This window comes from Tasmannia lanceolata, unplaced genomic scaffold (assembly GCF_043159265.1).
Source record: "Tasmannia lanceolata isolate RefF3 unplaced genomic scaffold, GAP_Taslan_0.1 ptg000008l, whole genome shotgun sequence".
In the NCBI taxonomy this organism is placed as follows: domain Eukaryota; kingdom Viridiplantae; phylum Streptophyta; class Magnoliopsida; order Canellales; family Winteraceae; genus Tasmannia; species Tasmannia lanceolata.
The window spans coordinates 26,883,627-27,027,805 of record NW_027518685.1 but is presented as its reverse complement, the minus strand read 5'-3'; the positions used below and the strand labels follow the sequence as shown (position 1 = coordinate 27,027,805).

The 144,179-nt window shown below is 39.2% G+C and overlaps 7 protein-coding genes, 1 long non-coding RNA gene and 1 pseudogene across 10 annotated transcripts in view; 5 read left to right on the top strand and 4 right to left on the bottom strand.

Annotated features, from left to right (window-relative positions):
• Positions 1–14,945: 14,945 nt before the first annotated feature.
• Positions 14,946–17,099, bottom strand: LOC143882845 (uncharacterized). Its single transcript, XM_077386246.1, has one exon. The coding sequence runs from the start codon at positions 17,097–17,099 to the stop codon at positions 14,946–14,948; it is 2,154 nt and encodes a 717-aa protein (XP_077242361.1).
• Positions 17,100–28,827: 11,728 nt separating this feature from the next.
• On the top strand, positions 28,828–30,315 carry LOC143882844 (protein FAR1-RELATED SEQUENCE 5-like). The gene is made up of 3 exons (XM_077386245.1): positions 28,828–29,348; positions 29,509–29,983; positions 30,250–30,315. Exons 1-3 carry the CDS (start codon positions 28,828–28,830, stop codon positions 30,313–30,315), a joined length of 1,062 nt encoding a protein of 353 aa, XP_077242360.1.
• A 37,468-nt stretch (positions 30,316–67,783) lies between these two features.
• On the bottom strand, positions 67,784–68,761 carry LOC143883514 (uncharacterized). The gene is made up of 2 exons (XR_013252402.1): positions 68,453–68,761; positions 67,784–68,378 (listed from the first exon to the last, which is right to left on the bottom strand). It is a non-coding gene; the product is annotated as an uncharacterized LOC143883514 (long non-coding RNA).
• A 5,280-nt stretch (positions 68,762–74,041) lies between these two features.
• On the bottom strand, positions 74,042–76,367 carry LOC143883512 (uncharacterized). The gene has a single exon (XM_077386859.1). The coding sequence runs from the start codon at positions 76,344–76,346 to the stop codon at positions 74,172–74,174; it is 2,175 nt and encodes a 724-aa protein (XP_077242974.1). The 5' UTR covers positions 76,347–76,367; the 3' UTR covers positions 74,042–74,171.
• Positions 76,368–82,797: 6,430 nt separating this feature from the next.
• Positions 82,798–115,295, top strand: LOC143885017 (uncharacterized). Of its 3 annotated transcripts, XM_077388960.1 has the most exons (15): positions 82,799–83,024; positions 83,127–83,301; positions 83,646–83,697; positions 83,828–83,870; positions 92,742–92,804; positions 97,984–98,093; positions 98,234–98,305; positions 98,439–98,578; positions 99,351–99,432; positions 99,559–99,620; positions 100,518–100,622; positions 108,576–108,651; positions 113,373–113,485; positions 114,716–114,775; positions 114,873–115,295. In XM_077388960.1, exons 1-15 carry the CDS (start codon positions 82,934–82,936, stop codon positions 114,976–114,978), a joined length of 1,350 nt encoding a protein of 449 aa, XP_077245075.1. In that variant the 5' UTR covers positions 82,799–82,933; the 3' UTR covers positions 114,979–115,295. The 3 variants fall into 3 exon arrangements, with proteins under 3 accessions (XP_077245076.1, XP_077245077.1, XP_077245075.1); XM_077388961.1 differs by lacking the exons at positions 114,716–114,775; positions 114,873–115,295 and adding an exon at positions 114,236–114,306 and having other exon boundaries at positions 82,798–83,024; XM_077388962.1 differs by lacking the exons at positions 113,373–113,485; positions 114,716–114,775; positions 114,873–115,295 and adding an exon at positions 110,718–110,777 and having other exon boundaries at positions 82,798–83,024.
• A 4,249-nt stretch (positions 115,296–119,544) lies between these two features.
• On the top strand, positions 119,545–120,831 carry LOC143883511 (trihelix transcription factor ASIL2 pseudogene; annotated as a pseudogene).
• Positions 120,832–128,175: 7,344 nt separating this feature from the next.
• Positions 128,176–129,533, top strand: LOC143883510 (uncharacterized). The gene is made up of 3 exons (XM_077386858.1): positions 128,176–128,415; positions 128,537–128,699; positions 129,053–129,533. The coding sequence occupies exons 1-3, from the start codon at positions 128,297–128,299 to the stop codon at positions 129,473–129,475; spliced, it is 705 nt and encodes a 234-aa protein (XP_077242973.1). The 5' UTR covers positions 128,176–128,296; the 3' UTR covers positions 129,476–129,533.
• A 790-nt stretch (positions 129,534–130,323) lies between these two features.
• Positions 130,324–139,536, bottom strand: LOC143885016 (vesicle-associated protein 1-2-like). The gene is made up of 9 exons (XM_077388959.1): positions 139,450–139,536; positions 139,294–139,353; positions 139,068–139,138; positions 138,597–138,678; positions 138,383–138,498; positions 138,111–138,275; positions 137,942–137,986; positions 132,362–132,439; positions 130,324–130,846 (listed from the first exon to the last, which is right to left on the bottom strand). The coding sequence occupies exons 2-9, from the start codon at positions 139,343–139,345 to the stop codon at positions 130,736–130,738; spliced, it is 720 nt and encodes a 239-aa protein (XP_077245074.1). The 5' UTR covers positions 139,346–139,353; positions 139,450–139,536; the 3' UTR covers positions 130,324–130,735.
• A 3,404-nt stretch (positions 139,537–142,940) lies between these two features.
• EYE (conserved oligomeric Golgi complex component-related / COG complex component-like protein) overlaps positions 142,941–144,179 on the top strand; it is an 11,779-nt gene continuing 10,540 nt past the window's right edge. The window contains exon 1 of the mRNA XM_077388958.1: positions 142,941–143,397. Coding sequence (XP_077245073.1) covers positions 143,113–143,397 — 285 coding nt within the window. The 5' untranslated portion in view covers positions 142,941–143,112. The remainder of the gene's footprint in view (positions 143,398–144,179) is intronic.

Below are 144,179 nucleotides of genomic sequence, written 5' to 3'. Positions count from 1 at the left end.
TCCATCTTTCTTCGGTACAGGTACTATATTTGCAAGCCATTCTGGATATTCCACCACTTGTAGGAACCCAGCATTCAACTGCTTAGTAACCTCTTCTTCTACTTTCAAGACCCACTCGGGCTTCATTCTCCTTAGCTTCTGCTTTTTAGGTTTAATTCTTGGCAACAAAGGTAGCTTGTGCTGAACAATGTCTTCGCTCAACCCGGGCATATCTTTGTAGGACCAGGCAAAAACTTCCTTATATTCCTTAAGTAGGTTTATTAATTCATCGCGCTCTTCAGAGGATAGAGTATTTCCAATTCGTATTTCCTGTATTAAATCTTCTGTTCCGATGTTTATAATTTTGATTTCATCTTTAAGAGGCTGGGCTCGGCGTTCCTCCTCTTGTTTGAGCATATGCTGCAATTCAAGGGGAGTTTCGTCGATCCCTTCTTCCTCGTCTGAGGAGGGAGTGTTATCATTATTAAAGTCAGAAGCAAACACAGAGACATACTGAGAATCGGATTTCATTGAATTGAAAGAAATTACATCATTATTCTTGGACTCATCCTGAACAGGCTCAGGATTCATATAGTAAATAAACTCAGAAAAAGACTCGCCTGGACTAGGCACTGACACTGATTCAGTTGGCTTGACTAGACTTGCCTTAGCCATAAAATAAGATGGAAAAATATCAGAACTCCAGTTGGAAAGATTTTCTGTTGCAGGTGCAATCTGACTCTGAGGTTCAGTAAAGGCAGCATCGCCCTGAATAACCGCCACTAGCACATCTTCACAGTCAGTCTCTTCTTGCTTTTTAGAATGATCTAAAACGGGCAACTCCTGACAAACAACATCAGGCACATCTTCTTCGAACAAAGACCCCAACATATCTGGCTCAAGGCAGACTATCCAATCCTCAACAGTTTTTTCAACACAATATACCGGCGGTTCTGTTTCTGGGAGAGCAAGGCCACTGAATATTTCAAAACCCGGTATCATGATCCCTGTTACTGAGTCATACCATGGTTCAGAAAACCCATAGTATGGAGAAGTCTCACCTTCTTTGATAAAGTGACCATTCATTGATAAGGAATATGGAGTCATTGGGAGTACCCTTCCAGTGCGGCGGATTTCTTCCTTCAATTTCAACAATTCTTTCATGGATTCCTCCTCCTCCTCAGTAGGTATATACCCTAGACCGAAAACTCCAGAGTTTGCTTTGATTGGGCGCCAATGAGACGCTTTGCTTGGATCACGGCCTAAATTCATACCCGGAAAGTAGTTCATTTTTCTCATCATCTTGGCAACCACAGGACTGATGGCAAAAGGCAAATACAACTCCTCCCGAGAGGCATCTTCATAGGAAATAGCAGTAACATCGAATGCGAAACCATTCAAGTTGTAATCATCTGCTTTTGTAACTGGAAGGATCCGAGTTTCTCCTGTTATCTGCCCTATTTCTGGCTCTTCGTCGCCTCTGACAGTGATCAATTTTCCTTCTTTAATGAACTTCAGTTTTTGATGAAGGGTTGAGGCAACAACACCTTCCTTATGCAACCAGGGTCGTCCCAGAAGTATATTGAACGAGGCCTTGATATCAATAACTTGAAATTCCACCTCAAATTCTTGACCGCCTATAACGATCCTGGTGGTAAGGACTCCGACCACATTTCTGCGGGTATTGTCATATGCGAGGATACCAAGGGTTGATTCGGCAAAATCAGTGGGACCGAAACCCAAGGTAATGGCAGTTCTTAATGGACATACATTCAACGCGGATCCATTATCTACCAGCACAGACGGTACTTTCTTGCCTTCGCAAACAACAGTGACATGAAGAGCTCTAGCATGATTCCGACCTTGAGGAGGCAGCTCCTGGTCTGAGAAACTAATGGCCCTGGTGGCGTGTGTCAGAGCGACAACTTCAGCTAGTTGCTCTGGAGATATTTCTGAGGACACCTGTGTGGTATTCAGTTCTTTCAACACAGCCTCTCTGTGTTTCTTCGATGCTATCAACAACCCCCAAACAGATATGACAGCCTGAGTTTTCTTCAACTGCTGAACAACTTCATCATCTGGGTCCTTCACGTATTGCGGCTCCTCTCCTCGAGCCAATGCCCCTGGATTTTCGACTCTTAATTCAGCAGGTTTGAAAATTCTTCCACCCCTTGTCACATGTCTGACTTCATCCAATTCTGGCTCACCATAGGTGATAATTTGAGGGTCTTGTGGCTCATAGGTGATTACCAAGGGAGGTACAGACTCTCTCAGGTACGATTCATCACAGAAGATGATTTGGGGTTCAGAAACGGGTTCTAAAGCACATATGAGGGTGAGAGGGTCAAACTCAGGATCTCCTATGGTTATGGCATTAACGGCATCGGGAGGATTAGCATGACCAGGTAGCGGGTTTTGGGTAACATTGGGTCTTGGCTGGAATGCAATGACTTTTTCATCAATAAGTTTTTGGATTCTGAATTTCAAAGCGATGCAATTGTCTGTAAGATGACCAGGACCCCTGTGATACTCACAGTGTAGGTCGGCTCGCCAATTGGCAGGTAAAGGATTGGGGGGAGGCCGGGTGGCAGGTAGGGTTATGCGACCTGAAGCCAGACATTGCTTAAGCACCTCTGAAGATGGAATGGGAAGAGGAGTAAATTCTACCCGGGCTTGTTGCCGAGGTGCGGTCGCGGGTTGAACATAGTCCATTACTAGAGGTTCCTGGGATTTAGAGGATTGAGCATTAGAACGGGAGATACTACTGACTTGGGCTGGTGGGGATTTTTTGAAATCTCTGGGGTTTGGGTTGCTACGGTTGAATACACCTTGAGCCATAGCCTCCTCTATTTGGGTGCCAGCTACGATGAAGTGCTTGAAGTCCGGGTAATATTGTAATGACATGTGATATTGGAGCTGGGGGGAAATATTTTTCATGATTATCTGGACCTGCTCCTCCTCAGACGGGCGCTCCATCATCTGAGCTGCTATTCTCCTCCATCTTTTCACAAAAATCAGAAAAGATTCTCTTGAATCTTGCTTGGTTCTTTCCAAATCCTTTCTAGTGATTTCTGTCCCGTCATCATATTTGAACTGCCTGATGAATTGCTCACCGATATCCTTCCATGTCCTGTAACGAGTCTTGTCCAAGACCATGAACCATCTCCTAGCAACCTTGGTTAGGGAAACTGGGAACAATTGAGCCATTTGCTCAGGAGATAAGCCTTGAGGTTGACACATGATGGTGAACATTTGTAAATGTGTGATTGGACAACCCACACCATCATATTTGTCGAAATCGGGCATTTGAAAATTAGCAGGAAGGCGGATTTCGGGAAATAGAGTAAGATCACTGGGATTGAAACTACCCTGGTCTTGAAACTGAATGTCTTGAACTTTCCTGGTAAGAGTCTCTAATTTCTCCATAACAGACTTATCAACCATGGACTGAGAAGGTCTACTGCGATTCTCGCTATACTGCTCTTTTTCCAAATCTTCTTCGGTTTTATCATGGATATTGATGAACACTGGCTGGGCAGGTGCTGCTGAAGTAGCTGCTTGGTGCATAGGCCCTTTATCCTTGGACAACGATGGTCCCAACTTTTCAGAAAGCTGAGCCTTGATAACTCGGTTTTCTTCTTTGAGTTCTTGAAGCTGTTGGAGAATCAAGGTAAGAGTATCGGTAATAGCAGTGGGTGGAAGACCATCTTGGTTGTTTGCCATTGGTGAGGATGAGGACGGGAAAGAAGGAGATGCTGGGGTTCTTAGAGAAGGTGGCGGAGAAACAGATTTCCTCTCTAACCGCGAAGAGACCCGAACCCAAGGAGTATTAGGGTTAGCTATGATGTTTATTGCCCTGCAATATTTGAAAGACATATTTTAAAATCAGAAAGGAGTAGACGAGGAATGAGAAAGAAAGATGAATTTTATTGATCAATCATTAAAATTTGAGTACATGATTCATTCTTTCGAAGATAAACGGATAAGATTAAACATGGAACTAAGCATTCTTTTTAGACTTCTTCTTCGGACGACAATCCTTCTCAACTGACTCCTTTAAAGATTTGATGATTCTGGCATCCCAAGCAGATGAAACAGCTTTGACAATTTTGGGCTTAAGATCCTCAAGCGGATAGAAATGACGAAGGGGAGGCACAATGGATTGCTCCCTTCCATACTGACGCTGAATCCTGGCAGGAACATAGAAGGAAGTCTTTTTGAGACCAAGAAGGCGAATATAGTTAGCTTCTCCAGTGTTGAAGACAGCTTCTTCGATTCCAGGGATTTGCCAATAAATCTGATCTTGTTGGCGAGAATTTAACCATTCAACCCAATCGCTTTTATGATCGAAAGAAACATCATGACGCCATTCACTGAAGGTGTATAACGTATGATTAAAATGGACAGGAGCTGCGATTTTTAGTTTGTGGCACAACCACACTTGGAGTAACGCAGGACATCCTGAGAAAGACCCAACGAAAGAGCGAACATAAGAGCTTGGACCTGAGCTGGCACGAAGACGAGCCATATCATCCAATCCATTGAAGGTTTCTGCAAGGATAGTAGGAATTGGATTGGCGCCACGATCCATTTGATCAACAAGGTCCAAGAGAATAGCGGACGCAAAGCGAGAAGGTTGGACAGTGAGGAACCTAGCAAATGAGCAGAATCTCAAAGCGCGACGTCGGGCTTTTTGAATATCAACAGCACCAATGTGTCCAACGGGAGGGTAAATGTCAATCAGTTGTTGCATGGACATTTCTTGGCCTTTCATGAAAGAGTTCATGGATTCATCTGGATTATTCATCAAGCGAAGGAACAAAGGACGATAATCTGGAACACAGGATGGCTTCACTAGAGGGCCATCCACAGGATATTCCAATAAGGCACACCATTCTTCAAAGGTGGGACACATTTCTTAGTTGCCAAAACGGAAGACATGATGATCGGGATCCCAACACTCTGATGCCGCATAGAGTAATCCCCAATCAAGTTTGATGGTTGCCACGTAGCCGAAGAGATTTTTCTCTTGTTCACTTATGGCGTAGATATGGGATTCTCTTAATGTACCACGGATCCAATCAAGAATTGCACGAGTGGACATGGTGTCTGTAAGCCAAGAGAAGAGATAAAGAATGATCAGGATTACATGAACACGAACCAGCACAAAGGAATTATGGATACATGATCGAATCACATGATGGAAGATTGAAAATTGTACGATCAAGGAATGGGATGAGATAGCATAGGATTGCTTTCAACAGATAGATCATGAATGACTAATCCTATGAGATCTTTGGAAATGAATGGGATTTATATCCTAACCCTAAAGGAAAAGTTTTTAACCTTCACACATTTTATCAGTGTTACCTGAAGGCATCAACCCTAATCCTAATCTAGCGGAGTGGAGATAGGATCTCGACTCATGACTTTGTTTGTGTACCTAGGACCGATCGTAGCCATTGGAAGATGGTCTACGGCCTAATCTAGACACAAATAGGTAGGATATCCTAAACTAGGCTCACACACGTGATGCACATGTGTTCGTATACTACATGCATGTGTGGGTTAATCTAGGGGTAAGGCCAAGAGTTCCCTTAGCGCGAATCCGTGTTCGATATACTGTACCAGTGTCCGGCGTATCAGTACGTGAACAAGAGATCCGTTTACGTACCATAAAGGTACTAGGCTAAGGGTGGAATGCTTCTCTAGCACAGAGGCACCAGGTGATGAAATCCCAGTCAACCATGCTAGATAACACTCCGGGTTCCTAAAATAGGACGTGTGTGCATGTGAGATGCAGGGGTTTAGATGAAAGTGATGTAAGTGTGTGCAATAAGTTCGCGCAATCTATGATGCCTTCAGGTTTTGTTAGATTAAGTTTGAGTATATGTGATGAGAAAATAAAGCATACAAACTAATCTAACAAGCATAAAAGAGATAGAGTTTTCATGAGCCAGTTAAAATAGATTCAAATGAGTTATCCTTTGGAATTGTAATGAAGTTAGGTGGTCCCCAGCAGAGTCGCCAGACTGTGGGACCCGATCCCGCGAGAGGGGCGGGGCGCGAGCCGCCGCGCGCTCTCCTTTGGTCTCTCGTTCCCACGCGATTGGCGTGTGCATTTTAATATTGATTTGAATTCGTCTTTCCTGTGGACTTGGGATCACTAAGGCAATCCGAATTCCACACGAAAGAGACTGACAGAGTCGCCACCTAGATGTGGGATCTAGGACCCGTAATTAACCAGAAATCTAGACTCGCTACCTGGTTACGAGAATGGAAGGTATGGGGAGTTATCCGCCACATGCACCATTCCTGCCCGATAATCGGTCTTCGATTCCAAAAGCTAACTCTTTTAAATTTATTTTAAATGGCTCATTCAACTCTATGTTAATGTGCGAACTAAGTGACATGCATCCTAGAATCTAATTTCAATGTGAATCCTAGATGTGTATCTTGATTTATTAATTTGTCTGGATTCATTCTACGTGAAAGTTCTCCTAGAATTCTAATTTCATGGAAAACCCTAACTGATTTGATTAAGTATTTACAAGAAAATTAATATACAAAACACCACAATTTGTTGTGGTGCCGACTCGCGGGTGGTATGCCGTCAGACATCCAAGCTGCCTACGTACCCAAGCCTCACTGGGATCAGAGTCGACGTAGTTCGGTGCACCTAAGCTAAGCTACATATGCCTAACTCAACTAGGACACCGACTTAGACGGATTTGACTGTTTCAACAGTTTTAAGAGGAATTATTTAATTCAAGTTGAGGATTTTATTATCTTAGGATTTCATCTAAGATGCTATATGATTCTTATCTGAATGCAAGTTGTCCCTTAGACTAATGCAGGTTTTGCCTACATCCTAGTTTACTAGGCTTGTCCTAGGGAAAGATCGGGTGACTAGTGTAACTAGACCTATGGTACGGTTGCTATTCATAGCAAGCGTCCGTGATGAGGCTGGACTCCTAACTCTAGGACTCCCTAAAACCTAAGACACGGCACGACACCAGTGTTCCTAAATTGGGCTCTAATGGTTCTTAGATTGGAAACCATAATCCAATGGTTCCGAAAGACACAAGATAAATCGATTTAAGTTCTCGAGGTTAATGAGTTTCAGATTTCGAAGATTTTTAGTTTCCAGACATTTAAGGATTACCAATGGTTCTAGGGTTCACCAATTTCGGCCTTGAATGGCATCCAAAGGAGGGAATCGTGCGCTCTTTCCTTGTGCAATTTAATACTTAGGTTATAGCATCTTATTGCCTGGCAGAATCTCAGGATTTCCGTGGACAATAACCTCGGAGCCAACAACATGCTATAACTTAAATATTCAAATTGTCAAAGATCAAGTTGCAATTGGGATACGATTATGGATGCACTGGCCATTTTTCCAGGAAAATCTAAAGATCCTAAAATTTCTGTTTCAATGGATTAAGGAGTGAACATGTGACAGAATTTTAAAGTTCTTTAGGAATTTTTATATGATTTTCAATTAATTTCGAATTTTCCATGGATTTTATCAATTTTAAGCATATGAGCGGTTTTACAAGTGAAATTGTTGCAAATAAATTCGAAATGATTTGAAATTTCTAAAGCAGCAAGATGAAAATGTATGTAGCTTACAGGATGAGTTTTGCATATTTTTACATTAAATTCACATTTAATCTTGATTAAACCATTAAATGTCCAGATTGCACAATTAACACATAAACTAGTAGAAATATAACTCTAAATTCTATGAAATTTCTACAGAAATACTATATGAATCAAAATAGAATGCAGTGAGATTGTCATGAATTTTAGAAATTATTTACTACCAATTTCGGATTTTACAATTTCCAGACCAGATTATAAATTAACACTACATCCCATATTAAAACAGATCCAAATAACACGAAACTTTTACAGTAACAAGTAATATGGAAGATAAGACTACTGTAAAAATTTTATGAATTTTAATGATGATCTGATGTTAGTAAAAATTCTCCTAAAATCTGATAAGTTTCAAAGAAAATATTAAATAATATACCAAATAAACTCCAAAAATCTTTATAAATTCATGGTAAAATGAATCAGTAACATATTAGTTTTCCACGAAATTTCATTAATTTTAGAATCTGTTTGGTATATAATTTAATTTTTCTTCGTCAAAAGATGTTTTTTGAAGAGTTTTCCATTTTTAAAACACAATTTGCGGAAAAAATCAGAAAAATTCGGAAAAATACAGAAATATTTTGAGAACAATGCACCTACCTGTGGTGAAGATCTCCGCCCAATCCAAAAAAATATAAAAAATCCTGCCGCCGCCGATCCGCTCCGCCGTCTTTCGCTTTCTCTGGAGTGTTTAGAGGGAGTGATTGAGGGAGTGAAGAGATAATGGAAGAAGAATATTAGGGAGAGGGATGGAAGAATATATTGAGGAAAGGGATTGGAGGGAGTGATTAGAAGAGATAATGGAAGAGAAAGAGATAATGGAAGATAAATTTCTCTCTTCTTTTTTTTATGGATGGGAAGGAAGATATATATAGGGAGAGAAAGAGAGAGAGAGAGATATGTTGGTGGAGAGCTCATCATGTTGTCCCTCTTAGTGGAGAATCCATCATTATTGTTCTTAGTGGAGGGCCCATCATGTTTCTTAGTGGAGAATCCATCATTATTGTTCTTAGTGGAGGGCCCATCATGTTTCTTAGTGGAGAATCCATCATTATTGTTCTTAGTGGAGGGCCCATCATGTTTCTTAGTGGAGAATCCATCATTATTGTTCTTAGTGGAGGGCCCATCATGTTGTCTTAGTGGAGAGCTACCATCATTGCTCTTCATAAGAGGCCTCACAAGAGGCCCCATTGAGGCCCCACAACGCGGGCCCCACAACGCGGGCCCCACAACGTGGGCCCCACAATGTGGGCCCCCGGTTGATTCAATTTTAAACAAATGTTCAATGCGGGCCCACCAAACGGGTACAAATTCTCCCTTGCTCGGATTCTCACGAATAACCCTTCTCCGCACTTTAGCGGAAAAAATTAGAACAATGCAGAAATGACCAGAAAGATTTGAGAAAGCGTAAGGGACGAACACCGGAATAGAAAACATTGAAAAATTGACAGCGAAACCCTAATTTCTTTTTTAATCAAAGCAGAGCAAAATGGGGTGTCTACAAGTAGTTACTATTATTTTGGTATATGCACTTCATTTATATGTGGTAGAGTACCTAAGAATTTTGGTGAGGACTTTGTAACCTACCATTTGGAGAATGATCCATCATCCTATCAGGAAGTGATGAGATCTATGGACTCTTTGTTATGGGCAGAAGCCATTCATGATGAAATGAGCTCTCTGTCAGAAAATCTAACTTGACAGCTAGTCGATTTGCCAAAAAGGGCTAAGACTATGGGCTGTAAGTAGATATTTGTATGTGCTTATACAAAATTTTGTTATGGTCTTAATCAAACACCCAAATTGTGACAACAAAAATTTGACAAAGTAGTAAAGAGCTTTGGGTTTTCTGATCAATTACTCTGATAAATGCTTTTACTATCATTTTGTGTTAAATAAGGTCATGATTATTTGCTTGTATGTAAATGTTGATTCTTGTTTCCAATCTCTCTCTGTGGTGAGTAATGTGAAACTAACCTTGGGTAAAGAATTCGACGAGAAAAGACCTCGGTGCTGTTAACATCATTCTTGGTACGAAAGTAGGTTTTTGAAAGGCAAGGAATCGCCCTTGGCCTAGCCCATTATATGAAAAAAAATATATACTTTCCTTTTGAGGATGCAGTGAGTGCAAACCGATCGAGACACCATTTTAATTATACCAAGAAGCTGATCTCTAAGGAAGAGACAGTATGAATCAGTTAGATTATTCTAAACTGATTGGTAGTCTCATGTATGTTATGTAACGCCCCGGTTTTTCTTGAAAATACAAACTCGGTGCGTATAAAAATATGACATCATCTTTCTCAAAAACTTTCATTATTCTCAAACACTTTCATTATTCCCAAGATCTCAAATACATTTAGAGGATTTACAGAAATTAGGTCTAACTTATTACATTGTAATTCAAGACATAGTTGATACACATTTAAAACATAATTGTTCTTTAGAACAGTTCTGCATTCAACTCTAGCATTCCTCATCTTCCATCTATACTTCACCTGGGTTTTGGAACCATAAAACAAGGAAAAGAAGGGGGTGAGCTCAAATAGCCCAGTAGGGTATAAACAACAAGTGATGTAGAATTGTCAAGCTCATAAGAACATGATATTTTGCAGATATGACATCTCATATGGAAAGAAAGAATAAGCACAACAGGCTTTCCAAACGTATAGAGAAAACTTTTAGAACTTGATATCAAGATATATAGACTTCATTAAGCATAGATGCTTTCATTCATAGCCATATCTCGGCTCATTCATAGCCATACCTCGGCTCATAATCCTCTAGATTTACACTCTCTAGAGTCGTCATTACCCACGTGCACATGGAGGACTATAACGCGTTCATCCGTCATCATATCATAACTCAGTCCATATTCAGAATTAGGGTATCACAAGATAAACCCTAAACATAAACATATCTCATTGAAACAAGTTTCGGGGAAGAAAAACCTTTATATCAGCAAAAGAGAATCAATAGATAGGCAACCCTTACCTCAAAAATATGAAAGGAACACTCCTTACTTCAAATATAGCAAAAGAGAATCAATAGATAGGCAATCCTTACATAAAAGAGAATCAATGGATAAGAAACCCTTGAAACCCTTACTTCAGCAAAAGAGAATCAATAGATAGGCAATCCTTACCTCAAAAACATAATCAAAGATAGGGGACCCTTACTTAAAAGAGAATCAATGATAGAAAACCCTTACGACCCTTACCAATAGTTTTCCGGTCACAGGTTTGTTTGAGCTTACACCTTGGAGTGAATAACCTGTAAATATTCTAATTTGTATCAAAGTCATGTTTTAAGATCATGTGGACCCCACATGCACTATTCATGTGGACCCCTCATGTTACTATTCATGTGGACCCCACATGTTACTATTCATGTGGACCCCACATTTTACATTCATGTGGACCCCACATGTAAATTCATGTGGACCCCACATGTTACTATTCATGTGGACCCCACATGTTACTATGCTCAGCAGGTTTACCATTCTTTGATTTCGTTTATTTCTTGGCTACTATGCTTAGCAGTTTGCCTATGCTTAACAGTTTGCCTTTCTGTGCTGAAAGTTTACTTACGGTTACTATGCTTGCATTTCACCGTTCAAATAAGAGGGTAAAACTTGCATAATCTATAGTGAGTTATCGCCTCTTATGCATGTTTTATCCTGATTTACATAGATGGATATTTACATAGGTGGTAGAACCAACCATTTACTTTACTTTACGGTTACTATGCTAGCATTTCACCGTTCAAATAAGAGGGTAAAACTTGCATAATCTATAGCGAGTTATCGCCTCTTATGCATGTTTTATCCTGATTTACATAGATGGATATTTACATAGGTGGTAGAACCAACCATTTACTTTACTTTACGGTTACTATGCTTGCATTTCACCGTTCAAATAAGACTTGCATATAAAAGAAATACTTTAACTATTGAAAGATTTACCTTCTCCTCTCTCAGATTTCCTTTTCCTTCTCCTCTCTCAGATTTCCTTTTCCTTCTTCTCTCTGATTTCCTTTTCCTTCTTCTCTCTCAGATTTCCTTTTCCTTCTCCTCTCTCAGATTTCTTTTTTTTTTTCCTTCTCCTCGTCTGCGAGCCTCTATTTATAGCCCTGAATTATTATATTATTATTTTATTTATTATTTTATTTGCATGAACAGTAACTTGAATTATTATATTATTAGTTTATTTGCTTGAATAGTAACTTGAATTATTGTGTGGGACCTACTTGTTGTGGGACCTACTGTTGGTAGGACCCGCTTGTGTGGGGCCCGCTGATGTGGGACCCGCTTGTGTGGGGCCCGCTGATGTGGGACCCGCTTATGTGGGACCCGCTTGTGAATAGTACTCGGTGGGTCCTACTGTGAATAGTAGTTTTACATAGTACATCTCAATAGTAAACTTGCATAGTATTTCTGCATAGTGACTGTTGTGAATAGTAATTACGCATAGTGACTATTGGTAAGTTTTAATATATGTAAATATCTAAGCCTTTTTAGTTGACATCTGGGGCGGTGGCTTAGTGGTAGGAAGCCGTTCAATCCTAGCTCAGGATTGGGTTCGAATCGCGTATGCCCCATTATGCCAGATGTCCTCATGCCCGATTAACTCGGGGAAAAATGAGTAATGGCCGATGATTACCCACCTATGAGGCCATTTTTTTTTATATTTGTATGTAACATATATATATATATATATATATCTATATATATATTTTACCGGTTCTTACATGTTATGTGTTGCACTAGGCCAGACATAGCCTTTACAGTTAGCATGCTGAGTCTTTAGACTAGCAATCCTGGCCATGAGCATTGGCTGCCCTTATGAGGCTGATGAGATCTCTTTCGAGTACTCAAGAGTATGCTCAAAACTATGGTGGCCATCCACTTATCGTGGAAGAATAGTCTGATGTATCATGGGGATCAGAATCAAGGGACAGCAAATCTACTGCTGTTGTGTGGAAGTCGAATTGAAACTTTATGCTCAAGCTTCAGTTGCAAATGAAAGCAGAGGAGATAAAGATTCTGATTATGGTTATGGACAGTCCACTGACCCAGTTAAGGATTAATTCCTTAAGTGTGCCCTCGCCAAGGGACTGAACAAAGATCGAATATTCAAAACTGTGGGGGAGATGGGGTTAAAGTCTGTATAGACAGGACTTAACCTACATCCATGTTATTTTGAATCTTCGAATCTCCCTTTGGGCCAAGATAGGCACTTGATATGTTTCGATGATGTTTACAGTTGTTGTGTGTCATTCCACATTTGATGACATGTCTTTTTTTGGGAAAAGTTGTACATTCCAAACTTGATGATACAGCTTAACTCAAATATGGATAAGATGACTGTAACATTCCAAAAAGAAACATGAAATGATTCTTTGCAAAAGTAACTATTTGGCCTTGTTCTTTATTGAAACTTGACAATTAGGAATGGTTCTTTGCAAAAGAAGCTATTTAGGTCTTGTTCTTTATTGAAACTTGACAATGATGCCTATGGTGAGAGTGATACTGATACTTTTTCAGTCATTTAAGAAATTGTACTATGTTCTTATGGTAGAACTAGATACTTTCGTGAATTATGGGATTGTATTAAGTTCTTCTTAAGGTAGAATTAGATACTTTCATGTGTAATTCATGTTTTACACAACTGATTGGATTCATTCTCATGAAATCCATATTTTGATAATTCACAGGGGTTTGCGAAAAAGGAGGAGCTTGTCCTGATTTGGACTTTGATGATGATGACTTACTTGATGAGTAAATCTTCTAAAGTCATAAAGACTATGCTTTTATTCCAGTATGTATAGAGTTCACTTTTTTGTGGAATTTTATTTTGGATCTCGATGAGAATCATACCCCATGAATGAATTCATCTAAGATCAGTGGGGTTCACTTATATGTGAAACTTCCTTTTGGTTGAGTTTAGCTTGTTGTATATCTAAAACTCTTGGTTTGTCATAAAATGATTCGTGTTTTCAGTTGGATTACAGATCTTTTATGATATAGACCATATGGTGATGTGGATGATTCAATATTTTGTTGTGAACATTACACTATCTATCTATTGGATTGTGCTATATGTAGAACATAGGAGGAGATTGTTGGGTATATAATATAAGCCCAAAAAGATAATGGACCGGTGTAGTGGGCCTATTTGGGCTAGAGCCCACTAACCTATTAAAACCCTAGTGTATCTATAATATATATAGGGGCTGGAGGCAACAAACTTGGTATTCCAAACTAGATACCTTGGGTGTAATGCTTCAAGCAACCTCTTGCTTGACCTAATTACTCTAACACCTCTAACTTCTTGTGAGAATGAATAGTAAGATCACCCAGGCCTCCTTGTCACCATCTATGACTGTACTGACCATTTTGGTCATTTGTTTTCTCAATGTAATTTGACATTAACTTTTGTAAGGATGGATTACTCTGATGGGCATATTTTTGTAATATGATTATAGCTCTGCAGATTATAAATGCAAACCAACAGATATTGTTCTTAACATGGCCAATTGTGTTTTAGTTAATGATTTTTGTAATGGCATTCGGTCTAATGATTGTTTAGCACATTCTACACAGGTTAGGTTAGGTTATTCGACAAGTTGGTTTCTTATTTTGGGATTTGTTTCGGCAGACCAAAACCTGATGCATGTTTCTTTTTTTCTTTTTCTTTTTTTCTGAAGAGGAAAACCTTATGCTTATGAGTCCAAGAAGACAATGTTATAACAACTGCCCACTTCGCACACCATTAACCTTAGTAATCAATACTGTTTTTCTGGACGAAACACGCATACCAGTCACAATTCTGGTACAAAAGAGATGACTGAAATGTAAACCATAATTTCATTCAGATCGCGCGCGCGTGTGTGGCTGAAACCGGACAAAACACTTTGTTTTGTCCAGAAAACCATGCCCAACGACTGCATTCCCAACAGAAATTCTTAACTGTTGCAATCAGTTCAGAACTTTCATGATAAAGAAACAAATTTTGATAGATTGGAAGTTGGACTACCTCAAAACCTTGGTCTTATTATATTAATCTACTTTACAAGTTTGTGATCCTACTGCCATTAAAAAAAGAAAAAGTGTGTGATGCTACACATCCCAAACATGTTGAAAGATAGAATAGATATATTACTGAAGTGATTTAGGGACAAGCGACATTAAGGTAGTGACAGTGTTGGCTGCATCACGTAATACTATTCTGATATCTTTCTTTTTCTAAACCGGGACTTCATATTCCTATTCAATAGACAAACACAATGCATTTGAAGTGGAGCTAGACATGTCTGTTAGTGGAAGCAGAAGGGGAGCATAAAGGGACATTATTGTTCTGCTTGATCCAACGCCATTTGTCAATATCCGCCATACAATCAGGGTGGACGAGCGTTTTCCCTTCAAGATCTGACAAAAACGTCTCACACTCGCCGAGAAGATATGTTGCTTTCCTTACGCTTGCTTCCCGAATTTCAATAGCAGTACAAAAGCATTCCATGGGTATCACAAGTGGTAAATTTGTAAGACAAGCACCCAATATATCAGAAATTGTTAACTCGAGCAATTCAACTGCCCCAGGCTCGTCGTTGTAATCCTTCAGAATAGTTTGAGCAAGCCTGTACATTGAATTGGCTGCTAATACCTCAACAGGCCATTCAAGAGTGTTTTCCTTTTGTCTACCGCTACGCATAAACTTCTCAACGTGTTTCATTCCAATGTTGGCAAGTTTTTCAATTACATTCTTAGCACTTTCGCATTCATGGGCCAATTTGCGAAGATCCTCATTGAGCCAGCAATCATGAAGATCGAGCTGTAGCCAGACAATATCCGCAGCATTCCTCATGTTTACCAACCCTTTAGCATCCAGATTTTTTTCTATGAGTTTGACATACCTGAGGCCTTCATTTACACCACGCAGTAATGATTTGATCATAACTTGATTGTTGCTGGAAAGTGCAACAGCAATGCTTGTGAGTGTTACGACAGTCAGTGACCAACAGTTGGGAGGTTCCTCGAAAACCATAGATTTAATACAGTTGCTATCGAACTGCCCCACTCCCTTAAAATCTTGGGATGACTTCTTTAAAAGTTTTATCAAGTAAGTTGGTTGATTCTTTTTGCCCATGTGAATCCACTGATTTGTGGTCTCAGACCCCTTTCTCATGATCAAGTGGACCAAATCCTCTTCTCCCTCTAGATGTAATACGCATTTGGTCAAGTCTGGATTCGATTCATTCTCTGAGAAAGTGCTTTCGGTGGATTTTCTGTTGCAACGGAAGGAGGACAAGAGCTTAATTAGGCAGCTCACCGGCAATACAGAAACCAGCCTAATGAATTTGCTCGTGGATACTACAACCTTTTGCATTCCTATACAGACATCCAATATTAGAGTTTTTGAGACATATGCAATCTTCCTGCATCGTCTACTACTGATGCGATAAGGTAAAGGGTTCTCTTTCCTTTCCACCAATCTTTGGACCCAATAGCTCTCTACCCTAAATTCATCTCTGTTGCACCAGGTTCGTTTCTCAGGATCCCTGAAGCTAATGGCATTGAACCATCTATAAGCAGGAGCAATAGTACCCACAACAACTGCAAAACCCTGTGCAATGAGAACCAGAGTAGTCGACCACTTATAATCAGATTCATCACTGCAAAATCTCAAAGACCCTGTAATATAGGATCTGAGCACAGCTTCTATTAAAATCAGAGCACTTAGGAGACAGAAAGCTCCCGAAGCAGTACATGTCGCTGAACGACCCAAAACAAACTGAGGAGTACAAGTGTGAGCCATTATCCAGAATCTCTTTACATCCTCTTTCAATTTCTTAATCTTATTTGCCTCCTCAATTGCAGGCGCTTGATGTTCGATATGGATCTGATCGTACTTTTTTTCTAGTAAATCCTTAGTGGTTGAAACAGTTAAAGCCGAGGAAGTAAGAATTACAAGCAAAACCAGCATGAAAAACATGATCGCGGCATGTTCAGGCAAAAAAACATAAATCACGCCAGTACCCATTTGAATTCCGACATTAACAATTACCGTGATCACGAAAATACCCATGGCGACGACGTTGGAGAGCATCTCAGAGTCTTCCATCGTTCCTAAAGAAGGCATGAAATTACCCATCACTGTGCAAATCAAGACAGTACTACTGAGCTTGGTGAGTTGATCTTCACGGCGAGGCATGGAGGTATTCAGATCCACTGGGAGTTTCGTGGCTATGGATAAAAATGTCAAGGAAGTGGCATTGAGCGAGAAAAATTTGCAAGGGAACCAGAGCTTTCGACGATGGAAGCCGAAGTAGGTATCCATTGCCATGGCAAAGGAGCATACCAGAGAAGCTCCTGCAATGTAGAGGCCAATCCATGGCAGGGGCTTGCTGTATTTGGAGTCGTCAAGGCTGCCATTGATGTTGCAACCGTGCAATCCCATCTCTCTTTCTCTGAGTTTACCTCTGTTCTTTTCTTGTATATCTCTCTTTCTACTTTTTAGTAGAGCATTCTTCCGTGGTGACTCCAAATTTGTACACCACCTTCCACTCAATTATTTCTGTTTCATAAAGCAAATCGACAAAAATGAGTTCTGTTTAGTAAAGCAATGCTGGAGGCTGGAGCCCCACCTGTGGGCCCTACTTTGTCTATTAGCACCTTTCTTTTTTATTTGGGAGATGAAATATTCCCAATTTTCTTCCTCGAGCCACCCCCTTGTCGTGTAAAAGGTTGTCATAACTCATAAATAGTTAAATACACTGGGGGGGGGGGGGGGGGGGGTGGCAGGGAAGCAAGGGGGTAAATATATCAGTTCCCTTTTATTTTTGTCACGTTTGTCATTGGCTGTTACGATTCCGAAACAGCATTAATAGCTTTACACACGTGTTCCATGGAAAAGGAGTTGTTGGGTGAGTAAAAAGGACAAGTAGGGTGATCCAAACCGTTTATTTTTTGTGCCTAGCTGTAGATGATGCCTACAATTTAAGGCCTTTAAATGGACGGCCAGAACAAAGAAAAGCAACAGTCTAATTTCATCAATGTAAAGGACTGAAAAATTTATAACTTCATCTTCTTATTCAGAACTTTATATCAGGATTTTTCAGGAAGCCTAACATCTCTAATTTCAATTGGTTTGATATACTCGTCCGGTTTCCTTCCCCCGACCACTCAGCCCTCTAGTCTATTTCTTTATGACTACTCCTTTTTACCTTTTACACAACAAGAAGGTGGCCTGGGGAAGAAAATGGGGCGAATATATCACGTCTCAGATAAAAAGAGGGCTGCAGACAAACAAAGTAGGGCCCACACAGCATTGCTTAACTAAATTGCTTTACTAAAGAACAATAATTGAATGGAAGTGGGCACAAATTCTGAGTCACTAAATTCAAATAAGCTCGTCCCCTTTTCTTCCCTAGGCCATCCCCTATAGGCCTATAGTCTATTTATTTATTTTTGGACTACTGCTTTTAGACTACAATAGGGTGGCCCGGGGAAGAAAAGGGTGCGGATATATCATTCCATAACAATAACCCCTCAACATGACCACCCCTAACCTGTCTACAACTCTTCAATTGAGCCTCCCAACTACCTAGATGTAGCCTTGATATCATATCTCCACCTATTTAATCACAATAAAAAGGTTTGGCTAGTAGTACTCCCGGAAAATCCCATAGCAATGAGGGATGATCCAAGGTTGACATGTAACAAGTTTGAATAATGGGCTAAATAGATCATCGATCATTGAGAGAGGGTGTTGGTTTGGCCTAGCCATGATTTATACATAAGGGGGGCACTCTATATGGTTGCCGGGTTTTTTTTGTTCCTGGGAGTTATGTGGTTGAAAAAAATACCCTGGGAGATAGGTGGAAAAAAAAAGTCCTAGAAGTATCCTGGTAAAATAAAAATCCCATGTTTGGTTATGTGGGAGAAAAAAATACCCTGGGAGATATGGTGGGGAAAAAAAAAAAACCTTTGTTTGGTTGCTTGAATTGTTGGGTAGAAAAAAATTCTTCTCAAGCTTATTTTTGGTTCCTGAGTTTATTTTTGTTCCTTGGTTTATCTTGGGATGGGATGAAAAGGCAATCATTACAAAAGTGGGATTAAAAAATTCACCCCACAAGTAATCATTACAAGAGTGGGATAAAAAAAACCTGGTGCTAAAAGGCAACCAAACATGGGATGGGACCAAAATTTAACTTACTCTCCCACATTACTCTCAGGAACAAAACAAACCCGGCAACCAAACAGAGGCCGGCATAAGGCTGGGCCCAATTGAGTTGGGCCTATTCAGGAGTTTCGCCCAACTCAACAGGGGCAGCTGGCCCCCCTTACACTACATGTAGCTCGACCTTGGTTGGGTTGGGGGAGAGGAGAGAGAAGGTGCCGTTTCATTTAAGTGTGAAATGCAGAAATGTTTTACTCGACTTGAGGTCATAAATTGTTTATGGACCACAAGCAATGAGACCCTCAATTGACTGAATGTGTCTCCGGTTTGAATAGTTTTTTTCTAGAGGTGCAACTCGAGTTGGGCGGGTAGGGTTTTCCAAAACCCTACCCTACCTGAGAATTATCTCGGGACGGGTCGGGTCTGGTCTAATTTTTTAAAGGAAACCCCAAGATTCCTAAATCCGACCCTACCCAAGATAGTTTCTCGGGTTGGGTTGGGTTGGGTTTTTATTTTTTAGCGTAGGATAGTGACTAATTTTAAAGTTGTAGACAAAAAAAAAACAAATCTTCAAACCAAAAATTTCTAAATTTATGTCATCAAGTGTATAACTTTAAGAAGAACACTATATTTTCACATAACAAACATAATCACCTCAATCAAAACAATTGTATCAATATATTGAAAAATAAATTTCTATGTTATTCAAGAGATACTTAAGAAAGTCACAGTGCACCCATATGAGTTGGGTGGAAAACCCGACCCTACCCAAGACCCATGATTTCTAAACCTGACCCATGTGATTTTCGAGTCGGGTCGATGCAACCCTAGTTTTTTCTATGCCCAACTTTCGCAACGAAACAACAGAAAACCCCTTTTGGCCATTATTTTTTTACGGGGAAAGAAACATGTCCTTAGGCCGTGTTTGGTAACTATAAAAGTTCTTTCCTAGAAGATTAGCTTATAAAGTAATGAGAGTGGGCTAGTGAAGGTGGGATAAGGAGAGACTTGAGAGGGCATGATTGAGGAGAGCGGGAGAGGGTGAGAAGTGGCTGAAAGAACAGAGAAAAAAGAAATTATATTTTGAGTGGAGTTTTTCTATCCTTTATTTTTTTTTCTCACACACTCCTCACTCAATCTCTCTATGGCCTTTGTTCTTGAGTTTGTTGGGACGTTTGCGGAGGATTTATCGATGAAGATATTTACGGGTGTGCACTATTCGGTTATAACCAAAATAATCGACTGAACTGAATTCGATCGGTCATTTCGGTTCGGTTCCTAAATGTAAAGGTTCGGTTTCGGTTATTAATTTAAAAAAAAATATCGGTTTACGGTTTCGGTTTCGGTTTATTCAGAGAACCGAAGTTTTGGGTTGGAAATAAACTTTTATGAAGAAAGTAAATTATGCACGTTTTTTTTACTTTGGAGTTTGTACAACCCCCCAACCACTAAAGACAATTAAATAATAAAAGGCTAAAAGAGACTAGTCAATTCAACCGTGCACGCTTCTTCTTCTTTTTTTTCTCCCTTTGGAGTCTTTTTTTTTTTTTTTTGGGGTAACGAATGGTGTCCCCACACCCTTCGAGGGTAGGACTATTTCCCTACGGATGCGCGCAATTACTTTGGAGTCTGTACAAACCCCAACCACCACTAAAGACAATTAAATAATGAAAGAGTAGAAGAGACTAGTCATTTCAACTGTGACATGTCAACGTCATGGCTCAAAAGCTCAAGGGGTGTTCCGAGTAAAAATGGGTGCATAATATAGTATTAGACTATTAGTCGGGGTAACGAATGGTGTCCCCACGCCCTTCGGGGGTAGGACTATTTCCCTACGGATGCGCGCAATTACTTTGGAGTCTGTACAAACCCCAACCACCACTAAAGACAATTAAATAATGAAAGAGTAGAAGAGACTAGTCATTTCAACTGTGACATGTCAACGTCATGGCTCAAAAGCTCAAGGGGTGTTCCGAGTAAAAATGGGTGCATAATATAGTATTAGACTATTAGTCGGGGTAACGAATGGTGTCCCCACGCCTTCGGGGGTAGGACTATTTCCCTACGGATGCACGCAATTACTTTGGAGTCTGTACAAACCCCAACCACCACTAAAGACAATTAAATGATGAAAGAGTAGAAGAGACTAGTCATTTCAACTGTGACATGTCAACGTCATGGCTCAAAAGCTCAAGGGGTGTTCCGAGTAAAAATGGGTGCATAATAGTATTAGACTATTAGTCATTATACCCAGGGGTTTCATTTTTCATTTTCAAAGTTTCCAAGAAGAGGAAGAACCGAGGAATAGTTGAAGAGGAAGGAGAGGAACAGGAACTTGAGAGTTGAGAGTTGAGACTTGAGAGATCAAGTGATCTTTGAATCTGAAGTTCCGATTCTTCCGAAGAATCCGAGCGCTTTTTTTTTTATTGTGATCCAAATCCCTGTGACCAAACTCCAAACCGCACCAAATCTCAGTCTTTTAAGTCTACGATTCGATTTAGGGTTTCAAAGAGAGTTTGGGCGTTTAGCACTTTGGCTAAGAAAGAGAAAGAGGATTTTATTATTAGGGTTTCGAGGAGAAACCGAGAGAAGAAGGGGATTTTTTTTTGGAGCTGCAACTTCGTTTTGCATGGCTTTTTTGCATTTTCATCCTCAATCTATAATTATTTGGCTATAACCGAACTTACAGAATAATCGTTTTTTTTTTCGGTCGGTAAAGGTTTGGTTACTTATAAATTTTGGTTCGGTTTCGGTTCCCTATTCTTAGTAACCGAAAATTTTCGGTTCGGTTAATTTTGGCAAAATCAGTTCGGGTATAACCGAATGCCCAGCCCTAAAGATATTGTCTGGATTGATGGTCAGCCTATGAGTACTCAAATTGAATATTAGAATAAGATGAAGATGAAGGGTCAGGATCATTCCGTATTTCCCCATGTAAATCTGGAGCATTATCTCCGCACAATACTTCTTTGAATAATAAGTTCCAAGAAGGAGCCTCTAACTTCTAGTGAGAATAAATAGTAAGATGACCCAGGCCTCCTGTCACAACTATGACTACTGTACTTGTTGTTAGTGTATTTTCAAAATAAAATGGTTTTGAAAAGGTTTTACAAAAGAAAATTGCTTTTTGTTTGTAAAGTGAGTGCTTCTGAAAAGAGAGTGTAAAAGTGCTTTGGAAAGATCATAAGTGTAAAAAGTTGGATAGAGGTATATAAGACTTTACCTACGACTCTCTCTTGCTTTGTAGCAAAATGGGTTTTCGCAAAAGGTGATGGTCGCACGAGCAGCGCGGGCTGTAGGATGTTAGTGGCGCTTTTTGCACGATGCATCGGTCACATAGGGTGACCAAATGGACCGTTGGATCGGTCAAGGTCCCGTTCGGTCAGGTTGGGCCATGGGATGGCCGAATGGTCGGCCAGATGCGCTCCAACAGCAAGTGTCGGAGCGGGTGTGATATGAAGCATTGGATCACGGGATAAAAGCTAGTAGGGGATTAGGTGTGATGTAGAACGTCGGATCGTGTCCCGCTGCATCCCAACGATCAAGAGCCGATCAGGAACAATCCAAGCCATGGATTGATGATCCGCGGTTACGGGGGAGGGCGAAGGTCTTACACAAACCAACAATCACTCCAAGATTAATCTGGACTGTAAAATCGCGGATGGGCGCTATCTAACGATAAGATTTCGTTCCAATCTGAAAAGATGTCGTGAAGGAGTGTTTTCCAAAGGAAAAGACACCAGATACTCTATAAATAGAGTAGAAACCACCAATCTAAACAGAGTATGGATTTCCACTTGGGAAATTAAAATATGAGGGATTTCAAAGCGAATTCACTCTCGTGAAAACCTTTGAACATTATTCTTTATATTTTTCTTCAAAGTTCCTTCTAGTGAATTGACACTAGTATCTCATATACTTGTCAAATCCAAATGGTGATTCGGTGTTTGATTCTGTTAAGTGCAAAACGTAATCAAACATTTTGTTGTAGAAATCACCGAGCTAACGAGCTTCATTGTATATAGGAGGGGAATTCGTGGTACCCTTGCACACAGTTGGCGGGGGCGAATATTGTCTTAAGGAAAGCGACTACGCTCCTTGAAGCATCTGATTTTCATTTCCCATCATCTCCACTAAGAACCATTTTCTCCAACACTGACCATTTTGGTTATTTGCTTTCCGAATGTAAGTTGACATTGACTTATGTAAAGATGGATTGTTGTGTATTTTATTGTTTAATATTTCTTTCATGGGCATTTTTTTTCAAAATAGCTGATTCTAAACGAAAACTAACTGATCCTGTTCTTAAAATGGCCAATTGTGTTTTAATTATTAATTTTTTAATGGCATTCGGTGCATTGATTATCTCGCACATTCTACACAAGTTAGGTTTTTCAACAAGTTGGTTTCTTATTTTGGGACTTGTTCAGGCAGAGCAAACCCGATTCATGTTATTCACAGCCGGTGGGGGCACTAATTTACCTCTTGTTCTGATGTGATGGGTCTCACTATCTCCACCCAGCACATATGTAAGGTGGGGCCCCCTATTTTACACAATGTTTTGATAAGGGCAATGGTAAATCGACCCGCATACAGGGCAGTGCTGAGAGAGAGAGAGAGAGAGAGAGAGAGAGAGAGAGAGAGAGAGAGATGGGGGTTGATTTAAGGAGAATTATATGGTGGCCGACCGTGTGGTAAAAAGGGCGGAGAGATAAAACCTTGCCACCCTTGATTTTTATTCATGCAAAAGTAAAAAAGAGGGCTTTTCTTGAATAAAAAATCGGGGCCGTCCTTTACATGTAAAGGTCGGCCACCATATAAAATCTCATATTTAAGATAGTAGGGGGTTGGTTTATCACTGCCTGATGATAATTGGGGCATATATTTTATGGGCCAAGAATGCTAGTGTGATTGTTGTGCATCTTTTGTTATTCTTCTATTGCCCTGTGCACAATCCAATAATATTTGGTCCATATTTGTAGGGGTGCAACTCGGGTCAGGTTGGGTTGAGGCCAACCCGACCCAAACCGAGGAACCCATTTCCCAACCCGACCCGACTTCCAAACCGACGAGGTTCAGCCAGACCCGACTCGACCCGACCCAAGTTCAACCCGACTCGACCTGAGTTCTTAAGCTTATAAAATCAAATTTACATAGAAAATGTTGGATTCCACTAGGGTCAGCTTGCCCAAACCCTCAACCCAAACCCGACCCGGGCTAGGAAAACTTAACTTCAACTCAACCAGGCCCGACCTGACATTTTTTATTTTTTATTTTCAGGTTGAACCCGACCCGAGTTGCACCTGTAATAATTTGCCGTAAATGCATTAATCAGTCAATAAAGGGATTTGCTAGCCACCTTCGTGGAAGGCAATTTCGTAGACAGCCTGTTGCACGAGAGAGCATCCACTGTAGCTATTTGTTCAGTTTGACCGGAATTGCGTTGTCCTCAGAAAACATTACATCTAAACCGCAAAACATGAATTTCCACGGAAATCTATTTTCCTCGCAAGAGTTGTACTCGCAACCAAATACCCTTAGAGTGCAAATATAACCCTCTGCGTAGGGGTGCAACTCAGGTCGATTTCAACCCGAAAAAAAGTCGGGTCAGGTCTGGCTGAGTTCTGATTAGGTTTGGATTCGGGTTCAGGTTGAGGGTTTGGGCAATCCGACCCGATTGAAACCCGGAATTTTTTATGAAATTTTTTTATTTGTTAAGCTTAAAAACTCGGGTCTGTTCGGGTTCGGTTTGGAAAAAGGGTCGGGTCGAACCTCTCCGATTTGGAAACCAGGTAGGATCGGGTTCGGGTTGGACCCTTACCTGCGCGTTTTAGAGATTCCCGTAAATTTGTACAAGAATCCTTCCTTCTCTTACAACAAAGATTTCAGTCTCTACTCCCTCCTCCAAAACCTCTCAGGTATTTTATTCCCTTATCTCATTTTCCTTTCCTTTTTCTCTTTTTCTCTCTTTCTCTCTTGCTTTTCCCAATCTTAGGGTTTTATCTTCTCTCGATTTTACTTTCTCAGCATACAACGCTGCTACCGGAAACGCTCAATGTTTGCATGGTCGGTATCATACCTTAAAATATGTTTGAAATGCTGCACCTTGAATGTTTTAGTGACAAAACTCCTGCTTAAAAGGTTCTCTTCACACATTTATTGGTATCTTTTACACGGTTATCTTGTTTTGTAATTACTTTTGGAGGAGTTATAGGTGAACGTTGATCATTTGTATGTTGCTACTTGTATGGCCATTAGATTAAGACTTCGGTCTAGTGATTAAAAATTTGCCTGCACAAATTGGAACTCATTGAGTTCGTGCCGGCCCCAAATGAAATCTGAAATTTTAAAACTATGATAAAGACAACATAGGTGGCAGTAATGGTGACATCCTTGTCGTTGGTGATGAGGCTAAGACTGAGTGTGGTGAAGCTGTGAATTATAATGTATAGGTTAATTGTGTTTCACCCTTATTCTATATAGATGTGCTGTAGTTAGGGCTGGAGCATGAGTGTTGTAGATGATGGTGAATCCGAGTACCTTGAGCTTGAGGATCGTGGTTGTGGTGGTGAGATTGTGCCCTCCAAATTTTGGGTGGTAATGGATACACGAATGTCGTCTGAACAAATGTATCCCTTGGCCCTCAGTCATTTGACTTTGGGTATGTGTATGGGAATGTAAAGAAGAGAAGGGATAACCTTGGAGTTGAAGCTTATTAGTACATCTTCCCTTATGGTTATTTATATGGTCCTCATAGAGGGACATCCCATATGAATATTGAGGTTGAGGATGCGACGATGATGGTGATTATCCGCCCACATGCAGTTCGACGTGGACCATGTGGTATCGAGGAGGTAACTTTTTCTAAATCTAATTGTCTTTGCAGTTCATAACTTTAAGACATTTTTTTTCTGAAGGACGACTATATTAAAAACAGGTCAAGCTCGAGGATCAAGGTGGGCAGAAACAAGCCAAAACAACAAAAAATAAGTAGAGCTAACAATATAACATGGAGGGAGATAATTAAAAGTCTTGAAGTCAGGTCTATACAGTTCTGAATGGGCTGACCGTTCAGCTTCACTGTGGGCAGAGCGCCAAACATACTGGAAAGTCATAGGATGATTCCGACATGGACCAACTCCTCTTCGATAGCATCGGAAGACCTCCACGGATAATTCCCCCGGCCTCATCTACTGAATCACGTTAAGCGAATCACCTTCCATAACCAAATGGTTAAAATTAGAGAGATCTACAAGGCGAATCCCAACCAAGAAGGCCCGCACCTCCGCGTCATTAGCATCTGTCTGACCAAGAGGCTCAGAAAAGGCCCATCTATAGTGATACCATTTGCATTTCTAAGAGGACCCACATACCAGCCGGACCACCCACACTAGGCCCATCAAAATTCAGCTTCACAAATCCAATAGCAGGATGCGGCCACCTGGGAATTGGTTTAATAGCTACTATCTTGGTCACCCTCATCTTAGCCTAGGATCTTCCAATAGAGGATTCAGAGACACCCCTAAAATCTGGGAGAACACCAGCCCAATTCACTACGAACGAAAATATTTGTTGCTGAATGGAGAAAATTCTCTCAGCCAAACTTTGAGGACTCGACTATTCCTTTCTTTCCCGGTAGCCCAAAGAGAAGCCAAAAGGGCCAAGCTCCACAGGATCTGATCCCTCCTGGGCCAAGGAGAAGAGGTCCACCCCTCAATAATTCATACCCGCAATATGAGCTGGGAAGGCCAAGTAGGTGCCAAAACAAATTCAGGACAAATGACCAAATTTCTCTAGCTACCGTACAATGAAGAAAGATGTGTTCCACTATTTCCTTGCCTCAAGCTACGGAGCACCATGATTGACGATAATTATATTGCGGCTGCGCAAGTGGTCCACCATCAAGATCTTGTCAATGCACGTAGTCCAGCCGAAAACACAGACCTTAGGAGGAGCAAGAGTCCTCCAAATCTTGTTCACAGGAGAGGAAGGCACGACCAGCAAAAGGTGTTTGATGGGGACCATCCTAAGGTCCTAATTTTAATTTTTGGTGTATTTTAAATCCTTTAAGTTATAGTAGGGGTACTGTTATCTTTTCCCATCAAAATCACTTAAGCTTTTTGAGTTATGTGTGTTTTAAATAGGCCCCGTAATACACTCCTTTAAGTTATAGTAGGGGTACCATTGTCTTTTCCCTTCAAAATCACTTAAGTATTTTGAGTTGTGTGTTTTAAGGGCGCATATGTATTACGTGAATTTTAAGTGGGGAGTGAGTTTTGAAGTCATTAGAGGGTATTTTTATCCGAAAGTGTGGGGTTTCTGTTTTAGGGTTTTAGAACCTTTTTTTTTTAATGAAGTTTTAGAACTTTTTAGTTCGATTCTTCTCTCTCTCTCTCTCTCTCTCTCTCTCTCTCTCTATATATATATATATATATATATATATATATATATATATGAGCAAAGTTTCTCTAGTCGCCCCCCTAGAGATGGTTTTCTAGTCCTCCCTCTTAAAATACCGTTGGATAAATTCCCAACTAATCTCAGCCATCGAAATGAGTTTTCTTCATTTGGTAAGTCAAAATTATCATTCCACACTCTGTGTGTCTCGACGAAGAAGAAAACCCACCGAAGCTCGACGGTGTGTGTGTGTGTGTGTGTGTCTGGACGAAGAAAACCCACCGAAGCTCGACGGTTTCTCTCTCTCTCTCTCTCTCTCTCTCTCTCTCTCTCTCTCTCTCTGTGTGTGTGTCTCGACGAAAAAAACCCCATTTTTAGGCTCGACGGTTTCTCTCCCTCTCTCTCTCTCTCTGCGTGTGTCTCTCTCTATGTCTCGACGGAGAAAACCCACTGAAGCTCGACGAAGAGATCCACCCATTGCTCGACGATCTCTCTCTCTCTCTCTCTCTCTCTCTCTCTCTCTCTCTCTCTCATACGCACAGATTTTTTGGTTTTCAAAAACCCTAGAGAACCGATCGATTTTGGGTCTCTTCAATCCGATATTTGGGTTCTCACAACGACGATTTTGGGTTTCTCAATCGTGCCGCTCTCTCCCTCTCATCTCTCTGTAAGTTTCGTCATCCCCTTCCTCTTCTCATTTTTAGGAACCTTGAAACAATTTTGTGCAAAATGGTTGGATTTTTTTGGGGAATTTGTGTGTGGTTATGGTTGAGATTTTTTAGTGTTTATTGATTGCTGAGATTAGATGGAAATTGATCCATCTAATCTCAGCCACCCAAATGAAAAACCCCTTCCTCTGTAAGTTTCTTTCTCACCTTCCTCTGCACATTTTTAGGGTTTATAAATGGGTGGAATTTTTTTTCTCATTATGGCAATTTTTAGGCTCGATTTGTGGGGCTATTTTGTGCAAAAATTCTTGAGAAAAACTCATTTAATGGTGCTAAAAATGGCTGGTTGGATATTTTTTGTGGTCATCTGCAAATTTTTAAGGGTTTATTGATGGCTGAGATTAGATGGAAATTGATCCATCTAATCTCAGCCATCCAAATGAAAAACCCCTTCCTCTGTAAGATTCTTCTCACCTTCGTCTGCTTATTTTTAGGGTTTATAAATGGGTGGAATTTTTTTTGTCATTATGGCAATTTTTAGGCTCGATTTGCGGCTAATCCGTGGATGGGCTCATTTATTAGCAGATTTTTTCTATCAATGTTTTCTGATGGATTTTCTCCTCACATTGAATCAATGAGCACACTGTTGCAAAACAGAGTACCATCCAATTTGATTATGGCTCAAATGCCAAAACTGTTATGGATAGATTATTGTAGCGTATGTTATTTTCCAATCAAAACATCAGGTACATGATATGAGGCAAGACTGGTTGGATACTTCTGACTTACACTTGTAAAACCCTATTTATTTTTGTAAACTTGAATCAGTGTAATTCTATTATTGTGTTTGCCTTGCCCTGTATGATATATTTTCAGATATCCAAATTCTATCTGATGATGAAGATTCTGAAATGCCCCTTAATTGTCGTTTTTCTTTTAGAATGGACTACTTGATGGATACTAACTTGGAGCAGACTGTTGGGCTATCAATTGATGAAATCGATGCTAATAGGTTATTTTTTGATGAGGAGGGGGAAGATTTTGGGTTAATAAACAATGAATCTGTCGGCAATCAGTTACTTTTGGATGAGGAATGGGGAAATCTAAATGATGGTGCCTTACTTTCTATGGTCAACGAGGAGAGTTGTAGTGGTAACGGTAGTGAAGATGATGGTGAGAGTCATGTATTTAAGGAACCCTTTCTTAACCAGGAGTTTGAAAGTGTAGAAGCTGCATATGAATTTTATAATATTTATGGGTTGGCCACAGGTTTTGGTATAAGGAAATCCAAGACCGAAAAGTCGAAGGCAAATCATGAAGTTATAATGAGGGGATTTGTTTGTGCTAGAGAGGGGTTCAAAAATACTAAAGATAAGAGGCAAGTAGGAAAAGAAGTGAAGTTGCATCGAACTCTAAGAGATGGTTGCGGAGCGAAGTTGGAGATTAGAAAGAAAAATGAGAAGTGGGTTGTGTCTAAATTTGAAGCCAAACATTGTCATGAACACATCTCCTGGCAAAAGACAAATGCATCGTTCACAGAATAACTTCGTTAAGAATGCGGTCGCCAAAAATTTGATAGACACTCTCAGTGGACACGGGGTTCAATCTTCTAAAATTGCTAGGTTTCTTACTTCCACATCTAAAGCTAGTGCTGTCACAGCACATCAAGTTGTGTCCCACATGAGAGTACGCAGGCAGAACAATATGGGGAAAGAAGCATTCCTAGTAGTCCAACAGTTCCATCAGAGACGAGCAGAAGACCCAAATTTTGATTTTGCCATGGAGATGGATAAGAAGGGGAATTTGCGATTCATGTTTTGGGCCGATTCACGGGCTAGGAATGCTTACTTGGTCTTCTCTGATGTCATTGTGTTTGATGTGACCTATAGGACGAATATGTTTCAGATGCCTTTTGTACCATTTACTGGAGTTAACCATCATAGGCAGTCTACCTTATTCGGATCTGCGTTGTTAGCAGATGAGAGAGAAGAGACATTTATATGGTTATTTGAGCAATGGTTAAAATGCATGTTTGGTAAAGCTCCTGGTTGTATTATCACAGACATGGACATTGCTATGAGAAATGCTATCAGAATCGTTTTCCCAAACACACGTCATAGGATTTGCTCGTGGCACATACAGAGGCACCTAGTTGAGCATATTGCACTCATGCGAGATTCTGATAGTTGTAGACACCCCCATTTTGCTCTGCTTTGATCAACAAAGAAATTAGGGTTTCGCTGTCAATTTTTCAGTATTTTCCATTCCCGTGTTCGTCCCTTACACTTTCTCAAATCTTTCTGGTCATTTCTGTAATGTTCTGATTTTTCTGCTAAAATGTTGAGTTATTCATGAGAATCCAGGAGTTCAGGGAGGTTACCTTAACAAACAAATTTTGTTGCGATCATCAAGATGAATTATTCGGATAATTCTCGAAAATGATTTTTAGGCACAACTTAATGGATGGTTTGGATTAATCTGCAGAAATTGTATTTTGGTCACACAACCGATTTACATTGTGGCTATTATTTGGACGGTTGGGATCATCTTATGGGTATTATGCAAGGGGGACAACCAATATACGATGTGGCTGGGAAATTGGATGGTTTAGATCATCCTATGGTGTAGACCCCATTCATTTTTTTAAGCCATAATACAAGATGGAAATTCGGTTGATTTGAAATGAGCTTATTAATGCTTAGTGTGCATGTTGTGAGGTAAGCATTAGCTTTTGGGAATTCATAGGGAAAAACATATATGCACATGGGAATAAGTGGGTCCTTCAAAGCTACAAAAATTATATTCGTTGGGTTGTTGAGAATAAAAATTGCTTACTTTTTGAGGAGGTGTTTTGGTTTTATGTATGGTAATGATTCCAAACCATGAGTGGTTTCTATAAAAATGAAAAATCCATACATATGATTCGGTTGGTGTTGAAGAAAATTTGTGAGAAATACACATGGGACCCACTTGGGATTATCTCTTACCATTATTCAAAAAAAAAAAAAAGATGCTCTTACCATTATTCAAAAAAAAGATGCTAAAAGGCATGCAAGGTTGAATTTTTCTCATATTTTGAACAAGGCATCTTAATAAGGACCCCACATGGTTTTTATTATGGAAAGGTGGTGATGTTGTTGCTCAATTATTAGAATTTTTATATAAAAGGCATCATTGTTGCTACAAATAAAGGAGAACACCATTGAATGCATTCAAATGGGTTTCGGTTGTTATTGGAAGGGTTCACATTAATCTATTCTTGGATTCCCTTTTGATTAGAAATATTGATCATTTAGAATTCCTATTCTATTAAAGAAACTCCAAGATGGGTATTTGAGGTGGATTCCTCAAAACAAGGCTTATAAAAAAGAGAGCAAGCTCTCTCTCAAAAAAAAAGAAAAGAAAGGGAGAAGCCTCGATATCTCTCTCTCTCTCTCTCTCTCTCTCTATCCTTTTAACTCCCACTCTCTCTATCTTTCTCTCTCAATCATTTTCACTCTCATATTTTCCCTTTCAACCTCTCTTCATATCCACTTGAGAAAACAGTAAAAAAAAAAAGAAGAAGAGGAAAGCAAAAGCGGATCGCACATAGGCGATATTTTGGAATTTTTTTTGCTCTCAGATTCGTCGAGGAACTCCACCATAGGTAAGTCTACTGTTCTTGAATTTTTTTTTGAAATTATTTGGTATTTTTCTAGATTTTTGCATGGTTTTTTAGCATTTAAATGACTTAAATTCAATATTAATTGTTTGTGCTAAAACTCACGATCTGTATAAGTGTTTCAAATCCGTTTAGTCCCGAAATTTAATACGATGTTCTACTTCAATAGAGTAAAATAACTATCGGATCGGATCGGACATTGGATCAACGGTTCTTTAGAATTTGAAGTGAAGAGTGGTATTTTATTTAAAATATGGGCTGAGAAATTATGAAATTCGAAAAAATAGCCATCTCGGGATGATCTATTTTTCGGAATTTTAAATTTTTCTTGTGTTCATCACATCAGAACAAGGTTGGAAGATGTTTTCCAGAATCGTAATTTTATCAAAAATCGTGTTTTAAAAATGGAAAACTCTTCAAAAAACATCTTTTGACGAAGAAAAATTAAATTATATACCAAACAGATTCTAAAATTAATGAAATTTCGTGGGAAAATAATATGTTACTGATTCATTTTACCATGAATTTTTAAAGATTTTTGGAGTTTATTTGGTATATTATTTAATATTTTCTTTGAAACTTATCAGATTTTAGGAGACTTTTTACTAACATCAGATCATCATTAAAATTCATAAAATTTTTACAGTAGTCTTATCTTCCATATTACTTGCTACTGTAAAATTTTCGTGTGATTTGGATCTGTTTTAATATGGGATGTAGTGTTAATTTATAATCTGGTCTGGAAATTGTAAAATCCGAAATTGGTAGTAACTAATTTCTAAAATTCATGAAAATCTCACTGCATGCTATTTTGATTCATATAGTATTTCTGTAGAAATTTCATAGAATTTAGAGTTATATTTCTACTAGTTTATGTGTTAATTGTGCAATCTGGACATTTAATGGTTTAATCAAGATTAAATGTGAATTTAATGTAAAAATATGCAAAACTCATCCTGTAAGCTACATACATTTTCATCTTACTGCTGTAGAAATTTCAAATCATTTCGAATTTATTTGCAACAATTTCACTTGTAAAACCGCTCATATGCTTAAAATTGATAAAATCCATTGAAAATTCGAAATTAATTAAAAATCATTGTGAAAATTTCCAAAGAACCTTAAATTTTGTCACATGTTCACTCCTTAATCCATTGAAACAGAAATTTTAGGATCTTTAGATTTTCCTGGAAAAATGGCCAGTGCATCCATAATCGTATCCCAATTGCAACCGATCTTTGACAATTTGAATACTTAAGCTATAGCATGTTGTTGGCTCCGAGGTTACTGTCCACGGAAATCCTGAGATATGCCAGGCAATAAGATGTTATAACCTAAGTATTAAATTGCGCAAGGAAAGAACGCACGATTCCCTTCCTTGGATGCTATTCTGGGCCGAAATTGGTGAACCCTAGAACCATTGGTAATCCTCAAGTGTCCATAAATCGAAAATCCATGAAATCTGAAATTAATTAACTTCAAGAATTTGAATTGATTTGTCTCGAGTCTTTCGGAACCATTGGATTATGGTTTCCAATCTAAGAACCATTAGAGCCCAATTTAGGAACACTGGTGTCGTGCCGTGTCCTAGGTTTTAGGGAGTCCTAGAGTTAGGAGTCCAGCCTCATCACGGACGCTTGCTATGAATAGCAACCGTACCATAGGTCTAGTTACACTAGTCACCCGATCTTTCCCTAGGACAAGCCTAGTAAACTAGGATGTAGGCAAAACCTGCATTAGTCTAAGGGACAACTTGCATTCAGATAAGAATCATATAGCATCTTAGATGAAATCCTAAGATAATAAAATCCTCAACTTGAATTAAATAATTCCTCTTAAAACTGTTGAAACAGTCAAATCCGTCTAAGTCGGTGTCCTAGTTGAGTTAGGCATATGTAGCTTAGCTTAGGTGCACCGAACTACGTCGACTCTGATCCCAGTGAGGCTTGGGTACGTAGGCAGCTTGGATGTCTGACGGCATACCACCCGCGAGTCGGCACCACAACAAATTGTGGTGTTTTGTATATTAATTTTCTTGTAAATGCTTAATCAAATCACTTAGGATTTTTCATGAAATTAGAATTTTATGAGAACTTTCACCTAGATTGAATCCAGACAAATTAAGAAATCAAGATACACATTTAGGATTCACATTGCAATTAGATCATAGGATGCATGTCCCGTAGATAACATATTAACATAGAGTTGAATGAGCCATTTAAAATAAATTTAAAAGAGTTAGCTTTTGGAATCGAAGACCGATTATCGGGCAGGAATGGTGCATGTGGTGGATAAATCCCCATACCTTCCATTCTTGTAACCAGGTAGCGAGTCTAGATTTCTGGTTAATTACGGGTCCTAGATCCCATATCTAGGTGGCGACTCTGTCAGTCTCTTTTATGTGGAATTCGGATTGCCTTAGTGATCCCAAGTTCACATAAAAGACGAATCTAAATCAACACTAAGAAGCACACGCCAATCGCGTGGGTACTAGAGACCAAGAGAGTGCATGGCGGCTCGCACCCCACCCCTCTCGCGGGATCGTGTCCCACAGTCTGGCGACTCTGCTGGGGACCACCTAACTTCATTACAATTCCAAAGGATAACTCATTTGAATCTATTTTAACTGGCTCATGAAAACTCTATCTCTTTTATGCTTGTTAGATTAGTTTGTATGCTTTATTTTCTCATCACATATACTCAAACTTAATCTAACAAAACCTGAAGGCATCATAGATTGCGCGAACTTATTGCACACACTTACATCACTTTCATCTAAACCCCTGCATCTCACATGCACACACGTCCTATTTTAGGAACCCGGAGTGTTATCTAGCATGGTTGACTGGGATTTCATCACCTGGTGCCTCTGTGCTAGAGAAGCATTCCACCCTTAGCCTAGTACCTGTATGGTACGTAAACGGATCTCTTGTTCACGTACTGATACGCCGGACACTGGTACAGTATATCGAACAGGGATTCGCGCTAAGGGAACTCTTGGCCTTACCCCTAGATTAACCCACACATGCATGTAGTATACGAACACATGTGCATCACGTGTGTGAGCCTAGTTTAGGATATCCTACCTATTTGTGTCTAGATTAGGCCGTAGACCATCTTCTAATGGCTACGATCGGTCCTAGGTACACAAACAAAGTCATGAGTCGAGATCCTCTCTCCACTCCGCTAGATTAGGATTAGGATTGATGCCTTCAGGTAACACTGATAAAATGTGCAAAGATTAAAAAACTTTCCCTTTGGGGTTAGGATTTAAATCCCATTCATTTCCAAAGATCTCATAGGATTAGTCATTCATGATCCATCCGTTGAAAGCAATCTTATGCTATCTCATCTCATCTCGATCGTACGATTTTTAATCTTATATTATCTGATTCGATCGAGTATCCATACTTCCTTTATATTGGTAGGAACTCATCCTAATCTCATGTTCATGTAATCCTGATTATCCCTGTATCCTTTCTCCTGGCTTACAGACACCATGTCTACTCGTACAATTCTTGATTGGATCCGTGGTACATTAAGAGAATCCCATATCTATGCCATAAGTGAGCAAGAGAAAAATCTCTTCGGTTACGTGGCCACCATCAAGCTCGATTGGGGATTACTCTATGCTGCATCAGAGTGTTGGGATCCCGATCATCATGTCTTCCGTTTTGGCAACCAAGAAATGTGTCCCACCTTTGAAGAATGGTGTGCCTTATTGGAATATCCTGTAGATGGCCCTCTGGTGAAGCCATCTTACGTGTCGGATTATCGTCCTTTGTTCCTTCGCTTGATGAATAATCCAGATGAATCCATGAACTCTTTCATCAAAGACCAGGAAGTGTCCATGCAACAACTGATTGACATTTACCCTCCTGTTGGGCATATTGGTGCTGTTGATATTCAAAAAGCCCGAGGTCGCGCTCTGAGATTCTGCTCCTTTGCTAGGTTCCTCACTGTCCAGCCTTCTCGCTGTGCGTCAGCTGTTCTCTTGGACCTCGTTGATCAGATGGATCGTGGCGCCAATCCAATTCCTACTATGCTTGCAGAAACCTTCAATGGATTGGATGAGATGGCTCGTCTTCGTGCCAGCTCAGGTCCAGGCTCTTATGTTCGATCTTTTGTTGGGTCCTTCTCAGGATGTCCTGCATTACTTCACGTGTGGTTATGCCACAAGCTAAAAATTGCAGCTCCTGTGCATTTTGATCATACGTTATACACCTTCAGTGAATGGCGTCATGATGTTTCTTTCAATCATAAAGGCGATTGGGCTGAGTGGTTGAGTTCTCGCCATGAAGATCAGATTTATTGGCAAATCCCTGGAATCCAAGAAGCTGTCTTCAATACTGGAGAAGCTAACTACGTTCGCCTTCTTGGCCTCAAAAAGACTTCCTTTTATATTCCTGCCAGGATTCAGCGTCAGTATGGAAGGGAGCAATCCATTGTGCCTCCCCTTCGTCATTTCTATCCGCCTGAGGATCTCAAGCCCAAGATTGTCAAAGCCGTTTCATCTGCTTGGGATGTTCGAGTCATCAAATCTTTCAAGGAGTCAGTTGAGGAAGATAGTCGTCCAAAGAAGAAGTCTAGAAAGAGTGCTTAATGTCATGTTTTCTCTTATCAGTCTATCTTTGGAAGATCGAACCATGTACTCAAGCTTTAATGATCTATCAATAAAAGTTCACCTTTTTCTTTCAGTATCTTCGTCTATGCATACATCAGTGTCTACTTCTTTCTGATTTTAAATATGTCTTTCAAATATTACAGGGCCGTAGACACCATAGCTAACCCTAATACTCCTTGGGTTCGGGTCTCTTCTCGATTACAGAGGAAATCTGTATCCCCGCCACCTTCTCTGAGAACCCCAGCATCTCATTCTTTCCCGTCCTCATCCTCACCAATGGCAGAAAACCAGGACAGTCCTCCACTCGCTGCTATCACCGATACTCTTACCTTGATTCTCCGGCAGCTTCAAGAACTCAAGGAAGAGAACCAAGTTATCAAGGCTCAACTTTCTGAGAAGTTCGGACAATCGTTGTCCAAGGATAAAGGGCCTGTGCACCAAGCAGCTACTTCAGCAGCACCTGTCCAGCCAGTGTTCATCAATATCCATGATAAAACCGAAGAAGATTTGGAAAAAGAGCAGTATAGCGAGAATCGCAGTAGACCTTCTCAGTCCATGGTTGATAAGTCTGTTATGGAGAAATTAGAGACTCTTACCAGAAAAGTTCAAGACATTCAGTTTCAAGACCAGGGTAGTTTCAATCCCAGTGATCTTACTCTATTTCCCGAAATCCGCCTTCCTGCTAATTTTCAAATGCCCGATTTCGACAAATATGATGGTGTGGGTTGTCCAATCACACATTTACAAATGTTCACCATCATGTGTCAGCCTCAAGGCTTATCTCCTGAGCAAATGGCTCAATTGTTCCCAGTTTCCCTAACCAAGGTTGCTAGGAGATGGTTCATGGTCTTGGACAAGACTCGTTACAGGACATGGAAGGATATCGGCGAGCAATTCATCAGGCAGTTCAAATATGATGATGGGACAGAAATCACCAGAAAGGATTTAGAGAGAACAAAACAAGACTCGAGAGAATCCTTTCTGATTTTTGTGAAAAGATGGAGGAGAATAGCAGCTCAGATGATGGAGCGCCCGTCTGAGGAGGAGCAAGTCCAGATAATCATGAAAAATATTTCCCCCCAGCTCCAGTATCACATGTCATTGCAATACTATCCAGACTTCAAACACTTCATTGTGGCTGGCACCCAGATAGAGGAGGCTATGGCTCAAGGTGTATTCAACCGTAGCAACCCAAATCCTAGAGATTTCAAAAAATCCCCACCAGCCCAAGTCAGTAGTATCTCCCATTCCAATGCTCAATCCTCTAAATCCCAGGAACCTCTAGTAATGGACTATGCTCAACCTGCGACCGCACCTCGGCAACAAGCCCGGGTAGAATTTACTCCTCTTCCCATTCCATATTCGGAGGTGCTTAAGCAGTGTCTGGCTTCAGGTCGCATAACCCTACCTGCCACCCGGCCTCCCCCCAATCCTTTACCTGCCAATTGGCGAGCCGACCTACACTGTGAGTATCACAGGGGTCCTGGTCATCTTACAGACAATTGCATCGCCTTGAAATTCAGAATCCAGAAACTTATTGATGAGAAAGTCATTGCATTCCAACCAAGACCCAATGTTACCCAAAACCCGCTACCTGGTCATGCTAATCCTCCCGCTGCCGTTAATGCCATAACCATAGGAGATCCTGAGTTTGACCCTCTCACCCTCATATGTGCTTTAGAACCCATTTCTGAACCCGAAATCATCTTCTGTGATGAATCATACCTGAGGGAGTCTGTACCTCCCTTGGTAATCACCTATGAGCCACAAGTCCCTCAAATTATCACCTATGGTGAGCCAGAATTGGATGAAGTCAGACATGTGACAAGAGGTGGAAGAATTTTCAAACCTGCTGAATTAAGAGTCGAAAATCCAGGGGCATTGGCTCGAGGAGAGGAGCCGCAATACGTGAAGGACCCAGATGATGAAGTTGTTCAGCAGTTGAAGAAAACTCAGGCTGTCATATCTGTTTGGGGGTTGTTGATAGCATCGAAGAAACACAGAGAGGCTGTGTTGAAAGAACTGAATACCACACAGGTGTCCTCAGAAATATCTCCAGAGCAACTAGCTGAAGTTGTCACTCTGACACACGCCACCAGGGCCATTAGTTTCTCAGACCAGGAGCTACCTCCTCAAGGTCGGAATCATGCTAGAGCTCTTCATGTCACTGTTGTTTGCGAAGGCAAGAAAGTACCGTCTGTGCTGGTAGATAATGGATCCGCGTTGAATGTATGTCCATTAAGAACTGCCATTACCTTGGGTTTCGGTCCCACTGATTTTGCCGAATCAACCCTTGGTATCCTCGCATATGACAATACCCGCAGAAATGTGGTCGGAGTCCTTACCACCAGGATCGTTATAGGCGGTCAAGAATTTGAGGTGGAATTTCAAGTTATTGATATCAAGGCCTCGTTCAATATACTTCTGGGACGACCCTGGTTGCATAAGGAAGGTGTTGTTGCCTCAACCCTTCATCAAAAACTGAAGTTCATTAAAGAAGGAAAATTGATCACTGTCAGAAGCGACGAAGAGCCAGAAATAGGGCAGATAACAGGAGAAACTCGGATTCTTCCAGTTACAAAAGCAGATGATTACAACTTGAATGGTTTCGCATTCGATGTTACTGCTATTTCCTATGAAGATGCCTCTCGGGAGGAGTTGTATTTGCCTTTTGCCATCAGTCCTGTGGTGGCCAAGATGATGAGAAAAATGAACTACTTCCCTGGTATGAATTTGGGCCGTGATCCAAGCAAGGCATCTCATTGGCGCCCAATCAAAGCAAACCATGGAATTTTCGGTCTTGGATATGTACCTACTGAGGAGGAGGAGGAAGCCATGGAAGAATTGTTGAAATTGAAGGAAGAAATCCGCCGCACCGGAAGGGTACTCCTAATGGCTCCATATCCCTTATCAATGAATGGTCATTTTATCAAAGAAGGTGAGACCTTTCCATACTATGGGTTTTCTGAACCATGGTATGACTCAGTGACAGGGATCATGATACCCGGTTTTGAAATATTCAGTGGCCTTGCTCTCCCAGAAACAGAACCGCCGATATATTATGTTGAGAAAGCTGTTGAGGACTGGTTAGTCTACCTTGAGCCAGATGTGCTGAAATCTTTGTTTGAAGAAAATGTGCCTGATGTTGATTACTATTCTGAAGAACAAGAAGAGACAGATTGTGAAGATGTGCTGGTGGCAGTTATTCAGAGTAATGATACCTTTACTGAACCTCAGAGTCAGATTGCACCTGCAACAGAAAATCTTTCAAACTGGAGTTCTGATGTTTTTCCACCTTATTATATTGCTAAGTCAAGTCTAGTCAAGTCGAGTGAATCGGTGTCAGTGCCTAGTCCAGGCGAGTCATTTTCTGAGTTTATTTACTATGTGAATCCTGAGCCTGTTCAGGATGAGTCCAATGATAATGATGTAACTTCTTTCAATTCAATGAAATCTGATTCTCAGTATGTCTCTGTGTTTGCTTCTGACTTTAATAATAATGATAACACTCCCTCCTCAGACGAGGAAGAGGGGATCGACGAAACTCCCTTTGAATTACAGCATATGCTCAAACAAGAGGAGGAGCGCCGAGCCCAGCCTCTTAAAGATGAAATCGAAATTATAAACATCGGAACAGAAGATTTAATACAGGAAATACGAATTGGAAATACTCTATCATCTGAAGAGCGCGATGAATTAATAAACCTACTTAAGGAATATAAAGAAGTTTTTGCCTGGTCCTACAAAGATATGCCCGGGTTGAGCGAAGACATTGTTCAACACAAGCTACCTTTGTTGCCTGGGATTAAACCTAAAAAGCAGAAGCTAAGGAGAATGAAGCCTGAGTGGGTCCTGAAAGTAGAAGAAGAGGTTACTAAGCAGTTGAATGCTGGATTTCTGCAAGTGGTGGAATATCCAGAATGGCTCGCAAATATAGTACCTGTACCGAAGAAAGATGGAAAGGTGAGAATGTGTGTAGATTTCAGGGATTTGAACAAGGCAAGTCCGAAAGACGATTTCCCTCTACCACATATCGATATCCTGGTAGACAATACGGCCGGGCATGAATTACTATCCTTCATGGATGGTTTCTCGGGCTACAATCAAATTAAGATGGCACCCGAAGACATGGCTAAAACCTCGTTCATTACACAATGGGGGACATATTGCTATCGGGTAATGCCATTTGGTCTTAAGAATGCTGGTGCAACATATCAAAGAGCAGCTACAGCTTTACTCCATGACATGATACATCGAGAAGTCGAAGTTTATGTCGATGATATGATTGTAAAGGCCAAGGAAAGGAGAGATCACATCCCGAACCTCAAGAAGTTCTTTGAAAGAATACTCAAATACCAGCTTCGCTTGAATCCTAGCAAGTGTGTATTCGGGGTTACCTCTGGTAAGTTGCTTGGATTCATGGTGAGTCAAAGGGGCATAGAGGTGGATCCTCAGAAAATTAAGGCTATCCAGGAGATGCCGCCGCCTAGAACCGAGAAGGAAATTCGGGGATTCCTAGGAAGGATACAGTTCCTAAGGCGATTCATCGCTCATCTGACATCAACTTGTGAACCTATCTTTAAGCTCTTAAAGAAGAACTCTTCCAAAGAATGGACAGAGGAATGTCATCAGGCCTTTGAAAAGATAAAGCAAAGTTTGTCTGAACCACCGATAGTAGCACCAGTGATACCGGGGCATCCATTGCTGCTTTACTTGTCAGTAACAGAAACCACCATGGGGTGTATGCTAGCGCAACAAGACCCAGAAACTAAGCATGAAAAGGCTGTGTATTATCTTAGTAAGAAAATGTTGGAGTATGAACAGAAGTACACTGTCCTGGAAAAAACCTGCTTAGCCTTGGTTTGGGCTACTCAACGACTCAGGCATTACCTTTTATCACATAAGGTCTTGCTTTTGTCAAGGATGGATCCTTTGAAGTATCTATTTGAAAAACCAGCCCTAACAGGCAGGACTGCCAGATGGTTATTGTTGTTGTCTGAATTTGACATCACTCATGTAACCCAAAAATCAGTAAAGGGCCGAGCCATTGCTGAACAATTGGCAGAAGCACCCCGAGAAGAAAATCAGCCTTTCAAGACGATGTTCCCAGATGAAGAGATCATGATGGTAGAAGATGAATATCCAGAAACTGGTTGGACCCTCTATTTTGATGGAGCAGCAAACCAAACAGGGCAAGGAGTAGGGGCATTGCTTGTGTCACCCCGAAATGAGCATGTTCCCCTTGCAGTTAAGTTACAATTCAATTGCACCAACAATATGGCAGAGTATGAAGCATGCATTGTTGGGCTTGAGGCAGCATTGGCCTTAGGCATAGAGAATCTTGACGTATATGGAGATTCAATGTTAATCATTTGCCAAACCCGAGGAGAATGGAGAACCAAAGAAGAAAAGTTGCTGCCATATCATGAATACTTGGATATTCTCGCTAAGCAATTCCAGCACATCACTTTCAGTTATTTGCCAAGGTTGAAGAATAGATTCGCCGATGCCTTAGCGACGTTAGCTTCTATGATTGACATACCTCACAATATGAAAATGAGGCCCATCACGGTTCAAGAGCAATGGGCTCCTGCATATGTTGATGCTATAGAGATAGCTGCAAGATGTCCCGATGGTAAACCATGGTATACGGACATAAAGAACTACATCTCGGGCCAGGGGCATCCCAATGAGGCGTCGAATAAGGAGATAAGGACTTTGCAGAGATTGGCGGCTAACTTTGTCATTTGTGGAGGAGAGCTGTATCGACGGTCCTTCGACGGAATTCAACTCTTATGTGTCACTGAAGATCAGGCAGAAGAAATTCTCGCAGATGTTCATGAAGGGGTGTGTGGACCTCATATGAATGGGAAGATGTTGTCTAAGAAGATCCTACGTCTGGGGTACTATTGGCCAACATTGGAAGCAGATTGTCACACATTTGTGAAGAAATGCTATAAATGTCAGATACATGCGAATCTCATCCATGTACCACCTACCGAATTGCATTCTCTTACTTCTCCTTGGCCGTTTTCGGTTTGGGGAATTGACATTATTGGCAAAATTTCCCCTAAGTCATCCAGTGGTCACGAGTACATACTCGTTGCAATTGACTACTTCACTAAGTGGGTTGAGGCCGCTTCTTATGCAAAGCTTACATCCGCATCAGTTGCTAAATTCATACGAACCAACATCATATGCAGATATGGGATTCCCCATGAACTTATCTCAGATAACGGATCTCATTTCAAGAAAGAAGTTATCATTCTTTGCGAAGAGTTCAAGATTAAGCATCACAAATCCTCACCTTATCGGCCGCAGACAAATGGAGCAGTGGAAGCTGCAAACAAAAATGTCAAGACTATCATTAGCAAGATGTCAGAAACTTATAAGGATTGGTCGAATAAGTTGCCGTACGCCTTGTGGGCTTACAGAACATCAATTAGAGCTTCAACTGGGGCAACCCCTTACTCTCTTGTTTATGGTATGGAAGCAGTGCTACCTGTAGAGATTCGTGTACCTTCGCTCCGAGTATTGGCTGAAGTCAAGTTGCCAGAAAATGAATGGGCAGACGCCAGATATAAAGAGCTGAATATGCTAGATGAAAAGAGGTTAAAAGCGCTTTACCATGTGCAGGGTTATCAGCGCAGAATAGCCCGGGCTTTTAATAAAAAGGTTAAAATCAGAGATCTCAAAGAAGGCAACCTTGTTCTAAAAGAAAACCGAGCACCAGTGTTTGACCCAAGAGGCAAATTCAAGCCTAATTGGTCAGGGCCATACATCGTGGACCAAATCTTACCTGGAAAAGCCGTCAAGCTCCGTAATTTAAATGGAGAAATATTGCCGGAACCAACAAATCTTGATCAACTCAAGAGGTTCTATGCTTGAACACCAGAAGGCCGTCTTTTGGCCGAATAAAACCCAAATTCATAACCCAAAATCAAAAAATATATAACCTTTTGCAAACCCTTTTGAGCCTACATAAAATTTTCCTTCAAAACCCAATGTACTAGGGGCATTCCCCTGAACTACGCATGACCTGATTCCTACACTGGGATACGTAGGCAACCTGTTCACAGGTTCGGTTGAAACTCTTGCAAAACCTTAAGCCATTTTTTGAAAAGCTCTACTTCACCTGTAAAGTCCTTTTGGTGTTCAAGTAAAAAATAAAAAAAAAAAAAATAAAAAAAAAAAAAAGAATGGAGCTTGAAGATCCGCTAGATTGAAAACCTGAAAAGGCGATCTAGGCAAAATTTAGGATCATTCCCCTGCTAAGTTGAAAACCTGAAAAGGCAGCTTAGGCAAAAGTTAAGGGGGTAGCCTGCTGAGTCAAAAACCTGAAAAGGCGATTCAGGCAAAAGTTTAGGTTGAACGGTCCGCCAAGTTGAAAATCTAAAAAGGAATACTTGGTCGTGGTAAGATGGGGTTCACGCCAGAAGAATTACATCGACCTCTGAACTCTCAGTAGGTCAGGCAAAAATAACAATGATTCCCGAAACTAAGGGCATTAATTTCAAAACAATCCGAAAGTTGATAGAAGGATATATGAAGTATCACTGTCTTAAAAAATAAGTTAAGATGTTTATCAGTGGAGAAACATTCTTTAAAAGAGGCTAACCTAACCCAAAAGAAAATACTGATAAGTCAGAAGCATCACGAGATCACTTGAGTAATCTTTCTTATTTTGTCTTTTTATTACCAATGTCTGTGGTTCTATTTTTAGAAAAATTTACAAATGCTATTTTAAAGAATTGTTGTAGGGTGCAATCACTCTGAAGGCAGGTTCATTAACAGATTCCGAGAAACTTGGAAAATGTGCGACTGTCATGAATGGTGAAAAATCGTTGCAAGAATGATCTCTGGTCAATGAATAGAAGAAGGTTAGAAGGCCTTAAACTGGGGCAGGTTGCTAATGAAGTGGCATCTCATGTTCAAGCCTTGAAAGACCTTTGCTGCATGGTGGTATGGAATCATTTGCTTCCAAAGTTGTTAATTAGAGATTTCAGTTCCTTTTCTCTGATAATCTATGTCAAAGCTCAAATTATCTCTGAATTCATTTGAAAATGGTCTCTTCTCTTTAAGCATCATATAAATGTGATGTCTCATTTCTTGGAATTCATATAAATACGATAGTCCATTGTCCTTGAGTTAACTTTGAGCATCATATAAATATGGTGTCTCATTTGTTTGAAATCCGTATAAATACGTTATTTCATTCATTCTGAGTCCATTCAAAAATGTCCTCTTATTCTCTTTGAGCATCATACAAATGTGATATCTCATTTCCTCGAGAACCGTAAAAATACGGTATTTCATTCTGAGTTCATTCCAAAATGTTCTCTTATTCTTTGAGCATCATACAAATATGATACCTCATTTCCTTGGAACTCCGTAAAATTACGGTATTCCATTCTCTTCTGAGTCCATTCAAAAATGTTCTCTTATTCTCTTTGAGCATCATACAAATAAGATACCTCATTTCCTTGGAACTCCGTAAAAATACGGTATTCCATTATCTTCTGAGTCCATTCAAAAATGTTCTCTTATTCTCTTTGAGCATCATACAAATATGATACCTCATTTCCTTGGAACTCCATAAAAATACGGTATTCCATTCCCTTCTGAGTCCATTCAAAAATGTTCTCTTTGAGCATCATACAAATATGATACCTCATTTCCTTGGAATTCCGTAATTCATCAAATCCAATTCTACGTTAAATTCAAATTCCCAAAATTCATCAAGTCCAATTCTACGTCAAATTCAAATTCCCAAAATTCATCAAGTCCAATTCTACGTCAAAATTCAAAATCCCGTAATTCATCAAATCCAATTCTACGTCAAATTCAAATTCCCCAAATTCATCAAATCCAATTCTACGTCAAATTCAAATTCATGAAAAAATCTCCAAATTCTTCATTGTCAAATTCATTAATTCATCTCAACCGAAGATTGAAGCCGTAAAAATACGGTATTTCATTCTGAGTCCATTCAAAAATGTTCTCTTATTCCCTTTGAGCATCATACAAATATGATACCTCATTTCCTTGGAACTCCGTAAAAATACGGTGTTCCATTCTCTTCGAGTCCATACAACTACGTTCTCTTATTCTCTTTGAGCATCATACAAATATGATACCTCATTTGCTTGGAACTCCGTAAAAATACGGTATTCCATTCTCTTCAAATCCATACAACTATGGTTTCTTACTCTCTTTGAGCATCATACAAATGTGATGTTTCATTTCCTTGGAAACCGTAAAAATATGGTATTTCATTCTGAGTCCATTCAAAAATGGTCTTTTCTCTTTGAACATCATATAAATGTGATGTCGAGCGGCACCGCAGCGGGATTTTGTTTTTTATTATTATTGCATTCCAATTCTAGGACTTCGTTTAGGGTCTTGCATTAGGTAGTAAATGTTTGCGTCTAAGTTCCGTTTTGTGTAGAGTCTTTTGTCGATTAAAGCTACGCAAAATGGTTCTGTCATTTTAACTTTGGTATTTGATGACTACGTCATCTTTACCAAAGAGGGGCATCTGTAGACACCCCCATTTTGCTCTGCTTTGATCAACAAAGAAATTAGGGTTTCGCTGTCAATTTTTCAGTATTTTCCATTCCCGTGTTCGTCCCTTACACTTTCTCAAATCTTTCTGGTCATTTCTGTAATGTTCTGATTTTTCTGCTAAAATGTTGAGTTATTCATGAGAATCCAGGAGTTCAGGGAGGTGTAGACACCCCATTTTGCTCTACCTTAATCGATAAAGAAATTAGGGTTTGTTTTCCGTCGGTTTTCCAATGTCTTTCTTTCCCGCATCCGTTTGTTACATTTCTAAATATTTTTGGTCATTTCCGTCGTGTTTCGCATTTTCCCGCTAAATGTTGAGAAGGATTATTCAGAAAAATCTAAACTAGGGAGAATTTGTACCCGTTTGTGTGGGACCCGCTGGTGTGGGACCTGCTAGTGTGGGACCTGCTAGTGTAGGACCCGTTTGTGTGGGACCCGCTGGTGCGGGACCTGCTAGTGTGGGACCTGCTAGTGTGGGACCCGTTTGTGTGGGACCCGCTGATGTGGGACCCGTTTGTGTGGGACCCGCTGATGTGGGACCCGCTTGTGTAGGGCCCGCTGATGTGGGACCCGCTTGTGCGGAACCCGCTGATGTGGGACTCACCATTAGCATGACTTAACTTTCTCTACCATTTCCACTAACTTCATTTTTCCCTTTAAAATAACACCATTATCTCCATTACCATTATATATTCCATTATCCCCACCACCATTCCCACCATTACCATTATATATTCCATTATCCCCACCACCATTCCCACCATTACCATTATATATTCCATTATTCCCACCACCATTCCCACCATTACCATTATATATTCCATTATCCCCACCACCATTCCCACCATTACCATTATATATTCCATTATTCCCACCACCATTCCCACCATTACCATTATATATTCCATTATTCCCACCACCATTCCCACAATTACCATTGTTTATTTCCATTATTCTCCACCACACCCACCATTCACATTATATATTCCATTATTCCCCACCACAATTCCCACCATTACCATTATATATTCCATTATTCTCCACCACACCCACCATTCTCATTGTTTATTTCCATTATTCTCCACCACACCCACCATTCTCATTGTTTATTTCCACCTCTCCACTAAGTTTTTCACTATATAAAGAGAGGTGATGAGAGGAGGAGGAAAAAGAAAAACAACACATTGTTTTTGGATAGTTTTCTCTTTCTCTCCCTCAATATCTCTCACTCTCTCACTCTCACACTATCATTATCTACTTTCTCTCCTTATTTGTTTCTCCCCATCTCTCTCCCTTGTTCCATATAAAAAAAAATATAAAAGAAAATAAAACAAAGAAAAAGAGAAAGAAAGCGGAAGCGGATCAAGCGGCGGTGCGATTTTCGAATTTTTCGGCTCTCGGATTCGGCGAGGATTTCGATCACAGGTAGGTACTTAATTTTTAGATTTTTCTAGAATTATTTGGTATATTTGCATGATTTTTAGTATTTAATTGGATTTAGTTGAAAATTAAATATGTATGCTCAAAATCATGATCTCCATGAGTGTTTCGAAAATAAAATATATACTAAATGAATTCCAAAATTAATGAAATTTCGTGGGAAACTAATATGATACCAGTACATTCTACCATGAAATTTTGAGAATTTTGAGAATTTGTTTGGTATATTATTTTATGCTTTCTTTGAAATTTACCATCTTTTGGAGGAATTGTTACTGACATCAGATCACAACTAAAATTCTTAAAATTTTTACAGTAGTCTTCAATCTCACATTTCTAGTTACTGTAAAAGTTTCAAGTGATTTGGATCTGTTTTCATATGGGATGTAGGGTTAATTCATAATCTGGTCTGAAAATTAAAAAATCTGAAACTGATAGTAAATGGTTTCCAAAATTCATGAAAATTTCTCAGTATGTTATTTTTACTTATATCTTATTAATGTAGAAATTGCATTGAATTTAGATTCATATTTCTAGTGGTTTCTGTGTTATTTGTGCAATCTGGTCAATCAATTGTTAAATCGAAATTAAATATGAGCTTAATGTAAAAATCTGTAAAACTCTTTCCGTAAGCTACATTTCATCATATCTTGCTGCTGTAGAAATTTCAACTCATTTCGAATTCGTTTGCTACAATTTCACTTGTAAAATCACTCATATGTTTAAAATTGATAAAATTCATTGAAAATCCGAAATTAATTGAAAATCATCTGAATATTTCTAAAGAACCTTAAATCTCTGTCACACATTAACTCCTTAATCCATTGAAACAGAAATCTTAGGATCATTAGAATTCCCTGGAAAAATGGTCAGTGCATCTATAATCGTATCCCAATTGCAACCGATCTTTGACAATTTGTATACTTAAGCTATAGCATGTTGTTGGCTCCGAGGTTACTGTCCACGGAAATCCTGAGATATGCCAGGCAATAAGATGTTATAACCTAAGTATTAAATTGCGCAAGGAAAGAACGCACGATTCCCTTCCTTGGATGCTATTCTGGGCCGAAATTGGTGAACCCTAGAACCATTGGTAATCCTCAAGTGTCCATAAATCGAAAATCCATGAAATCTGAAATTAATTAACTTCAAGAATTTGAATTGATTTGTCTCGAGTCTTCCGGAACCATTGGATTATGGTTTCCAATCTAAGAACCATTAGAGCCCAATTTAGGAACACTAGTGTTGTGTCGTGTCCTAAGTTTTAGGGAGTCCTAGAGTTAGGAGTCCAGCCTCATCACGGACGTTTGTTATGTATAACAACCGTGCCATAGGTCTAGTCACACTAGTCACCCAATCTTTCCTTAAGACGAGCCTAGTAACCTAGGATGTAGGCAAACCTGCATTAGTCTAAGGAACAATTTGCATTTAGATAAGAATCATATAGCATCTCAGATGAAATCCTAAGATAATAAAATCCTCAACTTGAATTAAATAACTTCTCTCAAAACTATTGAAACAGTCAATTCTGTCTAGGTCGGTGTCCTAGTTGAGTTAGGCATAAGTAGCTTGGCTTAGGTGCACCGAACTACGTCGACTCTGATCCCAGTGAGGCTTGGGTACGTAGGCAGCTTGGATGTCTGACGGCATACCACCCGCGAGTCGGCACCACAACAAATTGTGGTGTTTTGGATATTAATTTTCTTGTAAATGCTTAATCAAATCATTTAGGGCTTTCCATGAAATTAGAATTCTAGGAGAACTTTCACTTAGAATGAATCCAGACAAATTAATAAATCAAGATACACATCTAGGATTCACATTGAAATTAGATTCTAGGATGCATGTCACTTAGTTCGCACATTAACATAGAGTTGAATGAGCCATTTAAAATAAATTTAAAAGAGTTAGCTTTTGGAATCGAAGACCGATTATCGGACAAGAATGGTGCATGTGGTGGATAACTCCCCATACCTTCCATTCTCGTAACCAGGTAGCGAGTCTAGATTTCTGGTTAATTATGGGTCCTAGATCCCACATCTAGGTGGCGACTCTGTCAGTCTCTTTCGTGTGGAATTCGGATTGCCTTAGTGATCCCAAGTCCACAGGAAAGACGAATTCAAATCAATATTAAAATGCACACGCCAATCGCGTGGGAACGAGAGACCAAAGGAGAGCGCGCGGCGGCTCGCGCCCCACGCCCCTCTCGCGGGATCATGTCCCACAGTCTGGCGACTCTGCTGGGGACCACCTAACTTCATTAAAATTTCAAAAGATAATTCATTTGAATTTAATTTAACTGGCTCATAAAAACTCTATACTTGTTAGATTAGTTTGTCTCGTTTTATTTTCTCATCACATTTTACTCGAACTTAATTTAACAAAACCTGAAGGCATCATAGATTGCGCGAACTTATTGCACACACTTACATCACTTGCATCTAAACCCTTGCATTTCACATGCACACACGTCCTATTTTAGGAACCCGGAGTGTTATCTAGCATGGTTGACTGGGATTTCATCACCTGGTGCCTCTGTGCTAGAGAAGCATTCCACCCTTAGCCTAGTACCTTTATGGTGCGTAAACGGATCTCTTGTTCACGTACTGATACGCCGGACACTGGTACAGTATATCGAACATGGATTCGCGCTAAGGGGACTCTTGGCCTTACCCCTAGATTAACCCACACATGCATGCAGTATACGAACACATGTGCACCACATGTGTGAGCCTAGTTTAGGATATCTTACCCATTTGTGTCTAGATTAGGCCGTAGTCCATCTTCCAAATGGCTACGATCGGTCCTAGGTACACAAACAAAGTCATGAGTCGAGATCCTCTCTCCACTCCGCTAGATTAGGATTAGGGTTGATGCCTTCAGGTAACACTGTTAAAATGTGCGAAGACTAAAAACTTTTCCTTTGGGGTTAGGATATAAATCCCATCATTTCCAAAGATCTCATAGGATTAGTTATTCTTGATCTACCCGTTGAAAGTAATCCTATACAATCTCACATTTTGATCATGTGTCTATCATTCGTCTCTTGTGGGATTCGATTGTGTCTTCATTGGCGGAAATTGTGTCTCAATCATTTGATCGTGCAATCTTGATGATCCAATCTTGCCTGTACCCTTGATCTCTTCCTCCTCTAGGGGCTACCTTTTTCAAGAATATTTCTGCTAAATCCTTCAGAGTTTACTCTCATAATCCTTGAACTAAGGGCATTCCCCTCATCATTTGGATTCATTCTATTGTCCCAATTACTTGCTTAAATGTGTAATATTTTTCAGTCATTGAGAAGAAACACTCCATGAATGCCAAGCTCATATACCTCGTGTTCATTATTTCTATGACAGGGCACTAAACACCATAGCTAACCCTACTATTCCTTGGGTTCGGATCTCTTCTCGATTGCAGAGGAAATCTGTCTCCCCGCCACCTTCTCTGAGGACCCCAGCATCTCCTTCTTTCCCATCCTCATCCTCCCCAATGGCAGAAAACCAGAACAGTAGTCTTCCACCCGCTGCTATTACCGATACTCTCACCTTGATTCTCCGGCAGCTTCAAGAACTCAAAGAAGAGAACCAAGTTGTCAAGGCCCAGCTTTCTGAAAAGTTGGGGCCATCGTTGTCCAAAGATAAAGGGTCCATGCACCATACAGTTACTTCAGCCGCACCTGCCCAGCCAGTGTTCATTCCTATCCCTGACAAAACTGAAGAAGATTTTGAAAAAGAGCAGTACAGCGAAGATCGCAGCAGGCCTTCTCAGTCCATGGTTGATAAAGTAGTTATGGAGAAATTAGAAAGTCTTACCAGGAAGGTTCAGGACATTCAGTTTCAGGACCAGGGTGGTTTCAATCCAAGTGACCTCACACTGTTCCCAGAAATCCGTCTCCCAGCCAATTTTCAAATGCCGGACTTTGATAAATATGATGGTGTGGGTTGTCCAATCACACATTTGCAAATGTTCACCATCATGTGTCAACCTCAAGGCTTATCTTCTGAGCAAATGGCTCAATTGTTCCCGGTTTCCCTAACCAAGGTTGCCAGGAGGTGGTTCATGGTCTTGGACAAGACTCGTTACAGGACATGGAAGGATATCGGCGAGCAGTTCATCAGGCAATTCAAATATGATGACGGGACAGAAATCACCAGAAAGGATTTGGAAAGGACAAAGCAAGACTTGAGGGAATCCTTTCTGACCTTTGTGAAAAGATGGAGGAGAATAGCAGCTCAGATGATGGAGCGCCCTTCTGAGGAAGAGCAGGTCCAAATAATCATGAAAAATATTTCCCCCCAGCTCCAGTATCACATGTCGTTGCAGTATTATCCGGACTTCAAACACTTTATCGTGGCAGGCACCCAAATAGAGGAGGCTATGGCTCAAGGTGTGTTCAACCGAAGTAACCCGAATACCAAAGAATTCAGGAAGCCTCCATCAGCTGAAATTAATAACCTTTCCCGCTCCAAGCCTCAGCCTTCAAAACCTCAGAACCCCATGGTGATGGATTATACCCAACCTGCTGTCGCACCTCGGCCACAGGCCCAGACAGAATTTACCCCTCTCCCTCTTCCACCATCTGTGATACTCAAGGAGTGTCTAGCCTCAGGTCGCATAATCCTGCCCGACATTAGGGCTCTTCCTAATCCTTTACCAGCAAATTGGCGAACAGATCAACACTGCGAATACCATAGAAATTCTGGCCATCTCACTGATAATTGCATTGCCCTAAAATTCAGAATCCAGAGGTTGCTCGACAATAAAAGCCTTGTGTTTGAGCCAAGTCCCGTTGCTACCAATAACCCATTATCAAATCATGCAGTACTGCCGCCAGCCGTTCGCAATGCTTAAATAACTGAAGGTTCAAAGGGGCACAGGTCCGGTTGCAATGAAAAGAATCAGAAGTTGAAAGTACCATTTATGAGCCAGCTTTCGCCGAGCCTCCGAAACCAGACAGTTGCAGCAGTTAAAGTTTTGTCATTTCCTATTTTATGATTGAGTCAGTCATCATGGTCAGGACAATTGTTGAGTCCGGTCTTACAGTTCAAGGTCAATGGCTAGTCCAGGCAAGTTATCTTTTGCTTTTCTTTTGATTGAGAGTTGTGAATCCTGAGCATGTTCAGGATAGGTTGTCAGATGTAAGAACTTTCTCTTTAAATAAAATTTGAGTCCCAATAATTCACTTGTGTCCGTTTCTTAAGTGTGCTTCTGATCTTAAAATAAGACTCCCTCCTCAAATGAGGACAAAATTGATGAAACTTCACTTGGGTCACAACAATTACTTGAACAAGAGGAGGAGCGCCAATCCCAGCCTTTCAAAGATGAAATTGAAGTGGTAAACACTGGCACTGAAACCTTGATCCAGTAAATGCCGATTGAAAATACATTACCCTCTGAAGAGTGTGAAGAATTGGTAAACCCATTTTGAGGATAAAAAGATGGTCCGGTAAGCGTTACCATTAATGCCAGGAGAAAGACCCAGATAGAAGGTTCAAGAAAGAATGAAGTGAATATCATATGCTATGCAAGGGGCATGGAGTGGAAACAACTTTCATATTTCCAATGAATGACCTTGGTTCTCAAATTCATAACATGAAGCCATCAAATTCGAGATAAGAAGTTCAAGAGCAAGCATTGAAAAGTGATCATCAGATATCAAGAGTTACAAATCCATAGATGGAGGATGTCGAAGAACAAGTTTCGCTCTATGAAAGTCGAAGGCGCGTTTTAGAATCTTGAAAGAAGAAGATCTATTATCTCTTACCTGGAAATGCCGTCAAACTCCGTAAAAAAAAAATAAAAATAAAATAAATAATCAGTACCAGAGGGACTCTAGTAAACTAGATCGACTCCCAATCTAAACATCGGAAGGCCTTCTTTGGCCGAATAAATCCCAAAATCAGAACCCAATGTCAAAACAAATACATGTTTGCAAACCCTTTTGAGCCTGAATGAAATTTTCTTGAAAACCCATCAAACTAGGGGCATTCGCCCCGAACTACGCGATACCTGATCCCTACACTGGGGTACGTAGGCAGCTCGGTTAAACTGAGTTCGGTCGATTCAAAAAAGAAAAGCAATTCAATCAATCAAAAAAAAAAGAAATTCAATCCTTTCAGAAAAAAGAGGGACAAGTTCCTAAAGAAGAGAAGTCAATTATTCCAGAAAGAAAAAAAAAATCAATAAACCTTCGAACAATTTATCTTCAAACTAGGGGCATTCGCCCTGAACTACACACGACCTGATTCCTACCTTGGGACATGTAGGCAACATGTTCACAGGTTCGGTCGAAATCTTTGTTGAACCTTAAGCCATTCTTTGAAAAGCCCTATCCTACCTATAAAGTCCTTCCGGTGTTCAGAACTAATGATCTAGGTCCCGAAACAAAAAAAAAATTGATGATGAAATGGAGTTTGAAGATCTGCTAGACTGAAAACCTGAAAGGACGGTTTAGGCAAAATTTAAGATCATTCCCCTGCTAAGTTGAAAACCCGAAAGGGCGGCTTAGGCAAAAGCTAAGGGGATAGCCTGCTGAATCGAAAACCTAGAAAGGCGGTTCAGGCAAAAGTTAAGGCTAGCACGGTCCGCCAAGTTAAAAACCTTGAAGAGGTGACTTGGTCATGGTAAGAGAATCATTGTAAGAAGGCTACAGCCGGTATCAGGACTGAAGATCAACTGAAGTTCAAGCAAATTCAAGTGACATCCTCAAAACTGGGGGCATTGGAGCTAAGCAATCCTAGGAGTTGTAATTAAATCATTGAGGCATTACTGTTTAAGGGAAAAGTCCAGTGTTTACCAATTAAAAAAAAATATTCCTTGAAAGGATAGACTTACCAAATAAAATATTAACTAAGTCAGAAGCATTACTGTGTCTGTCAGTGTAGTTAATCAATCGTTGTTATTCTATGTTCACTCCTTCAGAGATCCTCAATCCTTTGAGTAGTGTCTTTTATCTAAGTTTTCTCTTTAAAAAGAGTCAATCGTCGTCCTTGTGTCCAAAATGATGCAACTGTCTCGGTGAAGGAGGCCCGACCTCGTCAACTCCCTGCGATTGTACCTGAAAGAGTTCGAGAATCTAGTCAAACAGCTACATTTCAAAGAAGATCAACTCAGAAGAGTTCAGAAGTAGAAACATCAGAAAGCCCAGCTTCCTTAAAAAGATCATACCTCAGGAAGGCATCTTAAGCTTGGAAGAGCCTCAGATGCAATGATGGTCGAGCCAATTTCTCACAAAGATGAACCGTTAAAATTCAGAATTTCCTTCCAGTTAGTTTGATTATATCCAAGAGAGCCGTTGTTCTAGATTACCAATTTCAAGTGTCTTGTTCAAGGTTTCAGTCATCCAAATCCCCAAAGACAAGACCAGCAGTCTCTTTGAGAAAAATCTTGTTGAAGTTTCATAAAAGTGTTTCTACTCCATTCTTGTTAGTAATGGTTCTTCGGTTTGCCGTTTCATCATTCGTCAAAGTCCTAGTTTCCGATATCTTTGTCAGGCACGATCTATAACATCCCCGATTTCATTAAGTTCAAAAAATCAAAAATTCATCAAATCCAATCCTATGTCAAATTCAAGTTCATGAAAAATCTCTAAATTCTTCGTTGTTGAATTCATCAATCAAAGCTATCTTGTTTCTTTGAGCCCGTTTGTGAATGGTGCCTCTTTTCTCGAGTCCATTTGTAAATGATCTCGTCTTCTCCTTGAACCCGTTTGTGAACGGTGTCTCATTTTTCTGAGTCCATTTATGGTCTCATGTCCTCCTTAAGCCCGTTTGTGGACGGTGCCTTATTTCTGAAAAATCAAAAATTCATCAAATCCAATCCTATGTCAAATTCAAGTTCATGAAAAACTCTAAATTCTTCGTTGTTGAATTCATCAATCAAAGCTATCTTGTTTCTTTGAGCCCGTTTGTGAACGGTGCCTCGTTTCTCGAGTCCATTTGTGAATGGTCTCGTCTTCTCCTTAAGCCCGTTTGTGAAGGGTACCTCATTTTCTGAGTCTATTTGTGAATGGTCTTATGTCCTCCTTGAGCCCGTTTGTGGACGGTGCCTTATTTCTGAAAAATCAAAAATTCATCAAATCCAATCCTACGTCAAATTCAAGTTCATGAAAAATCTCTAAATTCTTCGTTGTTGAAGCTATCTTGTTTCTTTGAGCCCGTTTGTGAACGTTGCCTCATTTCTCGAGTCCATTTATGAATGGTCTCATGTTTTCCTTGAGCCCGTTTGTGAACGGTGCCTCGTTTCTCGAGTCCATTTGTGAATGGTCTCGTCTTCTCATTGAGCCCGTTTGTGAACGGTGCCTCATTTCTCGAGTCTATTTATGAATGGTCTCATGTTCTCCTTGAGCCCGTTTGTGAACGGTGCCTCATTTTCTGAGTCCATTTGTGAATGGTCTCTTATTCTCCTTGAGCCCGTTTGTGAACGGTGCCTCATTTCTCGAGTCCATTTGTGAATGGTCTCGTCTTCTCCTTAAGCCCGTTTGTGAAGGGTACCTCATTTTCTGAGTCTATTTGTGAATGGTCTTATGTCCTCCTTGAGCCCGTTTGTGGACGGTGCCTTATTTCTGAAAAATCAAAAATTCATCAAATCCAATCCTACGTCAAATTCAAGTTCATGAAAAATCTCTAAATTCTTCGTTGTTGAAGCTATCTTGTTTCTTTGAGCCCGTTTGTGAACGTTGCCTCATTTCTCGAGTCCATTTATGAATGGTCTCATGTTTTCCTTGAGCCCGTTTGTGAACGGTGCCTCGTTTCTCGAGTCCATTTGTGAATGGTCTCGTCTTCTCATTGAGCCCGTTTGTGAACGGTGCCTCATTTCTCGAGTCTATTTATGAATGGTCTCATGTTCTCCTTGAGCCCGTTTGTGAACGGTGCCTCATTTTCTGAGTCCATTTGTGAATGGTCTCTTATTCTCCTTGAGCCCGTTTGTGAACGGTGCCTCATTTCTCGAGTCCATTTGTGAATGGTCTCGTCTTCTCCTTAAGCCCGTTTGTGAACAGTACCTCATTTTCTGAGTCTATTTGTGAATGGTCTCATGTTCTCCTTGAGCACGTTTGTGAACGGTGCCTCGTTTCTCGAGTCCATTTGAGAATGGTCTCATCTTCTCCTTGAGCCCGTTTGTGAACGGTACCTCATTTTCTGAGTCCATTTGTGAATGGTCTCGTCCTCTCCTTAAGCCCGTTTGTGAACGGTACCTCATTTTCTGAGTCCATTTGTGAATGGTCTCATCTTCTTCTTAAGCCCGTTTGTGAACGGTACCTCATTTTCTGAGTCCATTTGTGAATGGTCTCATATCCTCCTTGAGTCCGTTTGTGAATGGTACCTCATTGTCTGAGTCCATTTGTGAATGGTCTCTTATCCTCCTTGAGCCCGCTTGTGAAAGATGTCTCATTTTCTTTATAAAAAAAAAAAAAAAAAAAAAAAAAAAAAAAAAAAAAAACCGCTTGAGAACGATCTTTGTTCTTTCTCTTCGGAATCCATTCGAAAGTGGTATCTCATTCTCTCGTTGCTCGTTTGTAAACGGCACCGCATCAGGATTTCTTATTATGTTCTAATTCTAGGATTTCATTTAGGGCCTTGCATTAGGTAGTAAATGTTTGCGTCTAAGTTCCGTTTTGTGTAGAGTCTTTTGTCGATTAAAGCTACGCAAAATGGCTCTGTCATTTTGACTTTGGTATTCGATGACTACGTCATCTCTACCAAAGAGGGGCATCTGTAGACACCCCATTTTGCTCTACCTTAATCGATAAAGAAATTAGGGTTTGTTTTCCGTCGGTTTTCCAATGTCTTTCTTTCCCGCATCCGTTTGTTACATTTCTAAATATTTTTGGTCATTTCCGTCGTGTTTCGCATTTTCCCGCTAAATGTTGAGAAGGATTATTCAGAAAAATCTAAACTAGGGAGAATTTGTACCCGTTTGTGTGGGACCCGCTGGTGTGGGACCTGCTAGTGTGGGACCTGCTAGTGTAGGACCCGTTTGTGTGGGACCCGCTGGTGCGGGACCTGCTAGTGTGGGACCTGCTAGTGTGGGACCCGTTTGTGTGGGACCCGCTGATGTGGGACCCGTTTGTGTGGGACCCGCTGATGTGGGACCCGCTTGTGTAGGGCCCGCTGATGTGGGACCCGCTTGTGCGGAACCCGCTGATGTGGGACTCACCATTAGCATGACTTAACTTTCTCTACCATTTCCACTAACTTCATTTTTCCCTTTAAAATAACACCATTATCTCCATTACCATTATATATTCCATTATCCCCACCACCATTCCCACCATTACCATTATATATTCCATTATCCCCACCACCATTCCCACCATTACCATTATATATTCCATTATTCCCACCACCATTCCCACCATTACCATTATATATTCCATTATCCCCACCACCATTCCCACCATTACCATTATATATTCCATTATTCCCACCACCATTCCCACCATTACCATTATATATTCCATTATTCCCACCACCATTCCCACAATTACCATTGTTTATTTCCATTATTCTCCACCACACCCACCATTCACATTATATATTCCATTATTCCCCACCACAATTCCCACCATTACCATTATATATTCCATTATTCTCCACCACACCCACCATTCTCATTGTTTATTTCCATTATTCTCCACCACACCCACCATTCTCATTGTTTATTTCCACCTCTCCACTAAGTTTTTCACTATATAAAGAGAGGTGATGAGAGGAGGAGGAAAAAGAAAAACAACACATTGTTTTTGGATAGTTTTCTCTTTCTCTCCCTCAATATCTCTCACTCTCTCACTCTCACACTATCATTATCTACTTTCTCTCCTTATTTGTTTCTCCCCATCTCTCTCCCTTGTTCCATATAAAAAAAAATATAAAAGAAAATAAAACAAAGAAAAAGAGAAAGAAAGCGGAAGCGGATCAAGCGGCGGTGCGATTTTCGAATTTTTCGGCTCTCGGATTCGGCGAGGATTTCGATCACAGGTAGGTACTTAATTTTTAGATTTTTCTAGAATTATTTGGTATATTTGCATGATTTTTAGTATTTAATTGGATTTAGTTGAAAATTAAATATGTATGCTCAAAATCATGATCTCCATGAGTGTTTCGAAAATAAAATATATACTAAATGAATTCCAAAATTAATGAAATTTCGTGGGAAACTAATATGATACCAGTACATTCTACCATGAAATTTTGAGAATTTTGAGAATTTGTTTGGTATATTATTTTATGCTTTCTTTGAAATTTACCATCTTTTGGAGGAATTGTTACTGACATCAGATCACAACTAAAATTCTTAAAATTTTTACAGTAGTCTTCAATCTCACATTTCTAGTTACTGTAAAAGTTTCAAGTGATTTGGATCTGTTTTCATATGGGATGTAGGGTTAATTCATAATCTGGTCTGAAAATTAAAAAATCTGAAACTGATAGTAAATGGTTTCCAAAATTCATGAAAATTTCTCAGTATGTTATTTTTACTTATATCTTATTAATGTAGAAATTGCATTGAATTTAGATTCATATTTCTAGTGGTTTCTGTGTTATTTGTGCAATCTGGTCAATCAATTGTTAAATCGAAATTAAATATGAGCTTAATGTAAAAATCTGTAAAACTCTTTCCGTAAGCTACATTTCATCATATCTTGCTGCTGTAGAAATTTCAACTCATTTCGAATTCGTTTGCTACAATTTCACTTGTAAAATCACTCATATGTTTAAAATTGATAAAATTCATTGAAAATCCGAAATTAATTGAAAATCATCTGAATATTTCTAAAGAACCTTAAATCTCTGTCACACATTAACTCCTTAATCCATTGAAACAGAAATCTTAGGATCATTAGAATTCCCTGGAAAAATGGTCAGTGCATCTATAATCGTATCCCAATTGCAACCGATCTTTGACAATTTGTATACTTAAGCTATAGCATGTTGTTGGCTCCGAGGTTACTGTCCACGGAAATCCTGAGATATGCCAGGCAATAAGATGTTATAACCTAAGTATTAAATTGCGCAAGGAAAGAACGCACGATTCCCTTCCTTGGATGCTATTCTGGGCCGAAATTGGTGAACCCTAGAACCATTGGTAATCCTCAAGTGTCCATAAATCGAAAATCCATGAAATCTGAAATTAATTAACTTCAAGAATTTGAATTGATTTGTCTCGAGTCTTCCGGAACCATTGGATTATGGTTTCCAATCTAAGAACCATTAGAGCCCAATTTAGGAACACTAGTGTTGTGTCGTGTCCTAAGTTTTAGGGAGTCCTAGAGTTAGGAGTCCAGCCTCATCACGGACGTTTGTTATGTATAACAACCGTGCCATAGGTCTAGTCACACTAGTCACCCAATCTTTCCTTAAGACGAGCCTAGTAACCTAGGATGTAGGCAAACCTGCATTAGTCTAAGGAACAATTTGCATTTAGATAAGAATCATATAGCATCTCAGATGAAATCCTAAGATAATAAAATCCTCAACTTGAATTAAATAACTTCTCTCAAAACTGTTGAAACAGTCAATTCTGTCTAGGTCGGTGTCCTAGTTGAGTTAGGCATAAGTAGCTTGGCTTAGGTGCACCGAACTACGTCGACTCTGATCCCAGTGAGGCTTGGGTACGTAGGCAGCTTGGATGTCTGACGGCATACCACCCGCGAGTCGGCACCACAACAAATTGTGGTGTTTTGGATATTAATTTTCTTGTAAATGCTTAATCAAATCATTTAGGGCTTTCCATGAAATTAGAATTCTAGGAGAACTTTCACTTAGAATGAATCCAGACAAATTAATAAATCAAGATACACATCTAGGATTCACATTGAAATTAGATTCTAGGATGCATGTCACTTAGTTCGCACATTAACATAGAGTTGAATGAGCCATTTAAAATAAATTTAAAAGAGTTAGCTTTTGGAATCGAAGACCGATTATCGGACAAGAATGGTGCATGTGGTGGATAACTCCCCATACCTTCCATTCTCGTAACCAGGTAGCGAGTCTAGATTTCTGGTTAATTATGGGTCCTAGATCCCACATCTAGGTGGCGACTCTGTCAGTCTCTTTCGTGTGGAATTCGGATTGCCTTAGTGATCCCAAGTCCACAGGAAAGACGAATTCAAATCAATATTAAAATGCACACGCCAATCGCGTGGGAACGAGAGACCAAAGGAGAGCGCGCGGCGGCTCGCGCCCCACGCCCCTCTCGCGGGATCATGTCCCACAGGAGGTTACCTTAACAAACAAATTTTGTTGCGATCATCAAGATGAATTATTCGGATAATTCTCGAAAATGATTTTTAGGCACAACTTAATGGATGGTTTGGATTAATCTGCAGAAATTGTATTTTGGTCACACAACCGATTTACATTGTGGCTATTATTTGGACGGTTGGGATCATCTTATGGGTATTATGCAAGGGGGACAACCAATATACGATGTGGCTGGGAAATTGGATGGTTTAGATCATCCTATGGTGTAGACCCCATTCATTTTTTTAAGCCATAATACAAGATGGAAATTCGGTTGATTTGAAATGAGCTTATTAATGCTTAGTGTGCATGTTGTGAGGTAAGCATTAGCTTTTGGGAATTCATAGGGAAAAACATATATGCACATGGGAATAAGTGGGTCCTTCAAAGCTACAAAAATTATATTCGTTGGGTTGTTGAGAATAAAAATTGCTTACTTTTGAGGAGGTGTTTTGGTTTTATGTATGGTAATGATTCCAAACCATGAGTGGTTTCTATAAAAATGAAAAATCCATACATATGATTCGGTTGGTGTTGAAGAAAATTTGTGAGAAATACACATGGGACCCACTTGGGATTATCTCTTACCATTATTCAAAAAAAAAAAAAAAGATGCTCTTACCATTATTCAAAAAAAAGATGCTAAAAGGCATGCAAGGTTGAATTTTTCTCATATTTTGAACAAGGCATCTTAATAAGGACCCCACATGGTTTTTATTATGGAAAGGTGGTGATGTTGTTGCTCAATTATTAGAATTTTTATATAAAAGGCATCATTGTTGCTACAAATAAAGGAGAACACCATTGAATGCATTCAAATGGGTTTCGGTTGTTATTGGAAGGGTTCACATTAATCTATTCTTGGATTCCCTTTTGATTAGAAATATTGATCATTTAGAATTCCTATTCTATTAAAGAAACTCCAAGATGGGTATTTGAGGTGGATTCCTCAAAACAAGGCTTATAAAAAAGAGAGCAAGCTCTCTCTCAAAAAAAAAGAAAAGAAAGGGAGAAGCCTCGATATCTCTCTCTCTCTCTCTCTCTCTCTCTCTCTCTATCCTTTTAACTCCCACTCTCTCTATCTTTCTCTCTCAATCATTTTCACTCTCATATTTTCCCTTTCAACCTCTCTTCATATCCACTTGAGAAAACAGTAAAAAAAAAAAGAAGAAGAGGAAAGCAAAAGCGGATCGCACATAGGCGATATTTTGGAATTTTTTTTGCTCTCAGATTCGTCGAGGAACTCCACCATAGGTAAGTCTACTGTTCTTGAATTTTTTTTTGAAATTATTTGGTATTTTTCTAGATTTTTGCATGGTTTTTTAGCATTTAAATGACTTAAATTCAATATTAATTGTTTGTGCTAAAACTCACGATCTGTATAAGTGTTTCAAATCCATTTAGTCCCGAAATTTAATACGATGTTCTACTTCAATAGAGTAAAATAACTATCGGATCGGATCGGACATTGGATCAACGGTTCTTTAGAATTTGAAGTGAAGAGTGGTATTTTATTTAAAATATGGGCTGAGAAATTATGAAATTCGAAAAAATAGCCATCTCGGGATGATCTATTTTTCGGAATTTTAAATTTTTCTTGTGTTCATCACATCAGAACAAGGTTGGAAGATGTTTTCCAGAATCGTAATTTTATCAAAAATCGTGTTTTAAAAATGGAAAACTCTTCAAAAAACATCTTTTGACGAAGAAAAATTAAATTATATACCAAACAGATTCTAAAATTAATGAAATTTCGTGGGAAAATAATATGTTACTGATTCATTTTACCATGAATTTGTAAAGATTTTTGGAGTTTATTTGGTATATTATTTAATATTTTCTTTGAAACTTATCAGATTTTAGGAGACTTTTTACTAACATCAGATCATCATTAAAATTCATAAAATTTTTACAGTAGTCTTATCTTCCATATTACTTGCTACTGTAAAATTTTCGTGTGATTTGTATCTGTTTTAATATGGGATGTAGTGTTAATTTATAATCTGGTCTGGAAATTGTAAAATCCGAAATTGGTAGTAAATAATTTCTAAAATTCATGAAAATCTCACTGCATGCTATTTTGATTCATATAGTATTTCTGTAGAAATTTCATAGAATTTAGAGTTATATTTCTACTAGTTTATGTGTTAATTGTGCAATCTGGACATTTAATGGTTTAATCAAGATTAAATGTGAATTTAATGTAAAAATATGCAAAACTCATCCTGTAAGCTACATACATTTTCATCTTACTGCTGTAGAAATTTCAAATCATTTTGAATTTATTTGCAACAATTTCACTTGTAAAACCGCTCATATGCTTAAAATTGATAAAATCCATTGAAAATTCGAAATTAATTAAAAATCATTGTGAAAATTTCCAAAGAACCTTAAATTTTGTCACATGTTCACTCCTTAATCCATTGAAACAGAAATTTTAGGATCTTTAGATTTTCCTGGAAAAATGGCCAGTGCATCCATAATCGTATCCCAATTGCAACCGATCTTTGACAATTTGAATACTTAAGCTATAGCATGTTGTTGGCTCCGAGGTTACTGTCCACGGAAATCCTGAGATATGCCAGGCAATAAGATGTTATAACCTAAGTATTAAATTGCGCAAGGAAAGAACGCACGATTCCCTTCCTTGGATGCTATTCTGGGCCGAAATTGGTGAACCCTAGAACCATTGGTAATCCTCAAGTGTCCATAAATCGAAAATCCATGAAATCTGAAATTAATTAACTTCAAGAATTTGAATTGATTTGTCTCGAGTCTTTCGGAACCATTGGATTATGGTTTCCAATCTAAGAACCATTAGAGCCCAATTTAGGAACACTGGTGTCGTGCCGTGTCCTAGGTTTTAGGGAGTCCTAGAGTTAGGAGTCCAGCCTCATCACGGACGCTTGCTATGAATAGCAACCGTACCATAGGTCTAGTTACACTAGTCACCCGATCTTTCCCTAGGACAAGCCTAGTAAACTAGGATGTAGGCAAAACCTGCATTAGTCTAAGGGACAACTTGCATTCAGATAAGAATCATATAGCATCTTAGATGAAATCCTAAGATAATAAAATCCTCAACTTGAATTAAATAATTCCTCTTAAAACTGTTGAAACAGTCAAATCCGTCTAAGTCGGTGTCCTAGTTGAGTTAGGCATATGTAGCTTAGCTTAGGTGCACCGAACTACGTCGACTCTGATCCCAGTGAGGCTTGGGTACGTAGGCAGCTTGGATGTCTGACGGCATACCACCCGCGAGTCGGCACCACAACAAATTGTGGTGTTTTGTATATTAATTTTCTTGTAAATGCTTAATCAAATCACTTAGGATTTTTCATGAAATTAGAATTTTAGGAGAACTTTCACCTAGATTGAATCCAGACAAATTAAGAAATCAAGATACACATTTAGGATTCACATTGCAATTAGATCATAGGATGCATGTCCCGTAGATAACATATTAACATAGAGTTGAATGAGCCATTTAAAATAAATTTAAAAGAGTTAGCTTTTGGAATCGAAGACCGATTATCGGGCAGGAATGGTGCATGTGGTGGATAAATCCCCATACCTTCCATTCTTGTAACCAGGTAGCGAGTCTAGATTTCTGGTTAATTACGGGTCCTAGATCCCATATCTAGGTGGCGACTCTGTCAGTCTCTTTTATGTGGAATTCGGATTGCCTTAGTGATCCCAAGTTCACATAAAAGACGAATCTAAATCAACACTAAGAAGCACACGCCAATCGCGTGGGTACTAGAGACCAAGAGAGTGCATGGCGGCTCGCACCCCACCCCTCTCGCGGGATCGTGTCCCACAATAGTGAGTTCAGTAAGGATTGCAATAGGTGGTATTTCAAGAAAAACATACACGAATGTGAGGAAGAATGGAAAAAAATTGAGCAGAAATATAGGATTGAAGAAAACAGTTGGCTAGGTAACATGTGGCAGCTACGGAGTCATTGGGTGCCGGCTTATTTTAGGGACACTTTCACTGCTGGAATGTCATCCAGTTCATGTAGCGAAAGTATCAACTCATTCTTTTGACGGATTTGTTAACCATAGCACTACTCTACAAGAATTCGTCGAACAATATGATAAGGCACTTGAAGATCGTCGAAAAAAAGAACCTGAAGAAGATTTCAGGATAAAATCTTCAAACGCAATATTATTGTCTTCAAGGAACAAATTGGAAGCACAAGCTGGCAAATGTTATACAAGGTCAATGTTTACGCTATTCCAGATAGAGATCAAGGATAGCAATGATTGTTGGTTTGACTTATTGGGTGAGAATGACAAAGTGACAGAATACAGTGTAGGATTGAGTGATGAGGAGACTTGGAGATGGTGCAAGGTTGTCTTTGAAGGTTCTGAAGAAGGTGTGATGGTTACATGTGAGTGTGCGAAGTTCGAGATGGAGGGAATTTTATGCAAGCACATCCTTCGCATAATGTCCCCGATGCGTTTAAGTAGCATTCCCGAGCGATATATATTGAGTAGATGGACAATTGAGGCAAGATTTGTTTTCGATTGTGGGATGTCTACGGCCGAAGAAGATAATGATGAGATTACACCTCTTCATAAATGGTTCCTAATTTCAAAGTATCAAAGATATTTAGATGATTATCAATGTCCGAAAAGCTTGTTCAAGAAGATGGATGAACCTCTTAACGGATGGATTGCGGATGGTGAACGGCATAAGAAAGAGAAGCAAAATGCCTTGTCAACTAGCGGAAGCCAAGTATATTCTAACATTGTCATGGAAACTCCAGAAATATCTATTCACGACCCCCAGCTTGTGAAAACCAAGGGTCGTCCGAGAAATGCTACACGGTTTAAATCTCCGATAGAGGTATCCCAAGCTGGATCCAAGAGACGGAGGTGTAAAAAATGTGGACAATTAGGCCATAATATGAGAACCTGTAACAAGAATTCAAAGGTATGGATTTTTACTTCCTTGTCTAGTTTTTTTAGGAGAGATAACATATATATCACTTTTTTCATTTACTATGTGTGCCAATAGATGTCGACAAAAAATGATCAAGATGAATCAAATGAGGACGGACAGGAAAAGGAAGCGGAAGAGGACCTAATGGCAGATTGAACAACTACAACAGGTTTGTGTAATTTGTTTTTTAGTTGTGATCATAACCCAAACATTATTTTTTTCTCATTTTGTTGTTCCTTTTAGTGTGTCTGCTATATATAACTTACATGTGCTTTACTATTTACAGGTAAAATGGCAGAGCCCACATCAGAAGATTTTTCATCTCTTTTTTTTTCTTAAAAAATTGTAGGGAGAAGGCACATGTGTGCTGCTGTTATATTAGTGTACTTTGTTGATATAACATAGAAATGAAACAGCATGCATCTCTGTATCAGTATCAGTTAACGTTTCATTTTATTTTTCTCAGCAAACAAACACTGGGGCAGGTCTTTGTTCTTATATGCTCCCAAAATATAGTTGCTTGATTTTTCTAATTAGGGAACCACTTCTGCATCTTTGAAGCAAATGATGTAATTGTTGGTGAAATTTCTTTGCAGCACAACAAGTTCACAGGGTTTAGATTGCTTTGACGGTTTATTTTGAGATAGTTTTAGTTTTTTGTACAGTAGATAAAATGTCCATTTTTAGGTGTAAAATGTATATATCTTGCCAGTCATGCTTGAGGGATGGGTTTGAGGCTGTATGTGCATATACATTTAGAATTCCTTGCTCTGCTGCTTAACATCTCCCAACCCCAATCAGTCTAAAGAAGGCTCCCCAATCCTTATCTCTTTATCCCTTTCACTTCCTCCTAATTCATCAGCTCTAAGCTAGTAGGAGGCTGTCCCAAAGAGAAAAAAAAGCATTTGGAGGATGGTTTTATGCCTTTTTTTCTTATGGGTAACTGGGTAAGTTGGGGTTTGATGGGGATCCTACCGGTTTATTAGATAAAGATGTTACATTCATGGGAACTACACTACACGCCATTCCTAGCTCGGAACCCATGAGAGAGGAGATCCAAAAACTCGGGATAGACACACAACAAATCACTGAACCTAAGAGTTTAACCTGCTCAATACTCATGAGTTACGTAATTGGCTAGCTTGATGGGAGTATGTTGAAATCTTTGGGAGCGTGTCTTAGGAGCATTACTGAAGAAGAAATCATACTACGGAGAGTGCATGAGAAGCTTGCTCAGGTGCGCCCCACATGTCAACATTATTTGGTCCCTTGATTTGGAGGATTTGGATATCTGTGCTTTTCTTAAAGTAACCAAACCTTAGACAGTTTTACCTAAATAAGTTTTACCTAAAAAGGGGGGTAATGAACCATGGAAACTGTGTAAGGAAAAGTTTTTTCAAAAACCTTTGCAACAAGTAGTAAATCAGGGAACTTTTCGAACACAAGGATAACTTTTCCTATACAAATGCATTAAAAAAAAAACTTTGTTAAGACACTTCAGTCTGCTCTACATAATAATATATTATCATTTTCTTCCTTTCTTAAAGAGCACACGCACATGATTAAAATTTCAAGACAATGTCTTGGTAGAGAAAGACAGAAATTTTGAAATCTGCTCGTTGGCACTTATGAAAATAATATTTCGGTGATTATGTTCCGATCCTTTCACCCGTTCCCGAATGGGCCCAGAATTGCCTGTGGGCATTCTAGAAACACATTCTAGAAGCATAGATTTCCATTTTAGCTTGATATTTAATTATAATTACTCAAATTCATCCCTCTCCCGATCACACTGATATGGACGTTTATCTCTAGGCAATGGCTTATAAAACGACCCCTCCATGCATGAAAATATTTGTGCTCTACCTTTTGTTTTCTCTACCATGGAGATGTGGTTCCTCATCTTTCTCTCCGTCTAAGCGTTTTCTTCATATTTCTCATTCCTACCATAGCCAACAAAAAGCAGAGAAAGGTCCCACCTGGTCCTCCAACCCTCCCCTTTCTAGGCAATCTCCTCTTGCTAAGTAGAACTCTCTTCGACATCGAGCCTCTTCTTCGACAGCTCTGGTTGAAATACGGCCACATCGTCACCATCCACATTGGTCCGCGTCTACAACATCAGTTCTGCACCCTACGGCCCTCTCTGGCGCCTCCTCCGTCGCAACATCAAGTCCGAAATTCTAAACTCTTCTCGCGTTAAATCTTACACCATATCTATCACATTAATTCGGAAAAAAAGGCTTATTGCCTTCTAAATAAACCGATATCATACTCTTAAAAAGGGAAATGATATCTGTCATTCCTTGTTTTGATAATGAAATTCAAGACTTTATTAGAAGAATTTTCTGATTTTTCTCAAGACAACTTTATGGGATTTGTAGAGAACTGGTAAATTAAAAGAACAACTATTGAAAGAAAGCTTCATTGTGCCATTGCTAAAACACTAATAAAGCATCACAGAATAGCAACCCAATTTACAATGAAGTGTCTATACAACAAACATAAACATAAAAAAAAAAAATTAAAGGTTAAGTTCATCAAATCATAACAGCTTTAGAGTCATGGCAATCCAAGGTAACGGCCTGAAACTTTTGAAGAGATACAGCAGAAGAGGTACCAACAAATAAAGAAAAAAAGGGCAACAACTCCAACTGCTTTATTCCACCCCTTCTCATTCTCTATGACTTTAGAGCGTCGCACCAAGAGCTTCAATTCAACTACCGCTTCCTTCGTCTCTTGAACCGACACGTTCAATCTCGATACCTCATCTCCCAAGCTTCTCAGATGGTTATTGGTTTCCCTCTGCCACCCAACCAAACTAGATAACGCATCTCCCAAATCAGCTACCGCAAGGGTTGTCTCTTGCGTCGACATGTTCAATCTGCCTATCTCTTCTCCCAACCTTCTCAGATGGTTATTGGATTGCCATTCGCCCCTAAAATCCGGGTTGTTTAACACATCGTCCACCCATAGAAAATAATCGCACCTCCAAGTAATACCATCCTGGCATTATACATATGTCAGTTCAACCTCTAAAATTGCCTAGAAATAGAATTACTTAAACCATCTTTACTTACGTTGAAATGATATGAGTAGAATACCCGTTCTTGATTACCATGCACATCAGTCTCGGCTATTTTCAGAGTAGCTTTCTTCTTACATTTACATTGAAGCACGGGGACTCTGAATAGGGTTGACCTTCCATCACTATTGGAAGATGAAGCCATCAATTTCTTTAACCTCGTTGCAAAAAATAAAGAAAATATTAGAAAATGAACCCTCATATAATCCACCCATTTATAAACCCTAAAAATGTGCAGAGGAAGGTGAGGAAGAAACTTACAGAGGAAGGGGTTTTTCATTTGGATGGCTGAGATTAGATGGATCAATTTCCATCTAATCTCAGCCATCAATAAACCCTTAAAAATTTGCAGATGACCACAAAAAATATCCAACCAGCCATTTTTAGCACCATTAAATGAGTTTTTCTCAAGAATTTTTGCACAAAATAGCCCCACAAATCTAGCCTAAAAATTGCCATAATGAGAAAAAAAATTCCACCCATTTATAAACCCTAAAAATGTGCAGAGGAAGGTGAGAAAGAAACTTACAGAGGAAGGGGTTTTTCATTTGGATGGTTGAGATTAGATGGATCAATTTCCATCTAATCTCAGCCATCAATAAACCCTTAAAAATTTGCAGATGACCACAAAAAATATCCAACCAGCCATTTTTAGCACCATTAAATGAGTTTTTCTCAAGAATTTTTGCACAAAATAGCCCCACAAATCTAGCCTAAAAATTGCCATAATGAGAAAAAAAATTCCACCCATTTATAAATCCTAAAAATGTGCAGAGGAAGGTGAGAAAGAAACTTACAGAGGAAGGGGTTTTTCATTTGGATGGCTGAGATTAGATGGATCAATTTCCATCTAATCTCAGCCATCAATAAACACTAAAAAATCTCAGCCATAACCACACAAAAAATCCAAAAAAAAATCCAACCATTTTGCACAAAATTGTTTCAAGGTTCCTAAAAATGAGAAGAGGAAGGGGATGACAAAACTTACAGAGAGATGAGAGAGAGAGAGAGCGGCACGATTGAGAAACCCAAAATCGTCGTTGTGAGAACCCAAATATCGGATTGAAGATACCCAAAATCGATCGGTTCTCTAGGGTTTTTGAAAACCCAAAAATCAGTGTGTATGAGAGAGAGAGAGAGAGAGAGAGAGAGAGAGAAACCGTCGAGCAATGGGTGGATCTCTTCGTCGAGCTTCGGTGGGTTTTCTCCGTCGAGACATAGAGAGAGACACACACAGAGAGAGAGAGAGGGAGAGAAACTGTCAAGCCTAAAAATGGGGTTTTTTTCGGAGAGAGAGAGAGAGAGAGAGCTTCGGTGGGTTTTCTTCTTCGTCGAGACACACAATGTGGAATGATAACTTTGAATTACCAAATGGAGAAAACTCATTTCGATGGCTGAGATTAGTTGGGAATTTATCCAACGGTATTTTAAGAGGGAGGACTAGAAAACCATCTCTAGGGGGCCGACTAGAGAAACTTTGCTTATATATATATATATATATATAGAGAGAGAGAGAGAGAAGAAGAAGAAGAATCGAACTAAAAAGTTCTAAAACTTCATTAAAAAAAAAGGTTCTAAAACCCTAAAACAGAAACCCAACACTTTCGGATAAAAAACCCTCTAATGACTTCAAAACTCTCTCCCCACTTAAAATTCACGTAATACATATGCGCCCTTAAAACACAACTCAAAATACTTAAGTGATTTTGAAGGGAAAAGACAATGGTACCCCTACTATAACTTAAAGGAGTGTATTACGGGGCCTATTTAAAACACACATAACTCAAAAAACTTAAGTGATTTTGATAGGAAAAGACAACAGTACCCCTACTATAACTTAAAGGATTTAAAATACACCAAAAATTAAAATTAGGACCTTAGGATGGTCCCCATCAAACACCTTTTGCTGGTCGTGCCTTCCTCTCCTGTGAACAAGATTTGGAGGACTCTTGCTCCTCCTAAGGTCTGTGTGTTCGGCAGGACTACGTGCATTGACAAGATCTTGATGGTGGACCACTTGCGCAGCCGCAATATAATTATCGTCAATCATTGTGCTCCGTAGCTTGAGGCAAGGAAATAGTGGAACACATCTTTCTTCATTGTAGGGTAGACCCAAAAACTTTTTGAAATCCAGACACCGCAAAAGCAGAACATACGCTAGATACAACCTGTTTATTGATCATACCTTCAATGTAATCTTTGAGTTTTGAAACTGGTGGTAGACAAAAAGTTGTCTCGGTTGTTTCCGTGGTATCATCGGATTCCTTTGCCCCATCTAAAGTTTTCACCACTTCCTTCTAGCAATTTCTCCTTTCGAAGCACATTAAATAGCTATTGTCGCCTTCCTTATCCTCAAGCAATGTATGCGAGCCAACTATTAGTGGAATCTACTTTGGATAACAACTGCAACTTTTGTGATAGGGACCATCCTAGGGCCCTATTCTAATTTTAAGTTCCTTTTAACTCCCTTAAGTTATATGAGGGGTGCCACGGTCTTTTCCCACCAATGTCACTCAGTTTCTTCAAGTTGTAGGTATTTAAAATGGAGTCCACATGTTTATTACGAATTTCTTAAGTTACATAGGTACTGAAGTCAGTTGTCTTGTAATTTACTTAAGTTTTATGTGACCACAAGAGCCCGCATGACATAAGGTGACATCACGTCACTTAAGTTATTAATAGGACCCACATTGCAACATGAGGGAGTCCTTGTATTTGTCTTTGAAAGAGTCTCATGCGGCATTTTTCTATTGGTTTTTATTTGCAACATTATAATAGGATTATGAGTTTTTTATGATTGCTTTTGGTTTGCATAGCCCATAAGCTGCTGATCATACTCTAGAGACGGAAATACCACATTATTTGCCGGACAGATCCAACATTGAATAAACCGGGAGATAAGAATATTTGTCCATATGTATATGCAAGGTTTATTGGCCCTAAAAACAGTTGAATATGAATGAGAATTGATACTTTATTATGTTGATTGGGTGTGATGCCTTTTCTGCAGTGTGATGCTTCACATCCTAAGGTGTGATGCCTAGGATAACTCTGTCGTGGTTTCAGGTTAAAGAGCAAAAAAAGATAAATAAAAGAAAGCCCCAAGCCAAGGCCTGAAGCAATGCAACCAGTTGACCATGTAAGAACTCCACAGCCAAAATCCCAACTGTTAATCCAGGTCCAACATCACACATCTGGTCCCAAACCAAGAGTTGATTACAAGTTATAGCCAAAGTTGCAACTATATTTATGAACTTGTTTCCTAACCTACGAATATGGGGGAGTGATTCTCCTGATGGTGTTTAAAGTCTATTCCTATTATGTGCTAAAGAATTCTCCATGATGGGTTAGAATCCTCCTAAATCAACCCAGGCATTAAGGCTGTGCAAAGGAAGATAGGAATGAGTCATCTTTGTGAAACATGCCTGTTTGGATTTACCCAGTGAGGGGGGTTGAGATAAAGGGCCCCTATGGTGCTAGCTTCAATAATGTATAGCTTCCCTGGGATTAATAAATAATGCAAGGGGAACTAAATTATTGAATAAGATGGTAGTCTTGGCTAAGTTGGGAAGGCTAAGCTTTCAACATAGACTCCACATGTTGCACTAAAGGGTTATTGAGTATCTTGATGTATATACTATAGATCCGCTTAAGAATGCAGGTATTATGTTATCCACGAATGTATTTGTAATTTAAGAGCAATTCCATAGTTTACCATTTCATAATGTTCTTTATTATTCCACTTGTTCTATAAATTTCATTTATTCTCTTCCAAATGTATGGGAATTTTGGCCGTGCTGTAGAAGCAAATACTGGCTTATTTTTCGTGTTGCAGTCATGGCTTCCGTCTATATGGACTATGGTCAATTTATCGTCAAAGTATCTGATCAATTGCTCTTCACTGCTAGCTTCACGTTTGTAGTCATTTTTCATATTTTGTTCTCGTTATGTCAAAATCGTTTGCCATTATCTATATGTTTAATTTTATATTTTTTTACTTTTCTTTGCACTACCATTGTTAATGGTACACACTGGTTATCATCTAATTAGGTAGATACATCATAAGACTTAGAATGGTTATATCTTTATGCTTTTTGAAGTTAACTCCTATATTTTTCGAGTAGGAGATGAATTTCTGGACTTCTTATTCATCTGACCCATCATCTTTATATGCCTTTGTACCGAATTCCGCCTATGATGCGAAGGCCAAATTTTGTTGAGTTGGATCCACCCAACCTTTTCATTACATATCTTAGTTCAAGTCATTGACTTGATCTACATGCATTAATGACAATGCTTTGCAGAAAATAAATCAAATTATGCTATCCACTTCAAACTTACCCTTTGATTGATGTGCATTGATTCTAGGCCTTAGAAAGCATAGATGGAGGTGGCATGATTCATTATTGTTTTTAATGTTAAACCATTGTTCTTGAGTTTGTTGAGACTTTTGCGGCGAATGTGAGTATAACTGAAGGTATTGTCTAGATTGATGGTCAGCCTAGGAGTAATCAAATGGAAGACTAGAAGAAGATCAAGACATGCTCTGATGTAGCAATGCCATAAAAAAGAAAAAAATGGTAATGAGTGAAAAGTTAAGAGGGCAATACAAAAGAATTCACATGCTAAAGCTGGGAAAGACGGGATGCATGATTGTTACATATTTCACAAGGTAAAGGGTTGCAGGTTACTCCTCATTTTCACATATAAATTTGGAGCATTATCTATGCAAAATGCTTCTTTGAATAGTATGCTCCAGGGAGGAACCTCTAACTTCTTGTGAGAATGAATAGTAAGATCACCCAGGCCTCCTTGTCACCATCTATGACTGTACTGACCATTTTGGTCATTTGTTTTCTCAATTTAATTTGACATTAACTTTTGTAAGGATGGATTACTCTGATGGGCATATTTTTGTAATATGATTATAGCTCTGCAGATTATAAATGCAAACCAACAGATACTGTTCTTAACATGGCCAATTGTGTTTTAGTTAATGATTTTTGTAATGGCATTCGGTATAATGATTGTTTAGCACATTCTACACAGGTTAGGTTAGGTTATTCGACTAATTGGTTTCTAATTTTGGGATTTGTTTCGGCAGACCAACACCTGATGCATGTTTCTTTTTTTCTTTTTCTTTTTTTCTGAAGAGGAAAACCTTATGCTTATGAGTCCAAGAAAACAATGTTATAACAACTGCCCACTTAGCACACCATTAACTTTAGTTATCAATACTGTTTTTCTGGACGAAACACGCATACCAGTCACAATTCTGGTACAAAAGAGATGACTGAAACGTACACCATAATTTCATTCAGATCGCACGCGTGTGTGTGGCTGAAACCGGACGAAACACTCTGTTTTGTCCAGAAAACCATGCCCAACGACTGCATTCCCAACAGAAATTCTTAACTGTTGCAAACCAGTTCAGAACTTTCATGATGAAGAAACAAATTTTGATAGATTGGAAGTTGCACTACCTCAAAACCTTGGTGTTATTATATTAATCTACTTTACAAGTTTGTGATGCTACTGCCATTAAAAAAAGAAAAAGTGTGTGATGCTACACATCCCAAACATGTTGAAAGATAGAATAGATACATTACTGAAGTGATTTAGGGACAAGCTACATTAAGGTAGTGACAGTGTTGGCTGCATCACGTAATACTATTCTGATTTCTTTCTTTTTTCTAAACTGGGACTTCACATTCCTATTCAATAGACAAACACAATGCACATGAAGAGGAGCTAGACATGTCTGTTAGTGAAGCAGAAGGGGAGCATAAAGGGACATTATTGTTCTGCTTGATCGAACGCCATTTGTCAATATCCGCCATACATTTAGGGTCGACGAGCGTTTTCCCTTCAAGATCTGACAAAACCGTCCTACACTCGCCGAGAAGATATGTTGCTTTTCTTACGCTTGCTTCCCGAATTTCAATAGCACTACAAAAGCATTCCATGGATATCACACTTGGTAGATTTGTAAGACAAGCACCCAATATATCAGAAATTGTTATGACTATCCACTCGAGCAATTCAACTGCCCCAAGCTCGTTGTTGTAATCCTTCAGAGTAGTTTGAGCAAGTCTGTACATCGAATTGGCTGCTAATACCTCAACAGGCCATTCAAGAGTGTTTTCCTTTTGTCTACCGCTACTCTTAAACTCCTCAACGTGTTTCATTCCAATGTTGGCAAGTTTTTCAATTACATTCTTAGTACTTTCGTATTCATGGGCCAATTTGCGAAGATCCTCATTGAGCCAGCAATCATGAAGATCGAGCTGTAGCCAGACAATATCCGCAGCATTCCTCATGTTTACCAACCCTTTAGCATCCAGATGTTTTTCTATGAGTTTGACATACCTGAGGCCTTCATTTACACCACGCAGTAATGATTTGATCATAACTTGATTGTTGCTGGAAAGTGCAACAGCAATGCTTGTGAGTGTTACGACAGTCAGTGACCAACAGTTGGGAGGTTCCTCGAAAACTATAGATTGAATACAGTTGCTATCGAACTGCCCCACTCCCTTAAAGTCTTGGGTTGACTTCTTTAAAAGTTCTATCAAGTAAGTTGGTTGATTCTTTATGCCCCTGTGAATCCACTGATTTGTGGCCTCAGAACCCTTTCTCATGATCAAGTGAACCAAATCCTCTTCTCCCTCTAGCTGTAATACGCATTTGGTCAAGTCTGGATTCGATTCATGCTCTGACAAAGTGCTTCCGATGGACAAGAGCTTAATTAGGCAGCTCACCGGCAATACAGAAAGCAGCCTAATGAATTTGCTCGTGGATACTACTACCTTTTGCATTCCTATACAGACATCCAATATTAGAGTTCTTGAGGCATATGCAATCTTCCTGCATTCTCTACTACTGATGCGATAAGGTAAAGGGTTCTCTTTCCATTCTACCAATCTTTGAACCCAATAGCTCTCTACCCTAAATTCATCTTTGTTGCACCAGATTCCTTTCTCAGGATTCCTGAAGCTAATGGCATTGAACCATCTACAAGCAGGAGCAATAGTACCCACAAGAACTGCAAAACCCTGTGCAATGAGAACCAGAGTAATCGACCACTTATAATCAGATTCATCACTGCAAAATCTCAAAGACCCTGTAATATAGGATCTGAGCACAGCTTCTATTAAAATCAAAGCACTTAGGAGACAGAAAGCTCCCGAAGCAGTACATGTCGCTGAACGACCCAAAACAAACTGAGGATCACAAGTGTGAGCCATTATCCAGAATCTCTTTACATCCTCTTCCAATTTCTTAATCTCATTTGCCTCCTTAATTGAAGGAGCTTGTTGTTCGCGATGGATCTGATCGTACTCTTTTTCTAGGAAATCCTTAGTGGCTGAAACAGTTAAAGCCGAGGAACTAAGAATTACAAGCAAAACCAGCATGAAAAACATGATCACGGCATGTTCGGGCAAAAAAACATAAATCACGCCAGTACCCATTTGAATTCCGACATTAACAATTACCGTGATCACGAAAATACCCATCGCAATGAGGTTGGAGAGAATCTCAGAGTCTTCCATCCTTCCTAAAGAAGGAATGAAATTACCCATCACCGTGCAAATCAAGACAGTACTACTGAGCTTGGTGAGTTGATCTTCACGGCGAGGCATGGAGGTATTCAGATCCACTGGGAGTTTCGTGGCTATGGCTAAAACTGTCAAGGAAGTGGCATTGAGCGAGGAAAATTTGCAAGGGAACCAGAGCTTTCGACGATAGAAGCCAAAGAAGGTATCCATTGCCATGACAAAGGAGCATACCAGAGAAGCTCCTGCAATGTAGAGGCCAATCCATGGCAGGGGCTTGCTGTATTTGGAGTCGTCAAGACTGCCATTGATGTTGCAACTGTGCAATCCCATCTCTCTTTCTCTGAGTGGCTGTGCTTTTCTTCTTTTATCTCTCTAATTTCAATTGGTTTGATATACTCGTCCGGTTTCCTTCCCCAGACCACTCACTCCTCTAGTCTATTTATGACCACTCGTTTTACACTACAAGAAGGTGGCCTGGGGAAGAAAATGGGGCGAATATATCACGTCTCAAATAAAAAGAGGGCTGCAGACAAACAAAGTAGGGCCCACACAGCATTGCTTAACTGAATTGCTTTACTACAGAGGAATAATTGAATGGAAGTGGGTACAAATTCTGAGTCACTAAATTCAAATAAGCTCGTCCCCTTTTCTTCCCTAGGCGATCCCCTATAGGCCTATAGCGTATTTATTTATTTTAGGACTACTGCTTTTAGGCTACAATAGGGTGGCCCGGGGAAGAAAAGGGTGCGAATATATCATTCCATAACAAAAACCCCTCAACATAACCAAAACCTACCTTCAAAATTCTCCCAAATCCATCCCATACTTACAACTTCTCTCTCCTGGGTTTTTACTCTTTAAAATTTTATGACACCCCAAAAGCCCCAAACCCCATGCCAAAAATTAGACCCAAACCCATCACCAAAATCCCTCCAAATCAGGCCCAACTCCACCACTCCCTATCCCAACTCCCACAACGATTCACCTCACAAGGCCTCTACAAAACTCTCAACCCCCCCCCCCCCCCCCTCTCACAAAAAAAAAAGAAAAAAAGAACACCACCCCTAACCTGTCTACAACTCTTCAATTGAGCCTCCCAACTCCTAGATGTAGCCTTGATATCATATCTCCACCTATTTAATCACCATAAAAAGGTTCCCATAGCAATGAGGGATGATCCAAGGTTGACATGTAACAAGTTTGAATAATGGGCTAAATAGATCATCGATCATAGAGAGATTGTGTTGGTTTGGCCTAGCCATGATTTATACATAAGGGGGGCAGGCTTATCCATAAGGGAGGGGCATAAGGCTGGGCCCAATTGAGCTGAGCCTATTCAGGAGTTTGGCCCAACTCAACAGGGGCAGCTGGCCCCCCTTACACTACATGTAGCTCCACCTTGGTTGGGTTGGGGGAGAGGAGAGAGAAGGTGCCGTTTCATTTAAGTGTGAAATGCAGAAATGTTATACTCGACTCGAGGTCATAAATTGTTTATGGACCACAAGCAATGAGACCCTCAATTGACTGAATGTGTCTCCGGTTTGAATAGTTTTTTTCTAGAGGTGCAACTCGAGTTGGGCGGGTCGGGTTTTCCAAAACCCTACCCTACCTGAGAATTATCTCGGGACGGGTCGGGTCAGGTCGGGGTCCGGTCTAATTTTTTAAAGGAAAACCCAAGATTCCTAAACCTGACCCTACCCAAGATAGTTTCTCGGGTTGCGTTGGGTTTTCATTTTTTAGCGTAGGATAGTGACTAATTTTAAAGTTGTAGAAAAAAGAAAAAAAACAAATCTTAAAACCAAAATTTTCTAAATTTATGTCATCAGGTGTATAACTTTAAGAAGAACACTATATTTTCACATAACAGACATAATCACCTCAATCAAAACAATTGTATCAATATATTGAAAAATAAATTTCTATGTTATTCAAGACATACTTAAGAAAGTCACAGTGCACCCATATGAGTTGGGTGGAAAACCCGACCCTACCCAAGACCCATGATTTCTAAACCTGACCCATGTGATTTTCAGGTCGGGTCGATGCAACCCTAGTTTTTCTATGCCCAACTTTCGCAACGAAACAACAGAAAACCCCTTTTGGCCATTATTTTTTTACGGGGAAAGAAACATGTCCTCAGGCCGTGTTTGGTAACTATAAAAGTTCTTTCCTAGAAGATTAGCTTATAAAGTAATGAGAGTGGGCTAGTGAAGGTGGGATAAGGAGAGACTCGAGAGGGCATGACTGAGGAGAGCGGGAGAGGGTGAGAAGTGGCTGAAAGAACATAGAAAAAAGAAATTATATTTTGAGTGGAGTTTTTCTATACTTTATTTTTTTTCTTACACACTCCTCACTCAATCTCTCTATGGCCTTTGTTCTTGAGTTTGTTGGGACGTTTGTGGAGGATTAATTGATGAAGATATTTAGGGGTGTGCACTATTCGGATATAACCAAAATAACCGACCGAACTGAATTCAATCGGTCATTTCGGTTCGGTTCCTAAATGTAAAGGTTCGGTTTCGGTTATTAATTTTTTAAAAAAATATCGGTTTACGGATTCGGTTTCGGTTTATTCGGAGGACCGAAGTTTTGGGTTGGAAATAAACTTTTATGAAGAAAGTAAATTATGCATGCTTTTTTTACTTTGGAGTTTGTACAACCCCCAACCACTAAAGACAATTAAATAATAAAAGGGTAAAAGGGTAAAAGCGACTAGTCAATTCAACTGTGCACGTTTTTTTTTTTTTTTTAACTTTGGAGTCTTTGTTTTTTTTTGGTAACGAAGGTGTCCCCACCCCCTTCGGGGGTAGGACTATTTCCCTACTGATGCGCGCAATTACTTTGGAGTCTGTACAACCCCCAACGACCACTAAAGACAATTAAATAATATAAGTGTAGAAGAGACTAGTAGAAGAGACTAGTCATTTCAACTGTGACATGTCAACGTTATGGCTCAAAGGCTCAAGGGGTGTCCCGAGTAAAAATGGGTGCATAATATAGTATTAGACTATTAGTCATTATACCCAAGGGTTTCATTTTTCATTTTCAAAGTTTCCAAGAAGAGGAAGAACCGAGGAATAGTTGAAGAGGAAGGAGAGGAACATGAACTTGAGAGTTGAGAGTTGAGAGTTGAGACTTGAGAGATCAAGTGATCTTTGAATCCGAAGTTCCGATTCTTCTGTTTTTTTTTTCTTGTGATCCAAATCCCTGTGACCAAAGTCCAAACCGCACCAAATCTCAGTCTCTCAAGTCTACGATTCGATTTAGGGTTTCAAAGAGAGTTTGGGCGTTTAGCACTTTGGCTAAGAAAGAGAAAGAGGATTTGACCATTGGAGAGGTTCTATTATTAGGGTTTCGAGGAGAAACTGAGAGAAGAAGGGAATTTTTTTTTGGAGCTGTAACTTCGTTTTGCATGGCTTTTTTGCATTTTCATCCTCAATCTATAATTATTTGGTTATAACCGAACTTACAGAATAACCGAATTTTTTTTTCGGTCGGTAAAGGTTCGGTTACTATAAATTTTGGTTCGGTTTCGGTTCCCTATTCTTAGTAACCGAAATTTTTCGGTTCGGTTAATTTTGGCAAAATCAGTTCGGGTATAACCGAATGCACAACCCTAAAGATATTGTCTGGATTGATGGTCAGCCTCTGAGTACTCAAATTGAATATTAGAATAAGATCAAGATGAAGGGTCAGGATCATTCCGTATTTCCCCATGTAAATCTGGAGCATTATCTCCGCACAATACTTCTTTGAATAATAAGTTCCAAGAAGGAACCTCTAACTTCTAGTGAGAATAAATAGTAAGATGACCCAGGCCTCCTGTCACAACTATGACTACTGTACTCGTTGTTAGTGTATTTTCAAAATAAAATGGTTTTGAAAAGGTTTTACAAAAGAAAATTGCTTTTTGTTTGTAAAGTGAGTGCTTCTGAAAAGAGTGTAAAAGTGCTTTGGAAAGATGATCCCACATCACAAGTGTAAAAAGTTGGATAGAGGTATATAAGACTTTACCTACTACTCTCTCTTGCTTTGTAGCAAAATGGGTTTTCGTAAAAGGTGATGGTCACACGAGTGGCGCGGGCTGTGGGACGTTAGTGGCGCTTTTTGCACGATGCATCGGTCACATAGGGTGACCAAATGGACCGTTGGATCTGTCAAGGTCCCGTTCGGTCAGGTTGGGCCATGGGATGGCCGATGGTCGGCCAAATGCGCTCCAACAGCAAGTGTCGGAGCGGGTGTGATATGAAGCATTAGATCACGGGATAAAAGCTAGTGGGGGATTAGGTGTGATGTAGATCGTTGGATCGTGTCCCGCTGCATCCCAACGATCAAGAGCCGATCAGGAACAATCCAAGCCATGGATTGATGATCTAGCGGTTACGGGGGAGGGTGAAGGTTTTACACAAACCAATAATCACTCCAAGATTAATCTGGACTGTAAAATCGCGGATGGGCGCTATCTAACGATAAGATTTCGTTCCAATCTGAAAAGATGTCGTGAAGGAGTGTTTTCCAAAGGAAAAAGACACCAGATACTCTATAAATAGAGTAGAAACCACCCATCTAAAACAGAGTATGGATTTCCACTTGGGAAATTAAAATATGAGGGATTTCAAAGCAAATTCATTCTCGTGAAAGCCTTTGAACATTATTCTTTATATTTTTCTTCAAAGTTCCTTCTACTGAACTAACACTAGTATCTCATATACTTGTCAAATCCAAATGGTGATTCGGAGTTTGATTCTGTTAAGTGCAAAACGTAATCAAACATTTTGTTGTAGAAATCACCGACCTAACGAGCTTCATTGTATATAGGAGGTGAATTCGTGGTACCCCTTGCACACAGTTGGCAGGGGTGAATATTGTCGTAAGGAAAGCGACTACGCGCCTTGAACCATCTGATTTTCATTTCCCATCATCTCCACAAGAACCATTGTCTCCAACACTGACCATTTTGGTTATTTGCTTTCCGAATGTAAGTTGACATGGACTTATGTAATGATGGATTGTTGTGTATTTTAATGTTTAATATTTCTTTCATGGGCATTTTTTTCAAAATAGCTGATTCTAAACGAAAACTAACTGATCCTGTTCTTAAAATGGCCAATTCTGTTTTAATTATTAATTTTTTAATGGCATTCGGTGCATTGATTTTCTCGCACATTCTACACCAGTTAGGTTTTTCAACAAGTTTGTTTCTTATTTTGGGACTTGTTCAGGCAGAGCAAACCCGATTCATGTTATTCACAGCCGGTGGGGGCACTAATTTACCTCTTGTTCTGATGTGATGGGTCTCACTATCTCCACCCAGCACATATGTAAGGTGGGCCCCCCTATTTTACACAATGTTTTGGTAAGGGCAATGGTAAATCGACCCCATATAAGGCAGTGCTTAGAGAGAGAGAGAGAGAGATGGGGTAGATTTAAGGAGAAATTACATGGTGGCCGACCGTGTGGTAAAAAGGGCGGAGAGATAAAACCTGCCACCCTTGATTTTTATCCCTGGAAAAGTTAAAAAAGAGGGCTTTTCTTGAATAAAAAATCGGGGGCTGTCCTTTACATGTAAAGGTCTGCCACCATATAATATTAGGGGGTTGATATATCACTGCCCGATGATAATTGGGGCATATATTTTATGGGTCAAGAACCCGGAAGGGTGTGGCTCTTTGGCGTAAAGTCATGGGTTTGCTCCCCAGTGACGAGCGTTCGAATCCCCCCTTGATTACCCGATGCACGAGGTTTCCGGGTGATTGCGCGCATCCGTAGGGAAATAGTCCTACCCCCGAAGGGGGTGGGGACACCCTTCGTTATCAAAAAAAAAAAAAAAAAAAAAAAAAAAAAAAAAAAAAAAAAAAAAGAATGCTAGTGTGATTGTTGGGCATCTTTTGTTATTCTTCTATTGCCCTGTGCACGATCCAATAATATTTGGTCCGTATTTTGTAGGGGTGCAACTCGGGTCAGGTTGGGTTGAGGCCAACCCGACCCAAACCGAGGAACCCATTTTTCAACCCGACCCGACTTCCAAACCGACGAGGTTCAACTAGACCCGACCCAAGGATCCCATTTTTCCGACCCGACCCGAGTTCAACCCGACTCGACCCGAGTTCTTAAGCTTATAAAATAAAATTTACATAGAAAATGTCGGATTTCACTAGGGTCAGCTTGCCCAAACCCCAACCCCAACCCGACCGAGGCTAGGAAAACTCAACTTCAACTCAACCAGGCTTGACCCAACATTTTTTATTTTTTATTTTCAGGTTGACCCCGACCCGAGTTGCACCCGTAATAATTTGCCGTAAATGCATTAATCAGTCAATAAAGGAATTTGCTAGCCACCTTCGTGGAAGGCAAATTCGTAGACCAGCTGTTGCACGAGAGAGCATCCACTGTAGCTATTTGTTCGGTTTGACCAGGAATTGCGTTGTCCTCAGAAAACATTACATCTAAACCGCAAAAATTGAATTTCCACGGAAATCTATTTTCCTCGCAAGAGTTGTACTCGCAACCAAATACCCTTAGAGTGCGAATATAACCCTCTGCGTAGGGGTGCAACTCAGGTCGGGTTCAACCCGAAAAAAAATCGGGTCGGGTCTGGCTGAGTTCAGATTAGGTTTGGATTCGGATTCAGGTTGAGGGTTTGGGCAGTCCGACCCGAGTGAAACTCGGAATTTTTTATGAAATTTTTTTATTTTTTAAGCTTAAAAACTCGGGTTAGATCGGGTTGAACTCGGGTCTGTTCGGGTTCGGTTTGGAAAAGGGTCGGGTCGAACCTCTCCGGGTTGGAAACCAGGTAGGATCGGGTTCGGGTTAGACCCTTACCTGCGCGTTTTAGAGGTCCCCGTAACAGACTATTTAAACCTGTGCGCGGTTCAGAACTTTCCGATTCGTTTGGAGTTACGGAGAGGAAGGAGAGAATGGGAACAACGAGGACTAATTTGTACAAGAATCCTTCCTTCTCTTACAACAAAGATTTCAGTCTCTCCTCCCTCCTCCAAAACCTCTCAGGTATTTTATTCCCTTATCTCATTTTCCTTTCCTTTTTCCCTCTTTCTCCCTTGCTTTTTCCCAATCTTAGGGTTTTATCTTCTCTCGATTTTACTTTCTCAGCATACAACGCTGCTACCGGAAACACTCATCCGATCGTTGAATCGGAATCGAACGAACAGAAAAAGATCTTGAAACGTGCTTCAAATTGCAAGCGAAAACAAGAGGAAGAACTCTTCCATACAAGTCCGGATGAAAGCACCGCTTTTTCTCATCAGAGTTACATCGAAAAGAGAAGGCTAGGGTTTCTGAAGCCTTTCTTCTTTTTTTTTTAGTTAATTAAGAGCTTGTGTGTTTGAATTTTGATTTGTAAATACCTAATCACATGTGTAGATATGGATTTTGCGATTGCAGATATTGCAAATGTTGTTTTTTTAAGCCGTTTATAAGTTTTATCTTTTCAAGTTCATTATACTGTTCTTTGTTTCATAGATCAAATGCCGCATTTTCGTTTATGAATTTGAGTCGAATAATCTATAGTCTGTACAATAATGGTGGCGATTGCAAATTTCTTGTTATTTTCCATGCTTTTATGAGCTTTCATCATATTAAACATCGTTTCTTTTGATTTATTGCCTGCAGGAAAGAAGTTAGTTCTTCTCAGGTTTACCAGGAATTAAGTACCAATGTATTGGTAATCAGTTTATTTATTTCTGGTTACGCAAGTTATTTTTCTCCTTTTGTTTTGGTCATTCATCGTTCAACTGTTTGGTGCACGTTAAGGTTCTCCATTATTTGACAGGTTCTTGGTTGTTTCTTGGCAGGGGGTTTCCAATTTGGGTTGTGTGTCTCTTGTGAATTATGAAGGTAGTTTTTACATAAAATTTGTCTTCTTTTATTTGAGTTGAATATTGATTTTATATTGTTGAGCTGGAAGTAAAACAAGTGCCAGAGCTCAATGTTTGCATGGTCAGTATCATACCTTAAAATATGTTTGAAATGCTGCACCTTGAATGTTTTAGTGACAAAACTCCTGCTTAAAAGGTTCTCTTCACACATTTATTGGTATCTTTTACACGGTTATCTTGTTTTGTAATTACTTTTGGAGGAGTTATAGGTGAACGTTGATCATTTGTATGTTGCTACTTGTATCGCCATTAGATTAAGACTTCGGTCTAGTGATTAAAAATTTGCCTGCTCAAATTGGAACTCATTGAGTTGACTGTAGGCTATAATGTTTTTTTTGTTTGCTTGGCAAGTACAGTCAAATGACTTTTATGAGTTTATCTACAGATTTAAAAGTGTTCTGGGTCAGATATGAACTTCCGCATTGGAACTGCCAATAAGTAGAACGTATAAAGAATTGAAACTATCCTTGGAGGGTTTCGTCGTCTGATTTCATGCTGTTACATGCTTCAAAGCCACTTCTGGGTGATTGTTGTTTTGTTTTGGAGTGCGAACTGTTTCTGATATCTATTATTGCTAATGATGTGAAACAATTTCATTGGTTTGTTTGGATAAAACCTTCCGCCAACACTCAAATCTAGGCGACCTAACTGCCGCCACATCTTATTTGATCCGTCTTACTTTATGTAATTTAACTTGCCAGTGCATGTATGAATATATTCAGGGTCTGAGCAGAAGCTCTGTTCTCACCTTGAGATTATGTTCCATCCAATTCTGAGATATTTTAGATGGCACCTATTCATTTTTTACTACGGTGATACATGATATGGAGGGGTGTACTGTAGACACCCTGTATCGTTTTTTGTTTATAGTGTCATTCGAGGTACGTGTATTGGAAAATGTGGTCTGATATATGACGAAACAGTTTTGTACCTGAAACGAAAAGGTTATTATTGATGCATTGGAGACTAAGAGTGATAAGGACCAAGGATTTACATGTCGGTTTCGGCCGAAATCCTGTAAAAAATTCGATAAAATATATCGGTTTCTAAATTTTTTCTAAAAAGGGTTAAAAACGAAAATTTACCGAAATGCCGAAATTTCACCAAAATTTTGTAATTTCGGGATTACATGTGAATTTCGTGTCGGCCCCAATTGAAATCCGAAATTTTAAAACTATGATAAAGACAACATAGGTGGCAGTAATGGTGACATCCTTGTCGTTGGTGATGAGGCTAAGACTGAGTGTGGTGGAGCTGTGAATTATCATGTATAGGTTAATTGTGTTTCACCCTTATCCTATATATATGTGCTGTAGTTAGGGCTGGAGCACGAGTGTTGTAGATGATGGTGAATCCGAGTACCTTGAGCTTGATGATCGTGGTTGTGGTGGTGAGATTGTGCCCTCCAAATTTTGGGTGGTAATGGATACACGAATGTGGTCTGAACAAATGTATCCCTTGGCCCTCAGTCATTTGACTTTGGGTATGTTTATGGGAATGTAAAGAAGACAAGGGATAACCTTGGAGTTGAAGCTTATTAGTACATCTTCCTGTATGGTTATTTATATGGTCCTCATAGAGGGACACATCCCATATGGATATTGAGGTTGAGGATGCGACGATGATGGTGATTATCCGCCCACATGCAGTTCGACGTGGACCATGTGGTATCAAGGAGGTAACTTTTTCTAAATCTAATTGTCTTTGCAGTTCATAACTTTAAGACATTTTTTTTCTGAAGGACAACTACATTAAAAACAGGTCAAGCTCGAGGACCAAGGTGGGCAGAAACTAGCCAAAACAACAAAAAATAAGTAGAGCTAACAATATAACATGGAGGGAGATAATTAAAAGTCTTGAAGTCAGGTCTATACAGTTCTGAATGGGCCGACCGTTCAGCTTCACTGCGGGCAGAGTGCCAAACATACTGGAAAGTGAGGAAGATTCCGACATGGACCAACTCCTCTTCGATAGCATTGGAAGACCTCCACGGATAATTCCCCCGGCCTCATCAACTGAATCACCTTAAGCAAATCACCTTCCATAACCAAATGGTAAAAATTAGAGAGATCTACAAGGCGAATCCCAACCAAGAAGGCCCGCACCTCCGCGTCATTAGCTTCTGTCTGACCATGAGGCTCAGAAAAGGCCCATCTAGTGATACCATTTGCATTTCTAAGAGGACCCACATACCAGCCGGACCCCCCACACTAGGCCCATCAAAATTCAGCTTCACAAATCCAATAGCAGGATGTGGCCAGTTGGGAATTGGTTTAATAGCTACTATCTTGTAGGGTTGCAACTCAGGTCGGGCGGGTCGGGTTTTCTAGAACCCTACCCTACCCTACCCAAGAAACAACCTCGGGTCGGGTCGGGTTTTTCCGCATTGCCGCCTCCAACTTCATGCAATGCCCTCCTTTTTATTCCAAATTGTCCTAATTTACTCTAAACCCACTTTAAACCTGATTTTAACATGTTGATTGAAACATCCTGATAAGTGATATGATTAGACAAACTATGATTTAAACATTTTCTAATTCTCAATGAACTCGTTAGTGGCCAGACTGATTTGTAAGCTTTTAAACACTACTCACTAAATATTTATGCAAAACACAGGTTCTGAGGTTCGATAAAAAAAGAATGCAGTCATGGCCTCTGTTTGCCTATAGAGAATGACATAAAATTATTATTGTGGTGATATACTGATACGTATCCTACAAACATGTACATGAATGGAAAGCATGAATAAAATGGACAATCAAATATGAGTAAAGATGCCACTGTAAACAAATTAAAGAACTACAAAGATTATTTTATGCAAGAAATAGACCTTCTTATGACTTCGATGGCCATCAGAGCAATAGGTAATTGAGGCATAAATGCGAGAAATAGACCTTCTTTCGTCTGTGTCTTACACTCTTACTGTCTTGGTGAGATGAGAAATGAGAATTACTAAATTACCCATATCAATGTTATTATTTATAACTTATAATATTAAAAAAGGAATAAATGCGGGTTTTCGGGCGGGCCGGGTTTTCCACCTTTAAAACCGGCCCAACCCGAGAATCACTCGGGCTTTGGAAAAGTAAACCCAGCCCAACAACTTACCCGGCCACTTTGAACCCGACCCATGCTTTTTTCGGGCCGGGCTGATGCTGGCCGGATTAAACCCGACCCAAGTTGCAACCCTACTATCTTGGTCACCCTCATCTTAGCCTAGGATCTTCCAATAGAGGATTCAGAGACACCCCTAAAATCTGGGAGAGCACCAGCCCAATTCACTACGAACGAAAATATTTGTTGCTGAATGGAGAAAATTCTCTCAGCCAAACTTTGAGGACTCGATTCCTTTCTTTCCCTGTAGCCCAAAGAGAAGCCAAAAGGGCCAAGTTCCACAGGATCTGATCCCTCCTGGGCCAAGGAGAAGAGGTCCACCCCTCAATAATTCATACCTGCAATATGAGCTGGCAAGGCCAAGTAGGTGCCAAAACAAATTCAGGACAAATGGCCAAATTTCTCTAGCTACCCTACAATGAAGAAAGATGTGTTCCACTATTTCCTTGCCTCAAGCTACGGAGCACAATGATTGACGATAATTATATTGCGGCTGCGCAAGTGGTCCACCATCAAGATCTTGTCAATGCACGTAGTCCAGCCGAACACACAGACCTTAGGAGGAGCAAGAGTCCTCCAAATCTTGTTCACAGGAGAGGAAGGCACGACTAGCAAAAGGTGTTTGATGGGGACCATCCTAAGGTCCTAATTTTAATTTTTGGTGTATTTTAAATCTTTTACGTTATAGTAGGGGTACTGTTGTCTTTTCCCATCAAAATCAGTTAAGTTTTTTGAGTTATGTGTGTTTTAAATAGGCCCCGTAATACACTCCTTTAAGTTATAGTAGGGGTACTATTGTCTTTTCCCTTCAAAATCACTTAAGTATTTTGAGTTGTGTGTTTTAAGGGCGCATATGTATTACGTGAATTTTAAGCGGGGAGAGAGTTTTGAAGTCATTAGAGGGTATTTTTATCCGAAAGTGTTGGGTTTCTGTTTTAGGGTTTTAGAACTTTTTTTTTTGAATGAAGTTTTAGAACTTTTTAGTTCGCTTCTTCTTCTCTCTCTCTCTCTCTCTCTCTCTCTATATATATATATATATATATATATATAGCAGAAGAGAAAAGGGAGAATTATTGTCCATTTAACACGTCAATGGGGATGATTTTTACCGTTTTTTGCCCTCCCCACATATCTGTACATACTATCTATGTGAGGATAAAATCGTAAACTACATACGAAAAGTACCGACATAGGGTGCCTGTCTATGACAATTACGGAAAAAAACTACCGAGAAGAGGTAAAGACATATGACAATGACGAAAGAACTACTTTATATTACTCATGCAGGACATTTGCAAAATATTGACGGATTCCGGGCACCTGAAGAGGAACAACAATTATGGACTATATCGATTGGAGGGCTAGGATCAACCTATGGAAATGATTTTACAGGCACAACCGATTGATGTTGTCTTCCATCACATGGACGGTTTGGATCAACCTATAAAGCCACATAATTTCAATCTTACCCCCCTCCTTTATGCTTTTTAAATAAAAAATCTATAGGGTGATCTTAACCATCCGATTTAAGAGAAACAACATATTATGGAAACCTATATAGATTGGAGGGTTAGGAACAACCTATGGAAATGATTTTTGGGGCACAACCTATTTATGTCGTGTTCCATCACATGGACGGTTTGGATCAACCTATGATGTGGTCCGTATAGTTCTTTGTCGGCCCGTGCATCGCAATATATATATATATATATATATATATATATATATATATATATAGCAGAAGAGAAAAGGAGAGAATTATTTGAATTTCTCCCAAAATTCTATGAGAATTACACATCACTTTTTTTGACTTTTTTTACAAAGGCACCCATTCAACCCTTTTCAATCCTACCCCCTACTTTATGCTTTTTAACAAAGGCACCCATTAAAGCCACATAATTTCAATCCTACCCCCCTCCTTTATGCTTTTTTAATTATGGAAACCTCTATAGATTGGAGGGCTAGGATCAGCCTATGGAAATGATTTTACGGGTGCAACCTATTGATGTTGTGTTCCATCACATGGACGGTTTGGATCAACCTATGATGTGGTCCGTACAGTTCTTTGTTGGCCCGTGCATCTCACGGGCTTTTTTACTAGTGTATATATATATATATATATATATATATATATATATATATATATATATATACGAGAAAAGTGTTCCTGAGATTGAGCTCAGATAAGCTTATCTGAGCTTGCGCTCGAAAACACATGTGGCCCCTCATTTTTTGGGGGCATCCAAAGCATTCATTTGGAAGGCCCTTCCATAGATAGGGTGTGTACCAAAAATCAGCCCTATAGGATCATCCTAACCCAATCAAAGGTGGAGGGGAAAATGGACAGTGTCCATGTTTCTGCCCATTTTTTCCCTCAACAAATGGCAGGGTTAGGATGATCCTATATGTCTGATTTTTGGTACACACCCTATCTATAGGTCTGATTTTTGGTACACACCCTATCTATGGACGGGCCTTCCAAATGAATGCTTTGGATGCCCCAAAAAATGTGGGGCCACATGTGTTTTTGAGCTTGAGCTCAGATAAGCTTATCTAAGCTCGAGTTCAGGAACACTTTCCTCTCTCTCTCTCTCTCTCTCTCTATATATATATATATATATATATATATATATATATATATACTAGTGTGTCAACCCGTGCGATGCACGGGGCAACAAAAGAAGTAAATTATTCGTAAAAAAATGTTGTTTAAAAAGAAAATGGAAGAATAAATGATTCAGGATAAATGCAACAGAAATGATTTAAAATAAAAAATAAAATGCAATTTTTCATTTATGGAAATTAATAAATATCAGATGGGTGGATAAAAGCCTATGAGCAATAGGAAAACATTTTTTTCACATAAAACACCCAGAAGTTGACAGAGAACATAAGTGGTAGTAGACTTCACTTTCCAAGTATCAAACTGGTTGAACAAAACTTTGAATAAGTGATCCAAAAATTTCGAAACTATAAAAAAAATTAATCGAGAGCCTTTTATTTGCCAAAATTTTCAACAAATCAATCAAAACATGGCCTAAGGTGAACAAAACTCACTCTTTTAAAAATAAGTGATCCCAAAGCTCACTCATGAAAATATAAGAGAAAAAACCCCGTTTCCACCGTGCTTTTCTCGACGCCATTAGTTTATTTTTTCTTTGCTAACGACCTCTCGGAGTCGGACCAAGGTTGTCCGGGCTGCTGCAGCCAACCACTTGGCACAAACTATTCAGTTGGGTTGAGTCTCTTCGACCGAGAAAGGGAATTGGTCTTCTGCAAAGGCGATATCTTCACTGAAAAGATATGAAAAAATTATCCAAGGGAAAATTCGGACAAATAGGATAGAGAACATGTTGTTATATCAGCGTAGGGGGGAAAGAAAAAATAGCCTTGCCTTTGCCTTTTGTACCTTAAATAGAAAAAATTATCTGGATCCCTGCATATATATTTATATACGTATATATAAACACAAAATGGAGCATTGAGTTGTTGGTAAATGATCTGAACAAATTAATGAGTGTTCGTTTGGATGCCTCTGCAACCCTGGAATGCCTAAATGCACAACACAGGGAAGTAAAAAACGATTTTCTTAGAGGCATTTCATCAAGCACTTGGTGCACACATGAAACATGTATGGAAAAATCAAAGAGCTTTAGGTCCTGTTTGGTTTGAAAGAAAAACATTTCTGAAAAGGAAATTTTTTTCTCAGGAAACGTTTTTCTAGAGGGTTATAATCATAAATTGAAATGATATAATTATGATTAATCTAGAGGGTTATAATCATAAATTGAAGGTCCCTCTAAATAAAAAATTGAAAAGGGTTCGTTCAAGTTATGGTTTTTCACGTCTACAAAAATTAAGAAATATTTTTCCTTTACAAACTCTTCCAAAAAATTCCTGCAATCCAAACATGGAAATAAAGAAGTATGCAAAATCCATGATGTGATTATGAATTCCAAAATCCAGAAATGACCTTAACTGATCATGAATCAGGTTTTAATAATCCCAACCAAAAATATAAAGACAGGGGCATGAATAAAGAGAAGAAAAAGAAAAAAAATTAAACTACACAACACTGGCTCCATTAAAAAACAAAAAATACAATAACCTGATTTTTTTTATGTGGAAATTTTAGAGGCGTGAAATGGTAGGAAGGGTTTACTTGAAAGGATTTCAACCATCAATAGAAAGGGTGGGCTGATATGGGTAGGAAGGAAAAAGGTTTAGGGCGATAAAGAGAGACAAAGAAGCAGAGAGAGAGAGAGAGAGAGAGAGAGAGAGAGAGAGAGAGAGAGAGAGAGAGAGAGAGAGAGATGCGTATTCTGAGTTTATGCATTGTTGATTGGGTGGAGGTGAGGAGGCGCGACGTTTGTGGAGGAAGGGTGTCTTTTGAAAAACAAAAGGGTGTAACGTTATAGGATTCTGCTTTCTTTATAGAGGGGTGACACATGACATATATAGGATAGAGGGGGTGCCACGTGGCAGCACCACAGTTATAGGATTAAAAAAAACCACTCCTTTTCCCTCACGCTGCCACGTCAGCAGTGAATAGTGAAACCCCCATCTATATATATATATATATATAGTAAGCCTTGAGGCACTTTTCTTTTAGTCACGATGAAATGAATGATGAAACTGAGGATTGAACAAATATTTGAAACCTACTTCTCTTCTGTGGACGTGATGTCTATTCCTTGCCAACGTGTGATACCTTGATCTTCCCTATGGAGCGATGCCTAGGGACTCTCTTGCTGCGTTGCCTTGGGTTTGGTTGGTAAGATTCTAGCCTTGCGATCTATGTCTTTCATGTTTTTTTTTTTTCCCCATAAATCACATTCCCGGGATTCCCAAACCTCAATTAATCTCACCCAAAGCATCTCTTGAATTATTTTTCTCATATCTTCTACACAAACCCCTAAAATACCCATTATAACAAAATTTCCTACCTTAGAAACATAACATCATTCAAATCCATTCATACCCTACGCCCCTTTTGTTTTGCCCTAAAACTAATTCTACACCTTCACGGAATACATCGGCACCTTCCCGGCATGCGTCTGCACTCCTCCAAACCTACGCTAAACCTAGTAGACATATTTTTTTCAATTTTAATCACAAGTTTTAGGACTCAAAACCCTAATTTTTACGCATCATTTTTACCCATAACGACCCTTCTATAGATCCATCCTACATCAAATTTGTTATTGGAGCTTTACCCATAACGACCCTTCTATAGATCTATCCTGCATCAAATTTGGTATTGGAGCGAAGTATCAGTCCTTCCTTCGATCGTCCTGCATCAATTTGGTTTTTGAACAAAATATTATTTCTTCGATAGTCCTGCATCAGATTTAGTATCTGAGCCGAGTGTTAGTTCAACATTCGATCGTCCTTCATCAATCAACGATACATACTGGATTTTGAGGTGTTTCACCTTTGGTACTAAAAACAAATACCTCGGTTCAAACTTCTGCATAGCTATTTTGTTTTTCTTCTAGGAAATGGTTTCTTTCTAAGATTAAAGCTAAGTACGAGCATCAATTCTTTCCTTGTTGTTTTTTCCCTTGTTATCTTTGGTTTTTCCAAATCTTTACATGCTTGGCTTTGATAGAAATGATGTTTTGTGGCAAGATCGTGACATTATAGATATGGAAAGTTTCAATGTCTGCATTGGTTCCAGTTAGTAATCTAATAGTTTGTTTTTGTGGAATCTCAGGGGATGAAGATGAAGATGAAAGGACTTTGCCAGAAGAATGCACAGAAAAAACATCTACTCCTGGTTAATTTCTGAATTCTGTGCTGTTGGCCTACTATTAATTTATCATATCACGCTGATGTGACTTATGAGCATCTTCCTTTTATCTTTTTCAAACTTATTATTTTTTTCACTGCTTCTGTTTGCTATGTTTTCATGGTGTTCAATATGCGAAGAATTATTTTTTTGTCAGCATGGGTTCTGCAAGGTAAGAAATGGTGTGCTGCATGCTGCCTTTGTGTTCTACATCTTAATATAAAAAAAAACATTGCGGTCAAGATTCTTGGATAGTCAGGTTAAAAGTTTTTTGTCTCACTCATTAGGTTGATGGCTTGGAGTTTTGTTATGGGTTATGACGGTAGCATTTGTTTTCCCTTTATAGGTAAGTAAATTGGTATTGAGCCATGAGATCATTGTTGTGAAGCCATGAGATCGCTACATGAATAGGTTGAAAGCTGACAATGAATTAATCAACCTCAGTTTCATAACCTTCAGTTGATTCCTTTCCCCACTAAAACTGCTATGCTAGATTCGTGGTGAAAATTTAGTTTAATTTCAAACATGCCAATACTATGAATCTATGTTTGTTTTCCATGATTCAAAACATAAATATGACTCATGAACCAAATATATGGTCACTACATGATTAGGTCGAAAGCTGACAATGAATTAATAAACTAGGGGTGCAACCTGTGTCCGGTGGGTTGAGCTTTTGTTGAAAAATGAATTGGAATCCCGAACCCGACCCGATTTCAAGGTAAAAGCTCCAACCTGAATTCCAAAAAATTGACCCGATTTGCACCCCTATAATCAACCCCACTTTCATAACCTTCAGTTGATTCCTCTCCCCACTAAAATGGCTATGCTAGATTCGTGGTGAAATTTTAGTTTAATTTCAAACATGCCAATACTATGAATCTATGTTTGTTTTCCGTGATTCAAAACATAAATATGTCTCATGAACCAAATATATGCGATGCATGGATAACATCTAAGTTTTTTTTAAGAAAGAAAATATACATTCGTAGGCCGAAGGGTGCTAACAAGTAGTGGCTGATCTTTGTTTCTTTTATTTCGATTTCAATTAGAGGTCTTTGTTTCTTTTATATCTATTTCAATTAGAGGAGGACCATCGGGTAGTTCTGCTTATTTTATTCATTTGGGGTTTAGGGGCATAGGATATTCTAGGGATTTCCTATTAAAATACAAAATGGATATAATGAGATCACGGGAATGTTTTAGGGGGTAACGTTTTCAATGCTTTAGGGGGTAACGTTTTGAATTGTTGTTCACAAAGAACCTCTGATAGGGTTTTTTCTCTTTGCTTTTGTTGCTTGTTTTTGTTAGGAGTAGTGGTGTAATTACATACCCATATGAGGGTATTCTTGTCATTCTACTTGTAACCCTAGTGTGTGTGTGTGTGTGTGTATATATATATATATATATATATATATATATTTCATATGAGAGGGAGAGCATCCAATTCTCTCACATTCTCTTCCTGATTTCTTTCTTCATCAACACGGTATCAGAGCCCTAGGGTTACTGTGCCCTAGGGACCACCCTTGTGGGCCACACCACTTCCAATGCAAGCCACGACCCGCTAGTATTTGTGCACCACCATTCTCCCCCTTTCGTATGTGCGCAACCCTCTTTGGCGCATTCTGTATTGCGTAACCCCCCTCCCCCATACTGCGCATTCTGTATTGCTCATTCTCACAAACCCACTCTCCTGTTCCGTGTTGCCATCCAATCCTTTTGCGCAACCCTTCTCCCTCTATTTCGTATTGCGCAAGCAGGCACCTACTCCCTATGGCGCATTCTGTATCGCGTAACCCAAAATCCCAAAACCCTAATCCAAACCCCAACCCCAATCGAACTCAGTCAAGCTAAGTAATCAATGATACTCACATTCAATTCTTTTTGGAGACTTGAATGCATCTGAAGAACAATCGGCCTGGAATTCATCACGACGGTCCAATTCTTTCAGAAGACCCTGAAGTGTATTATAATAGGATGCCACATTCTAATCCCCTTGCTTTGTCATTAGAATCTGGCACCTCTACTCATAATCTAAAGCCATATCCCCCTTTTAGGAATAGGTCAGCACCGGTCCACCCCAAATTTCTTTTCCTGTCTCCATAAGCATGTAGCTCTTACCAATCGCGAGAATCATTGAATGAAGGAGCCATGATACTATGGTCGAATTGTCAACTTCTCACTTATCATAAGCAGGGTCATCCGGCTTAGGTTCCTTAATTCTGCCATTTAAGTATCCAAATTTTCCTTTACTCATCAGAAACCATTTAGCAAACTGTAACCATTGAAGGTAGTTCCCTACCATCTAGTGTCTCAGTTGTGATATGAAGGGTAGGGTTCTCAGTGGCCTGATGAAATCAAATCCACAAACCTTACGATTCTCCAAGATCTGGGTGAGAAAAAATGGAAAACAAATGCAAGAGTAGGACCTCCTTTGGAATTCCAAATGGTGAATAAAACCTCCAAAAAACAATGGCAATCTTAACGATGCTCATACCATGTTTTACGTAGGAAAACGACTACTCTCGTGGCTTGTGGTATGAAGCCGTTCAATATACTCCATATTTGTAAAAACACAATATCTGCACTCTGTTTTTGATCGAAAGAAGGGCCTAAAACCCTATCAAACTGTCTCAGATTAATGTGAAATTTTGAAGGTGTATAGTCCTTGGGGAGCCTTGGCGCAACGGTAAGATTGCTCCATTGTGACCTGGTGGTCACGGGTTCGAGTCACGGAAACAGCCTCTCTGCAAAGCAGGGGTAAGGCTGCGTACATCTGGCCCTCCCCAGACCCCGCAATGGCGGGAGCCTCGTGCACTGGGCCTCCCTTTATAGTCCTTGGGGAGGCGATTCAAACCCTAGGGTTCATCAGCGCTGACTACACCTGCTGTTGCCAGCCTCCATATAGTGCTGATGTCGATACATGTACGCTTACCCTAGGGATCTTCCTGGCTGCTTTGTTTGCTTCTTTTGATGGTCTACATCTGATGGATGACTCTGATACCGAGCTGGTTACGCAGTTTAGGGTTTGACACAATAAGAAAAGAAAGGAGGAGAAAAGAAGGAAATATATGAGATAGGGAAAATTAGAGATTTGTTCTCTCTAATCTTAGTTTGTATTTATATATGGAGAATAAGAAACAAAATGAAATTACATACATATCACCCTATAGGGAGACATGTAAGAACTAAAGTGACAATATTCAACAACTGGAGGAGTTGATGTAGGAGCAACATCTACGTTTTTTAAGAAAATATACCAACGTAGGCCCAAGGGTGCTAACTCGTAGGTGTGGATCTTTGTTTCCTTTTGTTTTTCAGTTTCAGTTAGAGGACGACCATCATGGAGTGCTGCCTATTTTGTTTGTTGTGGCATATTTATGAATATGTTTTGGAGATTTTCTAATAAAATACTAAAGGGAGGATATTATGAGGGATTTTGGGAATGTTTTGGGGATAGTTAGAATGATATTTGGTCTGCTGTTCACGAATAACCTGTGCTAGGGTTTTTTCCTCTTTGCTTTTGCTGTTTGTTTCATTATCAGATATTCTTTCAATAAAGGATCACTCTTTCTTGCTGGTTTATTTTATTAGTTTGTGTGTTTTCTGCATTAATGTGGTTGACGTTTCTACTAGAGATGTGCCATAGGTGACAAGTGTCAACATGTGTATGACTATGATACATTGATACCCACATATTCATATTGGCCCAACTTACCCTGTGCGGCATCTTATGATACCAAAATTCGTGCTGCATATTACGAAGTTATTTTTGTTTGTTGAATTAGTATCATGTTTCAAATATACATCATTCTCATCAAAGTGACTATCATCATCATACTATCAATACCTTCTTTTTTGCCAAATCTATTTAGGGTTTCTAAGTTTAAAATTCGTGCTGCATATTACATGGATATTTATGTTTGTTGAATTAGTATCATGTTTCAAATAAATATACATCATTCTCATCAAAGTGACTGTCATCATCATATTATCAATTCCTTCTTTTTACTCAAAGCTATTTAGGGTTTTATTTTATTTTTACTTGTATATGTTCGTGTCATATCTAATTGCATGTGATACCGGAATCCGTATCCGTATCTTGGATATTGGAAATACTGGGTCGTCTTTCCCACCAGGCATTCATCTTCATGTGTGTAACAATATCTGGGTAGCATAGGTCCATGAGTGTCTGATGCAATCTATCATGTTATAATTTGATGAGGAACTGGCATAAACATGTGAAAATAAGAATACACCAAAAGGAAATTTGAGTGAGGAAAAACAAAAATTCTTATGTGTAAAAAAAATCAAAAGAGGAGCACTAATGTTTTGAACCAGGTATGATGTTGTTCAAAAAGTACTAATGCCATGCATCTTGCTGTAGTTCTTATAGACTTCTTTATATTTCACGTGTTCCAACACTTTTTAAGTTCAGATTCTGGAATCATCATTGGGGGACACCGGGACAATGATGACTTGGAACTTGAGCTGATTTTTTTTTTTTTTAAATTTCACGTGTTGATCTTCTAGTTAAACTTAGCACACTGATTGCATGTGCTGCGTTGACTAGGCAAGTTAAGCAGTGGCGCCACCATTCACATCCTTTACAGTTATTGAAGATTCTTGATAATATAATTACATCTTAGTTGTCACTAATTTAATGGAGTCATCCTCCTCTATAGTAAAGTTTTGATAAAGATAGTGCAGCCTGTGAAAAGAGGGTCATGGCAGTGTTTTTCCCCCTTTTCTGTTGACATTAGTTATTTTATCATCAAGCACTTTGTAATTCACACTCATTTATCATCCTATTTCTTTCAGCAAACACATCCAGGATTGATGGTATAAACTTTTATTTTTTTGAAACTGGTAGAACTTGTCATAAACTATATACCATTTTTATAAGTGACTATATTTAAAGGCATGCTTTTGATTTCTTACGAGTATTGATTCGTTTTATTGGTGGATAAATCATTGGCAACTCCAGTTATGTTTAAGGGTCGTTTTGTTTACTCTCTTATTTCATTTTTTTGCATTCTTGGGGTAGACTAGTAATGGTTCAGTGACTTTTGCCATGTTCCTGGAGCGTGGATTACTTAGAAAAATCAGCATTCATTAATTCTAAATTTGTTTTACATATAGCTTACATTGGTGCTGTTTTCAGCTGATGTTGAAGAAACCCAGGTTAAAGGAAGAGGTGAACAGCGTTTTCCACTTCCTGGGGAGCCTGTTTGTGTGGTATGTGGCAAATATGGGGAGTATATATGCAGTGAGGTAGGAGTGAAAAACATCATGTTTTTTTCATTCTAGCTTGGATTGCAAAGATGAGCTACGAAGACTTGTGAAGTTAGTTCTTGGTTGCCATTTTCATTTTGTCCCATTTAAAATTAAAAACCATTTTCATTTTGTTACAGACTGGTGAAGATATCTGCAGTATGGATTGCAAATCTGAGCTGCCGAAATTTCAAAATCTTGACCAGATAGAGGTGTTGTGCTGTTTTTTCCTCTGCCTTTGAAATTTATGATCTGTTTGGATTTTCATATTGCCTCCACAAAATCCGTACACCGAACAGGCACTTGAAAACTACATTTGATCGCTATCTGCACACTTCTTTGCAGGGCGGCGCTAGTAAAGAATCCCTTATCTCCTTGACTAGACCTGAAGATGCATTGTGGATGCCCGAGCCTAAGGAGGAAACCTGGGATTTTGACAGACACAGATGGACCAAAATAAGATCCAGTCTATGTACATATGAATGGTATGTTTCGTTGTCAAATGTCCTAATTAGTGGGCAATATTCCTTAGTAAAAGTTGTGAAGCACTATAATTTTATATTATGACTGAATGTATAGTTGCTATTATCTTAGGACCCATGAAACCAGGATGCTTAGAATTGGGGAAAGCAACTGACTCAGCAGGATATGATAAGAATAGAGGTGTGGGATATGTCGGATCCGTATCCTCATGCTCATTTTTGGCTTTTTCTTTTGCCGCTTTTCGTTAGGTGCTGATCTTTCATACATAGACAAGAAAGATGCCCTTTATTGACTCTCTTTCTCTGGAATCATCTTTGCTGAATTATGGGATTGCTCATGAACTTTCCTTGCATTAATAGGAATCAGAGTCTGCACATAAGTCCTAGATCATAAGCTACATAGTCCGGTTTTTTATGCCTATAAATCAAAATAAAGCCCCCCTCACGTGCAAAGATTCTAATGTGAGGCTTACATTCAAACTTAGATTCGTCCTCATGTGCAGATCCATATAACGTCACTATGCAGATGTTTGCTCCTATTTTGATGCACTTTTCTTGGTTATGGTGTAATTTAAGAAAGGCTAGGGAGACTTTGCTCGATCAAGGAATGAGAAAGTTTACCTAGTCGTGGAACTGGGGATACCTTTTTGTTTATATCCTAGCTTTCTAGGTCACACTTTCTGGAAATATTATTAACCCTCATACCTAATTTCTTCACCCTTAGTATGTCAGATTCAACTTTTTCTTCTTATGATTTTGAAATTTTCCATTACAGTTGGAAATGTCTGAGACCTGGCCACCTTGCAGAGGATTGTTTGGTGACAACATCTTCCACTGGGTACCTTTCTTCCAGTCGAGTATGTGTTCAGCTTCTGCTTCTCATTTCATTTTAACTTAGAAGTAAAGTACTGTTGGCGTCATCACTCATTTATTTTTATAGTTTATATTTTATTTAGAGGTTTGTGTTTTCCTGTCATGTGTAGGTACCCATGGGAGAAAACAAATCTAGTTCCATACCAAGAGATCTTCTTGCACTCTACAGAAGGTTATTCTACAAATTCATCTTTATGAATAGGAGTCCTATATTTTGTTTCCAGGAATGCCGGCAACCTTTGCAATTCAACACAGTGTGGCATGTTATGATACTACCATTGGGCCCCCGTAAACTACAGTGCGGTATGGGTTCCATCACACCCAAATACCACAGTTATATTGGGATGTGAAGGTTGCTGGTAATTTACTTAAGTTATATCCTCTTTCTCATGCACTGTATATTACTTTATACCCAACTTCTTCGAAAAGAAAAAAAATACTTTATACCAATGTTTGAGTGAAAATAATTGCATGGAAATTTCTTCTTAAAAGAGTGTTTTCCCTTTTTGATAATGCTAAAGGATAGTGTTTAAAAAGAGTGCATTTAAAACTTAACAACTCATTTTAATTTTGAAATGAAAACTATTTGAATCTTTTTCCACCTCCTATAACAATACTTTTTCTTTACAGTTCTTGTTTGCTTCCAATGAGGCTTGTTACATGCTTCATGTTCAATGACGCTTCCCACACATTTCCTCTTTACCTTCTTTAGAGCTCTTCACTTCCCTCGTTTTCTCTTTTCTAGACCCTTTTATTCCCACTTTCATTTCCAGCATCGCCTACTCACAATTGCTTCCCATTCTGGCAACTACGATTGAAACTATCAACACTAACAACCTATAATGTTCTTTTTGCCGTTTTCTTTTGATTTTCACTAGACATGCATGCTACAAAAGAGAATTCCCCCTTTTTTTTGAAATGACAAAAGAGAATTGTTTAGGTAAGCCTTTTTTGATACAATTGGAATTGTAGATGGATTTTATTCTATCCGTGCTTAATCTTTGACATGGCATTTATCTGCGTCCATAAGATTGTTCACCAGACTATTTATGCCTCACCTTGTGTACAGATGCCACCAAATAGCTAGAAGCTCGTCAGCTGCAAAATGCAATACTTGTCGTGGCTCATCAAGTTTGGCAGTGTGCCTTGATTGTAGTTCAATCCTTTGTGACAGGTTCAAGTTCCTACTACAATGTTACACATCTGAAAATACTTTTTTATTATCTTTCTTTTCCTCATTTTCTTGAATGTTCTTCTGTTTTTCTTAGCAGGTGATCTAAATCATGCGCTGTAATTTTTTTTACAGTTGTTGGCTGTTGTTTCATTCTTTTCTCACATTAAGACCTATTGAAACTTGAAAAATGATTTGTGTTGCATTCTCACTGACACATTAAGACCTATTGAAACTTGAAAAATAATTTGTACTATGGTATAGATCATAGTTACCAAGGTGGGAAACGAATTCGGGAAACGAAACGTGAACGGAAATGGGAAACACATAAAAAAATATAAGGGAAACGAAAAACGAGAAACGAGTAACAAAAGAAAATCGTACGAGAAATGTCTTAGGAAATGATTTGTTTTTTCCAAAATGTTCTTCGTAAGTTCCACACATGTTTCCTATAGGTTTCACATGCACTCATACGTTTATCACGCGTTTACACATTATTTACATAAATTTTCCATATGTTTCCCATGTGTTTCAGAAACATTTCTTCAATTTTGTATCATATTTTGGAAATATTTTCGAAACGTGTTTCCCTCATTTTAGGGGAAACGAGTTTTCCAACCGCGAGAAACGTGTTTTATGGGAAACGGGTTTCCCACCCGCCCAAGGAGTTTCCGGCAACTATGGTATAGATCCTGCCTAGACTACTTGGCTCGACTAGTCAACTGTGGTCAACTCAAACAAGATGGTGATTCCACTTATCTCAACATTTGACTCCCACCAGCGTTTAAATAAGATTGACATGGGAGGCTCCTTGTCCTGTAAGGGTGGCAGTTTTTGTTTGGATAGCAATCTTGGACAAAACTATGGGAATCATTGCCACACAAGAAGTCTTCAATTTTTTTTGAATTGTGAAGCTTTATTAAGAAGAAGAGCAAAGCTCAACGACCAAGATGGTAAAAAATTACAAAAAAAAAAGAAAAAGAAAAAAAGAGAGAAGATTCACAAGCTGAAAGCTTCGAGGGAGAAGATAATCAAAAGTTTGAAGGACCAATCTCGTCACTTCATATCGGCCAAGCGGATCTGCCTCACTATTGGACAAACAACATACATGCTAAAAAACAATGGTAGGCCTCTCAACTAAGTCAAACACCTCCTTGATGGCATCAACAATGCAATGGGGATTTGATACATCCGCCATCTAACGAATAAGATTGAGCAAGTCACCCTCAACAATAACTGAGTCAAGAAGAGACTGATCCACAAATTAGATCTCAACTGGCCAAGCCTGAACTTCTGCCTCATCAGAATTCTTCTCACCAATTGGTCCAGAATACGCCCACTTCACCTCCCTGTCGTCACTTTAGAGCAGAACCTCAATACCAGCAGGGCTTGGGTTTCCCAAGCTAGAACCATCAAAGTCCAACTTGAAAGACCCCAGGAAGGAGAGAGAGAGAGAGAGAGAGAGAGAGAGAGAGAGAGAGAGAGAGAGAGAGAGAGAAGGGGGTGGGGCACCTACGAGTAGGCCACTCAATCGCAATCCTATTGTTCCTTCTGTCATCTCAAGAATGCTAGAGAGAAGACTCTGAAATGCTACAAATCGGAAGAACCACCGCCCAACTAGTGACGGCGGAAAAATCTGTTGTTGAATGGAAAATGCTCTCCTAGGATGTCCTTTGAAGACGGTTGTTCCTCTCCTTCCAAATGAGCCAAAATGTGGTTATCAAAGACAATTTCCATAGGATTCGACCTTTGGGAGGCCAACAGGCAAAAGATCGGCTCTCAAAGGATTTAGCAATATCGTAGGGGCCATCTTACGCCAAAGAGACTGAATGTAAAGTCCTAGTTCTCTAACAAAATTACTGTTCACGAAAAAATGAACCACAATTTCCTTTTGAGGCGAGACACATCATATACTTAGTAGTTACTACGATTATCCGTTGACGAGAGCGGAGATGGTTGACTGTGGGGATAATCCCTCAGCAAAATACAATCTCCACACTTCTCTATGAAGGAAGCATATGCAAAATGAAATCTTTTAAACGACATTGCCATCACGTCTAGCAAACGACTCTCCCCACCCCCACCAAAAAATAAAAATAAAAATCCAAATGCTGAACCCGCTATTAGAGGCCACTCTTCATAGTGCATGATAGTCCACATTTGGGGCGTTATTTCCACACCAAATATTATGGCAAAAACTGAATCCTCTCTCCACTACCCAATCTAAAGAGAACACCCTCGTGGAACCACACTAAATAACTTCTGATATCTATCCGCACCGTGATACCTTGAATATCTCTAATCTTCACGAGAAATCCAGCCCGCCAAAGAAAGTATCATACTTCTCTTTCGTTAACAATCTCCAAATGCAGCTTCTCTCTTCACCAAACTGCCAATGCCATTTTCCAAGCAAAGTAGAGTTCATCTTCTAAGGTTCCTAATTCCTAAGCTGTCCGTCTTCTTTGGGAGACAAACTTTCCCCAATTGACCAAATGATATTTCCTATTGCCTCATCGTTCCAAAGAACCCACCCCACACACACACACCGATGAGATGCTGCTCCTCGTCCAAGCTCTCCATCCATCCTCAAACTATATCCTACTAATAAAATAATCCATAGAATTCTACTCCATCCCATGATTCCCATGATAATCTTTATCCATATCACCTTAGAAAGCATCCCCCTTTTCTCTGAAAATCGATATTTTACTACCAATCACAAGTTCTCGTAAGATGATACACACTAAATGGATCCACTGCTATTGATGCCGCTAGGTCTCTATCTCGATCTGGCCCTTTGGCATAAGCGTTGTTGCGTGAAATGCCACGATTTTGAAAAGATTCATCGGCGTCGGTCTATGATGACAAATATATATGTGAAGTCGGTTGCACAGGAAAATCAAATAAAAAAAAGGAAATGATGAAACCCTTCTTAACTTAAAAATTATCGAAGTGTCTCCAAGTCCCCGTCTCTAAGAAAGGAAAGGTAAGGTTCCTAAGATAAATTAATGCTAATTGTCGCCGAACCAGAGCTCCATAGGAAACCCTGACCCTGATTTGGTCTTGGTGTACATAGCCCACAAGAATCATTCCTTTTCCTCATACCACATTAGTGCGCGCAGACTTACACTTTCCACTCGTGGTAAAGATCCACATATTCATTGGCAATCAATGCTCCATCAAGAACCTACCTGCCTTGAATGAAAGCACTCTGTCCCATAGAAATCATTTCACGGGAAACTTCTTTAGCCTATCTGCAAAGGACCTTAAGTTAGCAGTTTATGAGCACTCACGCCAAGCTAGTAGGATGGAAATCAACCGGGCTTTCCACCCCGTCCTTAGTGATGAGTGAAATGAAGGTCGGACTTGTACCTCTTATCCATATAAAGGCCCTCATAGAACTCCGCAAACATGGCCATTAGGTCCCCTTTGATTGAGTCCCAACACATGGAAAACCACCAAACAAAAGTCATCCGGCCTAGGTACTTTATCCCTGTAAAAGAAAAAAGGGCCAACGTGACTTCCTCCTCACCGAATTCGAGGCACTTATTCTCTCTTGAAACTGAATCTAACTGGCCAAACCCTAGCCATGACGGAATGTGGAAAGCTCTACTTCTAAAGTATAAAGGTTAGAATATCATTAAAAAAGGTCAGAAAAGGACACAATCTGATGAGGATTATAGGCCCAATAAGTGGCATATTTGCCCAATAGGATTTTAGGGATTTATGTCCTTGGTATTTAGTTTCTAGGATTATTATTTCCATATTTTAGTTTATAGAGTTTTTATTTTCCACGATATTTTATTGCCTATATATAGCCTCTTGTATTAGGGATTATAAGTTTTTGATGACTTAATTAATTGAGAATTTCATCCCCACATTTCTTCTTCCTCCTTCCCCTCTTTCTCCTCTATTTCTCTTCTCTGGCGTACATCACAATCTCTTCAAAGATAGAAGCTTGATCTTCACATCTTACAGCATCAATCAATAAAGAGTAAATCCAATTGGTTCTTCTTCCAGGACTTGTGATACTATGGAAATATATTGTGTTTTTGTCACCCTCTTTATTTTATTTTTCATCTTTCAACCACTAAGATCTCGGTCACCGCTTCTAAATTAGCTCTTCTTGCAAATAATTCTATTAAAATCAGCCTGTAGACTCCCTCTGACTAATCTATCCTCATCAGATACCAACCCACTGCCTTCCATACTGTCCAGTCTATTATAGAAGTCAGTCACCTATTCATCCGTTGCTCTAGAGTCTTGGGATACTTCCTAGGCTCCTTGTGACTGAGGTTGTCCAGCATATTTCAAAGATTTCTGGTTCTTAGTCATGGGGCATCATTGAATGAGGGTCGATTGTTTGGAGGCTGCACCTTGACTGAGGTTATCCTACATATTTCACAGCTTTCTGGTTCTTAGTCATGGAGCTTCATTGAAGGAGGATCGATTGTTTGGAGGCTGCCCGCTTGCACCATTTCGTGTGCATATACCATTGTAGTGAGTTCCACACCTCTCCTAGGTGCTTGTGCTTAAGAAATTTCTTCATACCTAGCTAGTTGGTTGCAAGATGTAAACTGACTTCCGAAGGAGCCTATAAATCTGAAATCTGATGATAATTCTCTTCATAAACTAAATCTAACTACATTTCTTTCTTTCCCTTCTCTCATGATCAGCAACATATTTTGGAATTTGGAAGAGTTATATATGTTCTCCTCTAGAGATTCCATCACATATTTGCTAATGTCATGAAATGCAGTTGCTGTGATTGTGCATTATTGCTCATGAAGACCGGCTACATATATTCGAACTTAGAAGAGTTGTATGATATTTGTTCTCATCTAGAGATTTCATCACATCCAAGAGAACCTAATTAATTCATATGTGGACTCTCTTGCGAGGAGGGTGTTCGAGGACCATAATTTTTGACGGGGAATTCTATCTCTATTCTATCTCTTTTCTCTCTTCATATGTATGCACTCTTCAAATGAAGTTCGTAGAAAATAAAGTACCCTTTTTTTTTGCATATAGAGTTTAGGCTCAAGATTTCCATTTACATATTTAAAGAAAATGAAGTGAAAAAAAGAAAAAGAAAAACTTTTGCACATGATTATAGTCATGGAACTTGGAGGACTTTCAGTAGTCATGTATCCATTGTTTTGGATTGACAAGAAAGGCGGCGACTTAATTGATTGTATGGCTCACATATGAGCTGAGAATTCTGAATGCTTCGTTGATCAGCTTACTTGCAGCAACCTCCAAGTTCTGAGATGAGTGCACATAGGTAATGCCAGTATTTTTGTATTTCTTTATCTATGCCAGCATTTTGTAATTCTTTATCTGTTAACTTACCAACTTCTCCAATAGCTTAAGCTTTTGGAGAAAGGCGTTATTTATCTTTTATACTTTAACACTCCCCCGCACGTGTGGCCCACTTGGCAAACACGTGGCACATGTGGTCCCACTTTGGGCTGACCATCGCATGTGGATTTTTGCTATCACTAGCTTAAGCTTTTGGAGAAAGGCGTTATTTATCTTTTATACTTTAACATTATCCATGCCAGCGTATTAAACCTAAAAGTACATTTCTTCTCCTTAAATAGGGTGCTGTTAAAGAAATTTTGATTCATCCTGTTGTTATCATAAATTCGTCATTTGGGTATCAAGCCCATGTATATGTTACATTTTCCCATAAATTGCAGGGCAGGCACAAAGTGGTCTCCAATCGAGTTTCATGTGCTAAGACTTTGATTCTCCATTCAATGCAATCTTCTAAACTTATTTGTGGGAGAGTATCCAATTGTTTACTTATCGATCTTTCTTTTCTGTACCCTTCTTTGGAAAGGATGTAGGCCTCTTCCTTTGTGTATCTTTGCTTGTTTCCCGTATCAAGTCAAATGTGGCTATTGGTCTCCTAAGTTGTATTTAGTGACTGCTTATCATTGCAAGAGGAAGTAACTTGAAGGAGGGGATAAAAGAGTTAACCAGGCTTGGCTTCATTGAAGCAATGGTGTGATTGACTAAAATAAATAGGAGTAACTTCTCTAGGATATTAATTAATTTACTTGTGTCATTTGGGGTGTTCTCTGGAAATCGAAAGAAGTGGAGACAGAGCAAGGGCAGGGAATAGCAGGAACCCTTAAAAAAATGCAAGGGCGGAATCGGTATATTGGATGTTGAGGCCATGTGGTGACTGTCTTATAATTGATATGATGCATAATAACTTATATAATATACTTTACGATTAATATTGCATGCACCTTTTCAAAACTCCCCTTGTCAATTGTTGACCTGCCCGAGTTGACTCTCTCTCACTTTGGCCGAGTTCTTATCTGAGTGTGCATTTTTCCCTTTCCAAGTCAATCAAAACTCCTTTTGACTCTCCTGAGTTATGACCACATCAAGCGAGTACTCGGCTTTGCTGCACCGAGTCGACTAGGGTTTGCTTTGGTCCTATGATTTGGCCGACACTTCGAATTTATTGCCGGCTCACGTGTCCTGCTGTGTCCGACACGGCACCCGTGTCTACACTCCTTTGGACACTTTTACTTGTATTGCTGGAAGTGTTAGACCTAATGTTAGTGTGTGGACATGTTTTTGTACTGTGTCAAGTTGATATTCTATTGTTTTATTGAATATTGTGTTTACCTCATTTAGACAACTCGTATCCATATCGAAATTGGACACACAAATCCATATACACAAATCATGATTACATATACTTCCTATTTTAGACGTGTCCTTGTTTCTAAAGTTTGGGGGTTTGCCGTGTCTAACACTCCATGTCCGTGTCGATACGCGACACTCGTGTCGGTGTCCACAAATCATAGCTTTGGTCACATTTTTGCCATCATCCACATTTTGGAACACTGATTGCATGTATTAAAATTAAACAAACCTAAAGGAAAATACCTGGCTGGTCGAAATGGGAATCACCCTAGTTGAGTTAGCAGAAACCCAAATGTGGTCTTGCCTGCGTTTCCACGTCCTGACATCTAGTAACTGGCTGGTTTGAGTCGTCTCTTTCAAGTCTTGGGTTGGGTATTCGAACTATCATCTATATACCAAAATATACGTATTCATGGTATATATCCATTCTGAATCTGCTGTTACTTGCTTTCTCTTTTATTTTCATCATTTTCCTCTATTTGGCTCGGTCTGGATGGCTGTCTAATTGCCACCCTCTGGTTTGTCACTTATTGATTGTTATTCCTTTACAAAGTGTTATCGTGAATGAAACCAGTTAATATACGAGTTTTGTATATCCTTGCACAGTTTTGTTTAAATGGGCGGATAGAGATGATATAATTAATCTATGTCCAAAACTTCTTCGAGTGTGTTCATTTGTATTTGGACTGCAGTGGATAGTTGTAGTAGAATTGCTTTCATTACAGTCTGTAATATGATGTCTGCATTTGTCAGTGATATGAAATTAATATTTTCCCATGATTTCGTCGACACTTTGAATTTATTGTTGACACACGTGTCATGCCGTGTCCGACACGCCACACGTGCCATGCCTTGTCGTGTCTCCTTTGGACACTTTTAAATATTTTGCTAGGAGTAATGTGGGCATGTGGACACGTTTTTGTACTGTGTCAAGCATGACATTCTATTTTATTATTGAATATTGTGCTATAAATTCTTCTTTTAGCTTTTCTTTAACTAGTTGACCCCAACTAGTTTGGGACTGTTGAGTTGAGTTGAGCTTTTCTTTAACTAATATTTATTGTTATATCCTTCCCCTAAACCTAAAACCCTTAACAAACTCTTATTCCAATACTATACTTTCTATTTTAGCAGCGTCGCCGTTTCTAAATTTTCGAAGTTTACCGTGTCCGTGTTGACATGCGACACTCGTGTTTGTGTCCACAAATCATAGATATTTTCTTGTTGGTTCTAATTTATCATTTTACTACTGCAATCAGGCCATAACTTGGATTTTGTCCTTCCCAGTGCAGGTCATTTGGAAGAGCATATTCTTGCACACCCTACCCATCGGCAATTTTACTCTTATAAGCTCAAGCGTTTGGTGAGAACCATCTTCTAGTGACTACCTTGTTTTGGATGCATTAAAAGTCAAAACAAACACTAACGTAAAAGTTGAATGTGCATATAATTATAGGCGAACTTTTTGTTGGTTTGTTTGCATCATTCTAATATACAAATATTTTTTTTTTTTGAAATGGTAATATATTAAAAAGGGGAGCCGAGATGGTCCACCAAAGATATATAGAGAGAATACATAAATAACAATAAAAACAACACAGGAAAATAGACATCAGTACATCACACACTTCTCACGGAGGAAGGAAATCGAACCACTCCCAGATCTAGCGAGGGAATCCGCCTCCCCATTTGCTTCGCGTCTAACATGCTTACAAACTATAGATGACTCTGCAATGAGATCATAAATTTCCTCAAAGTAACTCAAAAATCTCCATGGAGGGACCACTCTCCCCGTTAACCAACCGATTACATTTGAAGAGTCTCCTTCCACAATTATCCCCTGATATGCAGCCCTTACTTCCGCTTCAGAAGAATCAGTCATTCCAATTGGACCTGCAAAAGCCCACGATACTCCCCCTCAGGAGTCCCTACAAAGACCTCCAATCCCAGCTGGACCCGGATTACCCAGACAGGACCCATCAAAATTTAGTTTAATAGAACCTTCAGGGGGGGCTTCTCATTTCTGACTTCTCTTCTCTCTCCTCAAACCTTCAGAGCACACAATGCGCCACCCCTCCCAAAGATCGAATGCTGATACGAAAGTGAACAGAGGGATGCTTTTTACCCAAAAAATAACTAACGCTATGATTTTATTATATAACCAATACGATGTCTTTGCTGCTCCTTCGAAAAGTCTCAAATTTCGTTCCTTCCAAATGACCCACCACAATGCTATTAAACATAACCTCCAGAGCACCTTACCTTTCTTCTTCCAGGGCACAAAATCCCAACTCGAAAATAAATCTGCTATAGACCTTGGGAAGACCCAACAAATGCCAAACCTGTCCAGAATGAAGCCCCAAATCTCCCTTGATACCTTGCAATGAATAAAGAGGTGGTCAATCGATTCCCCATCCTCCAGACAGAGCGAGCAATGGTCCACCAGGCACATACCCCTTTTTCTTAGAAAATCAATGGTCTGAATCCGCCCGTTGCACACTGCCCAACTAAAAAAAGAGACCGATGGGGGGCCCAGAAACTTCCAAACAGCAGCAGAAATATGGGATCCAAAAGCAGGCAGCAATTGATAATAAAAGGATTTCACGGAAAAGAAGCCAGATGAAATCCCATATCCAGATCCGTTTGTCCACCCCACTTCTTTTTATACAGCACCCCTCAATGAGTTGAAGCAACTGAGAGATATCCGGTAATTCTCGCTCAAAAAAATTTCTTCCCACCTTATTTTGAAATTTCTCTAATATACAAATATTAATATTGTGTTTCACGTGAGTTTATTATAAACAGCATGCCATTAATGCGTAACATAAAGATGCAAACGAGATTTTGTGTGCATCATGTTACTGTAATTCTTTTTACAATTTTAATAATATTAGTTAATTTTTATATTGCGAAAGAATCATTACTTTAAATTAAGTGTCCAGACTTTTTAGTGCATGCTTCAACCTCTTCCTTATTCATGACAACCGTTGTACATTGGTTGGATGGTAGAAGGCAGGGGACATCCTCTGGAGATGGGAGGTCACTAGCTCTAGTTTTGCTCAGCTTGAACTGACTTCTGTAAACCAAAAGAATAAAATAAAATAATGATATATATGTTTTTTATAGGGCTTCTATGCCTCAAATGATGCAACAAATGTATTGACCTTTTCATTAAGTGTAGTTTGCTAGTAGTCAAAGCATTTTGAAATGATACTTGAACTGGCAGAAAAGCTTACTATCATTAGGAGTGTAGATTACGTATCAAAGCGTTGCTTCCTAACAACACCCCCCCCCAAAAAAAATAAATAAATAAATAAATAAATAAAATAACACACACACACACACACACACACACACACACACACACACACACACACACATTATCTCTCTCTTTTGATGCCTAATAGTGTGATTGACAATATCGATCAGTTGCAGAAGAACTCCCTTTGGAATGCTAAGAGGAGACCGGAATGACACAAAAGAGATCTGGAAGTGCCATATGGTTTGTTGGAATCTTATCTGCTGACCAAAAGTTGGGGAGGGGGGGGGGGGGGGGGGGGGGGGGGGAATCCATATTCTTAGAGAGATGAAGCTTATCTTGCTTGGCAAGTGGATACAACGATTTGGGGTGGGAAGGGATTAGTTGTGGTGTTCGTTGATCGCCGAGAAATACGGGATGGACTTCAGTGGGTGGGTAACATTGGATTAATTCCCTGTTCGGGGGATTACTGTTTGGAGGTTTATCATGAGATCCATGGAGGCGCTTCTGCTCAGGATCTGGTTCAGGCTTTACGATGATCTTGGTTCCAGAATGATATTTGGTGTGGTGAGCGTCCTCTGAATGATGACTTTCCTTGTCTGTTTAGAGTGCCTTCTGATTATGAGGCGAGTGTCTGGGGACTCTTGCAGTTGCCAAGAAGGTAGGGTTGAGCGGAAGGTTGACTTCCATAGGAACTTCTTTGGTTGGGAAGTCCATTCAATGGCTGCTTTCATGGGACGACTCAATTATGTGTTCATCGATACCAAAGAGATGCCATCTTTAGCCAACCTATCCGCCGTTTCGTTAGCCGACCTTCTTCTATGTTTGATGGTTGGGTTTATGTCACGTACTAGGTCCCTTATCTCAGTGATGTACTGTTGAAGTCTACTTGAGGGGTTTTTGTTTAGTGTTTTCTTTTAAAGCTTCGTGTTTGCTTCCTCTTGTTTGGTGCCTTTGACCTTCTTGCTTGAGGCCCTTGTTGTCTTTTGCCTTTCTCAATAAGTTTCTTCATCATTCAGAAAAAGAAAGAAAGAAAGGATCCTTACATTTGTATGTTAATGGACCTAAACTTATGGTGCAAATTTGCTGGCTTAGCTTAATCACTAGTCATGTCAGCCAAAATTGTTCTAAAAGGGTTCATTCCAAATGCGGGGGGGGGGGGGGGGGGGGTTGGGTGGGGGTGGGGGGGGATGCATGATTCTGATGTCTGGGCCTAGTCAAGAACTCCCCCTTGATGCATGCACATGGGGACAATTATGGTTCTTAAGCTTCCGAAGAGTACCCAAATTTCCCAGAATTTAGAGCTTACTGTCTAAGGAAAACACTTTCTTATGTTGGTCTTCCTCTTACGTCACATTAATTCAATGGGTTAATGGGCTCTGGATGGAGTGTAGTAGGGTGCTTGTTAGTCTCACTGGACCTTTGGTGGTTCGTGTTTGTGTGCTCAGCAAACCAACCACCATAGGATACTTATATGATGAGACTGTCTAAACTCTAAACCAACCTTGAGGAAGACATCTGAGATTTGTGTGGCACTCGTGAATTTAAATGCCAGAAAATATGGGAAATCATTGATAGGAGCTGGGCAGGCATGCTCCATAGACTTATACATCTTGTAAGGGCTTACGTTGTATGTCTCTGTTTACACAACATGATCAAAGATGAAATGAACTAGCAACTCTGAAATATAATAAAATGGTGCACTTTTTCCAGCTTCAGAGTCCAGGCTGGAGGCAAACTGTAAAATAAATGAATCTCATAGCCCCTGCTCATATAAGGTGTATCTTCTCTGCAACTGTCAAAAGCAATCTGTCCAACTAGACCCAAAGATGTATCTTTTCTTATAGAGGAGTTGTTGGAGATAATGAAGCTGAAGGGAAAAGCTTCAAGATTGAGATGTGAGGAGAGTGTTTATGTGAAACTCCTGTCACCAACATGTTGGAGAAAGAATTTAATGTGGACCTTGACAAAAGGTCTGGAGGAGAGTGGAGGGTCAACATGTGGTCAAAGAATGATGTTGGAGGAAATGAAATCTTTGCAAGTATGTTGTAGTGGGGCTATGATCATCTAAGGATTTTTGCTGCTACCAGCACCCAACATCTACAGAAAGCCATATATGCGTCATGGATATGTTGATCAGTATGAAAGCACATGCATATTTTAAAAGCTACTTCCTTATGTGACCTATTACACCTCCTAAAATCTGTGTGGTTATTTGATTCTTTCTCAAAGTATAGGCTAGTGTGTTTTAAATGGTAAAGAAAAATTATTAGAAGAAAAGTAAACTACAAATGCTCACAGCCTGAGCTGGTCACGAACGAGAATGTAAGGAATAACAATGCACCCAAAATAGACTCATGTTTATATGTCTACTGGAAAGATTCAACATTAGTTGGAGCATCCCATAGTCCTGTGCCGATGTGTTATGTTGTACATCTCTGACACAATAGGTAGCTCAGCTTAGTATTTTAGAGTTATCGATGGCATTCTTGAAGCAGGGAGAACATGGGAGGCATTTGGGTGGCTAGTTTATTCCAGTGGAGTGCTAACTGAAAGGTACTATTAAGGATTAAGGTTTGAGGGGGTGATTGGGGCATGACTAGTTGTCAGTTGCAGCAAGATCTAATATGCCAGTATGGTCCGGATCATTCAACCTTACTAGAGGCCCTTTTGTCTGTTTTCATGTTCCTCCATCATTTGTTTTATCTTAATTTTCCATCTGATAAAAAAAAGACAAAAGAAGTGAAGATTATAATATTAAAATTTGTGGGGGTTAATTAATTTTTCCGTTATCTGCTTACTAACACCAATACATCTTGATGCAGGTGAAATGCTGTAAATCAACATGCAATGTGACTGACATAAAAGATCTCTTAGCTTGCCACTATTGCATTGACAAAGCCTTTGACAAGTTCTATGATATGTATACAGCCACATGGTATGTAATCTCTGTCACTAACAATGGCTTCTGCCAGATTGTAGGTAAACACCATAGATTTTGGAAAGCTGATTGAAATATATATCAAAGTTCTCTTGATTGATGAGAATTTCTTCTCAAGAATTCCGGTGTCCACGTGTTATGATATTGAGGGGAGGGTAGTGTGGAGTTGGGCGTTTCATAGAAATCTGGAGGAGTCCGAGTCCACTAGTGTTAGGTGTCTTCTTAGCCTGTTCGAGGAGGTTTCTCCTACGACATCCATTGAGGATAGTCCCGTTTGGGCAACTGAACCTAATAGAGACTTTTCCGTGAAATCTCTTCTCTACTTTATTGAGCAAAGGGGTATCGGAGATGTTACTTTAGATGATGTCAAGAAGGGCTTCCAATTAGCTAATAGATGAGCTCTTTGCGAGCTGGTGGAGACCTAAGTTAAACCGTGAGGGCTGCCTATATGTGGAATGTGGCTGTGTGAGGATTTTTGGATAATATTATTTGAAAGAAACCAGTAGGTTTTCGAGCGGATACCTATTATAGTATTAACTTCGGAGACAGAGTCTCTCTTGATGAGTCGGGCTCTTGGCACGGAGATTTTCAAAGGTGTCTCCGTTGCTGGAAAATGGAGAGAGGAGCTTGCTGATCACTAATGAAGCAAAGGTCGGCTTCTTGATCGATGTGCCACTCATCAGTATACTCATTCAATTTTGATGGATGCTCTTTAGGCAATCTTGGACTGGCTGGCTGGGTTTGCAGTGGTAAGGGTGGCTAATAAAATTGCAAATGCTCTGCCCAAAGATGGTTTGAGGCGTGCATTTCAGAGGGCCAATCTCCATCCCTCTTGTAAATTTCTTCTGGGCTGTTTCATCCTTTGTAAATTGCTTTCTTTCTAATTAAATTGGTCTGTTTCTCAAAAAAAATAAAAAATTACTATATTTCCTGGAAAAGGTTGTGCAACCATGATTTTATCCAAGGACACCAGATATTTTCAAAAAGACACTAAAATATCTCATGAATTAATGCTTGTGATGTAAAGGAATATTTTTTTTGTGTAAAGCCTTGTTCATTTTGGATCTTGGGAATTGATTTCGAGTCCCAAACTAATTTTTGGAATAAAAACTAAACGCAATTTCGAGTGCGACAATCAATTTGGACTCAAAATCAATTCTCAAAATCCAAAACGAACAGAATGCTCGTGAAATTCTTTTTCTAACCATTAACGGTTGTTTGGAGCAGGAATATAGCTGGTCTTTCCGTTATCAGGGGCTCTGTTTGCTGTGATGAACACTTCACTTGGTATGTCCAGCAGTTTTCCATCTCCATGACTTCTATTCTCCTAAGTACTAAATAACAAAATACTTTGCTCATCGGTGAGTGATATCAACATGTACAGGCACAGGATGAATTGCTTAAATGCTGATGTAGAAGGCAGCGCATATATTATCGGAAAACATGCACAAAGGAACACACGTAACCAGCTCAGCGACTTCATTTTCTGATGGTTGCTGCTAGATAATTACATTGAAATCCACACCACGGTATGATGAACGATGAATCCATGCAATACTTCTAATCCAATTCAACATAATCCGCCGTTTTTTTTTTAACCTTGAAATGAAAAGCAACTCTACTACATACATTACTTTCGATACAATTCTATACTAGATTAATTTGATTACCTTTTGGTTGATCCTGCGGGCTTTCTATTTGGAAGATATTGTATTTGAATCTTGATTCTAAATGCCTAATATTGCACCATATGTTTGTCTAGAAGGGAACTGCAAGTTGAAACATGGTATAGAAGCATTTTTGCTTAGGTTTGGCTTGCATTCTGGCTAATAGTACTACACTGAGATGTACAAAGTTGTTATATTATTTTGCTAAATGTAATTCACCATTAAGTAGGAGCTACTATAGAGTAAAGAGTATCTGCTGCAATGGGTGTTGTTGAAAAATTGGAGGAACAACAGGAGGCCCATTGCCACCTTAATCTGAACGTTGACGGGGCATGATTTGGGCACAACATCAGAGACCTGAACTCTGTCCATAAGATCTATAGCCTAGGGGCTAAATTTATTTCGGACCGTGGCCCACACCTCATCTTTTTTATGTGGTGGGACCTACCATTTTTTACACCTAATGTTTTGACGGGTGGGGCCCACCATCTCCAGCCAAACCCTTGCATAAGATGGAGCCCCTCATTTTGCACCTCGTCTTTTGATGGGTGGGGCCCACCATTTCACACCCATGCTACAATGCTAATGGCTTTCTAAAAATTTCCTATTCCCATCTATCACGCCCTTCGTCTATCAAGCCTTTTTTTAATTTTATTTTGTCCGTAAGTTCTACGTATTTTTTGTCATAAAAGCAAGGAGAACAACCACCTCAGATGAATAAAACTAACAAGACAAAATCTACTAAAAAGTAACTCCGGCGAAACTGCAAACGGGAGCCGCGAAATGGCTCACTTTTGCCTAGTAAATCCCTAAAAACAAATGTACTACCTGGGGACACCGTCTAAGATCTCATCTATTACAATCGCAACCCTTTAATCTGTAGAATGAAGGTACACTGGTATTTTAAAACAAAAGTGGCTTTTGTTAGTATTTTATAAAGTTTGTTTTGTTTACAAAAAGTAGCCTTTGGTAGGGCTGCAAACGAGCCGAGCCGAGCCGAACATTGGGTTGTTCGTGCTTGGCTCGCTAAGTTTGAGGCTGGGCTCCTGACGAGCTTTTTTTTTGTTTTTTTTGGGCTCGTGTTCGGCTCGCCACATTTTCACAAAGCTCGAGCTCGGCTCGGCTCGTTTAGTAAACGAACGAGCCCGAGCCGAGCTTTTAATGAGCCAAGCCTAAAAAATAAAATTAATGTTGCAGAGACAGCCCGCTCTAGTGTAGTTATGGCTGCTCTTTTACACACTTGAAGAGGCTGTTCCGAGTAAGAAAAAGAGGTGAATATACATATCCCTAAATGAAGATGGGAAACTTACCTTAAATGTCTTGTTATACTGGAAGGGAAATCCCACACCCAAACCTATGCCCGTGCCCACGCCTAAATTTACATCCGCAGCTGATAGAGAGGTAAAAAAATCGTTTCTGGCCGACTAAATGTCCGGCTGAAAGAGAGGGTAGAGGAAGAAGTGTTGCAGAGAGCATTTGTGCTAACTTTTTTAGGAGATTTTATACCGTGTAAGCCTTTATACTCCCTTGTTTTTTACAAAGTATTGTAAGGATCTTTAATTCTTTATGAGTTTTCCATAATATGTAGATGAGATTTTATACTGGACTTTAAAGCTCGGCTCGGCTCGGATTTATTAACCGAGCCTAAAAAGTTCACGAGCTTTTCCGAGCCAAACTATACAAAGCTCAAGTTCGGCTCGTTTATTTGACGAGCCTAATTTTTTGGCTCGGGTTCGGCTCGTTTAGTAAACAAACGAGCCCGAGCCGAACCCAAACATGTTCGTGATCCGGCTTGGTTCATTTGCAGCCCTACACTTTGGTTTATAAAATGAGTTTACCCACTTTCAAATAGTGGAAAGTGGAGGAAATGTTCATGGGCATAGCTTTTCACTTCTCTAACCTTGTGAATGAGAAGAGGAGAAAGAGGGGCCCTAGCACATGAGCCACCGAGTGGACCCGGTGGGCTTTTGGCTCAATCACACATGCGGGCCGCCAGGCCAGGCCGCATGTCTCTTAAATTTTATTTTGTCTTTTGTTTTTGTCCGTCAAACATTACCATTACCTTCGCTGTTCTTGAATAATAACGTCGACATAATTAAGAAAGCCGGCTTACTGGTACGCTAATGTTATGGGTAAGCCACCTTACTAGAACGCCATTACTATTATGTAAGCGGGCTTACTGGTACGCCACCGTTAATGGGTAAATAATGCGAACATTATTTTACGAGTAGTTGTGCCGTTCCTGAGCACTGTGCCCGTCGGAATCTGTATCGTCATGTAAACAGCTCTTTTCTTAAAGGATGCCTTTAACACATGAAAGGGTGTATTGAACGTACACTTTTACTCTATAAAAGGGAGTATTCTCTCTACATTTTATAGAACACAACAAGCTATACAAATAGCTAACAGAAGCTTTCTGGTTTTCTGCTGCATCGTAATAAGTTTTTGCAGAGGTGCAAAATTCACCTTAAAGAGAGCGACATAGTCATTGCCTCATCTCGCCGCATCGAAAAAGGTTTATCTAATTCATCTAACTTCTGTTTTAACAGAAATCAGGTTCGCCGTATTTTTATTTTTGAGGAAAAATCACCAACAATAGATACTTTACGGATCGGATAGTTAGGATCATCCTCTGGAGATGATTTTTAGGGGTCAAACTACTTAGTTTGGAGTGATCCAAATGAGCGGTTCAGATCTTTGAAAAAGGTGGACCCTACTACTTGAAAAATTCGCACAGATATGAGACGGGCTTAATGAGCTGTGGGAGTGCAATTAATGAAAAAAATGGAACGAGGACTATTATACATATGTATTTGGAAATGATATTTCCACCCCTTAGTGGGACATCTCATTCTGTGTTTTTTAACTTTTCTGAATGACAATAAAGCCCCTCATATGAAATAGCCCAACACCGCAGCAAGCAGGTGAGATTGACCTCGTGAAGTACCACAAGGTAGGGGTGCAACTCGGGTTGGGTTGAGGCCAACCCTAAGCTAACCCGAGATAGCATCCCTCAACCCTAACCCAAACCAACCCGAGCCTCGGGTTGAGGATCGTCAACCATAACTCAACATGCCTCTAAATGTCTCAAAAGTAACCCAACCCATCTAGCCCAAGATCGAGTCAGGTTGAGTTTGATTCACCTTGGCCAAACAGAAAAATGCAATAACTCAAATAAAATCAAGATAAAATTAGAGGACCGAGGTTGGGTTGCCAAGGCCTCAACCCTAACCCAACCCGAGCCAAAATAAGGTTCGACCTAAGTTGCATCCGTATAACAAGCCAAAGTAGTCGTCTTTGACTAATACCTCTAATCTCATTTCTGTCTGTCAATCCGCTTGCTATCCCTTTTCTCAATTAAAAAACAAAGAAAAAGGGAGATAATAAATTCGCACCCTTGTTACACATAAAAAAGCGTTAAAAATCTGCCAGAACAGAATTCACCTTAACAGTGGTGCGAATCATCCTACAGAGGGTGCGAATATATCATCACCCTTAAAGACAAATTGAAAATAGCAGCGAACCCGACCCAATCCGTATAGCCACCGGAAAAAATTAGGGGTGTCAATGGATCCACTTCGGGTTGGATCCACCTATGTGTCACAGTTACGATCCATTCAAATTCCTTATTAGTCAGGTCGGAGTTGGATTGTTTTTCGGATCCTACTTTCCACGTTATGATCACGATCCATTTTAATTCGGACCGTCCATCGGAGTGTCCTATTATGTCCCACTAAACTAAGTAAACAATTAATTTTTTAAAAAAGAGATAGAATGACAGTCCACTATTAGTGTCTCTATGCATTTTCTTCAACTAAATTAAAATTTTATTTATGTTTAATCTATGTGTATAATAATGCTTGTAAACAATAAAACTAATCAAAATTACATACACAAATATAATGTATAATTATTATCAAAGAATATGATGCATAAAGAACAAAACCCCTCCCTCTTTTCCTTCGTGAAAGTATGAAATGAAACGACTGAAATGAGCGAAATCGCATTCCCATCTGATTCATTAAGTGATAGAGAGGTTTTAACCAAAATACCCTTCATAGAACAGAACGGCTAGCATTAACATAATTTGGAGGAGGGTATTTTTGTAAACCATTTTGGATTGTGACTATCCAATGGGCATCTGTGGCGTGCTCATACACAATCCAAAATTTTTCGGATCCAATTTGATGATCCGAAATATGCCCATGGATCCTATTCATACGTTTAGATCTCATTCATTAACGTTTGGATTCGGACGATCCATTGGACCGTCCGGATCCATCGACACCCCTAGAAAAAATCATCCAAGATGATGATTCAGCACAGCCAATCACAAAACGCCACGTCATCACCCACCGCTTTTTAACTCTCGTGTGTCCTTCCCTCTCCTGGATCTCCACGGACGACGTCAAATCCCCAGCTTTCCGTCAAAAAAGAAAAAATAAATAAAAGCGTCAAAACTCCCGTCAACCATCCCCACAGTCTCAATCTCCGGCCGTCACAAACCCTAATTCAAAAAAAAAAAAAAAAAGCTTAAAACCCCTCCTCTCCTTCCTTCCCCCTCATTCTCATGGTCGGAAAACCCATGGAATCCAACGAACAATCCGAAGAAGAATCTGAAGAAGAAGAAGAAGAAGAAGAAGAAGAGATCGAATCCCATCCCCCACTTCCTTCTTCCCAACCAAACGGCGGACTCGCAAAAACAACAACCCCCTTAGTTACAATAGCCGCCCCCTCTCATCAAACCCTAACCCTAGCTCTCCCAATCCAACACCCTCGCACCACCACCACTCGCGAAGATTGCTGGAGCGAAGGCGCTACCGAAACCCTAATCGACGCGTGGGGCCAACGATATCTCCAACTCAGCCGAGGCAATCTCAAACAAAAACACTGGCAAGAGGTTGCTGACACTGTAAGCTCCCGTCAAAACTACACCAAAAACCCTAAAACCGATGTCCAGTGCAAAAACCGAATTGATACCCTAAAAAAGAAATACAAGCTCGAAAAATCCAAGATCGGACCCAGCAATTGGCCATTCTTTCAGAAAATCGATCAGCTCATCGGGCCCGCGAGGAAGAATAATGCGGCGCCGATGCCTGCCACCCCGCCGGCGGCTAAATTGGCGGCGGGAATTTATGAAGGAGTTCGGAATTTTGGTCAGTTCCGGCGGCGGTTGGATTCGCCGGTGAGGGATGATTCGACGGATAGTTTTCCGCCGGAGAATTTGAATGGGAAGAAACGGAGGCGGTTAGGTAATTCGGGTAATTCGGTTAGGGAGTTGACACGGGCGATTTTGAGATTTGGGGAGGTCTATGAGAGGGTGGAGAGGGCGAAGGTAGAGCAGGTGGTGGAGATGGAGAGACAGAGGATGGGGTTTGTGAGGGAGTTGGAGTTGCAGAGGATGCAGTTTTTTATGAAGACACAGTTGGAGCTTAGTAGCTTACATAGCTGAATAATACAGGTTAGGAATTTTTCTATTTTTTTATGTTTTTTTTTAGTTTAATTTCATTTTTATTGGTAGGTTATTTGTTAGTGGAGAGAGAATTTGCTGTTTATTTTAATATACCCAGATGCGAATTTGTCAAGGAAATGCTTGTAAGGTGGATAGAGTAGAATTCTGTTTGTCATGAAATGGGATTTTTAAGTTGATGGGAAGAAGATTTTAAGATAACGATATCATTGCTTTGTCAGAATTCTGTTTTACCATTTCAAAAACAAAAAAAATGATATCATTGCTTGTTTAGTTTGAAGCTTCTTGTTGTTCAATTTTCCTAGTTGGGGTTGGGAATTGTCACCCACTTCACTTTTTTTTTACCTGGGAAATTTCTAAGGTGTTAGAATCTGAACTAAGAAATGTCAATGCTAGTGAGAGATTGCAGCCAAGTGTTAGTTTAGATTAAGAAATTGTGGATTCCAGAGTAAATTTCTGTTCAAAGTAGTTGTGGTCAAGTCATGCCTTTGAATGCTGGCATTAAAAAATAGTAGATCTGTTCAAGTTTACTGATTATAAACTACAGATGATAAGAGTTCTTGGAATCAAAGATTAATGTTACAGATGTAACCAGTAATCACTATAACATGAAAACACACTCACAAGTCACAATAAATATGAGTAGACATGATAAGCATATTATAGCTAACTATTAAATCTCATAGGTAGATACCCACCTGTGTGATTTGTATGTATCATTTATATTTTCATTTAAGTTTTGGGATAATTTGACCAGAAACTATCATATCCATAGTTTCAATCCCCCTGCGCTTTCGTCATCGTGGACTCCCTATAGTCTAATCCCTTTTTCCTTGGCCGCATTCCGTTTTTTTTTGCCTTACAGAGTCAATAAAAACTCCTTGACTCTCCCGATTTATGATCGCTTTAGCCGAGTACGCAACCGCCTCAACCAAGTACACTGCGTCGTGTTGAGTTGACTAGGATTTTCTTCGGCCGCATTTTGACCCTCATCCGCATTTTGAAACACTGATCATACCTTGCTTGGTCATGGTCTCAGATTAGGTCGATTAATTCCATGTCCTCATTGTAGAATAGGGCAGTGATGTCTTTGAGTAATTGTCCATTGAATCTATGTTCTACCTGTTCTCCTTTAAGGGCTGATATGATTGCCAGGATCGCTGATACCAACTTTTTTGGTTTTTCCTTGCTTGAACTCTCCTGAGCTGTTTGTCATTTCAATGCTCTCAAATCTCATTTGCACAAAGAGGTTCTCTCTATATTGAGAATACATTGAAGGGGAGAGAAAACCATGATAGGAGAACTGTTTACAGACTTGCAATGGCAAAGGTTTTAGTATGAGCATGGATTAGAAAATTTTACTAAGAAGGGATACAATAAGTCATAACTCATCAGGCGACTCCTTATCCTTTCTGGACTTTAAAAGAGATAGCCAACTCTCCTCAGAAATTTAGCACACCAACTGTTCTGTTCTAGTATGTATAGAAGATACAGTTTGTGGGAAGGAACATGTGTAGACCTTCCACATATTTATTTGCCTAGTTTCCTGCCACTGAAAATCTCCAACGGCAGGCAAACTTTTTTAGTTTTTACTTGCTAGAACTTATTTGAGAACAAAACAAGAAAATGCTAAGTTCTCAAGACTCATTAGCCATGCTAGGCAATAAAACGGTCAATGACTGACTTCAATTCAGAATTTGACTTCCAAAATTCATAATTCATTCCAACTCTGATGACCAGAAGAAGAGGAAGGAAAACAATACAAATGACCTTCAAAATGGAAAAGGCTCTATAGTTTCAATATTGGAATATGTCCATTGCTGATCAACGAGAGGGGTGGACTTCATTTACTGTCCTGAACCAGTCCCCAAATCTAGAAAACATAGTTTCGTTTCTTGGACCTTAAGTATTTGGTCATTGAGGGTGGCGTAATAAGGCCTATTTTTGGTTATGCCACTCTTTTTACCTTCCTGCTGCAACTTCTACCAAGCGAAAAAGAGAACGTAAGATGGCTTTCTATGAAGTTAACTTTAGATTTCAGATTCTATAAGTTAGATGGTCATAGAAATCATATAAATGGTCTTGTAGCCCGAGTTGGTGTATATGACTTATAGGGACTGAAGACTTACTGAACTTGTTGAAGCTGTAAGCTGTAATTTCAGTGTATTTGAATTGAGCTAGGACTCTTTCTTACTTCTGGACTTATAACTTCCTCACTAAATGGATGATCCTACTATGAGATATATATTGTAATATATTTAAATATGTAAACAAGGTATTAGTTTTGGGATTTTTCTCCTAATGTAATTGTAATTACGGGGGTTGGATGATAAACGTGGTATCCCTTTTGTAAAGTGGAAGGAGGTGTCTAAGCCAATAAAGTGTGGGGGCTTGGGCATTAAAAGGATAAAACAAATGAACATTGCGCTTCACGACAAATGGCTTTGGAGGTTTGGGGAGGAGGGGTCTCAACTTTGGGTTAAGGTCATTGTAGGAAAATATGGGGCTGCATCAAGGCTATGAGGATCAGAGGATAATTTTAGATGTCATGGGGTGACCATTTGGAGGGATATCCTGTGATTCTAGCACTTGTTTTTTCCAGGGATCAGGTTCATAGTGTATTTTGTGGAGAGGGTAAGGTTTTGCTTAGATAAGTAGTGCTCTGGCATTCAAAAAAAAGAAAAGAAGTAATACTCTGATCGGCTTTCAAAATAGATTTTTCCGGATTTGTTCATAATTGCGGTTGCAAAGATAGTTTGTGAAGGATAACTTTGTAAGAAGACATGATGGTGTTGTATGGATGCTTCAATTTAGAAGGAACTTTTTTGATCGGGAGTTTACGTCCATTGGTCAGCTATTGGGTTTGTTGGAGGAGGGGTACATTAAACAAGATGGAATGGATAAAAGGGTTTGGATATGGAATTCTTCAGGTGACTTCACTGTAAAGTCTTTCTACCAATAACTTGTGGCTTGTTCCTGTGTCCCCAAGGTAGCTAGAGTATGGTCTATCCAGGCCCCGCTTAGAGTGTGCACCTTTGGATGGGCGGTTATACTCGAGAGGATTCAGACTGTTGATTTCCTACGAAAAAGGAAGGTGATCATCATTGACTATTGTGCTTTATGCCTAGAGGCGGGAGAATTAGTGGATCATCTGTTTATACACTGCAAAGTAGCCAGGGAGATTTGGTGTAAACTATTATGTAGATTCGGTATTTGCTTGGGTGTTTCCTGATTGATCTTTTTTCAAGCTGGGCCGAGGACCGTGGAAGAAGGATGGATCTTGTGGAATGTGGCTCTCCTAGCCACCTTTTGGGTACTTTGGAAAGAAAGAAATGCTAGTCTTTGCTTGTGTTGTAAAAAGCTCTGCTTTCTTGTTTATCAAAGTGCTTGCCGTGACGATTTCTTGGGTCAAGGCTATTCCATGCTTTAAGACTGTGCCCAAGTGTGGAGGCTAAAAAACCAGTTGTCCAAGAGTGGGCTCCTCCTGAGCCTTGGTTCTTGAAGCTAACTTTGATGGGTCTAGCTTGGGGAATCCCGGTCCTACTAGCATCGGAGGTGTCCTGAGGGATGAGAATGAAGATGTCTCATGGGCTTACATGGGTCCAATAGGGGCGGACTCCCCGGAGGCAGAAGTGAGAGCTGTTCATCAAGGAATCAAGTTGACAGCTAGAGATTGGTTAGTCAACGTGGTGGTAGAAGGGGACTCTGTAAATGTCATCCGATAGCTCAATAGCTTGGCTAAACACCTTTGGATGTTTGACCGGTTTTTCGACGAGATGTTAGATTGGGTGGGATCTTCATCGGTTGTGTTCCAGCTTGTCTGTAGATCTACAAATTCGGTTGTAGATGCTCTAGCTATAGATGGAGTTTTCATGGAAGATTTGGTGCTCTTGGATCCTCTCCGGCCCTGATGTGTTGCTGTTTATGTTTCTTTTTTGTCGTCCTTGTTTTATGAATGGCATTCCTTGTATCTCGACCATCTTGGTCATCGTTTTTCAATAAAATTGGCTATCATTAAAAAAAAGTACTAATAATGCCACATCTGCAAAAGAGCATGAGTAATAGGGATCCACCCCGGATTCACATTAGTTCCATTATACTAAAATATAACACGAAGCCCTCTATCTATTGATAACCTTTTTACCAATAATGAATAAATAAGGAGATAAGGGATCCCTCCGGAGGATTTAAAATAGCCTTTAGGTTCTCCATTGATCATCACAGAAAACCAACAATTTCTTAGCATCATCTCAATGAATTTAATCCATTTAGAATCGAAGTTAAATTTGGCTAAAATTTATAAGAATGAATTTCCAACTATTTGGTCATAAGCTTATGCCATATCCGACTTCAGAATTATATCCCCCCACCAAACTTTTTTATTAGTACTTTGTACCTTTATTAGTACTTTGCACCAATTCTTGACAAATGGCTCCATGCTCGTCAGAGATGATTTTGAAAAGAATATGGGGAAGTTGTATGACCATGAGCTTAGCTGTTATGAAGATCTTATGTTATATCAAGGTATTTTTCCAATGTTGATTGGGTTGGTGTTGTCCAAACAATCGATGGTCTATTACAGGTTTTTGTATCTTTCTTGGCTTAAGTTTAGTCTCCTGTCACATTCCAGTGTTAAAATCAAGCACCTTGTTCTTGTTCGGTTCTTGCTGGTATTATTTGGATAGAATATAGGCTACTGATATTGACATTACCATGTTTTTATAATTGCACTAACTCACCTTGTCCTATTTAAAAACTAGGTTTTGAGAGATTTTTGGGAACTGTAATAACTTTTGCCAACTGTTTAAATAAGAAAAGACAAGATGAGTTAGTGGAGTTACCAAAAGATGGTGGTGCCAATATGAGTATTTTTTTCATGATAAGGGTATAGCTCTTCAGTCTATGCCTGTATTTTACTGTGATAATATCAATGTGGCATACATCCCTCCTGTTCTGTCTTGCCCGCTCCAAGCATATTGAGATTGACCATCACTTTTTCCGTAAGATTTTTTGTGTTTTTGTTTTCTATGTGCAAAGTCTATAGCTGATCTATTCACCCTGAGAGTCTTTCAGGATCTCATTTCATTTTTCAAAAGCTTTAATTCAAACTATTGCATGAACTCTGGATCCAATAATTCATCTGAGGTGGCTGTTCTAATCTGTAAAAGCAAGCTGTGACTCCGAGGGCTTCCTAAGCTCTGATCCACCACCCGAATTCCTGAAAAACTCAGTCAAATCCAAAGGAAATGAACTAGGAATTTCGGATATCCCGTTACGTTTAGCACACTGGCTTTTTGCAAAGTTGCATAGACAATCCCGTATGCTATATCCCATCGATGAAGAAGAGTTTTAATGGGTGTACTCGGAGGTTCATGCAATAGTTTGGATCACAAGATGAATGGTTCTGATCACTACACAGGATACTGGTATTTACCTTTTAGAGTCATAAATATAGGCTTCTGATATTGATACTGGCACTACCTTGTTTAAATAATTGCACAAACTTAGCTTTATTTTTCATTTTTAACTGCATTGTGAGAGTTTTTTGGGAACTGTAGTAACCTTTGACATCTATTTAAAAAAGAAAAGACAAGGTGAGTTTGTGCAATTATTAATATATGGTAATGATATTATGAGAAGGGGGGGGGGGTGTGTTAGAGCCTGTGTCGCTCACTTGACATCAACATGATAGGAAGTTAGGAACCCTCCATTAGGAAAAAATTCCTCAAGAAAACTGAGAAAATTTTCAATTTTGGAAAAAGATTTTCATGAAAGATGAGTTAGAGGAGTCATTTTGCAGGGAAAATTTTCTCAAGAAGAACTTTACCTTCATCTCATAGGGAAAACAAAATTATGGAAAAAATCCATGAAAAAAATTTCAGTGTGGGGTAGGTTTGCAATTTCCTTGAAAAAAAAAAAAAAACTTGGAAAAGAATAATTTTCCATAGAACCAAATGTCAATATGCATCGGATTGCTGGAATTTTTCTGCAAAATTTTGTAAAGAAAACTTTTTAAGAATTTCCTGCTTTTCCATTTTTTGATTACCCATGAAAATATATAATTTGAATAATCACAATTCATGTTTTATTTATTAGGACCTGCAATTTATAATTAATAAGCCATAACCATATCATTTCCCTCTAACCCTTGGAAACAAAATTCATCGAGGAAAAAAATTTCCACAAGAAATATTTTTCCTACATTTTCTAATTGCGGATCAATCCAACAATCCTAATATTCCATTCATGTTTGGCAACATTTAAAAAGACTAGGAAAACGAATTTTATGGGGTTTGGCAACCCACCTTTTTAGGTAAAAATTTTTCATGTAAAATTTTTCATCACCAAACCTTGAAAAATACAACCTCGGTTTTTTTTTTATGTTGGAAAATTTTCTACTGAAAACTTCATAAGGGATTATTTTTCATCATAGTCAAAGATCGTGAATTTTATCAAATGCAACTCATTTTTCATGGAATTTTTTTTGCAAGAATCCAAAATTTTCCCTGTTGTCTAAGAAAATTATACCGGAATCCAAAAAATTTCACTGTTATCTGAGAAAATTTTATTCTTGCCGGACGTTGGAATATCTTTATCCATGAAAAAAAAAATCCAAGATCCAGCATTTTTCATGGAAAGTTTTTTCCCATTGGGAGTATTTTTTTTTCTGCCATTGGAGATCGAAGTGGGGCCTATCAGATGGATGGCCCCTGATCAACTATCACTATGTAATGATACGCATGCCTCACCGTATTACAATTACGTCACGCCCTAATGAAGCATCCCACCCACAAGTAACTCACAAGCACCGTAATTTGACAGTAATACCCTTCTTCCCCTGCACCCATTGTGAGGGTCACGATGGTCTTTTCCTCTAGAATTCTAATTTTGGCAAGAATATAACTTAGGGCAAAGACATGAGAGTTTAATGATTAATTACCCTTGCATTAAAGTAATCATTAATTAACTTGTAACGAACAATGTCTTACGACAAAAAGAGGAAACAGATTAGTGGACAATCATGGGAAGGAGATCATCACGGGAGAGACAATCGGAGCCGTCCAATCAGTGCACAATAACAGACAATAAAATCCAACAGTTGGTCAACGGTCAGCATCAGTTAGGAAAATACCCATGAGGAATATAGTTGAGACCATCCAACATGTGTGATTTTCAGATGGACGGTCCAGAAGCCATCATCAACGTTCCGTGAACCGTTGAATGCATCTTGCACCAGCTCACAAAAAAACGTGAGAAAAGGAAAGTCATAAATTTGTCCAATTTTCTTTTCCTGGCCACCCCCTCTAGTGTATTTATAGCTACTCATTTTGCACTATAAGTGGGTGACAAAGAGAAAAGGGGGCGAATATATCCTTTACCTGAAAAAAAAAAAAAAAAACAGCTTGTTAAAAGGCAGAGTCATCCGAGAATTAAGTTTACTATTTCCATTAGAAAAAACAGAAAGTCGTTAGAAGCCTTTAGCCAAGCTACAACGTTAAAAAAACAGGGAACAAAACTCATTATAAATATATGGCCAGGGCCACCTTTCTTCTTCCTTACTTTGCTTCAAACAGAGACCTTTTTTCTTCTCTCTTTTTTTTTTTCCTTAAGGTTCAGACATTCATCTTCTTCTTTTCCCTTCTGATTCTTTCCAAGGATCATTGCAAGAAAATGGAAGAAACAAAACATCATAGCCCAGCCATTGGGTCAGTTCCTTATGATTTAATGGCGGAGATCGTGTCACGAGTAGGTTCATCTTCTTTAAAGGCGCTTGTGAACACGAAATTAGCGTAAGATCATCTCTTATTTCTTATCTACTTTCCTTCTTTCTTCTTCTTTTTATCATGGGAAAAATCTTTTACTCAATTCAGCTTTTCATCTTTCTTATATTGTGTTTTATGTCTTGTTTAGGTGTAAGGAATTGAATGAGGCTGGTGCTGATGTTAGAGTTTTCCAAAGAGCATCCCTTGAAAGTTTGCCAGCAGTTAATTGGAGACTCCCTGATGGAGCTTCTTCCTTTCTTAGGAGATGTGAAGAGTCTAGCAATCCTGAATCATTGTATAGATTGGGCATGGTAACTTCTTCACCTTCTACATGCATGCTTACAATATTTAGAAAACGATATTTTCAGCCTCATTTCTTTGTCTTTTCCTAGAAATGCATCCATTTTCCAAACCTTTTTTGTCTACTGATATTGGCACTACCGTGTATTAATAATTGTGTACACTAAAGCTTGTTTTTTTTCATTTTCTTTTTCTTTTTTAATTAATTGGATTTTTAAAAAAAATTGGAAACTACATTAACATTTGATTATTGCTTTTAGAAAAAAGACAAGCTGGGTTTGGGCAATTATTATTATTATTATTATTTTTTGGGCTTACTCCTAAGTCCTAACACAATATTATCTTTTCTTTTTGGTGTAATTAGGTTGAATATTTCAGTTCCAACGAAACTGAATCGGGTTGTGAACTCTTGAAGAAGGCTTCAGAATTGGGAAACTTAGAAGCTACTTATGCCTTGGGTCTAATTCTACTCAGTGAAGACTCATCTAGTTTTAAAGGGTTGGCTTTGTTGAACAAAGTAGAGAAAAACAAATCAAATAAGAAGGGAATTGAGGGGTGTAGAAGTAAATCAGAGAAGATATTGCGTCAATTGTGGATTAAAAAGACTATCAGGCGTCGAGAAATTGTGTGTTGTAGGCATACTTGCAGGAATGGAAGGATGAGAGGTGGTTGGAGAGGACAGTGGTCTACATATGAAGAGGAGAGTTTTTGCTGCCAAGCATGTAAATGGAATAATGAATTGAATGATTTTGTTAGGATATTATTAGGTCCTAAAACTTATAGATAAGTGTATTAATGGGTTAATTATTGTTTATTAGGGATGTAATAAGACAGTTTTCATCAAATTTTCATTTATTTAGAATTCACTATTCTATTTCCTGATTTCTTTGTGTTTTTTTTTTTTTAAATGAAAATAAACTTTTAGTAAGTAAACAAAAGAAAGAAGATTATGCACTGCTAATTTGACAAGGACAAGATAATATTTACACCCCTCTTGTTTTGATAAATACAACTCTCTTTATTGTTAACTTGTTTCGTCCATATAAATAGAACTCTCTTTATTGTGAACTTCTTTCGGAAGGCTGTATCTATCAAAACAAGACAGTGTAACTACAAGCTCCACTTGATAAGGGAAATGATATATTCGCCCCTTATTCTTACTTGGGTCACTCCCATGTAGTGTAAAAGCATAGCCATAAGCCCATAAATGATACGTCTTGTGTGCCAAGTGGCACCTCCTTATTGGCTCCACTGTCTGCAAAGGTGGCAATTTTTAAAAACTTCAGTCATAAACACTCGACCCACACTAATTACACGTGTACAGTGATCAGGTCTTTGATCTAGTGTGATCGGATCCGTTGATCTAGTGGGTCAGGCAGATGGGGGTGTAAGTAACTAAGATCGGTCACAAGTGAAACTAAACACGCCAATATATCATGAGATGACTCAAAATCAATGCTAACACGCATTTTTGGGTCCCACACAGGGACATGTACGAATCGCGACTGCTGATCTTGTAAAAGATAAAGTACAAAAATCAACGGTTCAGATTTTTCTTCGTGGAACCCTAATCAAGGGTTGATGAATCAAAAGGGCATATGATCATCCGATCAAGGAGTTCAAAATGCAGAAAACTGAAGAGGATAGAGAAGATATCATTCTTTCAAAGAAGTATACTACAATTTCCCTTAATTTAATGGTAATGTTTCATTATGCTCAGAGAAACAGGAAAAGAAAAAAGAATTGTATAGTTAGTTGCTAATAAAATAACCCCTCCCTTGTGTACTTAACAAAGCAGACAGAGACAAATCAAATGTCTATCAACACAATCATCATGAGTTCTTGCATTAACACTTACACAAGCGACTCTTCATCAACACCCTGAGACCTGAACAAATCAAATGTCTTCCCCTGCTCTATGTAACAGAAAACTTCCAACACACCTAACAAGTAACCATGTCAAATCATTTTTCTTACTTTTGGAAGGGGATGAGAAAGAACCCGGAAAGTGAAAGCAAGGAAAAACACTGCAAGGAAAAGACGATCCTCATGTCCTCCGCATGATATACCCCAAAAGAATGCCGAGCAACCCGAACAGTGCCACATACATGAAGGAGAAACCACCGTGCCTTTTACCGCCTTCTCGCCTCATAAGTTCCTACACGAAGTAGCCGAAAAATGATAATTTCACCAAAGGGTATACATATGTCAACATGATCATACACCTTCTCCATAACTGCTAAATAGAAAGAAGCGAAACAAATTTTAAACTAAGAAAAATGGTACAGAGAAACTGAATAGCAAATAAACCATTAATTGACTCTGGTTTGGGAAAAAGGAGGGGCCTATCTTATGGGTTGAAGTCAACAATTAAACCATATTTATCATAAATTTAATTCAAATATGTGACGCCATTTGCACTTCCAAGAAGAGATGGTGGCACTTCCATTCATTCTCAACAAAACCCATCTGAGTTATCAAATTAATCGCTACCGGGCATAGGAGGAATATCCAGGGTCCTGAGTTCAAACCTCCTTAATAGCAAAAAACCACACGCAATGGCCAAACCCAAAGGAGGGGCCACATGTGCCACGTGTATGCCAACCTTAGAAAGAGGGGCCACACGTGAAGGGGAGTGTTAACTGTAAGAGTTGAAAAGGGTAAACTAAACTAGCTTATGAGATACTTTGCTATAGGCCATTGATAAATCTCATTCCATTCTTTTGGCCTTGACCGTTGAGCTAGAGGCTCAATCCTCCCAATCTCATTCCACTTTCAATAATAACTCAGTCCAGAAAATCAGAAAGTGAACAGGCTTTCCCTGAGCCAAAAAGAAAATGAAAGTCCTTTTCTTTTAATGGGGGAAAAAATAAAGAAAACGATAGTCTTACTAAAAGAAAATATCACTGTTTACAGTAGTAGTGACTTCTAGAAACATAAGCTCCCTGATCAGAGCACATTCAGCTCATGTGGGTCCCAGTTCATTTGTCACCACTGCTGTAACCAGCAAATTGTGCTAGGTAAGAAAAAAATTTCATGAACAATTAATCCCTTGTTCCAGAGTATTGACACCCTTTCTAAAGGTTAACACAAAAATTGTATAAGCTGACTCCAAGAAAGCTAAATTAATGCCTTAAACAGGGTTAAAATTCAAATTATAGGAAACAAGAAATAGATCACTATAATTGAGGCAGAAAATGTGATAAAAACTCCAGAGGACACAGTGATAAGCATAACCATGTAAGCTACGATCTGCACCATGTACCTTTACCATGAAACTAAGATATTTGCAAATACAAAAGATTTGTAACACTAGTAGAGATGACAGTGCAAGTCAATTGTAGCATTTCACCAAAAACCAAAAAGAATACATTAAATGCCAACCAAAAATTTTGGGGCTATTGATAAACTAGTACGATAGAAGCCAGTAGAAGAAGTAATTGGTTGAAGATAGAGGGTAGAACTGTAGAATAGAGCAATGTCTGACAAATAATCCCATAGGAATGCAAACGATCTACATAGTAAAATTATAAATTTATAATCATCAAAACAGCAGCATACAATAGAGACTCCCAATTCCATCATTTACGTCACATAAAATGATTATCGACAGGCTGTGAAAACTCAACTGATAGCACAAACTTAACACTGGAGTCAGAATAAATTCCCTTACCAGCTCCTGACAAAGTCTATTATTCTGTTGAATGGCAGAATTCTTCTCCTCAGTCAACCTTGAAATTAAAACCTTTGCCTGGAAAACACTTAAAAGTATTATATACATACAATATGAATGTACGGAAGACACATCCAGTAGATTCTCCACCAAAGTACTATTTATTTCAAAAGGAATGCTTACACACCACGAGACCTTTTAAGTAAACAGTCTACATAATAAAAACAACAACATGAAAGTAGGTGAAATATGCACAAATCATAAGGAATATCAGGTGAACAGAACTGCACGCATCCTTTGCTAAAGGCCTGAAAGTCAAACTGCAAGTACAGATCAAAAAGGCAAAAGAAAGGTGCTAGAAAATCCAAAACCCCTCGCACATAAAACTCTTCAAAGATGATTCTGCAACATTAACTGGTACACTGGACAGAAGTATTCAGTAGCATGAACACATTGCCATCCAGAAACCCAAAAGGAAAAAAGAATACATTGACATAAAAAAAAATTCGCCAGTAGGAGAAACTTCTCATCATTTTTCACAACTAACAAAAGCCTTAAGTACGAAAAAGCTGAATGGTTGCAAGTTAGAATGCTATTATAGAACGATAAGTAATTTGACTTGGAAGGTTAGCTTATTTATTTCTACTGGCAAGTCTTATATCCATCGTCTGAAATTGTTTATTTCTACTGACAATGTATACACTTATTAAGTGCAAGTGCGGCAGCACATGATGCTGTGGAAGGTTAACTGCCAGTCAGTAGGACTGTACGAGTTTGCTTAGTGACTTTATAATACCAAACTTATGTGATGATAGCAAATGGATGAAGGACACCTGTTTCCTAGAGAATTAAATGAAGAACTTTGTTATAAACCAGTTCTGAGAAGTGCCTTTGTAATTACTTACATTGACAATGGCAGTTGGCAGTCTTTTGTTTAACCGCTGCCAAACTTGAAGCATCAAGATGTCCATATATCTCCCCCGAAGATTTTATTAAACATCAAAATACATTTTTTTTAACAAAGCAAAAGATATTTTTCATTGCAGCAAAGGAAAATCACAAAGAAATGACTGAGCTTGGACATGGAGAAAAGTAGAAGAGAAGCTAGAAAAAAAGATACACAAAACATAAAAGATGCATAGAGCCTCTCTTCAACTGTCATAAAGCGACCACTGGAAATGCATTACTAATGGAAGAAGTCTTTTTGAGGCAAAAATCAAGAGAGAAATAGTTGGAGGAAGGTGATAAGAACATTAAGTTCTTTCATGCTTCCATTAATATCAGCAGAAAATGTAACACTAGTAGAAGGATCTAGGTAAATGACAAATGGCTAAAGGAGCCAGAAGGAATTCAGGAGGCAGCTTGTGGCTTCTTTAGGAGTCTGTAGACGGAGGAAGGAGTTAATATGGAAGAGGACCTATTGAAGGTCATTCCCTCGGTGATCAATGGGAAAGATAACAATATGCTTCTCAGGATATCATATCAGGAGGTGAAGAAGGTGGTCTTTAATCTCCCTGAAGATTGGTCATGACGGATTTGATTGCTTCTTTCTAAGACATTGCTGAGATATTATCAAGGAAGATTTGGTCAAGGCCATTATAGAAATTTTCAAAGGAGGTGCATTACCTAGATTTTACTCCTCTACCTTTATCTGTTTAATTCCGAAGGTGGAAAATCCGAAATCATTATCGGATTACAGTCCTATTAGCTTATGTAACTGTTGTTACAGAGTGTTATCTAAAAATTGTTGTTACAATGGGGCTAGAAGTGCTCTATATAACATCATGAAGTTTCTAAAGAAGTATGAAAGTGCTTCCGCTCAACTGATCAACAGGAACAAAAGCGGATACACATGTGGGGATAAATCAATAACTGGCTTCAATCAAATGAGACTGCCACTCACATATCTCAGAAGTCCTCTCTTTAAAGGAAGACAAAGACTTGATTTGTTTATTTATTTATTTTTGAAAAGCTCATCAGTAAAATAAGAAGCAGGGTTGAACGATGCAAAGGAAAGCACCTATCTCAGGGTGGTAAATAGGTTTTACCACTCTGAGATATATTCTTTTTTTATTTTTTGGTTAATGGCCCTGAGACACATTCTTTCAGCTATGTATCCGTCTATGACAATTAAGAGAATGGAAAGCATCCTGGCTAACCTTTGATGGGGAATGATGGAGCATGGAAAGAAGTATCACATGTTGGCATGGGACAAGTACCAGACTTTGCATATGTACAAGCAAGTGATGTAATGACAGAAACATTGTCAAAAATACAGTTTTACAGTAAAACAATGGGTCGAATCGGGGCAGCCACTTGCCAATAAAAGGCTGACCGTGGTAACTGAATCGGGTACTACATTTTCCAAATGCATTAAGGAAAAAACCTAACTGGTTCAGGAAACCATTTTGTCCATAAGTAGTAATCATGGTATTCCATGAGATTACACTTTTCTTAATCATTCTTCCAAACAAAAAGATGGCTGCATCTAAATCTGAACACTTTGCTTACATGACAGTAAGTGCATTCATCACCCAACAATCAGAAGCAAGCGCGGAGTCAACTCCATAATCCATATACATGAACAGATTTTTCTTGGAAGAGTAATTCCGGTCGAGCACACGAAGGTATACCACTAATCAACGATGACCGAAAAGATCTCCAACCTTCTCCTAACAACCCTAAAACACAAATGACAGCATCTCCCATCACTGACAACTGAAGTCAATTCCAAGCAATATGATATTGGTTCCAAGCGATTTTCGCCGCTTGAGATGGAGTTGATTCTGAGCAAGAGAGGACAAGGCAATGCAGGGGGAGGGGGTTGCACCAACGCAGTCACCACCTCACCTGCCAATTCATACTCTCCGCAACCAATTTAAAGTTTTTAAAAGATTTATAATACTTTTAAAAATAAGGATTCCTTAGATACTTTTTAAATTGTCATCAAATTACGGATTCTGATCCAACATAAGGGATGCCTGCTCATAATATTCTACATAATATTATGCGCATCCATCATATAACTTCTCGATGTTCTCAACCTAATCTTCATGTTAAATTTATCTAAATAGTGATTGGGATCTCCTGTATAGAACGAAAACGGAAGCCACTAGGTATTGGTCTGATACCAATTGATATCGGGTAGTGAAGGAAAGGGGCATAGGTCACAGCTACGTTAAATATTGGACTTGGGTTTCAGTCGATTAGGTTATGAATGAGGTATGGGCTAAGGGACAGGTCATAAGCCTGTACAACGGAACTGTTGCAGATTTAGGTTGATTGTTACAGGTAAGAAAGGTGGACTATTATAAGTCTTGGGTGGTAAAATTGTATTACAGTTAATAGGCTAAAGGTTTAAGGGTCAATTCAGGGCACATATAGAAGGATTGATGTGCTTTAGGAGGGGTGTAGGGAGTGATCTTTGAGTTTACTGGTTATGCAGTCCTAAATAATGCGACTGTAACCTCACACTTATGTTGCAGAATTATTTAACTGGCTGATGGGTTTAATTAGGTCGAGGAAAAGAGGAGTTTTGGGTAGAGTTTTATATCCGTAACAGACCAGGGTAAGGCCTGATTTGTAGGGATTTCACCTCACCACGGGTTTCTAGCAGTCAATAAAATAGGTAGTGTAATGGTTTTTAAAACAAATATTGGAATATGTAACAGGTTGGATTTTCAGGTGGTTAAGGACTGTTCGGATAGGGTTCTTGGTGTAGTCTTTAGCTGGTAGGATTTCTTGGTAATGTAATGTTTCTAGTATGGTCGATATGCTAAAGGAAAAGGGTATGTGCAGGTTTTAGGTTACAGATTTGCAAAAGAAATGGATTTTCGACTGTTGGCAGCTAGGCTGGGCGTGGGCCGGTGGGGGGAGTGGGAGGGGGAATTGTTCTTGAACTGTTCAAAGGTGGAGGATATGGTTTAGGGTGGATCGATTGAGGACCCAAACTTAGAGCAATCAAACTTCATTCATAAAATTCAATACCTCAAATGGCCAATAGCCTAACAATTTATAGATTTCTAACCCCACGAAAATATGAAGGGACTAGACTAGAATCCAAACCCAACTACACAATTGAAGCCATCTACCTTCCAGACCCTTTCAATCTTCTTGTATTTTCCCTAAACTGACGCCTAAAACCTTTTCTGTCAACTGTTATGAAATTCTATCCTCACAGAACCTATTACAGTCCACTTTAAAATGTAACAATCCACACTAAAGCATGCGAGAATTATTATTTTCAGTACCCATGGTATGTAACCTTAAGTGTTTTCCTATTCCCTCAACTTTTCCATCACGATACAAAATCCCGATTCTTTACTTCAAATCTACTACATTTACCAAAGTTTCTCAGATTTGTCTAGATTTGCCGCCCATATTAAATCTGTTCCAACAGTTCCTAAATTCCTAGTCATAAGCTTACCTAAGCTTCCTCCTTTAACCATTACCTCTCCCTGTAGCTTATTTCACCTAAATCTTCACCCAAGACCAAAAGATGCCATCTCTCTTAGTTGTCCTGCATCAGCTTGTCCTTCTATAGGTGGCACATACCAACTTATGGCCGTGTAAGCAGCCGCCCAGACCCATCTCTAGCTCATACATGCAGTAGTGAATATGCTACTATCCAGGTTGGTAAGTAAAACTGCCATAACAACTGTACCAACAAAATATCCTAAATAACTCTAGCAAAAATGAAGACACAGTCTTTTTTTTAATCCATAACAATGAAGACACAGTCAACACAAAATAATCATGATTTTGAAGACCCTATCATAATATCCACTACTAGCCAAAAAATCTAGAAACATGTTGAGCAGAATAGATAACCCAGAACCATATATCCAACTGAATAATGTCCTCATGTCTTCTGCCTTGAAGTTAATATACCTCAAAAGTATATTTATCAGGCTGTGAGTGTACTCAAATGGTTAATAACCACATTACTAATAAATGTATAATGTTGTGGAAACTACACAGTGGTATGAAATACCCTTTCATTATACTTGGTGAACCCTTATCAATAGCAGGATCAATTCAAGTTTATCACAATTACTTAAAATTGTTGCAAGCATGAACCGAAATACATTGCACACAAGTTCCACGTGGATGGATCAATAGAAAACGGACGAAATTTGATATATTTTTTCATTTATTGGCCAAAAGGACATTAAATGTCCCTAAACAAGCTCCGGAGAATGCAACTTACCATTTCTTACGCAAATCTATGTTCAACATCACCTTGCACAAACTCTTACTTTTCTAATTGGGATTATCCTTTTTCTATGGAAGAATTGTGAATAGAGTGCAAGTGTCTTAAACTTTCAAATTTGGCACTAGAGCTGCTTAACACCAACCAACCAATCAGGCTAATATCAAAACCCACACCTATCATAACATAATAAAATCCCCATTTACAATGTGCTTGTAATGAGGCTAAACAGTTAGTCATAATTTTGTATCTTGTAACTCATGACAACTCAGTTTTTACCAAATCCACAAGAGCGTAACGACTAAAACATGGTACTGGAAAGTCAAAAGAAAAGTTCAATTATCCAAAATTCCAAAGAAGAAACTCACCTCCGAAGATTTGTCTTGAGACTCAGAATAAGCTGCTCTTGAAACCTATTAGCATCATAAAAATGGAACCAAGCATTCTCTCTTAAAACATATATAGATACATAACTAAGAAATAGGAAAAAAGAAACTAACATTAGAATCAAATACCAGGACACCTCTCAATACTCACAGCAGAAAATTCCGAAGCATGTGAATTCCCATTGTCCGATAAAGAAACCCTAGGAGGTGAGCCCTCCTCGGACCCTTCTGCAACGGGTGAGGGCGGTTGAGGTGGAGAGACATAAATTACTCTCAATTTACACTCCTCAACGAGATTCCCCGACTCCTTATTAAACTAAACAAACCCAATTCAAAAAACCAAAGCAATGTCATAATCTCGTATTACCTAATACTCACAAAATCACAACAAATACAAACATGGAGCATATATGAATAGCTCACCATTTCCGGGGTAATGTCCTTTGGGGCGGTGCCTGGATTCGCAATGACACTTTGAAGAAGAAATTTGTCCTTACATTGCATGTCAGGGGGAGCTTCTCGTTGTGCTTGCATTGTAACTGAACAGAAAATAAAAATAAAAATAATAAATAATAAATAATAAAATAGAAAATTTTAAAAAAAGAAAAAGAAAGGCAAAACAACATCAAACAAAAACCTATAATATCGCATGTGGTCCTAGGCATGACGATTCCGGTGTTTGGACGAACGCAGTATTTCTTCGGATTCGTCGTCTTTACCTAAAACAGAAAAAAAAAATGTTCCATTTTCCTCCGGTCAAAAATTCTCATTTTTAGGCCAAACTAATTACAGAACAATGCAAGAGAATTAAAATTGAAAAAAAAAATTAAAAAATCCGTATTCATACTATCAATAATTCTCATTTTTAGGGCAACCAAATTACAGAACAAAACAATAGAATTAAAAATGAAAAAAAAATTCCGAATTCCTACTGTCAATGATTCTCATTTTAGGGCATTCTGATAACAGAACAATGCAAGAGAATTTATTCCTAGTGTCAATGATTCTCATTTTTAGGGCAAGCTATTTAAACAACAATGACAGAGAATTAAAGATGAAAAAAGGGGAAAAATCTTTGAAAATGTAAGAAAATTGAGAAAAAGATTACCTTGAAAGCAACATAATTATCCGTCTTATTTGACAATTGAAGAGAACATGAGATCTGCTTCTTCAGCTCGACTTCTCAACACAAAATACAAAATCAATAAATTAAAACAACAAACAAACAAAAAAAATAAATCAAAACCCTAAAATAACACAGATCTAATGAACGATGAAAAAGAAAGAGAAAGAGCGATCTCAAAATCGAAGAAAAAACATAAACAAAAACTTACAAGGAAACTTGAGTTCTTGAGGTTCGATCTCGAGAAGCTCTCCAGAACTCATATTGAAATCTAAATGGAGAAAAAAATTTCCAGATTAGAAAAATTAGGAAGAAGAATGATCTGGAATTGCAGATTCCTCTTCTTCTTTCGGTACTTTTGTTTTACCTTTTTATCTCCACTTTTTCTTTCTCTGTTTGTTTTTTTTCTTCTTTCTCTAGGCTTTTATTTTCTAAGTTGAGAAAAAAATGATCGGGACGAGGTTATGTTCTAAAGACGAAGCGTGATTATAAATTCGCACCTGCTGTGGGATAATTCGCACCCTTGTAAAGTTATTTGACGTCAAAAAACGTTAAACTCTGCCACAGTTCATTTATAAGGGGTGCGAATTATCTGAAAGGGGGTGCGAATATATCATCACCCAAGACGAAAATTCTGTTTCGCTGTCGCTGTTTTTATACGAATAAAATGCTTTTAAATGAATACGAGGGTGTTTTGGTCATTTTATTAGAATTTATTAATGGGCAAGGTGTTAAACCTCGCATGATTTGGTGGGGACTGATATTGATTGAGCAGCTTATTAAAACGACATAGAAAGACTGTATTACCCTTTCCCTTTCAGTCCGTGACGATTTATTTTTTAAGAATTAAGATAATATCCCACTGGGGTGGCCTTGGCAAGATCCGGCCGTTTATTTATGTATTTATTATTATCTACTTCAACAGACAACAGCTTATGATTGTTTATGAGTGAAAATCTCATATTTTATGCAGATTTTATATGCAGTGTGAGCGTGAATTCCAGTATTTTTCAAAAAGTGCAGTGGGTCCCACTTCATAGAATGATCCAAACCTCTCATTTGTTGGGCCACAATGTAAGTACGTTGTAAGCAGCATCTCCATAGAATGATCCTAACCCTCCGATCTGTAGAGGGACTGCACAATATAGAAACATCTATAGATCCAAGGGTTAGGAACATCCTATGGAGATGATCTACAGGGTACAACCCATTTACATTGTGGCCTGAGGAATGAACAGTTTTGGATCGTCCTAAGCAAAAGGAGAGAGAGGGATTCGAACTTGTATGGCTTAGATCTCTTGTATTTCTCGAAAAAGTGATTCAATTGATATAAATTCAAATCCTGGATCTTCAAATTGAGAGAGATATTGAGAGGACTTTATGAGGTTCTTATCTCTTGCCCTTTTCTTCTTCATTCTTCCCTCTCGGGCCTTTCTTCTTTTCTTCGTTTTACAACGAGTCATCATTTCGCATGTCGTCATTAAGGGACGCGACAACTCCATCTTCTAACAAATCTCACCATGTTGTTCATCAAAGCTCTTTCGCCGTGCTTTTTTGAAATGGTTGTCATTTTGATGCACGGATGGTTATGGATGAGGATCTTCTCAATGGTATTAGACATGTTGAGAGGGAAGACAGATTTTCCTGTAGTGAACTCGTCAAACTCGACGACACACTGGAAATCAATGACGACTTTCTTTTGTTGCTTCTTCGGTTTTTCTTCTATCTGCTTTCTTTCCTGTTCTTTTCTCTTATTTTTCCGTTTTGCCATTTATCATGCAGGACTTCTCGATCGCCCTGTTGATTTTGTTCAAGCCTTCCGCAAACCGTCGATGTCCTTCCATCAATTCCAAAACACGTGCCTTGATCTTCTAGAAATCTTCACGCATCGAATCTAAAATCTCTGAAGAAGCAGCCATGGCGCAGGATCGACTGTTTTGATGCCGATTGTTACGGATCCAAATCGGTTTGTAACATGATCAATCTTCTTAGAGAGAAAGATCGGCCTCTTGATCCACTTCGAGGGAAGGATCAATCTTCCTTTATGCAAAAAAGACACAATTTCTAAGATGATTTCTTCATTGATGAAATAGAATATTACAAATTATTAATAACCCACAGATCCTTTGACACTTTCCTACTTAATAAGATTAATCCTACCCAAATCTACTTCATAATTAAATAATAGCTTATTATTCTAAGAGTAGCCGATATGCTAAGAGTCCTATCAAATCTTCCTGAAGAGCACAGGAGCCCTTGCTGAAAGGGCTGAGAAGTGGGGCATTATTGGAGCCACGTCATTTGCTTCAACTGTCACTATAAATGCATGAACTATGGCGTGGCTCCGATAATGCCACCCTTCTCAGCCCTTTCTACAAGGGCTCCTATGAATGTAGCATCCCTCCCTGCTGAATATAGAGATAAGTACCAAAAATACAGACAGCAGCCACATTATTAATGTCAAAAGGCAATTCATGTATCACCAAGACTAGGTACGAGGTTGGAATCTTCAGGCTCAACAAATATCTGAAGATCAACTGCAAATTGAAGCTTTCTTTGGACATTAATGGCAGCTCAGATGATGGTTTTACCAGGACAAAGTGTGAAAATCACTTTAGTCACTATTCAGCTTCATGTCCCAATCGTTTCCATTGCCATTAAAATTTTCTCTCCTTGTCTCTCACTAACAGATTTTTATTTCTTCAACATAGACTTTCTTTTTTCTTACCACCATCGTATTGCATTTTTTATGCTTAGCAAGAACATCAAAGTAATCGAGTTTAGATTCCATCCATCCTTTTATAACTGTGAATGATAGAATATCATCACTAGTGTTGAACAAAACATATATTTAGGGAAGTGATATTTAGGGCCCTTTTGATCACCAGGAACACCCAGCGCTAGTGTACGTGGCAATCAAACCCACCTGATTCTTCCGACGTCAAGTACATTAGCCCCCCTTTAGACATTACACTTCCCGATATTTTAAACATAAAGCTAATCCCATATGCAAGATAAAGAAATTCATAAAGCAATTGTTTAGCCTCTCCTAGCTAAACCCTAAAAGAAGGTTAATGGGTCAAGGGCCTAGGATAATCTGATCAGAGGTATTTTTAATGGCAAGTGACTAGACATGGGATCCATCAACAAATAAGAAAATTATATATATATATGTCGGGGACCATCAAATTTCTGGTTGATCATTCAAACAGGTAGGCCACCACGATTCCACTCCCTTGCCACCTATCCACCATGATCAGATATCCGTAAAATATTCGAGACACCCCATAATTTGGGGGGGCACCCTCCAAATTATACAGAGATTTTATAAGCCCATACAGTCCAGCATTTTTCAAAAAGTACTATACGGCTTACACCGAAGGATGATCTAAACCTCAATCGACCGGAGGGTTGGGATCATCCTATGTAAGCAATTTTAGGGTGGCAACTTATTCTTATTCGGTGTAAGCCCTAAATAGTCCCATATTTTTCAAAAGGGATTTGCTAGCGTCCATCGCAAAAGGCATTTCGCGGCTGGTCTGTTGCATCTCAGACTAGATACCCCGTGAACGACCCAGACCATCCATATGATGGGCCCTAACTTAAATAGGTTGTGTCCAAAAAAATCATTTTGATAGGATGATCCCTCTGATCTATAGATTAACTGCATATTATGTGCACTTCTATAGATGAGAGGGCTAGGACCATCCTATGGAAATGTTTATGTGTTTTGGGCACAACCTATTTACATTTGGGCCCATCACATGAACGGTTTGGATCAACCTACAGTGTGATTCATACAGTACTTTTTGAAAAATGAGTGACTTTATGGGCTTACACCTTATAGGGTGCGTCCTCGAACCATCACCAAACCGTGTTTCCAACCTCGCCAAAATTGAGAATCTGTACAATCCTAAGTTTTAGAATGGATATCTAGAGAATGGTTAAAGAAGGCACCCATAAAATCTGGATTTTCAGTTCTGCAACCATACAGGGAAACTAAACAAAGATCTGGAATTTGTGGAAGAAGATGATGATTGATTTGGGGGCATTCTCTGAGGAGAAATTCGATCCAAAGAAATGGATAAACAACGCATGCCAATCTCGGCACCCTCAAGATCCAGTGGATAAACACCTAGCAGATCTGGAAATGAAGCTTCAAGTATTATCCGAAGAGATCGCTTCTTCTTTGGACGAACAGAGCACCTCTGCTCTGCACCGAGTTCCTCGTGCCAGTCGCGATGTCATCCGTCTCCGAGATGATGCTGTCTCTCTCCGATCTGCCATTTCTGGAATCCTCCTCAAGCTCAAAAAGGTCAATTCTTTCTTTTCCTTCAATTTTTCTTTCTTTGTTTGATAGTACCGCATTTTCTTGGGTTTGTATCTAGGTTCCTTTATATTGCATAATTTGGGGAAAAATTTCTCTCCCAGCTGATTGGCTCCAAATTATTTATCAAGTGACTGACTTCAAGCATAATCCTGAACATTTCTCCCTCAATATGATTTCAACCATAGTAGCCGGAAACTCCTTACGCAGGTGGGAAACTCGTTTCTCCTAAAACGTGTTTCACAAAGGCGGAAAACTCGTTCCCGAAGGGGCCGTTTGGATACGCGGATTTTAGAATCCAAGTTTTTAATTTGAAAACAGTGTAAAAGAGGGTTCATGATCAAGCTGCTGCATGCTGTCCTGGCAGCGTTTCTTGGATTTTAAGCTAGAAATTCAGGTTTTAAAAATTTCTCCTGCAACCTAAGATTTCTAAAACCTGGAAATATGGGAGGATCTGCTAGTCTCTTGCTGACGGAAAGAAGGGTGAGAAGTCAAAAACGATGGCTAGTCCACATCTTCTCTTGTCTCTTAGCTACAATTTTGAAGAAATCCCGGATTCTAAAATTCGCGAATCCAAACGGCCCCCAAATGCCTGAGAAATATATAAGAAACTTATACGAAACACGTGAGAAACGTATGGAAAACCTGTAGAAAACGTATGTGCAACGTGTGTGAAATATGTGTGAAACTTACGAAACTCAGTTTTAAAAAACACACACACACAAAATTGTGGAATAGATATTAAAAAGGAAAACAACAGGGTATACCAT

What these genes read in the sequence shown, in the direction of transcription:
- LOC143882845 (XM_077386246.1), bottom strand. Translation starts at nt 17,099, where the DNA reads ATGGGATTGCACGGTTGCAACATCAATGGCAGCCTTGACGACTCCAAA.
- LOC143882844 (XM_077386245.1), top strand. Translation starts at nt 28,828, where the DNA reads ATGGACTACTTGATGGATACTAACTTGGAGCAGACTGTTGGGCTATCA. An exon ending in ATTAGAAAGAAAAATGAGAA is followed by an intron (nt 29,349 to 29,508) that starts GTGGGTTGTGTC and finishes TAAAATTGCTAG; the next exon opens with GTTTCTTACTTCCACATCTA. An exon ending in TGAGAAATGCTATCAGAATC is followed by an intron (nt 29,984 to 30,249) that starts GTTTTCCCAAAC and finishes ATGAGAATCCAG; the next exon opens with GAGTTCAGGGAGGTTACCTT.
- LOC143883512 (XM_077386859.1), bottom strand. Translation starts at nt 76,346, where the DNA reads ATGGGATTGCACAGTTGCAACATCAATGGCAGTCTTGACGACTCCAAA.
- LOC143885017 (XM_077388960.1), top strand. Translation starts at nt 82,934, where the DNA reads ATGGGAACAACGAGGACTAATTTGTACAAGAATCCTTCCTTCTCTTAC. An exon ending in AATTAAGTACCAATGTATTG is followed by an intron (nt 83,698 to 83,827) that starts GTAATCAGTTTA and finishes GTTTCTTGGCAG; the next exon opens with GGGGTTTCCAATTTGGGTTG. An exon ending in TGTGATGAACACTTCACTTG is followed by an intron (nt 114,776 to 114,872) that starts GTATGTCCAGCA and finishes CAACATGTACAG; the next exon opens with GCACAGGATGAATTGCTTAA.
- LOC143883510 (XM_077386858.1), top strand. Translation starts at nt 128,297, where the DNA reads ATGGAAGAAACAAAACATCATAGCCCAGCCATTGGGTCAGTTCCTTAT. An exon ending in CTTGTGAACACGAAATTAGC is followed by an intron (nt 128,416 to 128,536) that starts GTAAGATCATCT and finishes TGTCTTGTTTAG; the next exon opens with GTGTAAGGAATTGAATGAGG. An exon ending in CATTGTATAGATTGGGCATG is followed by an intron (nt 128,700 to 129,052) that starts GTAACTTCTTCA and finishes TGGTGTAATTAG; the next exon opens with GTTGAATATTTCAGTTCCAA.
- LOC143885016 (XM_077388959.1), bottom strand. Translation starts at nt 139,345, where the DNA reads ATGAGTTCTGGAGAGCTTCTCGAGATCGAACCTCAAGAACTCAAGTTT. An exon ending in ATAATTATGTTGCTTTCAAG is followed by an intron (nt 138,679 to 139,067) that starts GTAATCTTTTTC and finishes TTTCTGTTTTAG; the next exon opens with GTAAAGACGACGAATCCGAA. An exon ending in ATGCTTCGGAATTTTCTGCT is followed by an intron (nt 137,987 to 138,110) that starts GTGAGTATTGAG and finishes TGATGCTAATAG; the next exon opens with GTTTCAAGAGCAGCTTATTC.